At 43.5% G+C, this 144,179-nt stretch overlaps 3 protein-coding genes and 2 long non-coding RNA genes across 8 annotated transcripts; 1 reads left to right on the top strand and 4 right to left on the bottom strand.

The window, feature by feature from the left end:
* Positions 1-62,653: 62,653 nt before the first annotated feature.
* Positions 62,654-69,049, bottom strand: LOC125940485 (uncharacterized). The gene is made up of 2 exons (XR_007463681.1): positions 63,812-69,049; positions 62,654-63,747 (listed from the first exon to the last, which is right to left on the bottom strand). It is a non-coding gene; the product is annotated as an uncharacterized LOC125940485 (long non-coding RNA).
* A 1-nt stretch (position 69,050) lies between these two features.
* On the bottom strand, positions 69,051-69,482 carry LOC119431586 (zinc finger protein interacting with ribonucleoprotein K-like). Its single transcript, XM_037699065.1, has one exon. The coding sequence runs from the start codon at positions 69,480-69,482 to the stop codon at positions 69,051-69,053; it is 432 nt and encodes a 143-aa protein (XP_037554993.1).
* A 7,936-nt stretch (positions 69,483-77,418) lies between these two features.
* Positions 77,419-141,244, top strand: LOC119431585 (zinc finger protein 782). 4 transcript variants are annotated; one of them, XM_049658068.1, is made up of 3 exons: positions 77,419-78,048; positions 85,768-86,030; positions 140,873-141,244. In XM_049658068.1, the coding sequence occupies exons 1-3, from the start codon at positions 77,955-77,957 to the stop codon at positions 141,113-141,115; spliced, it is 600 nt and encodes a 199-aa protein (XP_049514025.1). In that variant the 5' UTR covers positions 77,419-77,954; the 3' UTR covers positions 141,116-141,244. The 4 variants fall into 4 exon arrangements, with proteins under 4 accessions (XP_049514025.1, XP_049514027.1, XP_037554992.2 ...); XM_049658070.1 differs by lacking the exon at positions 140,873-141,244 and adding an exon at positions 134,553-134,742; XM_037699064.2 differs by lacking the exon at positions 140,873-141,244 and adding an exon at positions 90,593-90,968.
* Positions 90,577-134,825, bottom strand: LOC125941122 (uncharacterized). Its single transcript, XR_007464156.1, has 3 exons — positions 134,732-134,825; positions 130,395-130,558; positions 90,577-90,607 (listed from the first exon to the last, which is right to left on the bottom strand). It is a non-coding gene; the product is annotated as an uncharacterized LOC125941122 (long non-coding RNA).
* On the bottom strand, positions 91,575-106,672 carry LOC119465779 (uncharacterized). Its single transcript, XM_037726236.2, has 4 exons — positions 106,299-106,672; positions 99,451-99,818; positions 96,244-96,313; positions 91,575-93,235 (listed from the first exon to the last, which is right to left on the bottom strand). The coding sequence occupies exons 1-4, from the start codon at positions 106,342-106,344 to the stop codon at positions 93,057-93,059; spliced, it is 663 nt and encodes a 220-aa protein (XP_037582164.1). The 5' UTR covers positions 106,345-106,672; the 3' UTR covers positions 91,575-93,056.
* Positions 141,245-144,179: the final 2,935 nt, after the last annotated feature.

Raw genomic sequence — 144,179 nt, 5'->3', positions numbered from 1 at the left:
AGCCTCTATTGTACACCTTTGAAGCAGAACCAGAAAGGGGCCTTTATGGTTGGTTTTATGCCATATACCGTGACCGTACTGTCCTGTAGTGCATTTTTGTGATCCTGTTGCTGTAAGTTACAAGTAACTGTACCATTGGATGCAAATTACATGCATCCATGTGGATTAATGGCGCCACATGTAATACGTACCATCCAGATAGCAGCACATGAAGGACCTAGGTGGGAGATATGCGTATTCTCTGCCAGGTTGCCAAAGGACAAGTCCCTGTGCATCCTGAATAAAGGTTATATTATGGTGCTCCATAATCTGTGGTCATCTTTAAGAAAGTCTTGTTGACATTTCATTGAGCCCCGCATACCCGTTGCACAATTTCTTGATAATTTACTGCATATGAACTATTCCTTGACTGCTTCATATCACTTTTGACAATAAATTTTTCAAAAAGCACAAAGTACTTATTTTGAGCGCATTCATTTCTGGATTTTTTTTTTACATGTGCATTGCTTACTTGACAACTATTCTGATGATCATATTTTAGACTCTAGGTAAAAAAAAAGCTTTTGCCTTCAAGCAAGCAAAATTTTGGCAGAGAGCAAAAGCACTCATTTAGGCAGAGAGAAAAAGAAGCCATAACAGCTAAAGTAGGAGCACGAATGGCACAAGCGGTGTAACAATACGATTTTGGTTTATCAGACAAATAGAAAGCAACAACAAATAAATGGCATAGCTTCTTCAAATGTACCAATGTACGGAGGATAGTTTATCTAAAGAAAGCGTTAATAATTTGGTTTCGACTGAGTAAAAAATTCTGCATTATACGTTAACTTTCATACACCTCTACTGAGGGGTGAAATATTAAGAGAAATGAGCCAGAGTACAGTTGTTAGCGTTGACTCCTTTTTGATAATCTATCTTGACAGCGACATTTGAGTTGCGCTTCTGGTTTCTGAAAAATGTTAGGGATCCTAATGCTGCAGTCCAAGCCATATTAATTATTGAATGAATTGAATTCAGAGATTTTTACGTGCCAAAAGCACGACTTGACTATGAGGGATGCGACATTAATTGCCTAATGATAAAGCCTTCAATTACACAATTATGGCTCCAATTTGTGGATTCAGCCATCTTGAAGGTTAACAAGCAAAAGAACTAAAGCGAACTTGGCAAGCTACTGATAAGTGACACGCCTGAATAAACTTATATCAAACAGTAGCCTATGCTGTAACAATTCGGTTTCTGAAGAATTCAGTTTGACTGTGGCATCACATTTGGACGGTCCACTGATACTGATGTAATGAGGAAGAGAGGAAGGCAGAGGCCAGTCGGCCCGCATTTTTTTTTTTTTTTCTGGAAGTGAACGTCACAAACCAAGGGAGAATATAGCAAGTTGGGAGTGCTTCTTTTCACAAATAAAAAATAATTGCCTCCTGAATTCTTTGTCTGCCATCTCAAACTTGCACATGCGCAACAGGAAGTACAGTTGCATTCGAAATGAGCTGCAACATGGTGCCCGTGGTTGAAACTGCTTCAGGACTGCACAATGGTGGCGAAACACAAACAGTTGTTTTAATAAATACCAGTATCTGGGTGTTTAGTTTTCTCATTATTCATTATTCCTCTTTCGGTGTCACAGTGCACTCTTTGAGCCCCTGCAAACACAAGCACTGTGTTCCAGCTCATATTGAATGGAACTGTACTGCTGGGCTGTTAGGCCAGCTTTGCAATTATAGTTAATGCATGCTTGAAATATGGTGAAGAATTCATGATGTCGGGTGCATTGAGAGAGAGACATGAGAGGAGCGTCAGAACAGATTCGTTTAGCCATGCCCTTCCACTGCCGCATATTTGCAGCTTGTATACACCTGTGAGAAAAGCAGTGTCTAATACATGCAGGTGTGTTCATTTTTAAGCTTCTTTGTGAAACCACACAAACAGTTTTTGAAACTAATGTGTCCAAATGAAGAGGTGGAGTTGTATTGAAAGTGTTGTGATCCACGATCAATCTAGGCTGCAAGGCATAGCCTATTCTCTCTAGAAGGAAATATTCAGTTAGAGAAGTGCAGTCAGCGAGAAGATATGTGGTTACCTTCAAGCAAACTTGCTAAAGCTGTCATCCTAAGAGTGGTATTTGCGATAGCAGAGCCACGCATAATTTTTTTTGGCATGCCAGTGCAGATTGAGAATGCTAAGATTTCTTCGCCTACGTGAACTCTTGGCTTCCCTCAATCTAAACTCGGGATCTTCTCTTCTACGACGCTTGGTTTCAGCTTCCCTAGCTCTCACTTCAGGATTGGATCTCTGTCGTCGTTTCCGTTCATGATCGGCTTGTTGACGGCGCTCTTCCTCGGGAGTCTTGACGGTAGTGTTCGCCATTGCTAAGCCAGCGCCACGTCACTTCTTTTTCCACTGCGAGAAAGAGGACCGCCGAAGCGAGCGCGGGGGTTTTATCGGAGAGTAATGACGTCACACCACCTGTGCCCGCCGCGTCGCTCCCTCTCTCCCGCTAAGCCTCGTCCCACTACCACCTAAAGCCCCTCAAACTTGGTGAAGTAGCGACACGCTTTGAAGAATGCCGCCTCCTCCTCGGGAGTTCTGTCCGAGGCCGACGCTGTCACTATTGGCCCATTGGCATCACGTGGGCCCTCATGCCGCCAGGCGCCATCTTCGTTTGTTTACAGTAGTGCTCCATCGCCATTTTCGCTTGAGAAGCGTATACCGACTGGCGAGGAGCGCATGTTGGCACCGTTGCTCTTCGTGTTTTGGTTTGCGAATGCCTTGAACTAAGATTTGCGGCAAGTGCGACATCGCTTCGCGGCATTTTCCATCACCATGACCTGCTGCGCCTTCGGATGCTAAAATAGTTTCAGCGAAGGCAACAAGCTTAATCAAACTGTACGCCAACAGGCTTGAATTCACGGGCACGCGAGGCTGCGTGTGAAAACGTGATTACGAAACTTTAAGATTCAGCACAATTCTTTTGACAACGTTTGAGGCTAGAGCGTGAAAACTCATCTTAGGAAAACAATGCTGCCTTTTGTGGTTATACTTACTAGCCTTCTTTAGAGCGAATAGCTTTGGTTGCCTCTTTTGTTCGAGTTCGTCATTGGCGGTTAGTTAGTTCGCACGGCCACTATGTCTCTGAGAAGCACTTGCTGTAGGCTGCAGTGCATCCGTGCCCTCTGCCAGCCTTCGAGCGTCATAGCTGATACACGCTGCGAATTCAAGTGGCAAAGACGGCGCAGATTATTTAGGTTACTGAGGTTTTGCTGGAGGCCAGGGTGTTGGCATTCGATCGTAAACCTGTTATTTACGACTGTTCGCAACCAGGGCTTAAAGTCTCCCTTCAAAGATGGGGGGGCTCATAGGGCCATCTGTCGACAAAGACAGACCTGGAGAGGCCCCAAGATTCAAGAAACGTAGATCTGTAGGAGAAAAATAGACGTAAGCACCAGTGGCAAGGTTATTCGGACATAGGGTATATTAACATGCAATGTGGCAGGAATAGGCTGAAGTGGGAGGAGATAGACGAGCAACTAAGGCAGGAAAAGCTGATGGTATACGGGTTTGTGGAGACACATCTTAGGGACATGGAGCAACCACCCTGTAATCCTGACTATGCATGGGAATATTGCAATAGAACAGAGGGCAGCAGAAAAGGGGGAGGAATTGGGGCATTCATTCATAAAAGTATGAATTGGCAAAGGGTCAAAGAGGAATGCAAGGAGCATTTATGGCTAAAAGGGAAAGTGGCAGGAGAGCAGACACTCCTTGGCTTTGTATACCTGTGGACAGGAGCAAATGCCAAAGAGGAAAACAAAAAAAATGCTGGAATGCATATCAAGTGACATTAATGAGCTAGGAGGAGGGTGCGAGATTATTATACTAGGAGACATGAATGCACACATAGAAGACATGGACAGGTACACAGACTCAACAGGCAACATGATGCTGGATATGTGTGCAAGGCATGACTTAGTTGTATGCAACAGTACTGAGAAGTGTGAAGGGCACATAACATGGGAGGTAGGGAGCCTGCAGTCGACGATAGATTATGCACTAATGTCACATAGGATACACAATAGGCTAAATGTAATGAGCATAGATGAATATGGCTCCAGAAGTCTAGGTAGTGATCACAAACGTATTAAAGTGCGTTTTGTGTATGGCGCTCTTTGGCCATATCTGGCCCTTGCGCCAAAAAACACCATACATCATCATCATCATTAAAGTGCGTTTTGGAAGAGAAATGAAAGGTAACTTTTAGAAGAGAAATGAATGTAGGTAGGAGACAAGATGAACAACCAGGTGGAATATTTTACTTGGAAAAGCAGCTGGAAATAGCAACCCAACAAATTGAGGAAGTAATCTCAGAGGATACTAAAACAGAATGGACATATGCAAATTTAACAGGGCTATTTGAGCTAGAGCTTGCTAAGGTATGAGTCACGCCCAAAGGGAACAGAAGATGTAAGCCCAAGAGCTGGTGGGATGGGGAGGTTAAGAAGGCCATAGAGAAACGTCAGGAAGCCTCCAGGGAACACAGATACTCAAAGCAGAAGGGTGAACCAGAGGCTGATGTAGACAGAAAATGGAATAACTTCTTAGTAGTAGAAGGGAAGCATCCCATTTGATCAATGAGAAGATTAGAAGAAAGGGGAGCCAATGGTTGTCAGAAGTAAACAAAAAGGATAGAAAAGCAGCGAAGAAATTTTGGAAACATCTCAACTCCTTCAGTAATAAGACTAGCCTAGAGCAGAGGTTTATAGTTACAACTCAAGGTGTTCGGCTAGAAGGAGATGAGGCAATGAAACATATAAGAACAATGATGACAGAAAATTTTAAAGAAAGAAACGTAGCATGTGCTCAATCTGGTGAGGATAGACTGGTTAGTGCGGTAGTACCACTTGAACAAAGCGAGTGGGAAAGGGCAGAGAAGAGGGTTCCTAGTAGCACGTCGACAGGTCCTGATGGCATCCCAATTATGTTCCCAAGAAAGCATTAAGAGAGGCAGTGTGCAAAATGATAATGGAAGGTAAAGTCCCCGACGGGTGGAGACTGAGCAGGATGAGCATGATATACAAGGGAAAGGGAGACAAAGCTGACATAAACAACTACCGTCCCATAACAGTGACGTCAGTGGTTTACAGGGTGGTGATGCAGATTATAAAGTACAGACTGCAGGCATGGGTAGAGGGCGAGGAGGTGCTGGGGGAACTACAAAATGGGTTCCGGAAACAAAGAAGGTTAGAAGATAATCTGTTCTCATTGACGCAGTGTATTGAAATATCAGAAAAGGAACACAGGCCCCTATGGCTCACATTTCTAGATATCAAGCGAGCCTATGACAGTGTAATCCAAAAGGATTTGTGGGACATACTGGGCACTCTAGATGTGGCAGATGGAGTAAGTAATCTTTTAAAAGATATCTATAAAAGTAACAAGATGCTTATAAAATGGGAAAACAAGGTATCTGAGCCTATAGAGATACAGCAGGGGCTTAGGCAGGGGTGCCCTCTGTCACCTTTGTTGTTCATGCTGTACTTACAAGGATTAGAGAAAAAATGAGAGAGGAGCGGACTTGGCTTCAACATTTCCTATTTCAACCAAGGAGAATGGATGAAGCAGTCATTACCAGGACTGATGTACGTGGATGACATTGTACTTATGGCTGACAGCAAGGAATTATGGCTGACAGCAAGGAAGACTTGCAGGGATTAATGGACATCTGTGGTAAAGAGGGAGATAGCTTAGGTTTGAAGTTTAGTAAAGAAAAATCGGCAGTCATGATTTTTAATGATAATCAGGGCAGTGAGCATAGGATACAGGAGATAACACTGGAGGTAGTGGATAAGTACAAATATATCGGAGTGTGGATAAACAGTGGAACTGAGTACCTAACAGAGCATGAAAAATATGTAACGACTAAAGGCAGCAGGAATGCAGCTGTGATGAAAAATAGGGCACTGTGGAATTACAATACGTACGAAGTGGTGAGAGGGATTTGGAAAGGTGTGATGGTCTCTAGTTTGACTTTCGGTAATGCGGTCCTGTGCATGAGATCAGAGCAAGGTTGGAAGTTAAGCAGCTAGGGGTAGGCAGGCTTGCTTTGGGAGCACCGGAAATACACCAAATCAGGGGGTACATGGTGACATGGGATGGACGTCTTTCGAAGGCAGGGAAGCTAACAGCAAGATAGAATTTGAGGAGCGATTGAGAGAAATGGCAGAAAAGCGGTGGGCAAGGAGAGTTTTCAGTTATTTGTACATGCGGAATGTTGACACAAAATGGAGGAAGCGGACCAGAAAATTGTCAATCAAATATTTGGACTGCAGGAGGGGTGCAAACCAGGAAACAGCGGTTAAGAAAAAGGTTAAAGAAACAGAGAGGGGTCTATGGAAAACAGGGATGCAGACGAAATCAGCACTGGAAACATAGAGAACTTTCAAGCACGAAATTGCCAAAGAAAATATCTATGATAATTCTAGGGGAAGCTCTTTGTTGTTTGAAGTCAGGACGGGAGTATTGTGGACTAAGATGTACCGAGTCAAGTACCAAGGTATAGACACGTTGTGCGGTGCATGTGGAGAGGAAGAGGAAACTGCTGAACACCTCATACTTTTCTGTAAAGGGCTTAAACCTACAGTGCAAAACAACGGGGATGATTTTTTCAAAGCATTGGAGTTTAGGGACACTGGAGGCAAAATAGACTTTAAGCGGGTAGAAATACCAAACGGAGGTTATCTGTTTGGTGGCTAAAATCATTTGAGGCAGGGGTGAAATTTCACCCACCACAAAGTACAAAATATGTTATAGTCACGGCTAGGTGGCGTATGCCACCGCCTGATTTAAAGGGTTCAACCTCATCCATCCATCCATCGTCTGGGAGGTCTGTTGGCGGCAGCTGCTGTGAATCGCGCCCACGCTTCACCCATTCGCTGGTTCACGCGATCTCCAGATTAGCGAGGCAGTCGCGCCCCACTTCACTCCGTTTGCAACATGCCGCACGAGACAGATGGCACATCGAGGCACTCTAGGCGTCGTCTGTTCACAAAAGCGTTGCATGAGCGGACGTCCGTCTACGGCGGCTGCGCGAATCGCGCCCACGCGCTGCATGTCGTGATCTCCAGATTAGCGAGGCAGTCGCGTCCCACTTCACTCCGTTTGCAACATACCGCACGAGGCAGATTGCACATCGAGGCACTCTAGGCGTCGTCTGTTCACAAAAGCGTTGCATGAGCGGACGTCCGTCTACGGCGGCTGCGCGAATCGCGCCCACGCGCTGCATGTCGTGATCTCCAGATTAGCGAGGCAGTCGCGCCCCACTTCACTCCGTTTGCAAATTGCTGCACGAGACAGATTGCACATCGAGGCACTCTAGGCGTCGTCTGTTCACAAAAGCGTTGCATGAGCGGACGTCCGTCTACGGTGGCTGCGCGAATCGCGCCCACGCGCTGCATGTCGTCATCTCCAGATTAGCGAGGCAGTCGCGCCCCACTTCACTCCGTTTGCAACATGCCGCACGAGACAGATTGCACATCGAGGCACTCTAGGCGTCGTCTGTTCACAAAAGCGTTGCATGAGCGGACGTCCGTCTACGGTGGCTGCGCGAGTCGCGCCCACGCGCTGCATGTGATCTCCAGATTAGCGAGGCAGTCGCGCCCCACTTCACTCCGTTTGCAACATGCCGCACGAGACAGATGGCACATCGAGGCACTCTAGGCGTCGTCTGTTCACAAAAGCGTTGCATGAGCGGACGTCCGTCTACGGCGGCTGCGCGAATCGCGCCCACGCGCTGCATGTCGTGATCTCCAGATTAGCGAGGCAGTCGCGCCCCACTTCACTCCGTTTGCAACATGCCCCACGAGACAGATTGCACATCGAGGCACTCTAGGCGTCGTCTGTTCACAAAAGCGTTGCATGAGCGGACGTCCGTCTACGGCGGCTGCGCGAATCGCGCCCACGCGCTGCATGTCGTAATCTCCAGATTAGCGAGGCAGTCGCGCCCCACTTCACTCCGTTTGCAACATGCCGCACGAGACAGATTGCACATCGAGGCACTCTAGGCGTCGTCTGTTCAGAAAAGCGTTGCATGAGCGGACGTCCGTCTACGGCGGCTGCGCGAATCGCGCCGACGCGCTGCATGTCGTGATCTCCAGATTAGCGAGGCAGTCGCGCCCCACTTCACTCCGTTTGCAACATGCCGCACGAGACAGATTGCACATCGAGGCACTCTAGGCGTCGTCTGTTCACAAAAGCGTTGCATGAGCGGACGTCCGTCTACGGCGGCTGCGCGAATCGCGCCCACGCGCTGCATGTCGTGATCTCCCGATTAGCGAGGCAGTCGCGCCACACTTCGCTTTGTTTGGAACGTGCCGCACGATACAGATTGTCCGCGCCAGCCAATATATCGCGAAATGAAAACACGTATAGAGGTGCGCTCAAAATGTTCATTAGGGAGTATCGTAACCGTCGCTGAATTTTTGTTTCCGCGCGTTCTTTGTACGCGCAAGCTCTCACCGGCCTTCTAACTGCGTCTCGGTAAGGTCAAATCAAAACGCGCCAAGCTTCTCAACACGCTCGTTTTCCCGCGAGGAGGACATTCATGCTTTTTATTTTATACTAATTTTATATACTCATCACGCGGCTACAGCCACTGTAACGCGGCGCCACAGCTCCTCCCCATTGGCAGCGCCATCGCGTGCCCAACGACGCACACACTAGGCTACACGTACGTTTAGTCAGCCAAATGGCTACAACGTGAAGTGTGCAATGACGCGCGCACTAGGCACACGTTTAGTCAACCAGAACCGTGGAGCCGTCGTGATGTCGGGAAAGCTAAAGTCCCTATATACTAAGTGGTTCGTTTGGAAAAAGGAAAGGTTGGCGCTATCTTCTGCAGCCCTTGAGGGAGCACGGCTCAGGAAAAGTACCGCCATCTACTCTTTCCTCCGCCGCCTCATCTCCTAAAGCGCTTGCTTTTTTTCTTTACTTTTTGCTTGCGAAACCCAAGTCAACGGTGGTGCACCTAGAAATTCCACGTTGAAGCTTTCAGACCGGGCGCGCGCCGCCGCCGCTGCCGACGACTGTGCAGAGGACTTTCAACATGGCTCTGAGGCGGAAGAAAAGAAAATATAAAGAAGTGAAAAGCGCGCGCTATTATCGTCCAATCGGAGATACGGGAGTGAGAGAAGCGGCGTTTATCAAAGGATGGCGGTACTTTTCTTATATAGGGACTTTAGGGAAAGCGTGCTCGCCTCGCACCCTGGAGGCACGAGTTCGATTCCCAGCAAAAGTTACCAAGTTTCCTTTTCAAAGACATTACTTTGTTTACAGAAGCCTCCCTGAGAAATTTGACGTCAATCCCAGCATTTTCTAACATGTTTTTATTATTTGCGCCGTCGGCCACTATTGGTACCATCATTGTGTCACGCCGCCGACTACGACGGATTTTCTTGTAATGGGGTATTTAATGCTTTCGCATAAAACGCTGGCGCGATGAAGAGCGCAAACTGAGGACAGCGAACTCCTCTGCTGTATCTCCCTTCAACGCGTCTCTGAAACTTAAGATTACGTGACCTCCAGCACTAGGCGCGCGCGGAGACATCATCTCGGCTTGCCAAATCTTTGACCCCGCCGGAACTTACATTACCTCCAAGTTAGGGTGACGCCCGCCCGTGCTAGAATTACGCCGAGCTTGGCTTTAGCATCGACAACTGGCTGACCCCCCCACCCTTTTTTTTTTTTTTTGATCAAGAGTCCCGGCGGGCCTATCTCCTATTCTCGGAGATTGTGCACCCTGTGGTGCAATGATATTGACGATAATTACGCTCATACCGTTAATTTTACCTAGTTTGCGATTAATTATCGCTTCTTGTGGGCACAGCCGATGCCACCTTCCAGGCACCATTGCCTCGCGCGAGCTCTGTTTAGTCCAAGCGAACTCGCTGCATTTCCCAAAAGGGCGCCGTGCGGCGGCTTCGCCTCAACATGTCTATATCTACGGCGGTGCACGCTTTACAGGGGGTATTGTGGAAGGTGATAAATTTTCGACTGCCATATAACCTCGAGTGAGGACTGCTCACGTGTATAGGCAGTACCCCCAACTTGGCAGCCAAAAATTTGGGTAACAAACAAACAAATTCCAACCGGGAAACATTGCGTTCTGTGCGCCGATGCCGCGCTCACGCATCAGCGAATTTTCGCGCGCCCCTACTAGATGGCGAGAGCGGCGCTTTGTAACTAAAGCCCCTTAAACCTGACGTCCGGGCTGAATGTTGCCGCGGACCACGAGTAGCGAGCAGCCGGCCACAGCGTCGGCGTCGACGAAAAGTGCGTACGTCGGTGGCATAAATACAAGGAAGAGCTCGCCGCAACGAACAAATCGGGGAAGGCGTTCCGTGGGGAAGCCTGCAATTTCCCAGAACTCGTAGCCGCGCCTCGTCAAAATCTAAAATAAGAAAGTACGGTCCTTACACTAGTCTACACGGTACACTGGCGCTAATTATGCCCGTACCGTGGATTTTACCTTCCCTGCGACTAATTCTCGCTTCTTGTCTCGAGCGTTCTACATTTTGATAACTGTTAATATTAGCTGTTTGCGACTAGAGCCAGCTAATATTTTCCTGGACTTGGTTACTAGATACCCAGATACGCCAAAGCCTGTGTGAAGTCAGCTAAGAAGCGCAAAGAAAAAAAAAGAGAACTCGCCATTTCAGCCCTGCGAAAGTGGATGTCCAGCCGAACCTGTTGAAATCCACTACTATACAACTGCTGAGGGTGGTCTGCAGTGCTTTTGGCTTTAGAGTAATGGTAGGAATTGGAGTAATCGTAATTTTGACAGCACGCCGCCGCCCATAGCGGTGCTGCAACAACAATGAAATCAGTTTCTAGGCTGTTTATTTTTATATACGAAAGGCTAGGGACTTCACCCGCCACATCGCATGCTGGCGTCGCCGTGGCAACTTGCGCAACAGTTACCTCTAGGCAAACTTATGCGTGGAGCACTGCGTGCATCGCATTGCTATCCCGAGCGCCTTATCATCAATTATGTAGTTCGGATTATTTTTTTGAGCCTGTTATTTATGTAAACGTATGCTGTTCTGTTCATTGAGGACCTGTTGATTGATTGAAGATGAATATGCAGAATGCAAAGATAATGTTCAACAGCCTGGCAAGAGAAAAAGAATTCAGGATCACCAGTCAGCCTCTAGAGTCTGTACAGGGGTACGTTTATCTAGGTCAATTACTCACAGGGGACTCTAATCATGAGAAGGAAATTTACAGCAACGTCCGGAAGCTACCACGCCGACTACGCACTGCAGCTGCCATGGCGGTTAACGCGCGCTTTCTGTCTATGGCAAGATGGGGCGTGCAGCTTCAACCATCGCCTCCTCTAGATGCTTCAGCTCAGGAGCGGCTACTCTGCTCTAGCAAGTTTTATTTAAACCTCCTTGATTCCAACTTGCACCTGCAAATTTCCAAACTTCATCACCCCACCTAATGCCATAACAGCTTACAAACCCCGCGTGTCGCTGGCGGGGCTTGGGAGAACTAACTAGCCAAATTACTTTGTTGTTACAGCTTACGCAGTAAAACGCCTGTGTACCGTGCATTGGGTGCATGGTAAAAGAACCTCAGGTGGTCAAAATTAACCCTCAGTTCCCCCCACTACGGCATATCTCGTAATCATATCGAGATTTTGGCTCTTAAAACCCCCCAAGAACTCCAGAGAACAGGTGGTGACGTTGCCTTGAAGTTCCCGCAACATCTGGCCGTGACGTCATGGATTTTGACGGCACCTACTGCAGCCCAGTTCATTTTTTTATCGCTAAAGGTGAACTGTTTCTAAAGGAGCGAAATACTAAATAAACATACCAAGTTCCAGGACTCTTGCTGTGCCCTCTGATAGGTCATAATGGCTCAGGCTCCGCCCACATGGGCTGGGCTTGAGCCAGTTTGACCTATCACAGAGGGCTAATGGCGGATTTAGAATAAAACCAGATTGGAACAGTTTTACGTTTTTCCGGCCAAGTATTCAAAATTTAATCCAATGCATATTCTCAGTTATTTTTTAACAAGCCGTACAAATAATTAGTCTTTTGTTTTCAAACACTATCTTCTTGTTTGAGCAAATTCATTGTGCCACACTGCTTTCACCAGTCATGCTTTATAAGTTCCGGCCCTCTTTTTTTTTGTCTTTTGTGTAAGGTGAGTGACAGTGGCAGGGGAATGTTATGTTTCCCTGAATGGTAAAAACAACTTTTACTCGTGTTTAGTGCACAACCACTGTAAATGTTTTAATTATGCACTAAAAATCACCACTTCACATGTGTCTTTCTAAATTAAAAGCCAAATAGTGATATTCGCTCACATGTAAACAAATGTTTCTATGACATTATCCAGTACACAGAGAGGCAAAATGAAATGTTATTGAAAATAACCCAGACTTTCAAGCAATGTAACATGAACTTTATTCAGAATGCACAGGCACTTGCCATCTTTTGGCTGCATACTAAAGAATGCATAGATATTCCGCACCTAGATCCATCATCAGCTGCTATCAGGATGCTACTAAACAAATACAGTGCATTAGTACACATTCACTCTTGTAGTAGTTTGATCACAAGAGCACACCAACTAGTGGCCTACAGCTACAGACTCGCCAAAATGCATGAAGAGACCGTACAATGCACGGTATCAAAAAATCACTAAAAAAGATGATTTCTAGTGCCACGACAAAGCCGTACAATAGAGGTTGGAATGAAGAATATGATGCTTGCTGCAAACACAGTAAAAGAAGCACAGCATACATTCATGATATCATACATCACACCGGAGAACAAAACAGTCTGTAAAATAATGCACACAAAAGCGTCTTCTCAAACAGTAAAATAAAGAAAGCGAATCTAGGTACACCATGTCCAAGACTATACCATACTCCCGGACAACTTTCTGTGGCTATGAAGGGAAAGATACGGGCGCGTAGCTGCTGCACGTGTATTACCATGCCAAATAGCTCAGCAGCGTTTGACAATGCTTTTGGTTGGTTGGAACAGACCCTGAATCGACACACAGCTTCCACGTAGAATGATATCGCGTTTGCCCACATGCGGAAGGAAAAAGCCGCAAAATAAGTAAAACTTTACACTCAGTAGTGTGTTCTGTCTTATTGAACTGTTGCTAATAAGATGTTTATGAGTTCACTTCCCCAGCCTAAACTAACATGGATTAAAATATGGGATTCTTTTCAGAAGCACTCTCACTTGTGCGTGCTTCGCCTCCATAGCTTTCCCTTCATAACAGAAAGTTGTGCATGAGTATAATGACCAATGAGTACCAGTGATGTGCAAAATGGAAACAAATTCAGTTCAAGGAATTAAGTCCTTGATTGTGGCTTGATATGAAATAGGAAAAGGTACTACACATGTTCAGATAAGATGTAATCTTTCATTGCATCCAAAATGCCCAATCTCTGTGTAGATCGTGCCACTTTCTCTAATGTCACGAAATTCAACAAAACAAATGCAAAAGCATGCACTGTTAACATGCCAGTGCAATTATGTTACCATAATAAAACCATAATATTAAAGGACACTGAGGAGTAGTATACAAGGCTAGACTATCACATTACTCTTTGACAACTCTCTTTGTTTGTTCTAAAAAAAAAGTGGCTTGTTAGTGCAAAAGCAACCACAAATTTGTTCAGTTCTAGGTGATGGCAGCGATAACAGGAACTGGCCATTGTGATCCCACCCCTAGATAATGCAAAACAGTACTGTGCATAGCAGTTGATGTTCACATACTAAGCCCATGGCCACCGGAGGAAAACAAGCAGCGGATGTGCGAAGATACTGTTCTTGGTAAAAGCCGTAGATTTAATATTAAATAACTGTAGTCCAACAATATGGCTTAAATTGGTAATTTCTTTTAGTGTCCCTGTAAGCATAGCAAGATTTACTCTTGGTGCCAAAAGTATGAAAGGGCCCCACAACACTTTTTGAATCCGAGAAGCAAACTTGCTTAGTTGCTAAACAATGTTGTCGTCGATATCCAAGCTGCTTGATGCAGGTTGGCTTCCAACATTCACTTAGAAGGATGCTTCTTTTTCCTTTACCTTTTCAATGACTACGGCACTTCATTTTACAGTGAAGTTGTTAAGAGGAGTTCTGAAATGATTTTCGTACGACAGTTGTGGCAGAGTAGTCAGTATCAAATGTCAGTCATAGAACCGCCAGCAACGCAACCTGCCTCAGAGCCCTGAATTTGCCTGCACAAAGTACAGGAGCATGTGTCAGATATAACGGAGAATATAGAAGTACTAAGCTCAGATAGAGTGTACTAGAATGGGGGAGTGGGTCCAGTGGATGCCTTTGCAAGCGCCCAGGGAGAAGCAAAAATAGTTGAAATTGTGGCGGCGCTGCTGTCGCTTTATTCTGAATCTCTGGCCAATAAACATTGGCTCCTGCTGTTTCGGCAGCGCTCATTGGCTGAGGCGAGCTCAGAGACTGAGTAGCTGTCGTCTGCTCAACATACTGTCGTTGCGTCGTTTGCATTCTTTCTGCCGCTCTTCTTCCGTTTCATTTACAATAGATCGGTGGAAAATAATATCAGTGTTGCCGCCACCGAGTATCTGCCTGTCAAAGCTCTATGCAGCTGCGGTAGGGTCTCCGACACGACAAGCGTCCGGCCGGCGCGTGGGGGGGCACTCATTCGGAAGAAAGCGACGGTGGCGCCACCAACTTTTCAATAAAAAAAGCCTCGGCGAGGAGCCTGCCTTGGACCCACTCCCCCAATCTAATACACTCTAGCTCAGATATAATTAAGCATCTGCAACGTCTTGGATAGATTTCGGGCAGTGGCAAAAGCGATCCCTAGAGCTTTCAAAGGGTGCGAGAACTTGCTTATACAGCTTCACTGTCTTTGATGTACTAGTTGCTTGGATTGGCACATGTCTGTGAAGGGTCCTTTTATACTTACTCTTACGTAAGAGTAAGCATGATGAGTGACTTATTTATACGGAATGACTCATCAGTGCCTTCAGTAAAAGTGGAGAAAAAAAAGTGAAAAAAAAAACCATAATAATGATGACTTATTGGCATCCTCTTTGAAACGGGGTGGTGACAAATAGTCACCTAGCCTGCTTGAGTTAATCGGGTATACTATACATGCTTTTCATTCTAGCATTTTTCTATACATCTCCTTAACCTCTCTTTCTCAAAGCTTCTCTATCCTGTACCATTACCTATGCCTGTATCGGATACAGTTGTATCAATCTCTTCCCTGCTTTCTTATCCACCAAGAAACGGGGAGACGGCGCTGTCTGGTGGCAGAGAATGATACCAATGCCCGAATAGTATTGCCTCCGAAATGGGCACAAGCCACGAAGGGCCACACCACACAATCTGGAGGTCGTGCTGACACAAAAGCCCTGTGTAGTGATGAGCAGAGCATGGCAGGTGTTGCTTCGTGCGGCCGCAGCTTTAAAAGTACTGTGAATTTTGAAACGAAGACAGTTGCACCACGTCACTGCAGAATAACTTCACTAATGCAAGGTGCATTCAAAAAGGTTTTGTTGGATAAGATGCCTGAAAAAATTCGCTTTAACACCAGGCACATTCCAGAGCTTTCATAAAATGTGTTGCTGGGCAGCCACAAGTGGCTTGTGGACTGCAAGAAATTCGGTGTTTCTGCAGCCTAGGCACAAAACCTGGAAGTCAGATTTGCAACCTCCTGTAGTGTGTGCAAACCATATATAGGGCACCCTTTTTTTTATATTTACCAGAACTTTTACAATAATAATGGTATCATGTAGTACAATTTTGCTGGACTACTCAACGGGCTGCACAGTATTTGCATGAGAAACCGATATGCATAATGAATTAACAAAATATTGCTAATTAACTTTTAAACTAATTGCCTTAAGGCACATAGTGCAATTTGCCAATTGTAGCAACGGCAGGCTTCTGAGAAAAAAATTGTAGCCGATGAGTTCACAAGGCATATCCACTTAGAAGAGTTGTCAGAATAACACTAGTTCCAAATATGCATTCTCAAAATGTGCAATGCACTGCATTGGCATTCCATTTATTTTTGTGCTTTTAAGCACAAGCGGGTGTATTGTAAAAAAGCTCAAACAACAGTGCATTTTTACCATCAGTTTGACGGCGCTTATCTCCGCACTGGTGCTTGTTTAAGAATTTGTTCTAAGTGGACGTGCCTTGAGAATTCACAGGCTTCAATTCGTGAATTTTATGTTCCCTAGAGTAATTGGGTTAAAAGTTAATGAGCGAAACTTCGTTATTTAGTCAAATATGTACTTTGATTTCTTCTGCTAGTAGTGTCTGCCTCTTGGAGTAATTCAGCTGAAGGAGTACATTGGTCCATGCCATACATGCCACAGGTGATTTGTAAAAGTTGTTTTCAAAAACTCTAAAATAAAACATCTGATATAGCACTGTACTGTTTGACTGGCTTCAGGCATAAGCTGCATGGCAATCCTGTAATTTTTGGAACCCTGTAACTATTTTATTCTGGCCCTAAATACTGATACCATGTTCGCCATCAATCGCCATGATGTCTGCTGTCCTTATCAATCTTGAATATCCGCTGCCTTAAATAATGCCATGCACACACTGGTGTTAATTAAAGAAAACAATGTTTAAGATCATAACTATTAAACACACACATGTAACACACACATTTCTGCATTTTTCATGCACATGTGGCTTTGGGTAGCTTGGTACTGTTGAGCAGTGACATGATTGGCTAAAGCCTCCCACATGTTCTGCTACAAACGTATAAGATCAGCGAGATGGTCAAAGTGTATGTCAGCAAAGCATGTGTAAATCACTATTTTTAGCTGGACAGTCGCACACTACAAAAAGAAAACTATTATGTTCCAAGACACAGCTATGAAATGTTCTCCTGCGGACAACTATGGCAAAAGTATTTCCGCCACCAGAAAAAAAAGATCATTCATCAGAAGCTCACAGTGTCAGTCAGCCACGGCGCCATAACTATACAAGTGTGTTTTGCGTGCCTACGTGAGGCCTGAAGGCACGGCGGTATACAAGGCGCAACTTGTGTCGATGTTCACTGCTGCAAGCATGACTAAACCCATTATGCGTGGGCAAAACATTTGCACTACACCCGTAGTTGATGCTATAGCCCAATAGGGCAGTAATAAGTGTTAAAACTTTCATTCTACTTCACAGGAAAAAGGGGTTTATATAACACACATCATATAGCCTTTGTGACTTGATATTAAATTTAAGCTGCGATTACACCCGTACCAGTCCTGTGACACCTCTAAATTGGCCCTTGTACGAGTGAGACAGAGTGCCTATGGCAAGACAAAGCACCGTGCACAAGACAAGAACAGAAGAAGAGAAAAGGAAATGAGGAAACAGCATCATGTCCCCGTCCTGTGCACTATACTTACTGCCGCTGCGAATGGAACACTTGTTCAAGTTCCCACACTCACTGCATTTACTCGAATCTGGGCCAATTAAGTTCTTAGGAAATGTCCCAACACAAAGCTGGTGGGATGACCTAGATTTGAGAATGCGATTCAGAGAGTGAGCTGGAAGGGTTTGATATGGCTAATCGGAGAGTTAGTCGCAAACACTGTATGTCACAAACTAACCATCCACTTAAGAAAGGCCAACAGAAGCACTGCGCAAAGTGGACACCCAAGGAAGATAATTATCTAACAAGTGGTTGCATTAGATGCATGCGTCTAAGACAGGCGGAAAACTAGATATCCACATGGAAACAACATCCTCAAAACATTGTGTGACCGTCTGGAAGCTTAGAGTAAAAATGCAGACACACAGAAACAACAATACAAAAACATTGGCAGTGCAGCCATCCTTTAGAGATGATTGGCGACTTTAATGCTATTCGCAATCTATCTTATGATTGGCGTGTAACTGTTGATGCTATGTTTTGTATGATGATGGTTATTATCTACAGCAAGTTTAATATCATTGAATCTCTCTCCCCCCCCCCCCACAACCCTTACTTGTCGTGACCTTCCCATTTTTTGGTAGCAATTTAGAACTAAGCAGCCCAACCTAGATTCAAGTAAATATGGTGGAAAGAGTTGTGACCAGTTTTTCGGGCTTCTCCCGTGTCCTACCAAGCCACAAAAAAAGGCCTGCTAACTTGTTTACACAATGGCAACATGGCAAACAAAGCAATCTTAGTTTGTTCATGGCAATTTCAGGTACACGTGGCCGGACACGTTTGGTGCCACCACTCAACATTACCTCACTTTGCTGGCACCCAGTGTTCCAGCTGGCACAGTTAAGTGTGGTCAATATGCTCAGACATGAGCATAGGCTTGTTCGGATGATAAACACTTTGACAATAGCAATTTTCACACACTGAAAGACAGAGGTGTACATTTGACATGGCTATAAAAGAACGCACAATCAAAATGACGAAATTTAAGAACAGAACACAAAATTTCTGCATACTGACGCAAGTGTACTCAAGGCATTTATGACATCAACACGACCCACAATTTGAATTTAATTATAATGAACTTTATGTATGAATCCCAAGCGACTGCACCAATTCGGAGAAAGTAAACTACGCCCACTCAAATCACTCAGCCTTTCGTTCACCTCGTCACCAGCAAAGTCATCACCCAGCCAAAGCGATGCTACGAATTGTTTTCCAGCCAGTACCTGAATGACAAGCCTCTCGCTGGGCCTTCTTGCAGGCCTCCTGTAGTGCAGCTGGTATTCCAAAGCATTGTTTCATTCAACAGAGAGTTGTGTGATAAGTTGGGAAGGTACACATCTAGTAATGAAATGGTTGTGACCTTGCCAGAGTGCATAAGGTGCCCGCTTGAAGCATAAGCTTGCCTTACTTCTCCCATACAGATACAGCTCTCACTAATAGTAAGGCCAAGCGAATGTCAGAATGTGCTGCAGTGCAGTTACAAATACTGTGCATCAAGTGACCTGTGGATGCTAGCTTCAATAATCGTAAGCAGCAGCAGTTCTCTCCTTTTCCCCAAAGCACACATATGTGGAAGACTTGTACAAAAGAAGTCACCTTTCTCTACATCATATACCATCTCGACATGTTAACACACTAATGCAATGAAGACCATCGCACAACTATGAAAACTAGAGGTAGATTTCAACATGTGATGACTTGAACATCTAAACAGTATGATGAGGGTACTGAATCCCAAGCAATTTCCATGGCAAATACATGACACAACAGCATGCACGATACACTAAGGCAGAGCCATAAACACCCAAAAGTTAAGAAATGCCTTTTGTCGCCGATTTGGCATAAAACGATATATAAGCACAATTCGGATAACTTTTTTTTCTGTATTTCAGCTCTGTTCCATTCGGGCACTCTGAGCTTAATGCTTTGCAGATGCCAACTCACCTAAAAGGTAGTGTGAAAAAGCAAAAAAAGAATTAAAAAAGCAAGAGAAATGCTATTTTTCTATGTATACTACATCACCGAAAACAACGCAGGAATAATGCACCGTGCCTAGACCGGCTGACATTAGCGCTCCACAATGTGCAATGCAGCTGCTTACAATGTTGGCAGCAGTGAAAGGGGAGACTGTGGCGGCGACTCTGGCTCCAACTGTGGAGAATCCTGGTCCGCAGATTGCGGTGAGCACGCCTGCGGCAGCAGGTTGTGAGGAAGGAAGTGCCCTGCTAGCTCTTGCAGCTGTGGCCGTGGCTTCGGCGGCAGCCCTGGCTGTCGTTTTCGCTGAAGCTGTGCATGCTGTTGTGGAGCCCTGGTGGACACACCCTTGCACTCCTTGAAGTGGCTGGCACGCTGGGACTGTGTTCGGAACAGGCGAAAGCACCGGCTACACCTGTGTGAAGAGTGAAGTCGACAGCATTGTCATCATCATCATCATCAGCCTATATTTATGTCCACTGCAGGACGAAGGCCTCTCCCTGTGATCTCCAATTACCTCTGTCTTGCGCGAGCTGATTCCAACTTGCGCCTGCAAATTTCCTAACTTCATCACCCCACCTAGTTTTCTGCCGTCCTCGACTGTGCTTCCCTTCTCTTGGTATCCATTCTGTAACTCTAATGGTCCACCAGTTATCTATCCTACGCATTACATGGCCTGCCCAGCTCCATTTCTTTATCTTAATATCAACAAAAATTGATCCTACAGCATTGTAACAATATCAACAGCATTGTACTAATGCCAAAACATTGACGTCACGCACTGGTGTCTCCACAAAGCACTAACAACTTTTTCTCTCAAAGTTGATGTGACTTTTTCTTTTTCCTTTTGTGAAAACTAAATTTCTTTAACACACTTGAACCTTGATATAATGAATACTGATATAGCAAGTTATATTTAATATGTTTCTCGCTGATATGAGCATGTAAAGAATATATATATGCTTATAGTGAATATTGTATATAATGAAGGTATTCTTAATGAAGGTCAGATGCGACTTTGTAATATAACTCATTCATTCACTTCTAAAAACACACATAAACATTAATTATGCGTGTTCAAATGTTAGGTTATCAATACTGATTTATGCAATCAATGTATGGTACCTGGATCTCAGCTCACATTCGCAAAGCTTAAATGCTTTCTATGACTGGCCATCACCAATGTGATCATCGAGTTACCATGCCAATCGCTATCATAATACACCTCTTGTTTCATGTATCACGTGATGTATATTACATGAACAAGGGTAGTGTTATAATACTGCCCTTGTTTCTTGTACATGTTGCTTACATGAGTGTTACCTGCATCTGTCCTGAATCAGCCATGCACTTTTAGCCCTTCTCAATTAGCAAACTCTCCCAATGCAGAAGGTAATTGAATGCAATTAAGTCAAAGTGAGGTAAAAATACATCTAGGCTATGAAGGCAACAACACAGCAGCTGCTTCTGCAAACATGCACTACAGTAAACCCTCATTAAAGCAAACTAGCTTCATTCAAATTATTGCATACCTAAACGCATGCATTTTAAGCTGGAATACTTAAAGCTGGTGAGCAGCGGGCTCTACTTACTATGAAGAGAGAACTGGCAAAAGTTAAAATCACGAGGCACCCGAACAACAGCCTGGACCTGCGTGTCCATTCTGCTTAACCAAAGACACAGGGACATAAGTGCTGCGTGCCATCCAGTTGGAGCCTTTCCTGCTCCTTTTCCTAAAATGTGACACGGAGAAAAGAAGAACTGGCATTCCAACGGCGCTAAAGCTTTGGCTAAAGGCGTGCGGTGCCTGCATACACTTATATGCCTAGATAAACAAGTTTCTTGTTCATCTAGGAAACTTAACATACGCCGCACAACTAGATCATATGTAGGTTCCCTATCTGCCTATGTAAGTCGCAGCCTTTGAGATTGCCAGATTGTCCAGACGCCAAACATCCTAGGTCATGGAGAAGCGACACGGGAGCACCGCACTAGGCTCACGCCCCACTGTCACCGTAGCGCTGCACGCAACATTGAGACTTTACCTTTAGGCCTGTTCAGCTTTGGCAGCTTTGACGAGTGTATCACTTTCATTGTTGCACTGCGAGCACATGCCATGGTAGTCATTGCACCAATGGGAGTAATTCTATGATGCGGGTTCATGGCGAGCGATATCGAGACTTTAGACTTCAGGCCTGTTCAGCTTCAGCAGCTTTGGTGAGTGTCTGCCATGCTGTATGCACAAGCTGTTGGGGAGGGCCCTGAAGATGGTTTTGGCTCATTTGCGCTCGCTGACGCAGTTGCTCCCGTGGACGCCGAGACCCTAGATGCAGCGTTGGGTCGTGCCGGTGATTAAGTGGCAACAGATGATGAACCTCCTATTGTCGATGATGACCTATTGTCGATGATGATCGACAATAGTACAGACGCGTAAGTGCCTATGTCTGCTTCGCAATAGAATTGAATGCAGCGGCAGTGACTATGGACCTACACAATTCTCGAATAAGTTGGAAGCAGTACGTTGCTCGTGCTAGGCAGAAACTTTCATCAGACTAAGCCTGACCTGCTTTTTCTCGGCGAAATAAAGAACCAAGGATGGCCATCACTGAGGTGGGACTGCTTGGGCATCTTTTTCTTTACTTGGCAGCAGTGTTGCCAAACAGCTGCAACACTACTGTCACAGCTTTTATGGCACATTCCCTTTATAGAATTATTCCTCATAATGAAGCTTGTTCCCGTCCCGCTCACTTCCCCCATTATAACTAGGTTTTACTTTACTTCAGATTGCCCAGGACCTGGTGGAGCCTTTCTTTTTAATTTTCTTTCTTCTTTTTTTCTTTTTGTTTTTCTGATCACGAAAGAGAAGTGTGAGTGATATTAGGATAACTGTGGTATATATTACACAGCTGCCTAATAGCTAGCCAATGCCTAATTTCAGCTGAATATTGCTTGTGCCTGTGCCTTCCGTTTACATGCTTTTATTGAATTTCTTGATGAAGTAAATCATGTGGGAAAAAATATATATATATGATTTGCAAAGCTATGATACAGGCCGCCACGGTGCTGTGTGACTCTCGCACTACTGTGGGGATACACAGTGCAGCCTCCATAGCTATGGCATGTTGCCTTATCGAAACCTCACTGATTCTTGTGTACTTTGCAGTAAACCTATTATCAGAAACTTAAATCTTCATCAATCCATATGCACCTCATGACACCAACACACCTACACAACACCTCGGGTCGCGTTCACCACTCAGCGTTTCCAAGCACCTTGGCAGCTGACTTCGACCAGAAACAACACCCACTACACCATCTCGAGTCAGAGAGAGAAAGAAAACTCTTTGATGAAATGCAAAGAATTGTGCATCGCAAGTCAGAAGATAGCTCTTAACAGCTTAAAACGTGACTCGCACAGGACACCACCGATTCTCATGCCCACTTGCACAAGCAAGTGGGCCTTGGTGTGCAAGTGCCGATCAGTGTTCTGGTTTCACTAGTGCCCTGTCAAAACGGCGGTACTGAAATGTTTTGCCACATAACGAAATCTGCTTAATTCTTTAACCCTTTCATATGCCAATGAATCCTGTTGACTGAAAACTTATTTTATGCTTATTATCATAAAAAGCACACAGCTTCAGAATAGATTAAGAATATTTTATTCTTTGGGAGTTTTGTCAAGCTTACAGAACATGGACTCGATGCGAAAACTCACCACAAGAAAATTACATATGAGAACATCAACCATTTCCTGTCTAGCAGGCTTGAAAAGCACCCATTCAGGCACCTGAAAATTATGCCTGATGCAACACACTGTGAAAAACACTGAAAGGAGTGCAACCACTACATACAACTACATACTCGCACCGAGCAAGCACACACAACCGTCTACCTTCCCACTCGTTTTACTAAAACATTTGGAACATTATTCAAACTTGCAACACGATTTCAATCAGAACAGTTTCAAGACGTATGCGACACATTTGGAGTACCATTACTTTCTACCGCTACTGCTGTTGACGCACTTTCTTGACATACACAATTTTGTACACAGCGTCATAAAGGGTTAAGAGTTAAACATGAAAATACTTGAAAGAAGTATTCATTTTTAATTGAAATGTGCAAAACACACTGATAATAAGGGTACCCAATGAAAAGAAAAAATATTTTGAGGAAGTTTTTCAGAAATAGTTTGTTGCCTGTGGGTAACACCAGAGGGAGCATTCTGTAAATGTCCACTAAGTGTCCATTTCAGTGCAGGGTGAATCCGGCAGTGATGATTGGCACCTGCCCTACAGGCTTCGAGCTCTACCTAATCAGTGTGCGCTGAAATGAACACTTAGTGGACATTTACAGAATAACCCCCCTCCCCCCCCCCCCCCCCCCCAGATAGAACAACGGCAGTGTGTTTTGCCCCAAGCCACCCACTGCTTCGAGTGGAACTGGCACAGACAGTTCTTGACGGATGTGAAACAGAGTTGTACATTGCATTTCTTCTACACTACCTGTGTGATACCACTGCAGATATAGATTTTGCATTGGTGTTTCTCCTGACCATGCCTTCAAAGGAAAGCGAGATATGCACTAATGTTCTTCCTCGTCCTCTGTGTCTGCTCTAATCCAACAAATGATGCCTGATGCTTATCATTCAGTGTTGGCGAGACTCTCTGTACTCAAAAACGAAACTAGGCAAGAAAAAAAAAAATCTTTCTGGCAACACTCATCCAAAAGGGTTAAGTGATGCACCAGCTGGTGGAGAGAACACTGTACTTAACTGGCAGCAGGTGATTGCGACTGCAGTACGCCAGAGCCGTGGCCTCTGAAATTTCACCCCACGTAATACAAAAAACACTATGGTTGAGGGAGTTGCAATGCGCTATCTACCACCGCCAAAACATTTATTAATTGGCCGACCTACAAAAAAAAAAAAAAAATCCGCACTCCTGACCTGTATGGCTTCTCTCCTGTGTGCAGGCGCATGTGGCTGAAGAGGTCCGACTTCTGCGAAAAGGATGCATCGCAGTGCACGCAGGGGAAGGGGCGCTCCCCCGTGTGGGTGCGCACATGCCGCTTGAGGTTGGCGCTCTGGGCGAACGCACTCGGGCACATGTGGCACCGAAAGGGGCGCTCGCCCGTGTGGGTGCGCAGGTGCGTAGTCATGCTCGAGCTGGCCGTGGTCACATAGGTACACAGCCGGCAGGATCGCACACGGCCACGCACAGACACAAGCGACCGGGACAACTGCTGCGACCATGATGGAAAGGAACCTGCGAAGTTGCAGAAAGCACAAAAAGACGATGCAAACAAGATATTGCACAACAGATGGAACAAGAATGCTGCACCTGGCAATCATGATGGATTGTTATATGTCTAGGTTTTGATCGATGGAGCAAACTTTTTGAACAACCAAACTTTCTAAACAGAATGCATTTACTATTTTTTCTAGTCATCAGTGAAGGAGCAATTGAAAAATTACCTAACTGCAACATACACCAGGTAGACGAAGTGAATTAGAAGCCAAACTGAACTTAGTGCACCAATTTCTGAGCTTTCAATGTTTCACAAATGAGACACTGACCATTCCTTCTGTAGTGTCCAATTTTGGTGCATGTTGCATATAGCCTTTTACATAATGTTACTTTATTAGTTCTCTTTCTTAAGTAACATAATCATCAGTTTGGAACAAACGAAACATGGGCATGTAACTGTTTGGCCAGCACTGTGCTAATGTGAAATGCACACATTATGGGTAATGGTACAAGAATGTTCCTACAGGTAACAGCAACTGCAAAGCATTAATATACATTTAAAGTACATATACAATTGTTTTATATTATACACAATCGCCTCTATGTTCACTTCTCATACCAAAGCAGCAGCTTGCACATTCCGTTGTAGAAATTTATATATACAATGCTCTTTCTGACGCAGCAATAACTAAACTTTCTTGCTCTACTCTGTGTTCAATGAATTTAAAACACACCAATCCACTACTGTTTTTGTAATGTAGGAACTGCTACACCTATAGGTCGTCCTGTGAACTTCACAAGGTTTTGTACCTTTCTGACAACAAATATCTGGTGACTGCCTGGTGCCCTTTATGAAAAAAAAAGGAAAAAAAAAAGACGCCGACCAACACACTGTTCATAAGAAAAGCTAAAAGATGCACTGACTCTCACATGCATGCCTTATTCATACACACAATTTTTAACATCTACATCCATTCATTGATGTCTTTGAGCAGTGTATGCATCTCACATTCGACACATTGTAAGTCTGAAAATTTCACAAGGTCATTCTCATCAGCCTATTATGTCCAAATCAGGATGAGAGCCTCTCCCAGCAATCTCCAGTTTCACCCATGCAGGTTCAGCCTACCCCATCTTATGCTTGCAGTTTCAAATTTAATCACTCCATCGAACCCTTTATTGCTCCTGAAATAGCTTGGGTACATCGAAGGAAGTGAAACTGCACTGCATATAGTCAAGCATTTCCTAAATCTGTGGCAGATTTTGACTGGTTTATTAGGGTGCACAAATTTCAAGTTTAACGTGAAAGCACAGGCTAGTTGGTTATTCATATTCGGGCGGAACCAGCACTAAGGACACGAACAAAGTGAAATGCACATTTATTATATTTTTTTTCTTTGTGCCTTCTACTTGTTCGTGTCCTTAGCACTGTTCCTGTTTGAATCAAATTGAACAGAGTAATTTGGATATAGTGAAATGCCTCAATACACATTGGGTGCAATGAATGATTTTCTCCAGACATAGTGGAGCAGAGAACAGAGCAGAGCCTGTGCAACTTGCAAGAGCACGTGTTGGATATGTAAGGGAAAGTATAGAAGCATTAAGCTCAGATATAGTAATGCCTACGAAAATGCCTCCGCTGTAGCAATGTGCTTGTATAAGATATAACGCAGCATCTGCACAAACTGAAGTAGATTTTGGGTAGTCCGATCCAAGGACAAAGGGTGTGAGAACTATTCTGTACAGTTTCACTGTCTTTGATGTACAAGTTGCTCGGATTTACATACATCTCTGAAGGCTTCTTTTTTCACTGCCATAAATTTCCATACAGCAACAGGGCAGCAGGACAATTTGCAATTTCACTCGTTGCAAACAAGCCAAGCAGAGGTGGCAACAAGTAAATACAGTTGTGTCACCATTAGAATGGTAAAACAATAAAAAAAAATAAACTGGTGTGTCATGTAACAGAACAAACAAGTGGATGCTTTCTAAGAAGCTGGTGAGCTGGATTCCTGGCAAAGCGCCGAAGCACACAACTTCTTGTATGTTTTCTAGAAGAGATGGACACATCTGTAACAGCACAGAGATCACTGTCAAAAGCTGGCATGAACACTAACTGCACATTCACACAAACCCTTCCCCTTTGCGTCAACGAAGATACAAAGGCTATGAAAATTGTGCTAAACTTAACAATGTACAGTGGAATCTCGTTGATACAATCTTCATGGGAACCGGAAAATAAAACGTATCATCCAAAAATGATATTATCCAAAAAGCATTGCTCCTATAAGACATTGGCCAGAAAAGGAACGCAAAAGCCTATTATCCCGAAAAACGTATTATGCAGAATCGTATCAACGAGATTCCACTGTATTAGGATCTTAAATATCCATTACAAACAATTATTCACTGATTCTTGTAAAACCTACTTCATAAGACTGGAATACCCGAGAATAGACTGTAAGGCCTAAATTGTTTGTGATCGGTGTCATAAGACGTCACCAGTGCTACTGCTCATGATTGCATACAAGGATTAGGCAAAAACAAACTAAGCCTCTATATTACTTTCTTCTGATGTTCCAGCACTTAGTGCTCTTTTTGTTATCACTCGCTAAGTGTCCAATTTTTATTTTTTATTCATTTATTTTGCTAAAAAAAAACTTTCGAAGCAAAACGCCCCAATTACTGCCATATCACTGGTGAGAGGTGTGTGGCAACTTGTTGCGCAGTGAATGCCATAGTAACATGTCACTTCAGTGCAGAGGTCGTACGCGGGTGCTCACCATAATTAAATATCAGCACTGTCCTCAACCACAACAGACACAATTGCACACAACAAATTAGCGAAGGAACATAATTCTCAGAGATACTCTATTTGCACTTCCACCCTTGTCGTCATCTGGTAAAGCAGTTTTGTACCTCCCAAAAGTGCCTTGACAATGTACATATGACGAGATTATCCAGTTCTGTTTTGATTTATGTGTTTCGTTAGACATCAGTTGCAATTCAATACACTGTTGTATGTACCTCTTCCATGGTGCGCCCCATAGCACAGGGGTGGTTGAATTATTGTTACCAATGCTTGCAATCACCCAAATGCGTCGGAGATAATTGGCAGAAGTGTGTGTAGAAACATGAACCCAATACCAACCTCAGAACAGATCACCATCACAGTGACAAATATCCGTGACACCATGAGGGCAAACGTGTCATCCTCGGTGATGGGTTCATGTTCAATTTACATTCATGGCTACCAGGAAAAAAATTATTAAAAAAAGAAAACTGCAGAACTTTCAAAGTGTGCTGGTCAACTTGAACACTAACGCATTTTCTTAGTGCTGACACAAAAGAGGATGAAACACACAATGAGCATAAAGTGAATTGCATGTCCTTGTAACTTTCACTCAAATTATCACAAGATTAACTTAGTGCTCAAATACGAAACACACACACACAATGGTGCAAAATTCAAACAAGCAATTCTTAGCAATTATGGTTAGCAATGATAACATATGATGCAAAAAGTAGAAAAACATAAACAACTTGAACAAAATTTGCAGTGTTTACAAAATGGTTTCACTTCAAGAGTGAAATGTGCTGAAAGCCCGTGCAACTTCTGATGTCACAAAACATTAAATGATTCCAAAAGACTCATTTGTTATTGCAAAGAGCATTTATATTTCATGCCATAAACACACAAGGACATTCACACCAACTTCTAGTGCCCCCTCCCCCCCCCCTTTTAATTGCATTGAAAGGTGCCTAATAATTGAGTAATAATTACATTGATTAATGTGTATAGTGTAAAAACATAAAACATTGCTCATTTTGATAGCATTCTTTTACTACTTTCCTGTACCTTTTTTGTACATTTTTGTGCCTTTTTGTACAACTTTCTGAAAGAATTGGGTTGAATATGAGGCAACACTGGTGGCCCTATAAAGTTGCCTCACACATAGCAATCATATGACCTCATACAAACCTGAAAGCATTTTCACACATGTGATGGCAGGTGTAAACCTACAGATTGATACCAAACAACAAGGACATATTGGCATTAAAATTTTATACTAAATTTTATTTCACTTGGCTTTGCATTTGAATTGAATTCTGGGGTTTTACGTGCCAAAACCACAATTCAATTATGAGGCATGCTGTAGTGGAGTACTCTGGATTAATTTTGATCACCTTTAATGTGCCCCAATTTACGAGACACGGGCATTCTTGCATTTCGCTCCCATCGAAATGTGGCCTCCGCAGCCGGGATTTGATCCCATGACCTCATGCTTAGCAGCACAACACATCATAGCAGCTAAGCCACCGCTGCGGGTCTATTTAACTTGGCTTCACTAGTGATAACATGACAAAATTTCATGTCAACAGCTTGCAGCTTTCAAAACTAAAGCATTGATCAAGCAAACATAAATTATTTCCAGCACTACGAAAGAGTTTTATACCAAAAGTCGAGGTCCACCCAACCAACGCAGAAAAGGATAAAAAGTCAGAAAACAAGGCACCATCCATAAAAACTAACACAGCAAGTGCTCATCACACAATTCTGAGCCAATATATCTATAACTGCTGGAAGAAGGCAGCGTTGATTACTCTCGGAGGTGTTGTGCCCGTGATCAAAGCTTTTTAAGTCAGTTATTCAAGAAATATGAAAACAAAATGCTCGCCACAAATACATATTTTAACAGACACAGCCTTTATTCAGCAGGAATGTCAATGTAATGTACATGTGATGCACACCGGTGAGTGCATGACAGATGCACCAGAATGCAAAGCTTGCTAAGACATCACAATCAACTACAGTCATCATGACAGACACTGGTACTGCATTAAGAGGTGTCTTAGGATGACATACCTGGCCTTTATGTCTATATCTACATAATAAGCCAGTGAAAGATGCCGCATTGGATGGGTCGAAGTTAATCACAATGCTTGAGATTTTTTACCAAGCAGTAGAATTTCAGCATGTGGCCATTCCTGAATCTCTGCCCTTATGAAATTGAACTATTGTCACCAGGAACCTGTAGTGTGATCTAGCACTGAGCCAAAGAATACGATAGCTTGTAAGCCAAGCCAGTTGCTTACAAGACATCAGTAGCAACTTGAGTTCTACAAAACATAACAATGAAAAATTGTGCAGGAAATTTCGAACTGCAGTCAACTTCAATGGCAGCTGTTTTGATTATACCTGCATGCAACTACAGCACGCAGAACACCAAAAGCTAGATGTCGGCATATTTTTTTTTACTAATAATGCTTGACAGATACACCTGCCATCAGCAAAACGTTAAAGAATAGAAGAATGGATCTACTAGAAACTGGAATATCTAGCCTTTGTCATATTGTGTGTTCTAAAACAATTCTTCCATTTACAAACAGACATCTGCACAATTACACCTGCAGAGATCAAATATCTCAAGGAAAAATGACAAAAACTGACATGCAACAACTACCAAGAGAACAACACAGTACACTGAATGTTAATTTATTTACACCTTATGCTGTGATCTGTGCTTAAAATAACCACGTAAAACATTACCAAGAGCAGAAAAAAGGAGAAAAGGACACTTTTTTTTATTTATTTATCACAATACCCACAGCGCCCGTAGGCATTACAGCGGGGGGGGGAGAAGGAAACAAAAACCAATCAATAAAGCAGGCAAAACAAAACATGTACCCAGAACACTTTCATACTCGCACATACACACAAAAACACTATCTTACTTCAGTGGGCGTATACAGTTTGAAAATACATCATTTGAAAAAATCGTTGCGACATCGGATGGTAACTTGTTCCATTGGCTTATGGTTCTGGGAAAAAATGACATTTTAAACGCTTCAGTTTTGCACGCTATTTCTTTAACCTTATTTTCATGGTCCAGCCGTTCAGAAACATAATCAGGCTTGAAAAAATATTTCCCGGGGTCTATACCTGTTCGAGAGTGGAATATGTTGTGAAAAAATTTCAATCTTAGATATTTCCTGCGTTGCTGCAGCGATTCCCAACCGAGGCTTTCTTTTGCTCTTGAAACACTGAAATTCCTGGCATAATTTGAACAAACAAAACGAACGGCTATGCTTTGAATTCTTTCTAAACTGTTCACGTCACGTGCCGACCACGGATCCCACACAGCACATGCATAATCCAGAACAGATCGGACATTTGATTTGTACAATGATACCTTTGTCTCCAGTGGCAACTTTTTTGCATTTCTGCGCAGGAAACCTAGAACGCTACATGCTTTAGTTGTGATGTGATCAATGTGATGGCTCCAAGAAAGAACAGGTGTGAAATAAACGCCAAGATGTTTGTGCTCCTGAACTGGTAATATCCTGGTTGAATTTAAAGAGCAACAGAAGTCATGAGTTGTTCTTTTCCTCGAAAAACGCATATGAACGGTTTTTTTCAAGTTAATGAGCATGTGCCACTTGTTGCACCACTCATTTATCTTATACAGGTCATTTTGTAAGACATTGCAGTCATGGGTAGTATTAATAGTCCTGTACAAAACACAGTCATCGGCAAATCGCCTCATTTGCGATGAAATTCCGGAGCAAATATCATTTATATAGATGAGAAACAAAAGCGGTCCTATGACTGATCCTTGGGGCACGCCAGAGGACACATCAACTTCACGGGATGTTTTTCCATTAAGCACAACTTTCTGTTTTCTTAAATTTAGGTATTCTTTTATCCAGTTAACAACCGTGCTGTTTATATTATACATTTCTAATTTTCTATAAGTAAAGAGTGAGGGACAACATCGAACGCCTTCTTGAAATCTAGAAACAAACAGTCAACAGAAAAACCCTTATCCAAAGCTCCTGCTAAATCATGCGTTAACTCAAGCAACTGTGTTGTACAGGAAAATCCACTACGAAATCCATGCTGCTGAAAGGGCACAGGACTGGACATAACATTCTGTCCAGTCCTGTGCCCTTTTGCATCAGTTAGAGTGTCTGAAAGCCGGAGCAAGAAACCACTAGGCCAAGACTCTTCTCTAGCATTAGTCGAGTTCAGTAGTGCCCAGTAATGCAAAGGCCCTGTGGATGTTTGGGTAAAACAGTAAGACAAGGCCTGTGGGCAGTGCAAGGTCATCGTCATTCAAAAGACACCTTTGTTCAACATCCACTTCAGGCTAAAGTGTCTGATGTCAGAAGCACCCTGCATTATCAAATAACCTATTTTCACCAAACATACCCGAGGCCAAGTTAAAAAGATGTAAAGCCATCAAGAATAAGGCATTGACTGACCAATAATACATTTTATATCATGCATATATATATATATACTGCCAGCATTCACTTCTACACAATTTACTGTGCACAAGTGCGAAGTGTAATTTGCAATATAGCACCTTTATGAGGGCTACTTGGTTAATCTTCAATATAATCTAAAATAGCAGAACCGAAACAAGGATGGGAGAAGCATTAAAACAAATACCACAGGATATCGCTTATCCTTTTTCTTTGCGTCCTGGTTTCAGTGGCACCGTTCCAGCTTGTACTGCAGTTTGCACGCTATACAATTTTCACACGAAGCACAAAGTAGAAGACATGTGACAAGTTGGTTGTCTATGACTAGAAAATCACACCGAAGGGGTAAATTTTACCCGCAGGTCTTTTGAATGTCTCACGAATATGTCCGAAGTAAAAAGTAGCACAAGTATTGCATATTATCATGTTAATCTATTCGAGGCACTGACATGAGGGCCATCATGATGATAATAAATTATGCACAACTGAAGGCTATGGTTTGCGCCAATTAAGGTTCAATTGGCGAGCTAGCACCACCATATTTACTGTGTCCTATGCAAATGTGGGTAGATGACCTCACAGGGCTAGAACACACAGAGCTAAACCTCACATCAGCCTCAAATTAGATTTGATGACTTCACTCATCCTCAATCTCATCCTACGAGGGCGAGATGCTTTCAGAAGACTTCACGTTTCCTTTTAGTGGCAATCAGCAACTTCACCTTCATATCATCTCAATCTCATTAATGAAGGCGAGGTCAGGTGCTTCGACATTATTCTCATTTCGCGAGGTTGAGTTTTCAGTTAAATGAATTTGTGTTTGCCATGCACAAACCTATCCAGACCTTTATTGATGACTCCCATACACGTGGCTCAGAGCCAAGACAGAGCAAATTAAATATAACAATTCATGAAGACCCTTGCTAAATAGAAGTTTCAGTTGCAAAGCATGCTATGCCAAGGTATCTTATGACTTAGGTAACGTATACATAAACTTGGGCATATTTTGAGAAATGTCAGAATTCACATTAAAAAACACATTGACCAAGTACTGACAACTCATTAATTTTGGAGGCGCAGATAGCCCCAATGGCTGCAGAAAACACTGATCGCACAATTCAGCCACACTGGACATTCACACATCCTAAAATGTAGCCTTGATGTTGAGGTCGAAATTGTGGACCTCCCACACAGAAACTTAAGAAGATGCCAGCCTCACCTCAACCTCACAGTATGCTGCAGCCTCATCGAACTTTGTGAAGTTGAGATTAAAATTTGGTGGAGGTCGAGCGCCTGCAAAAGTCTTTCTCTTTGAAGCTTGTCGTGCAGTGCTCATCTTTACAGCAGATAATATTCACCACACTGTGCCGGCCACATACATGTAGCATACTGACTCTGTCGATAACCAACCCTGGTGCTGTCAGCAGTGCGAATAACATGCTTCCATTTCAATGAGCATAGTTCACACTGCACATAAAAGCTACTAAGTTAGAAGGGCACACACCACAGCTGCATGTGTTAAGCCAGGGTGCTTAGTACACCGACTTGGGTGTCGGAAAAGGTTGTGAAGAGATCAAGGCAGCCAATGCTGCAAAAGAAAGCAAAGTCCTTGCACACACAAAAACACCTGACAATTCTTGTCACCGTCTGGTTGGACCTTTCTGTAATCAGCCCTCCCAGAGTGCTTTCTCTTTAAAATAATCTTTCAATTTTTGGGGGGGCTCTCAGATCTGAAAGACTGTCTAGTTGTGTATGCACGTATGTTGCAGCAGTTCATTCTGCGTTTTAAATATACAGCTACAAGTGCGGCATCTGAACAACTCTTGGGAGCGATGAGTGAACGCGTGGCTGCGAAGGTTGCTTGGGTGGGCAAAGGCACGGGGACAGTGCGGACATTGGTACGGTTTCTCGCCTGTGTGTGTCCGCAGGTGAGCCACCATGTTGTAGGAGCTCTTGGTAGCATAGCTGCACATCTTGCACAAGCGGACCTTGTCCACGATGGTAAACAACGGTGAGGCACCAGTTTCGCTCGTCCCTGGGAGAACAGTGCACAGGGTGTAAGCAGTGCAGAATGTTGTCCACAACTTGGTGCACTGTGACATGTGGTACGCAGTGGAAGATACAAGCGTGCATCCAACTTTGGGTACAAATACTGTAATTACTCGACCCTAATGAATCCTCATTTGTAGCGTGCACTCCGATTGCAATAGTTCAATAAATGAAAAATGCATTACCCTTAGTTGTTGCCTATCGTACTTTCATAGTAAGTGAGAAAGGTAACAATGCTTTATCACTTGAAAAAGAAAACATAAAACTGTGAGGTTCACTGTAGGCACTGTTTGGACACCATTTAGGTGGTGTCCAATGACGAGGAACTTCTGGCACTCGAGGGAGCATCTGGTACCTACAGTACGGCAACGCAACACAACCTTCGTGATTTGAAGTTCGGATTTATGATTGGAGAGGAAGAGGTGAACTTGAACATCACTTATTGCAGTTTTAGTTCTGTATGCCATTTTAATGCACGTCATATTTAAGTAAATTTTAAGGGGAAAATATCACATTAGAACTGTGTAAATACAGCACATGTGTGACCTCTGCGTTCTTTTTGTGCACAAAGGTGACACGAGTGATGTACAGTCAACGTCAAGTGTTTACAGGGGCATGAGTTCGTGAAAATGATCAACTTGTGCACTGTTAAAGCTTGTCGCTTCTAGCTGAATACACCACTGTGTAGTTCACACACATTACTGCGAAATGCAACTCTGAATACGAGGCTATGTGCTCAGGCTTTGCAAGAATCCAGCAAATGCTCTGTCTAATAAGCTTTTGATGCTGACTGTACAAGGCAGTGGAGGCACATCTTCATGCATGCACAGGTAGCTTTATAGCTCCTGTTTCTCCATTTAGCCATCTACTGACTAACTCGCCATCCCTTGGCACAATTGAGAACAGAAAATGAATTGAACAATGCTTCATCCACAACGGTAGCATATCTGGCAAGTAACAACACACCAGCAGAGGTGCATAAATGCTATCTGAGAAAGTGAGTGAGAAAGCATTTGGATAGTGCAGTCACAGTTGGATGCAAGAATGGTGAATAAGAAGTGGCTTCACAATGCAGAAAAGCAATGGAAGAAAAGCAGCAATGACAAAAATAGAACAAAAAGCAATACAATTTGCTGCACGAAGCACAAACTGAGCGACAGCCAAGGTGACAGATTAATATGAATATAATGCCCAACAATGCAAGGAGAACAGGAAATGTATCACCAAGTGTAGAGTCTGTTTCACAGATGTTCAAAAGACGTATATAGTATACGATGCTGCACATAACACATGAAACTGGTTATGGCTCACTTAAATTATGTGGCAAGCCCGCACACACCAATACACTATGTCACCATTACCCCCTGAAGCATCTGCCAAGAGTTTCATCGTTTGACTGCACAAAAGCAAAGCTTTAGCACAATGCCCCAAATCATGTATGAAAAAAGAGTAACATACCTAGAAGAGGATGCTAAACAACTATTTTGTGCACGTATTCTAAGAGCACTAATTATGATCTGAATTGGACACCAGTACCTCATATTCTGGCAATATGAGGTGCTGGCAATTGGCAACCAGCAAGTAGTGCTGGCAATATTACGTTAAAAATGTTAACAGAGCACAAGCCACCATTTTTTCCATCAATCCAGTGCTGCACTCAAAAGGTAAATTAATGTCACAAGAGCCTTGTGGTAACGCATTAGCATAAAAAAAATTTAATGGAAGAAGCCATAAAATGTTTCAAGTCAATATTGACAAGATACCTTAGTGCTTTGTGGTTCTTGAAATGCCATCGTAAGGGCATCTCAAACATCTATACCAGGCTCTCCTTTAGTAAGTTTCATAATTAGTAATTATTACACAAAATCTGCTCAACAGTCTATTAGTGCAAGAGTAGGTTTGTGAGAAAGAAACAATACCTGCTACAGAAGTTGTTTCTCGAAGCACACAAAACAAGAATTCTACAATGCTCGATGGAGGCATGTACACCAGCACCAGTATTTATCTAGCTAATGAGAGTGTCAAGAACATACACTAGAGATTAAATGATTCTGCAGAATTTCTTATGCTAGTTTTCAGAAAAGTGTCAGGATAAAGTATTTGTTGAAAATCGTACATTCTTTGGATAAAGCTCACACTACTTCCAATTCATTCAATACTGCAACTGCTTCACATGATGTCTCTTGTTCAAGCTCTTCAGCACATGCCAAATGCTTTAACATAGCACCCTTAGTACAGCTTTCTTTAGTGCCTGTAATTAGTGAGTGGCAGGTGGCAAGCCACTTACTCCAGCTTCACATGTCAAAGCGTTTGAACGTCTGTAACGATAACCATTCCTTTCACCTTATCTACCACTTTTTTATTACCAGGCACTCCGGAACAACAGATTTTCATAACAATGTAGGTCGGGTGCCACCCAAGCCAATGAGGACGCATGAAAAAGAATGTAAATGGAACAGAACTGTAACATTATTTCAGCTCACACGCTTTCACGATGGCCCCCCATCTCATAAAATGATGAGCAACGTTACTGCACACTATTTTAGAAATGCTGGCTACTTGGTCTGTGCTTCTCAATGCAGCACACATTTTCACAGTCAGTACACGGACATGACCGTCAGTACTTCAGGAAGAGTCTCAAAACTTGACACGACATAAGTCACAAGTGCGAAACAAGACGCAAAAGAGCAACAATGCCCAGTCCAAGGGACTGTTGCCGTAAATTTTTAACGAACATCGGCACCAAATTCAGGGGCTCGTCTTTTCTTTTTTCTACTCCGACGTTTAATTTTTGCAGCCTAAGAGCACAAAAGTTTGCCTATTCTGACAGCATTTGTAGAGAGCGGCCTTTCCACTCCACTGACGGAAAAAACAGATTCAAATGTGATGTAACAGTGGTGCCTCACTACTTGCAATCAATTTGGCTTAATACACATGTGGCGTGTTCATGCTTAATGCAGCAAATAATGTTTACCTGATGCCTGTAGATGTGGCAGAACAGTTCTACATGTTGTAACGCATCTGAGTGTTGATGCTTAGTCTTTAAGCATTGCCGGTAAACAATTAAAATGAATTTTTTTCTTTAAAAAAAACAGGTAATTAATTATACATCATCACAGGCATAGACTTGTAGATGGAAAGTGAACATTGAGAAGATATTGGCATCAAAGTTTTGTACTAAGATATCCTTAACTCAGCATCACTACACGAGACCATAATAGGATTTCATAGGAAATCTCAGCACTTTCAAAAAAGAATGCAGGTATTAATCATACTAAAATATTTTCTAGCACTACTTAAACAGAATTCTACAATGCAATTCCATGCCCGCTCAACCAAAACACAACAAAGTAAAACGGCAAGGTACCATGCATGAGAACCAAAACAGCAAAGGCTCATCACACGTGTTTGCATCAATATGTTTAGAGCCACTGGGAGGAGGCATCTGTCAATTACTAATGAAGATTTCTTAAGATAATAATGCAAAAAATATGAAAAGAATAAAAAAGACAATTTTTATTCGACTGGAACGCTGATGAACAGAATGGAAGAACACAAGCATAGACAATGCTGTGCCTATGTCAGTGTATGACCGATGCACTGGAACGTGGATTGTCAAGAAATCACAATCACATTCAACATGACAGACAGTTGTATTGCATTACGAGGTGGTGTTGAATGACCTGTTTGGCCTTTGAGTGCTAGAGTTTCTTCACCAAGCACCAAAATTTCTGCATGTAGTTGTTTTTGCATCTCTACCCCAATAAAATGAGCCCATCACCTCTGGGGATTTGTACTGTGATCTGGCACAAATAATGCTGTAGGCTCTGAGCCAAGACAAGTGGTTACAAGCCATTAGCAACACAACAGTTCAAGAACAATGCAAAAACATTTCAAACTGCAGCCAACTCCAGTGACAGATGTTTTCCTTCCACCTATGTTAGCCTGCGACTGCAGCACAGAATGCCAAACGCCCCACGTTGGCGTGTTTCTCCTAATAATTCTGAATGTTTACTATTAATTTACTATTATTATTCGTATTAATTTTTCTAATTTGAGAGGCTAATTTACAAATCATTTCATGTAGTGTGCTTAACATAATGATGCAGAAGCATTAGCAAGACCAGAACGCAACAGGAAAGACACTCAGCTTGATCCTGTGTCTTCATAGCATCAGTTACAAAGTCTCAAAACTAGAGTAAGAGTCAATTATACCCTCTTTCATACATAGCAGGCAATGCTCTGAAAGATAGAGACTCCTCTCAGTGCTCGCATTCGCAACAACAACAAAAAAATAGTGCATCACATATCAAGGAAAGATATGGGTATGCATGATAGCATTTCAATGTAACGTCAGGTCTCGTACTTTTACGATGCGAAATATGATGGGAAAATTACATGGAATATGTTGCAAATCTGAACCTTTTTATCGCTGATCTAGTGGAGCGATGTTTGCACAACCAGCGGCCACAGCGCACTGCTGGTGCTCACAACCATAACGTAGTGTATTGTACACTGGAAGCACGAAGGTGCACAAATAATACAAGATTGGACGTAACTTTAAGTGTACAACTTGTAATATCGAAGCAGTTAATCTGTAGAAGGTGTTGCAGATCATCGACCACCTGTACTGCAAAGCGCATTGAGTCAGACTTCTACGACTGCACCACTTGCATAGCTTCTGCAACAATGTCCACTAAGAATGAGTGTGCAAATATTTGAAATTTCGAATATGAATCAATTAGTTTCTGTTATTTGATTTGTATTCAATTTGACAATTCACTATTCGAAGTTGTTGAATATTCATGAAATTTATTTCGGATAGATACATAAGACAAAACACTTATTGCAGTGTCAAAGGACACAGAATGAGGAGTGTGAGGACTCTTCCAACTGATTCTGCTGCAGCAGAGCTGCTGATATTGCACAGAGCACAAGTTCATGAGCACACACTGAGCAGATAACTTCTAGCAAATAATTTCCAGCCATTCAATAAGAATGGCTTGCTTTTAGGCAGCCTATATACAAACTTGTACCGAGTTTTATTTGGCCACTCTCACAAATGTTTTACATCCCTTTAAAACAATGTGCAGTGGTTTAGTATCACACAATTCTCTTGCTTCAATGAACGAACAATGCACGTGTAGTAAAATGTTGTTCCCTTTTTTTCATTACTGTTGTTGCTATGGTGCCCCAGATAACTGAAGCAGTTGTTGAACATTTACAAGCTCCTCAGTTCTTTGGATGTCTAATTATGAATGGATTATATGTCTGTGTCAATGTATAGAGGCCTGACCTTTTTTTCCAAACAAACTATATACAAGCTTCGTATCTCATTTATATATACAAGCTTCATATCTCATGCTACCTTAGATATGAGAAAATATTATATATGTTCGATTGAATATTCGGTGGCTGTTTTTCTTGAATATTTGTATTCAATTCGATTTGGAAAATTTCCTATTTGAACACCCCTATTGCTAAGTATAAAATGGTGCATGGTCCGATTTTATTCTCTAGCATTAGTCGTGTTCAGTGGTTTCCAGTCACAGTTCCTCAGGCTAATCGGGTAAAACAATAAGATAAGCAAAGTGCAAACTGGCCAGTGAGCAGTGCCAGGTCATTGTCAGTCAACCAAAAGCTTTGTTCAAAGTTCACTTATAGCATATGTGGCTAGAGTCATAAGGCACACTACATGACCGAGTAACGTGCAGGGGCCAGGTTGCAATCATATAAACACTCAAAGCCTAGGGCATTGATTGACCTATTTCGTATTATGTAAATTTCAAAACAGATGTGAAATCTACTGTCAGACTTCACATTGCACTTATAAAAGTTAAAACCTACTGGCTATTTACGTTTAGTACAGTTTGCAAGTTATATTGTTTGCACGTAGACCACGACGTTCAAGATTATTAACTGACAAGTAGACTGTTTATAACTAGAAAATCCCACCGGAGGGATCAATTTTATTCAGAGGTCCTTTGAATATGTTACAAACATAACCAACAGCTGAATCCTCATGGCAATGACATGAATAGCACAATATTTCTTGAGCATCGTAATAGTAAGTTGAGTAGCTTTATGAATATGCAATAGATTTTTTCTTTACAGCTAGTCAAGCAATGCTTAGTTTTACAGCAGGTCACATTCAGCAAGGTGCGTCTGCCATGCACACAACATTCATGCAGCACACTGAATTTTCATTAATGATGAACTTCGCGCTACCAATAGTGCAGGTCAAATGCTCACATCTCGCTGAAAGTGGTTAACACTGCAAATAAAAGGCTGCTCAGTTTGAAAGGCGCACATCACAGCTTCATGTACTCAAGGCAAAGTGCCGAATGTCACGTCCTGTAAGTCAGAAGAAGGTTCTAAAGAGAACATCCAGCAGCTGCTGCAAAAGGAATGGCGATCCTTCCCTTGCAAACACCACAACACCTTACACACTCTGTGTTAGCTAGAAATGTTTTTCAAGTAGCTGAGTGCACTTTCGCTTTCAATCACTTCTTTGTTCTCAGCTCATGAAGACTGTCTACTTGTATTTGCACATGTGATGCAGCAGTTCGTCCTGCGTTTTATATCTACAGTGGCAAGTGAGGCAGTTGAACGTCCCTCGTTTCAAATAGGTGAATGAGGGGCTACACAAGTCCCTCGAGTGTTCGAAGGCTTGTGGACAGTGGGGACACTGGTACGGCTTCTTGCTTGGGTGAGTCTGCAGGTGTAACACCATGCTGGGGTAGCTGAGCGTAGCATAACTGCACAGCTTGCACAGGTGCATCTTCCCCAGGACGGTGAACAGTGGTGTGGCCTTGACACCAGTCTTCCTTGGCCCTGAAATAACAGCACACAGAGGGCCTTAACAATGCAGAAGGCTGTGCACAGCTTGGTGCACCATGAAAGACAGCACAAGATGAAACGGTGTGCAGTGTAAGGTGCAGTTGTGCACCTAACTTGGGCTACACGTACCGTTATGAACTTTGCTTACACACAAAGGTGAGATGATTTAGCCAGCATTAAAGCTTATGGTGGTGCAGGTTAATAAAAATTATAAACTTTTGCTCTGGTAAAGCACATTGCTCAAAACTGAATGGATAACTACGTAGGTTATCCATTCTATGTGGATGAGGCTATGTTGCCAGGCTTTTCAGTAATTCAGCCTCTCCGCAAATCCTGTGTCCCCACAAACTTTTGATGCTGACTGTACAAGAAAGTGGAGGCACATCTTCACACATGCACAGGTAGCTTTATGGTCCCTGCTCTCCATTTAGCCATATACTGACTAACTCACCATCCCTTGGCACAATAAAGAACAGAAAATGTACTAAGCAAAGCTACATCTACAAGGGTAGCATATCTGGAAAAAAGCAACACAGCAGCAGATGTGCATAGATGCTATCAGAGAAAATGAGCAAAGGGAAGTGTTAAGATTGTGCACTCACTAGTGGATGCATGGATGTTGCGTAAGAAATGGCTTGAGAATGCAAATAAGTAATGGAAGAAAAGCAGCTAGGGGACACATTCACTCAGCAACAACATCAGCAAAAGGCAAGACAATTGCAGCATGAAGCACAAACTAAGCGATGGTAAAGGTGACCGATTAATATGAATATAATGCCCTACAATGCAAAGAGGACAGGAAATGTATCCTCAAGTGAACTTTTTGTTTCACACATGCTCAAAAAGGCCTACAATAGAATTAATTTGTGAAGCTGATTATGGTTCACATACATTATGCAGCAAGCTTGTACATACTAATGCCCCAAAGCACCATGACACCCTGTAACCACTGCCAATGCACAAGTCAGGCACAGGTGAGCACCTGGAGTCTCAAAACATGACACAATGTGCAAGACCCACACCAAGTTTTAAAGCATTTTGTTCTGCACTCACATGCATGCAATGCGTCTGAAGCCACATATACAAAACGAAACAGCGACAATGCAACAATGTACAATCCAGCAGAAGTATGACAAAACAATGTTTGAATATGAATGCAACCTATACCCATTTATTTTTGAAAATTTTGTCAAGGGGCGGCCCTTACACTGCAGCAGCTTATCTTAGTCCAAGTTTTATGCCATGCGTCATCAAACGCTAAGAGCAAATGCTATTGTTTTCATAGTTTATTTGTTTCTATGAGCTTCACTTTCTGTATGGACCACCAACACACATATACTGTATCTTTTTTCCTCAACAATGAAGTTATGGCCAGGTCCATGCTTGCTGTGCTGTGTTGTGTACACCATAAGCTTTAGCTTGATTGGAGCACCATACGCAGTCAGACACTTTTTGCTAGCAGCTCCGTGTGATAATACGAATGGTCAGATAAACTCCAATCAGAGCGCCGCTTATTTTTTTGAAATTTCTTTGGCTCTTTTTTTTTTCGAAATTTTGGCTGAGAAATTGGGGGTGTAGCCCTTACACAAGTGTGGCCCTTACTCGAGTATATATGGTAACTAATAACTGACTTTTACACAACAGGAAAGTTCATTATAAAATTTTCATAAAAGTGCGTTATTCAAAAATAGACCTTATCTCTAAGGTATAATTTGCCTGCATATTATTTTCTACGAAACATTTCACTTAGCTCAGCTCTATTAGAGTGACTGGTGCTCTGAATATGTGTAAAAAACAGAATTTGGGCATTAGCGTTGGATAACTGCTTTACCCTCGATAGCTGATACAGCACTGCACCAGACTGCAATATATATTTTCTTGCACTTCACTTTTTTTTTTTCAGAAGTGACTTGATCCAGAATGATTGTCTATGCTTGAGGGTTGATAGTGGACCGAATTCACCCCAGGTTCGTTGTAGCAAGTCCTGGCAGTTCAAGCTGAAAAAAAAAAAAAATAATAATCTTAAGAGATTTAACTAGCTCTTGACCCTAACAAAAACTGAGTTATAGATTCAAAGACAGCGAGTAGCTCGATTTGGCACATATCTACAAATAGCTTTTGTTTCAATGCGATGGAAAGTGGAGGTTAATCCATCAGAATTTGCGAGCCAGTCAAGAGACCTCTGCCAGACCAAGACCCCCCGCTGTTCCCAATGTGACAGCCAGGCCTCTTCCTGGCTTGATGGAATCCTCGTGTTCGTCTAGGGACGACTAGGATTACAGTTCCAAGCTTTACTGGGGACAATCACTTCTAGCACCTCCATAATCCCACATCAAACCAAAGTAGTGCCTGCTAGTGCTTCAATCTGCTGTTGGTTTGTTAATAGAATGCATTGTTTGTTTGCTGCAAAAGAATTTATCATTTCATGCACTCAGGCGTTACCAATCATCAGTAGAATCACTCTCTTCAAGAAACCTCGTTACAACATCCAATTTGCCATTAAGGCAGTATGCACGCCTGTATAGATGAGCTGCATCCGTCAGAACATTCAAAGCAAACAAATTAGACGCGAATTTTACAATGTTTACGTGAATTTTTTACAATGTTTACATGGGTTTTGCAAAAGTCCTACTCACATATAAGTGCGGTATTTAACACCCATGTAGTATATATTACATCAGTTTTGTCCGATTTGGATGCGCTATTAGATGCAATTGACATATTTGTGATATTGTTTCTTGCCAAGCGAGCGATAACGGGGATGAAATATTTCTCAGTGTCACTGGCGAGCTGACTTGAATGTGACCATTACATCATGAGAGAGTTTATCTGGTCAGCACAGAAGTGCCAGCAACAAAAATTTGTTAGTTACTATCATTCAAATTTATGATGTAAATTTTGTCACTGGGCGTAACCCTCCGACGAGAATGCGGGGATGGACTTCCGACGCTTCTGAATACTGAATAGAAGGGCCGAGTTTGACAATATCGCAGACTGTGCGTGGATAACGAGTTTTAAAAAATTCGGCTAGTATTTAAAAATTATTGGCTTTATTTCTGCCATGTAAACAATTACCATAAATGTTGTAGTTTAGAAGTTATTTAGTGATTTATTGTTAATTATACATTTTGTGTGGGTTTCTTTCTGGCATATAATGCAGCCCTTGTAAAAAAATGTCTATGCTGAAAGCACCCCCTGCGCTGCTATCACAGTGTAATTTTTCAAAATCTGTTAACTATAAAAGAAAAACACCCAGTATAGTGGAATATACAGAGAACAGACACCGAAAGGCAAAAAAAAAAAAAAAAAAAACTGGAAGAACAAGAAAAGATCACCACAAAACCAAGATACATACCAAGAAACATGCACAGAAATAGTACAGGTCACCTAACACAGAATCATTGCCATAAACACAAGGTTGTCTGTTTTGTGTGTTCCGGTATATCAACATGCAGAAATGTGAATACATTTGAAAGTAAGAAACTAAACGCCCCATGTCACTGTCACTGTTTACAGCGATCTTGTTCCAAGCTGTTTATTTCAGTACAAGCTGTATGCACCTGCTACAGTTCATTCTTAAACGAGCTAAAAGCCACCAAACTTTATACGTTCAATGTGCTTTCCAACTCAACATTGGCGCAACTCAACATAGGTAGCAATTGGCAAAGCATGACCTTGAGTATCATGGGCACAGCCAATCGTTACTCTGCAAAGAACCCCTTTCACTACAGGCAGTTTGGTTAACAGTAGCAGGGATGAGAAGAGAGAGATCGACTTTATTTACTAATGACTTTTCGTCCAAGCTGTCGGTGCTGGCACCCAGTTGTCATAACCGTACAGATGCTAAAGTCATCATTTTCTCTGCAATAGTATATAGTCATAATTTGGCATAAAACAAATGATTAGAGGTCTCTAGCAGGTAAATCTACCATTTTAGATTGATTCGATGTCTCTTTTAGTAATTCTTTAAGGATGCCTAATATCTCATCCCTTTCATGTAATAAATGTAAAAGTTGGTCTGTGGTCAAGAGTGCTTGGCTGGAAAGCAACTTTTCACGGTTGCTAACTAAATTAGATAAATATTCTGTTTTAAGGATCTCTCATCGGTATACATGATATGACTGGATATTACATACAACTGCCAACCTTCGCTGAGAGGAACACAGACAAGATTTTTGCTTATCAGTACCTAACAAACCATGTCAGTCTTTCAACTTCAAACTCTCATTTTGCATAGCTTTTTGCTTTCTAAATGTTATATATGGGTAGAAGTGCATTCTAATAAAGATTTCTGCTGTACAAATCGCAACACAGAACTAAATTTCTTGCAACTACCAATGTAGTTAACAGGCATTTCACAACGAAAGGAGTCTCCCAAACTCGGAACACAGTCATGAAAAACAAGGCCCGCTTTCAGCACATTCACTCATAAAATACAGGTCAGGACCCCCATTTCAGGCAATCAACGGCTTTATCTTGCCAAAACAGTCGTGTAGAGGTTGTGTCACTGAAGTGCTATAGCATCTAAATGTGCCAAAGCTGGCCAATGATGAGGCTAAAATATCTTTCTGCTTATTAAAAGATGATTTTCAACATCCATGCCTCGCAGTACACAACTTCACAAGGCAGAAGCTTCCAAAGAAACCAGGATGACCACAGGCATCTTATGGATGTTATACAACTTTCCAAAAATAAAGTGGCCCAGAGTTGCCTAGTTCAGGCATCTGCAAACGCCCCTCACAATACCAGAGTTGAGGCATGCAACAGTTAACACTGTACTTCTTGCCTTTCCCAGACACTTAGCGATTGAAAAAGCCAAATCTACTGGCATTATCTATACAGAAGTTGGTTAAAGTAAAATTTCGTGGCCCCATTTATTCGTGTGCGAAAAGTGGTGCAAGAATGGCCCGCATCTCCGATTCCGACATGGCGGACTGGGACAAGTCCATATGGTCTTTGAGTGATGCTGAAGTTCAAAAACTTCTTATGCAACTTTGGTTCGAAGAAGTTCAATCATAAAATAACCCACACCGCTTTTTTTAGTGAGATACCAATTAGCACAATTAACACAGTTGGCATAACAATTTGAATACGGGTTCCAAAAAAGTTATTTCAACATTAGGCAATGTATTGCCATTAAATACAATTTGAATTTAAAATCTGCTAACATGTTGCTACAGCAGAAGTTGAATTTAGCTCTTTGGAAAAACCTTCAGCATGCAGTGGGCAGAAACGCCCCAAGCACAAAGCTCTCAAAGCATTAAAAAATAGAACTCAGCAGCACCAGTTTACTAAAGCATGGCCATCAAAATTTCCTGATATGAGAGAGATGATCCAAATTCTATAGTCGGGTACTTTCCATTGTGGATGCTTGTTTTTGCATTTTCAATTTCTGTTGTTCTGAATGTTAAATTCTTGCATGCTGTTATGCAAGTACTCAAGTTGTTGCATGCCACCGTGAAACATGCTTGTTTTTTCCTTCATGCTTCGTTATGTTACATCCAAACATGCGAGTGATGCAGCTATCCGCCTTGGAGCATCCGAAAGGTAAACAGTACAAGAAAATGTTTTTAAAGCCGTTGTCTGAGGGTCGGCCTAAATTGAAGTACCACACATCAAAGCTTTGCAATAATATTGCCATGTAAAGTTGCGAGCTAGTCTGACCACAGATGCCGCGTAAAAAATTACCTATATACGTAGTTTAGACATGCAGGCTGAAATGAAGAGCTACAGCCTACCTGTGCCTGTTGAACTAATGCAATCCACTGAGACAATTCCAAGTTGCACAGTACTACTAAATGAAATTTAAATTTTTCGCTGGTGCCATGGTCCTGGACTTTTGCTTGCAACTATAGATTGACAAATACATGCACTGACCAATGACTATAACACTTGCTATTGGGTCCCAGACCCAATAGCAATCTGTTCTCTTGTACATTTTCATCCAAGGTACATTTCTCCTCCCAGAGATGAAAAAGTCCAAGCGTATCACGACTGGCTATAATTCAGAGAGTCAAGCTAGGGAATATTAGCCAATTTTATATGTATGAACTTGAGCCTTCGATTTAGGCTTTCCATACTGAGCATTTAACAAGCCTACGGCCGCACCCATCAAAGCTTAATTTAGGAGGACAGAACTGTACACTGCCACTGAATTTCTGAGCATGCAGACCGTCACAAAAACAACTGTTCCAAAGTAAACATGCTGACGATAGCTGCTTTTATTTGTTTCGTACGCTTTTATTCATGCATGTCTATTTGTTACACGATCACTACAAAACTTGAAAATGGCTTCAAAGAGCATACAAAATGTCACTAGTACATGCAGGCAGATGATTTAGACAATGATGCAGCTCAGCAGTAAATACAGTCAATGTTGTCATAAACCCTATATAATGGCTTTTCTGATCGACACAGAAAATCTGGAGGTACCAGAAATGCAAGCACTTCGTGAGCAAGGTAACTTCAAAACATCACAGTGCCGACTGTTCAGTAACTGCTTCTCTACACTACACACACACGCCAGTCCAGCTTTTCTTTAGCTAGCACCAAAATATAAATAAATAAATAAATAAATAAATAAATAAATAAATAAATAAATAAATAAATAAATAAATAAATAAATAAATAAATAAATAAATAAATAAATAAATAAATAAATAAATAAATAAATAAATAAACGAACCTGAGCATATCTTGTTTGGTACCTGAACTTGCCCAGTACAATGACCCGTGTTACGTACATCAACTAGAACACATTTTCCAACTATACCAACTTGTTTATTTGTGTATCACTATTGCAGCAGCACCAAGACATATATAACAGTGTGTCCGATAATAAATAAAATGTATCACAGCAGCACTATGTAGATAGTGTGTTCAATGACTTATGTACCTACAACAACCAGAAAGCGTTTGCCAAAAATACCATGTTTATGTGTGTATCAATAATATCACAGCAAGCAAAATAGGCATAACAGTAAGTTCTAAAGTATCACAGCAGCAGCAGATATAAGAACAAATGTTCAACTGCTTATGTGCCCGCAACAATCATAATGCATACCCCCACAATACCAACATGTTTATGTGCATATCAGTACCACATATACAAACAGTATCACAACAACACAACTAGATATTATCTCTGTACTGAAAATAATTAGCAGCTTTTTCACAGAGACCCAAGCGCAAAAACAGCTGCAGTCATCAAACATCAAACAAAAAGGCAGAGACATTGACAGCACAAGATCAGTAGCATAGAAACAAACCCCATCCATTTGCAACAGAATGTCTGAATATTGCACGCAAAAGAAAAAACAGAAATATCATAAATTTCAGACATTTGCAGCACAAATAATATTGGAACAGCACAATTTCAAAGGAAAGCCCCAAACTACAAAGAAAGCTTAAACTCAAAGGTCGTGGCACGATCTTCTGTTTTTTGAAAAACACAAAAAGCTGATCCACCTGCATAAATTTCCAAGCTACGCAAGCAACTCAAATGACCTCAGCAAAAGACAAGTGGATAAGCAACTATTGGGCAAAGCAGACTCGTCATAGGAAGACCGGTTTTGACAGCCAACTGAGGATGTTGCAGATAGTTGGCCCACAAGTGAGCTATGGATTACTTAGTGAGCACATACATGACATAGAATATCACCTTATCTGCCAATTCATCACCCAACTTCCCTTACTTGAAGCAGTTGAGAGAGCTTATTTTCTAGATTTCTTTAAGAAAGAACTAGTCAACAAAGAAGCTTAAAAATTTCTCAATACAGTCGACTACCGTTAATTCAAGCCTTGCAGGACAGCATGATTTGGTCGAATCATCCGAAAGGGGCAAACTAGCAAACAGCCGCAACGTGAATGAAGTCAGATATTTTTATTGCTTGACGTAGTCTGCAATGTCCTTTCTTTTTTTCCTACTCTTGAAGCACGACTTAGCAAGCATGCTGCAAAGAGCACCTGCTGCATTGAGCCCAACATCAGCCGTAGTCATGACAGAACCCTAAACAAACAGGAACAAATGGCTTCATGGGTGGAAAAAGTGTTGGCCACTGAAAGATAACAGCTTCAGGCATAGGAAAGCAATAGAGTCGTCTGCTGAATCTCTCGTATTATCAAGCTTTCAGTAACCAATGCACACATGAGGGGCACAGCTGGGGTCAAATTAGCCAAAACCACACGTTTTCACGTTCGATCTAAATTTGTTTTCCTTATATGGCAATGCATCTTTTTTTTTTTTTTTTTTGCCGGCACACTCCAGTTCACTTGGATTAAGCAAAAAATGAAACAGGAGATGACTGCACACACGTAGACTGAACCTGTCTTATGTTGTATTACCAATTTTTCGCAATGCACAATGTTACTGTGGCCTTAATTTTAAACCGGTCTTCATTTTGACTGGACTTCCTTCGGAACTTTGCAGCAGCACCAAAACATACCATCTGCATTTGTAGAAGAATGCTCTAGAGCGTGTGACAAAAGTGTGGGAAGAAACCAGTGGCTTGCCTATCATCCCAACATCCCCGCAACCTGAAGGAGCCAAATCATAGCCAAGGGAAGCCTCGTGCAAACCAGCAGCATCATACAAAATGATGATGTGCATGCCACCGAAGCAGCAATTGCTGGGACTGCTGAACACAAGGCAAACAAAGGCTCATAAATTCACCTCCTCCATAAATAGAAAATGAACTCTGCAAACAAGACAACAAGACGAAGAACTACACGCCAAGTCTACAGGAACAGCAAGATTTGATGTCAACAAGGCCAGAGACGCTCAATACACGCTAGCTTGTACGAACGCAGGATTGCGTACCAAAAATTTCATGTAAATAGCCTGGCAACTACAATTCGAAGGTCAACTCTGTTCCAGCTCACCTTGCACAATAGAAGCAAGTGCAAGAGATGTGGCCCTCGGTGGAGGCACACTGCATTTATGAAACATTTAGTGATCCTCCGAGTTCCCCCTGCCTTAAGCAGGTGAAGTGAAGTGAAATTATCACTAGGTGGCCAAGATATTCCACAGAATTTGGTAAAAGCAGCGAAGCTCTAAAGCTTGGTACCATCTATACTTGAGTGCAGCTGGTACTAGGCTACTGGTACCCAGGTATGGCACCAGCAACACGAGGACGTCGCATGATTTTCAGAGAACCCACAGAGTGCTCTAGCGGCTTGTCGCTCTCCGGGGCCGGCTGGAGGGCCTGCTAATGTTGAAAGCCGAAGGGTGGCGAGATCGGATGTGAGTTGTAAGGTTTCCACTCTGGGCGCAGGCATAAGGACACAGGTGACACTTGTATGGCTTCTCGCCCGTGTGCGTGCGCACGTGAGCAAGCATGTTGACGACCAACTTCGAGATGTAGCCGCAGACCAGGCACTGCCAATGTTGTCCGAAGTGGACATAGAGGCTGGACGACCTGGCCCTATGTGCGTGCATGTGAGCATCGATGTTTTCAGTGACCTTTGTGGAGAAGTCACACAGAAGACACATGTATCTGGGGCCAAGCTTGGTGTAGAGGCATGGTGACAGGTCCATGATTGGAGGTTCCTGCACTGCGGTGTTAAAAAAAATTAACCTTCAAAAGGCATCACCCTATCTTATTTGAGACTTGCAAAAAAGCTATCTCCAAAAGTTCCTACACATTCAGTCATGTTTGCGTAAGAGATTGAAGAAGCGGTAGACTAGAAAGATGAGTAAGCATAAAGATATGCTCCCAGCAATGAGCATCCGCTGCTGCCACACCAAAAGCGAAGTCTTGAGTCATTAGAGATAATCAACAAAAAATGCTTCAAAACAGAGCAGACTCCCATAGCTTATTAAATGCAAAATGCAGTCAGCACGCAAGCACCAAGCAACAGAAAGCAGCTTATTATAGAACAGGCACACGTGCAAAGAGGACTCCAAAAGGTTTGCCAGCAAATCCAACAGGCCGTTGCCAGAGTGCTGCACATAAATAAGACCACAGCTTTCCCAAGATCTTATAGTCCTATAAGGGACAAAGCCATCAAGTAGGTGCTGCTTATGACATTAGGGCTATATTACAAGCAATCTTTCGTGATCCATTCTTTTCACATTTTCTCATTGGCTCTTACGCTGCACAATGAATGGCTGATCTCAGCAGTGACTGTGTCCAAGCTAATGAGGAAAACATTGCATTGCAAAAGGAATCCGTACATAATACAGCCCAATGCCACGAGATGCTTTTGAAAACATCCATCTTGTAAACATGACACTGGATTAGATGGAGAATTGCTCAATCAAGCTTTTCTTCCAAGTTCCAAATCTAGCAGCCACAAGAAAACTTTGGTGCCTGAAAGTGGATGATAACTGCAAGCAAATGCACATCCATTGTGTTGGCACTTAGCTCAAGGGTGTTCAGATTTTGCTATGACTATCCTCATGTATTTTCTTGAAGAGCTAGCCTTGCAAAAATTTAGCGCTTCTAGGTCGTAATAAAAAGCTCTAACAACCTTGCACATAGGGTTTAAAATGCTATTCATAGCTTCTTAACACAAAGACAAAACCGCAGAACAAAAGAATAAAAAAGGACACAGCAAGCAAAAGCAAAGCATCAGAATAGCCTCAGTTCATTGCCACAAAACACCTAGCATCTTGAAAACCCCAATGCGAGACAGACATTGCGATGATTGTCCCTGTTTCAAGAGAGGAAGTAGGGCAGTTCCAGGCCTAAGAGGTCACTTTCACCACCACCACTGAAACTGCAGCATCAGACTCCTGAACTTAAACTTACAGCGCAAACACCTAAGACGGACCACAAAAGGAAGATACGACACACACTTTTGTGGTCCCTCTTAGGTGTTTGCACTGTAAGTTTAAGCATCAGAAGATGCAGCCACACAGTGCAGTTCGCTCTACAGACTGCAGCAGACAAGAAGCAATGGCGTTAGGCATAAAGAAAAAAATTAATAAAGCAAGCACATCTCAGAACACATAGTAGGCTCACAATATTGTGAGCTAAAAATGAGTGGCTGAAAATGCCATGAACGCAGGTAGCCTTCTTCCTCTGCTGAAACCCAGTTGCTAGGTACATAGGCTGAAAAAGAAGAAAACATAAGAAAGGAATTATTTCATTTGCTCAAATGTTAGCAAACATTGCCTTGGACAGCTACAAGCAAATTATAACACTAATATACTACTTACAATGGCACCCTAGCTGCAGGTACGTTGCTAGTACAACTGCACAGCAAAATCCTATGGACACGTTACTTCAATCACACTTTATCTCGGGTAAAACACTGTGGAAGCCTTTGTCCTAATCCATTATACCCTCATCTATTCCAATCCCCTTTGGCACATTAGCATTTTAACTTTTAGTATGCTAGTTAAGCCTCTGTTATTGTCTAAGCTGGACAGTAGAATCCCATGAATACATAACCCTCAATCTTAGTTTATCTCGGGTAAATCATTGCTGAACCCTTTGTCCCAAACCATATATTCCCATGTATTACAATCCCATTTGATACATTTGCCAGCTGCTGCAGCAATTTTCTGCAGTACCACATGAAGCGTGTTAAAAGGGCTCCACCATTTTCAGTTTTAGAGGACAACCCATCCGCACTTATGTATAAAGCTGCACAGTTCTTCGACCTGCCTTGAAGTTTTATCACCACACACATGCGACGAGTGTTGCTTATTTTGCTCTGAATACGTGAATCAAACAGAGAAGCATGAGAAACTGCACAGAAAACTACAACGGACAGCTGCAGCCTTTCCTGAGTGCACTTAGTGAGGCAGCCACCGGTGGCGCATCCGTCAGCGCACTACACGTACAGGCATTTCTTGCCTGTTTTCTGGGCCACTCAGCTGTTTTCGTATGTGCCACCAGGGTTCGAGTCACCGTTTCGTAGTCCTAACGGCTTTCCAGATGGGCTGCTCCTTCATGACATGAGAACAGGGTTGTCACACTCTCGAAACACCAGTCCACGAAGACAAGTCCCGTTGTCGGAAATTTGGCTGCAGCAACACTCCTTGTTCAACGACTGAACATCGCAGGTAGGAACAGGTCCAGCAAACCACTCATTTTACTATCTTTTTTCGTGTTCATACCGTACAGAGGAACACTGATGCACCTTCAACAGAAGCATTCGCAGTCCTGCAAATACAACACGTAGCATGTGCTGCGGTATCCTACACAACAAACAAGCTACAGCGATCCTCTTGCACGAGACCCCATGGACACACTGCTAGACAACCCATTAACAGTTCCTGGGGCGCAACACATGTTCTTTTCGGGAGAATGACTGAGCCTAACGATGCGGAGCTTTGGTGTATTATATATTCCTTTTTGCCCGGTATACTTACAACCTATGGCACGTTAGAAATCTGCACTGCCACTAGAAACATACAACTGCAGACATATAAACACGCTCCAAAACATACCAGCAGGGCCAGAATTTCATCACGACGGAGCGATAACCTGCACATGCTCCATTACTTGCGTGACGCTCCTACAACGGCCTTTGCCAGCGCTTTAGCATAGTGCTACTGCCGACCCATGCCTACCACAAGCTTTGTGCATGGTGAGCAAAGTCAGAAGGATTGGCTACCACACGCGAAGCTGGCAGGCAAGTGGCCTGGCTGGTTGCGGGAATTCAGTTCCGATGTGCTAAAATACCCTGGCTGCCTGCCCGCTATGCAAAGCAGAACCGGATAGGCACAATTGGATCAATATTGAAAGTTTACACACACACACACACACACATATATATATATATATATATATAAAGCTAAGTTATGTATATCGTGCCTTCCGCACCTCGCGCCACGTTTAAACAAGAATTGTATCGCACAAGAGCGGCCAAACAACAAGCTTGAAAGTACTCGTCCAAGTACTCTCACAGCACCTGTGATGACGCGTTCATCCAAGATTAGTATAGGCTAGGACAAGGAACGACAAATAGCGCAGGCAGGGTAATGTGCACGTGACATTCGACAGCTTGCCATTGAGCGCTGAACGTGTTGGGACGGCAGACGCCGGCAGAGAAAAGGGCGATGCAAACGCACACTGCAAGTCGCGATCACTTGATTACGCTCTCCTCCTCACGCCTTTAGACGATGTAGCAACGTACGGCTTTATCGCTCAGACACGTTCGCGAATGGCAAGCAGCTATCACACGCTTACAACAAGAGATAGCCAAAACAACGGAGCTACCGCGGTGCCTCAGGCTCATGACAACGCACTAAAAGGCCTAGCAGCGTGAGCGCGTAGAAGCGCGCCCTGAAATTTTGCGGTGCAGTGGCATGCTTCGCTGAACGAGAGAGAGAGGAAAAAAGAAGAAACTACCTAAGCATCTGCCCTAGCTCCCGCACACAGGCGCGCGCACACATGCCACGTGATCACAGCGCTGAACAAAGTTCACCACGTGCCTCGATGTCCTCCTCCCCTGCCGGCGGGGGAGGAGGACATCGAGGCTCCCTAAACTGGTAAAACTCGCCATGACGTAGACTACAAGGACATATGATGAGCAACGGGCCGAAAGCCCTTTAATTTCCGAGAAATTTATACACCAAAATGACCACGTTGGTCGGACCGTCGCCCCATGCACTTCTAATTTTTCTGCCACGCAGCTTCCTTCGCACCGACCTGATTTGTATCAAAAAATTAATTACGGGATTGCACGAAGAAAAGCAGCCGTAAGGTGGGTAAACCACAACGGCCAGGCCGCTGTTTCCGTCTTGAGGTTTGCGTTATGTCGCCTCGGACAGTCCCAACGCACCGTCGCATAGCGGTTAGCATGCACGGCACGTCATAGCAGAAAGCCTTGTAAATTAATGGGCATTTCCAAACGAAAACACAGACGAAAGTAGAATAAAATATGGGAAACAAATTCAAATCACAAGCGGGTAATGAAAGAGCATTACTTGCATTCGCAAGAAACAGAGAGACATGATGGTACAATGCAGTAAAATGGAAAAGCGCGGCGAGTTGCAACAACAGTTGTCCAGAAAAGAAGCGTTCATTCAACTACTCTAAGAGTGCAAAATAGTTGGAAGTATTCACCCAGTCCCGAGTCGCTGACTGCAGTTGCCGACGAGATATGCGAGTGTGTCATGCAGTAACATAGTCGACGGAGTAGTACGACTCGAGGTGCTGGGTCCTATGACCAACAGGCCCAAGGTATCCAGGAACAACCTGACCACTGCGCGGACTGCGCTACCATCGACAAAGATAGTGTAGAGGCCCGAGCGAAGGCCTTGCGCGCCAGGGTCTCGGCACCCAGATTCTGGCACGCTCCTCCGAGCCTTAGCTGTATACGTTGTCCCCGAACTGTCTTCTACGGGGAAGTCGTCGTCGGGAGACGCCATGCCATCGGGGAAACTTCGAAGCGGCTGGGTGAAGTCCTTGCACGCCGTGGTCGTGATGTGCCCAACAAATGCATCGCTGATGATGATTTCCTTCAAAAAGTGGTACAAGCCCACAAGAACCGGGTGGTGGTACGATTAAGGAAAGACCCATATCATAGCAAGCCATTTTTCACCTGTTCCCACTGCCAAAGCAGTCTTCTAAGCCAGGGCGTGGAATCCTCTAATTGGGTTTCCCTCGTCGTTGTTTTGACATGAGCACCATTCTAGCCACCCTAACCTAGTGCACGTTCCCGGCATCGTCGTCGTCGTCTTCGCGTCCATCGGCAGACGGAGGTTGTATGCTTCGCGCTTTTTTTAGTTAACACTAAAAAGCAAAACCCCTTTGTGAAACCTCCCTTATTTTGCTAACTGCAGCTGTCTTGCAGAATAAATAACTGAAAATAAATAGCTGGGAAAAAAATTAAAGTGCGCGTTCGATGGTGCGATCAAACGTCGTTCTTTAGGCACAACATAGAGACTTCAGGCACAACAGGCCGACGCTCTATAGAGTCTAAACACTAGTAACGTTTATGTATGCTCCTTTGAAACTGAAAGTTAATTTTTTTTTTTTTTTTTCGCGCGGTAACCCCGACGTCAGCACTTCAGTGTGACGTCACGACTTCTAAAGTAATTTTTCGTATTTGTGCCACGTTGGCTCAGTAAAAGTTCGTGAAACTTGCCATATTCAGTCTTGGGCTCCTTTAGAACACAATGTAGTCAATATTTACCGCTAAAGAATTAACTGGGACCGAGAAGACGCTGTCAAAATTTATGACGTCATGGTGAGCTGGTGCGGGAACTTCAAAGTGGCGTCGCCACTCGCCTCTGTGTTAACGGTATCTGTGTTTTTCGTTTCTTTCTGGCTTAGCAAGCGGCTTCTCGCGCTAAGAGTGGTGTTTTCGGTATTGTGGAAGGGTAATCTACTGATACAGAAGAAATCATTTTTCCCTTTAGTGTCCTTTTAAATGGGCTTTAAGGGCGCCTCGATGCAAGCGCCCTGCTGCAAGCTCCCATTAGTCGCTAGAAAAAAAAAAAAAAAACAGTTATCTAGCAGGAGAACTTAAGCTCCTGTTAAAAGTGCACACTTCGGCTCCTGCCGGACAAGAGCGTCAGCGGGCACGTGAGATATAGTCTGCGGGATACGCGGGCCTCTCTGAACAGAGCAGCGCCCTTTGTTTGCAATGCTCGGCCTCTCATTGCTCTTAATCGCCATGTCCGAGGCCCACCACCCGACCCTTCCGCAACAAGACGCTCACGTAACCGTTCTGTGTCAATAAATGCTGTCTATCTCACTCCCAAATCATTAGGTCCCGCTCGCACGCAAACTTCTCTCGCAACAACACCAACTATTTTTGAGAGCGTGTTCATGTCGGGTAGAACGTGCGAAAGCTTCGCTTTCCTCCTCGTGACAGCACTGCGTCGACGTCCCACAGTAAGCATTCGCATGAACTGCTCCTTGAATTTCGCCACAGCTTGTGAACAGCGTAGTGCACACGCATTGCATGACATTAAAGTTGCACAATGTGACGATGAGCATGCCATTTAGTTTTACAGCATTTATTCGACCGCTTAACGAAAGCTTCACTTTAGTCTAACGTGCGCGCTGGATGAGTGTATCCTGGAGTGTTTGAACGCCTTTCTCTATACCGGTGAAAATGCTTCAAGATTGAATTCTTTGTATTTTAATTTTGGTCTGAGATTCTGAGCCGCATCAACGTGGCGGGCCCTTGGCTAAATGGCTACATTCACTTTCAATGACATGTCCCAATAATAAACATCTAACTGCAGTGGCGTCGCCAGGGGTCCCGCAGGGGAGTATCGGGCACGTGCCAAATCACCTTGAATATTAGAGAGGTTTAGCTTGTCCGGTAATTGGGTAAACGCGGGCGGACTGGGTGTTGGGGCGTGGTGGCGGAACCGTAAATGCGAGCGGCCTGTATGGTGCTGCCACCTGGTGGCGCAGAGCTCAAACAGACAAAAACAGCTCATATTGCAGTAACCAAGTGTATTCTACTTCGCTGCTGGTGTAAATTTTTGGCAGCAATACGATTACGCCACTGCCGAAAATTTACACCAGCAGGGAAGTAGAATACACTTGGTTACTGCAATATTATCTGTTTTTGTCTGTTTAATCCCTGTACCACCAGGTGGCAGCACCATACAGGCCGCTCACGTTTACGGTTCTGCCCCAACGCCCGGTCCGTCCGCGTACAAGCTAAACCTATTTTAGAGTGCAGCTCTTAGGCGCCCATTCCTGCATTGAGCGTCGGCATACCTCGGCGTAACCGAGCAAACGAGCACAGCGAAGGACGAAAGAGCGAACGCGGAGCGCAGAGGGGGATGAAAGACGGCGATAGCGAAGAGAGCGCGAGGAGGAAAGTGAAGGAGAGTATCGCAAAAAGGTTAGTAGGAAAGGGGAGTGCCGCACGAGACACACTCCATGGCGGCGACCCACTGCACATGCACTATATCGCCTTCGCCGCGTCCGCTAGAGAATGCGCTCCGCGGAAACCATGCACACCCGTGTTCTCTTACTGGAAGAGCTTCGTCTGCCACTGCTGCTAAAGAAGCTGCACGAGCAGAGGCTCAGCGCCGCCGCCGAGAGCACCCTGCCATTCAGATTCAAATTCTTCGCCTCAATATAACGCAATTCAAAACACCTAAAACAGCTACGCTCAAATTTCGCATTAGGGAATATCATAATCGTCGATTTTTTTTATTACGCAGCCTTCCCTTCCCACTCTCCTCCCCCCCCCCCCCCCTCAGCATTCTCGGTCAAGTCCGGATTCATTTGGACCACCTGGAGGAGTGCGTCCAATGGACGGTTACAGGCATTCTTGTATTTCACCCCACCAAAATGCAGCCGCCGCGGCCAGTATTCGATTTCGCGCCCTCGGGCTTAGTGGCACAACGCCACGTATCGTGATGTCAAGACAGTATCCTCCTGGGAAACGAAACCGAAACTGAGTTACCTTCATTTACCACAAAAAGAAAAATGAATTTTTGGAAATTTCATGTGAGTACCTCTTTAATAAAAGTTTTTCTGCATGCAAAGCACATATTTCGAATGTATGTGTTCAGACACATAAAACACCCTTATGAGTGTAATTTGATTTACAGTGCACATTGATGCTGCATGTACCAGTGCCACGCATTTCCGGTAACATCTAGACCTGCGAAACTCTACATATTGCCTTTTTTTTGCTTTTCAGGCATAGAAACATGTATTTCTGTCTTGTCAAGGGCGCAGACACGCGAGAGCTGTGCTGCCATGCCTGACACTTGTGCGTATGTGTGAGTTACGAGAGAAAGAATCTGCACCTAGGTACCACGGAGAACACGATTTGCTCATTTCGTCCCGAGCCGAAGGAAATGCGCACTACGCGAGAACCTGGCGCTTCTGTCAAAATGGGATCACCCGGCCGATAGAGTCCATAATGGTGAAGCACACAACAAATTCGCTATACAACGTGTCATTATTCATTGGTCTATGACCTAGCTAAGCCCACCACCCCCATGCTTCGCGGCAACAAAAGAGAGAGAGAGGGTAAGAAGGAGCAAGGGAGGAGGGCTTAGGTAGATGCCACTTTAGCCTAAGGCAGCAGACCAATGATTTATGACAGGTTGTTACTGGTGTATTTCCATTTCGTTGTAGTTGGTCTTTACCTATGCTTCACCACCAGGCCTGACATAGAGGTTTCCTGCCACAGGAACGTACTGTAAAGGACGGTGATGAACGGTTTCACAGGTGATGATGATATCTATTTGCATAACCTTTGAAACAGGGCGGCGACGAATAGTCACCTAGCCTGCTTGAGCTAATCAGGTATTATATACATACATAGCTGTCTAGCATTTTTGGCAATATCTCCTCGATTCTATTCTCTTTTCCCCTGAAATCTCTCTCTGTATTGTACAGTTTACCTATGCCTGTGGGGGAAGAGCTAAAGAAAGCTCCGGTTTAAGTAAGTAGAGTAGTAAGCCACGACAGAATTGTGTTGCTATCTATGGGGCCCTAGTGTCGCACAAAAGCAATACTAGGAGGTACTGGCCTACTGGGAAGTAGCACTTTGTAGTGGGCTTGTGTCAACTCGGCAAGACAGCTAACGCCAAAAAAAGTAAAGAAAATAGGCAAAGAAAGCACCACTTTAAAATATTATTTGTGTAAACGTCACTTCAAACATGGCAGGTTGCAAGTGGCTCTTCAAAGCTGTGCAAGCTGATCTTCAAAATTATTTGCAGAATGATTACACAACTCACACAATTTAGTGCAAATAACCAAGTGCATTAGAGAATGGGCAATGCATTTTGTTCAGAGCATACACCTATATACAGTAGTGACTAAGAATATAAGGTGTTCTATACTGTGATTCATACATAACAGGCAATGCTTTTAAAAAGGCTAGACTTCCCTCCCTGCTGACAGTCTGCAACCAAAAAAAATAGTGCCACGTATGAAAGACAATTACGCAGGAAAGCACCGCGTAATCTGATGTAAAATTAAGTGTCATACTTTTATGTCACAGGAAAATATGACGTATTTATTACATCAACGGGGTCGGAGATCTGAGCCCATTTACCAGCAAACAAGCGGAGCGACATTTGTCTGTGGCCAGTGACCACAGCACATCAGCGCTCGCAACGAAAATACAGTACACCACCTGCATACTGAAAACACAAATGCAAACAAGTAACATGTGATTTGAAGTAAGATTGGATCCACACGTTGTAGTTCTAGTATATAAAGTAGATCTTCCATAGAAACCGTCGCAGATTAAGAACTGCCTTGCAAAAGGCATGGAATGAGACTTCTAGGACCACACTACTTGCACAGCACCTGTTGCATTGCCTGCTACGCAGAAAACTGAGTATAGTAGCGCGAGCTGACAAATATACACACACACCAATGCTAACTTCCAACAACGTATACACAGTGCAAACTTCAAAGAACGTTGGATTGCTGGAAGTCAGCACTGAGTATATGTGCCTTGTGTCAGTGTTTCTGCTGATGCTACAAGAACACATTACAGTACAGCAGCAACTAGCCAACATTGCAACTCTTATTAAAAAAAAAAAGGGCAGCTTTTGTGTAAAAATCCATTACCTGCATCTTAAGAGCAATCGGCTGCTTTCTCCATTACTGTCTTACGGAATGTGCACAAAATCCCAGGAGGACTGTGACGGACAAAATTTCGTTTTATTGCCATTTCCATAGTAACACTATGGTTACTATGGGACACTACTACTAACACTTGGTTCTAACACTTGCTCTAACACAAGTTCTAACACTTGTTCTTACTAACACTTGGTTCATTTTATGGTGCTAAATGTTATCAGCATTCTCCAAGTTTTGTGTTCTGCATATGTTTGCATGTTTCTTGTTTCCTCTCTCTCTCTCTTTCGTCCCTCACTGTCCACTCCACGGGAAGTATCATGCCCAACCTATCCACTTATCATTCAAATTTTTCTTCGACGCGATTTGTGAGATACTGATCTAGGGGCACAGTTTCCTTCCGATACATTCTTTTCAGACATCGGGTATGCAATGTGGTGCAAATGATGTGAAAATGAGTGCTCAAGAGGTTATTATCTATATTGTCTAAGGCTACTGCCCCATAATTTAATTTTTTTTAGTGATCTAGTACCCCAGTCACTAGAGACACTTTTGATTGCAACTGGGCCCGATTGTGGTTGTCTCCTTCATGCAGCATGCACAAAACTGCCAATCACAATTAAGAAATTCAATCCTGATTGAGCTCAATTGCTATCGGAAGTGTCAGTGTGACACTGGTATAAGACAGCTACAGCGCCAGCTTTAGGAGCTGTTTTGCTCGAAGACCAAAAATGCAGAATATTCTTTTTTACATCACTGTATATTAGATGTGCCCTTTAATAGCATAAAGCCTGGTGCCAGCTTTGAAATGGCATGTCAACTCAATGCCACACTGCCATTTAATTAAAGTTGCTATATTTTAACTGTATATTGAAAACCTGGTGGCCCAGAATACTCCCAAAGTCCAGTGGCCATGGAATACAAGCAAGCACTGCTCTATTTTAAAGCACATGAAACCACATGGTTTCTTGATCGCGGACATTTTATACTTATTTTCCATCAAACAGTGCAATATCTGCAAGGACTAAAAACAGTGAGAAAGCACAAGTACAGCAATAAGACTGCACACAGTGCGGTAGGGCAGGCGACAAGAAATTCACATTCAGCTTCTGAACTGGGAGTAAGAAATAATTTTTATTATAAAATAATAAACAATGGCTGCCCTAAAACAACATGCACACAGTGTGCTTCTCGAACAACAAAACAACTTGCAAGAAGTTACACTAAAGCGCTACTATTTTGAGTTACATGAAATTCCCTTCAAAGATTTTTGTTTGCGACAGCAGCTAGGCAGCCAACACACAGGGCATGCGTTGTGAAGCTTACCTAAAACAAGTTTTTAAACTAAAACTACAGAGGAAGTGTTTTTTAAAGGTTTCACATAGATAGATAAACTTTAATCCAAAGACAGTTTTGTTTCACATACTCAAATGCAATGAAGTACAACATGGTATGCTTTTAAAGGAAACACATGGTTAGCTCGGTGCCACTGATTACAATTCATATAGTTGTACAACATGAAGGCTTGCAGATTATTTTTTACGCATACAAGTATGCCTAATAAGCCACACCAGCCCCTTTTCTTTTAATTTTCATAAATACAAAAATACCTGCGTTTATATGGGCATTAATCCAACCAATTATGTGCTTCCAACCAACCAAGTGCTTCCTTTAACACTGGACTATGCTGTACCACTCTCCAGACAAAACTTAACAGCCGTAAGCACAAAGTAGAAACACCATAGCTAGTTTTCACCAGGATAAAGTAATTACGATTAAATTATCTAAATAAAAAGAAATTGCACAGGACAAAGCAATAACAATTAAATTATCTCAATAAAAAAATTGCACAGGTCAAAGTCATAACAATCAAATTATCTCAATAAAAAGAAATTACACAGGACAAAGTAATAATAATCAAATTATCTCAATAAAAATAAAAACAGCCAAACTTCTGACAACAGTTTATCTGCTGTAATATTCCTTGCTCTGAAAGATGAAAGACAGATGGAAAGTATGAGATCTGTCACACATCTAAAAAGGCTATAATATATATTCTAACTTAATCTATAAATAGTGCCACTATATCTGCCTTTGAAAGGATGAACAATTACAAAACAGAAAGGTTTTGGCAGCACAAAAATAAAGAAACACAAGATAACAGGCCAGCTTCTTCAGGTTATGGCACACAAATGACTTGTAGGTACATGCAAGCATGCATAATTTGGCAAATGACTGCAACTGAGCTAGCATGAAGCATCCTTATACACACAAAGTTGAAGCCCTAATGGCATACTTTTGAAATACCCTGTGGGTTTGTGGTTTTAAACACGGAGAAGGTATCTTCAAGCAGATTACTTATACAGGTAGACATCACTGGCTTCGCATATTGTGGTGCTTAATTAAACTACTCATAATTACCTGTTCAAATATTTACGCAATAGCACATGCTGCCATTGAATAATTAGGGATTGGTAGCAGTGAAGTCATGTCCATTTAGCAGAAATCTTGAGGCAACCAACAGATTCAAGACATTCAACCCCAATGCGTTCCAAAATGATTTCTCTAAAAGCCTCTGTCACACACTTTGAGACACAAGTAATCAGAACATCACTATACTTCACAGCACACAGTGGCAACGGTTCTAGTGGCTAGTGCTAGGATTTCTGCTATACAGGCATGACACTTCATTAGTGTCCACCATTGCTTTCCACAGTGGCCACATGAAAATAATGCATGAACTATACATTTCTGACTACCACAACATATAACTACATAAACTTTTATTGCAATTAGTTCAGAACACACCTCAGGCGCAGTGTGGCATTGCACACAATGCAACAAGCAAGTGACACTGCAGTTAGAGTGTACTAGAACCTTTTTAATGTGATTAGCAATCTTTGGGAACCTCACGCACCTTTAGGGATTTATCTATGTTTGTCTCTAACCGTTTTCCCACAAACTTGGGTCCCTGTGTGTGTGGTGTGTGCGTGTGTAAAAGTCCTATCATAAGAAGCCAACAAACAATGACACCAAGCACAACATAGGGGAAATTACTTGTACTTACTCATTGAATTAAAGAAATGACAAATTAATGGAAATGAAAACGGATGAAAAAACAACTGTCCGCAGGTGGGGAACGAAGCCACCGTCTTCGCATTACGCGTGCGATGCTCTCACCATTGAGCTACCGCGGAGCAGTTTTCCCATCCGCTTTCTGGGGTATTTATGTTTTACCACTAAACTAACCCAGGGAGTGTTTATATATAGTGGTTACAGCGTTAGGAACAGGGGTTGAAACCAACTGTTAGACTAACTTATGTCTCCGAGTATATTCTGCTCTTCAATGAACACCTCTGATGCCAAGTTGGCTCCCTGGGTACATGCCTTCTGGGTATGTGCAGTCCTCAATGAACCTCTTTGATGCCAACTTTGCTCCATGGGTATGCACAACAGGGTATATGTTAATCATCAGTGAACCTTTTTGATGCCAACTTGGGCCCACCACCTGCATGTTGTCTTCTTGCCCACTTTCACTTCCTTCTTCCCTATTATTTCCATATTTAAATCAATTTTTAAGAATAACGTTCATTTTGCCTGTGTTTTCAATGGCTTCATGTGAATGTAACTAACAAAAATTGAGCCCCTCCAGTAACCGTTATCCTTCTCAAGTTAAAAAATTTGATTACGAGGTTTTATGTGCCAAAACCACAATCTGATCATGAGGCACGCGGTAGTGGGGGACACCGGAATAATTGGGACCACCTGGGGTTCTTGGACGTGCACCTAAATATAAGTACACGGGCGTTTTCGCATTTCGCCCCCATTGAAATGTGGCCGCCACGGCCGGGATTCAATCTCGTGACCTCGTGCTTAGCAGCCCAACGGCGGGTTATCCTTCTCAACTTATCCCATAGGTCGGCATACTCGCTCACGAGCACGAGTACACTGGCTCACACTCGATTCACACTTATTTCGCAGCTGGAGCGTTAGTGGGCGATGGAGCGTTAGTGGGCGACGAAGGCTGCGAGTATGAACGGGAGTGAGTGCCCATCAATGCGAGTGACAGTGATTTTGAATGGATGTGAGTATGAACGCACGTGACTGTCAGCAAGTGTGAGTGGACATGATTATGTATGTGAGAGTGGGCGCTGGTATGTGTGAATAGAAATGACTATGAAAGCAAATTAGTGTTGGTGAGTATGAGTGGGCATGAGTAGGAATGTGAGCGAGTGCCAGCAAGTGTGATTGCACGTGAGTGCGAGCATGTACATAGCCTGCGAAAATACTAGCGAGTGAGTATCTGCTTATTCTGTCGAACTATGCACTCAGCTAATATCTAGGCTTATCATCTGAACGCAAAGAAGTGCCCAATGAAGCAGGAGGAACAAGCCAATTTGGCAGCGTAGGAAGTAGGCCACCGCAGGCTCGTTTTTTGGCAATTCTTTCACGGTGTGGCCTATGTTTACTGCAAAGGGCTGACTGGCACATGCATCAAAAGTTCGCAACGCCACCTAACCACCATCACACTGCCAGTTGTCGTGACGGTCGAAGTTGAACTGCGCCTGACATGCATATTGAACTGGCTGCATTAAAAGATTATGTCATTTTTGTATTCCTTGCTTTTTTGAGAAAGTGAGGCTTTGTACATAACTATGAACCACTAGAGCTGCCAAATAAAGGAGGGAAAGAAATTGTAATAGTAATAGTAAGGGCCAAGTTTCAGCAGCACATCACATGCCTGCAATGCCTGAAGCTTTACTGACAAGCAATCCGTTTACTGACAGCACAATGAAAATGTAAATAAAGAATTGCACTTTTGGACATTAACAGGAGACTCTGCGAAAGTCAGAGAACCACTTGGTCACTCAGTAAATATTGTGATGAATGGCACAAGTTTCGTAAGGGTTGCAATCATCAAAAGTATTCAGCCCCCTTCAGAGCAGCTGAACAAGAGCCACACACTCCAGCACACACTGGTCCAGCACAAGTGATAACTGATGCAGCACAACGTCATGAAACTGGACAGTGAGCTTCGAGGGACGCTATCTTGGGTTGATATGAATTATAACCAGCATAAGAACTTTAATGTGCACCTGAATCTGAGTACAGAAGCATTTCTGCATTTCACCCTCATCATAATACAGTGCCAGTGGACTAAATATTTGCTACAGAAGTAAACGTGAGCACTTTACTGACACCACTCTTTGTAAAAATAGACTAGTGCACATGTTTTCCAAAACAATTGGCTCTGCCAGTGCCAGCATCACAACTTCAACTCCAGTCAGTGTGCCTACCCAAGGTACCGACAGTCTGCAGAGGTCAGGTACCAACCGGCTACAGAGAGAAAACCTAAGAGTTGTGTGAAACCCACAAAATGGCAGTTAATCCAGACTACAACAAGCAGTACACGCAATGAGACTGCAGTCAACCTCAGCTACAAGTGCAACAGCATTTTGTAAAGGTGTTCATCGCATCATCGAATACAGTGTCAAGATGGTTCTCACTTACTGCCATCACTGTTCAAATATGGTACCTCCTAAAAACTCCCTCTTACAGTGGCTTCAAGCAGCAAACGAAGCAGAACCACAAACTCTCATAGTAAAGTGACTACTTTAATTACAGCACGAAATATTGACTAGTTTCTGTCAATGTGGGCATCAAAGAGAAAGTCAAACATTAGGCTAAGCTGAAAGAACAGATTTATATTGCAAGGTGTTTAAACATCATACCAAAACGACTTTCGTATGTTTGAAAAAGACGAACGTTGGATGGAACAGGTACAGCTGCCATGAAAGTACAGTGCCAGCTTCACTGATAAAAACATTACATTTATAACTGGCAAATAGTAGCCAACCTCTGGAGACAGAAAAGTTATTTACATTGCACTTTAACATGCAACAGAATGCAGTTTGGCAGCACTTACTGAACTTTCCTAGAGGACTGACTCGCAAGTACTACCTCTTTACACCAGTCTGTCAATGCTTTACGCAGGAGTGTGGTGGCAAAGCATGACCTCCGAGATTGCTGGAACAGCTACATGATAAGCTCTTTTGGTGCAGGTAACTTGAATTGTGGAAAACTGTCCACCCTGCTTCAGTCAAGATTTTCTCTGCAACCGTCGTCTCTTCATGTAGAACTGCATTTTGCAGATTCCAGAAGGGTAACCCGACAATATGGATGGATTTAATCTTTGCCTTAAGTGTCACTTTAAATAGGAGAACCCATATCTTAGTTGACAATGTAAACACTGCTGCATTACATGCTTTATCCCAGTCCTGTCAAGGCTACTTCCTATGTTGCACAGTTTGCTACTGAACATTCAACACAGAAATGTTGATAGTAATAGCTGCGCGTCTTTCTCAATCCTCACACTCGCTGTCCACTACACTAAGTGACACAGCCAAATGTGTTTTGCCACAACTAGTTCAGCCAACTAGACCTCTTTTCACTGTATCAATAAAAAATGTCCAGGCCAACATGACCCTTCATTCTGCTTTCACAAATTTTTCTAACTTAAAGTGGTGAGCTGGACTAGCTGTCGATTATAAATATGTGTCATAGTCAAAGGAGTACTGACCCATATTTTAAAGTTGTAGAAACTCTACAACATGCATCTCGCATGCAGAATGGTGATACTTAGCAGTTACGAAAGTTCGGAAACACTTTATATTATACTTTTTGCACTCTGGTTGCTTTCAAAATGTTGGACATGGGGCCATCAACATTATTGTGACATCATGACACGAAGCAAAATTTGCAGACATAGCTGTTATAAAAGAAAATGAATGTGAATGCTACAAGCACTACTCCTGACTGTCGTAAAAAGTGGCAGCTGTAGCAATTGTAGGAATGGAGCAAATCAATGTACCAAGACATCCCAAAGCACCCTCCCTCAGGGTACCAAAACAAATACCAACACAAATACTGGTTGGCAGGAACATAGCAATTGATTTAACGCGCTCTGACACATCCCAGTATATTTTGTAGGGTTTAGATGGTTTGGACTTTCACTTACCGCAAAAAAGTTACAAGTCAGAAATGTCATGTAAGTACTCCTTGAACCAGCACAAACAGAGGGCCACAAGGAACAACAGCACAGAACAAATGTTAAAGAACAATGCATCATGGTATTTCATCATCAGCCTATTTCGGTTCACTGCAAAACAAAGGCTTCGCCTGGTGATATTCAGCCTCTTCTGCCCTGCATCAGCCAACTAGATCCTATACCTCCAAATATGCACATCTAATCAGTTGATCTTATGCTCTGCTGCCCTCAAGTGCATTTCCCTTTTTTTTTTGACCATCATTCTGTGACTTTAATAGACTACCGTATTTACCGGTCTATAAGTCGCACCTTTGTATAAGACGCACCCCCCTCAAACCGGCAGCTTTTCCGGAAAAAAAATGTATATAAGTCGCACTGCTGTATAAGACCCTTCGTTCAGTAAGCAATTTTTTAAAAAATCGTGACGGTTCTTTCCGTGAACGTGGGTCACGCGCAAGCGTATGGGTGCCATATATTTCCGCTCCAGGCTGCATTTCTGCTGTCGTGGTTGCCGCGATATTCCGTATAAAGTACCAAGGGCGATAAAGAGCGATAACATCGTCCCCGCGCGCCATATGCTGTATGTGCGAGTGAAAGCGTTTGACGGTGAGCCGAATCGCACACAAGGGAGGAAAGCGGGAAGGCAGTGCGGGAGGGGGGGGGTGTTTGTACTCTGGTAGCAACTGCGTAGATAGTGCAGCGGCGCGCGCCATATCTTGACAGCGATCTGCAGATGCTACGAATTCAGGGTCGGCCGAGTCGTGGTCGGCCTGCCGCTACTTGCGTTGCTGCTCCATCCTTCTCACACGGCGCTAGGGAACTCGATCATGAGAAGAATTCGGCACCTCGATAGCGCGCACAGAACACGTAGAAATTACGTACGTCAACCTGCACCCTTCACGTGGTCATAACATCGAATCCAATTTCGATGGCAGTTTTCCCGGGAAAAAAAAAACGTACATAAGTCGCACTGTTCTATAAGACGCACCGACGAAAAATTCAGAAAAAAAAAAAGACTCGTCTTATACACCGGAAAGTACGGTACTTATTTGTTCTACACTTTAAGTGACCTGCCCAGTTACGCTGCTGTGAATCTCGGCTGAAATATCAGCCACAGTCATTTTACTTTCTAATACGGAAAGTTTTCTTCTCGTCTTAACACCAAACCTATCTGTTTGAACAAGTAATAGATGTATGTAAGTATTATACAATAGAATACGGCATGCATAAATGGAGAGCTGGGATGGGGCAGGAAAATGCAGGACCTTTCTTTTTTTTTTTTATCTGGCCTTGGTTCCTTCCTACCATCTCAATATGGCAAACAATGCAGACAACGGCACAGATGCACTGTCACTCACTGTAGTTCACTTGTCCCGTCGTACACTTTATCAGCCATGTTGAACGCAAACTGACTAGCCCAGCCCCTTGTGCAGTTCATACCGACTGTTTTTCACTGGTTAATCATTAATGCATGGTTCTAATTGCCAACTAGATAGTGTTTGAATTGTGCTCTTGTTCTTCCATCTCATCATTTCAGCACTGGTTCATCAGGAAGGTTCATATTTTTCATACGCCACCTTTCCTGTTGCTAGACAGAAGGCCTTGCCACAGGCACAATGCACTAGCCTGCACGAACACTCAATTCATTCCTACGTGCCCCTCCTAAATCACCTATCCTGTTGCTAGTCTAAAAAAGGCCCTGTTGGCAACGCTTCCGCACTCGCGAGTGTGTTCCTTTAGCAGAGCAGCATTGGCAAACATTCGCAAACACTTATGGCACTGGCCCTTGAAGCCCGTGCTGCCAGTGAGGTGACAGCGATGCGAAAGCAGCGTCACCCTCTGCGCAAACGACTTGCCACAGCTGCCACAGTTAAAGGGCTTGTGCAGCTGGTGGGTGCGAAAGTGGCGGCTGCGGTCACTGCTCTTGGCGAACGCGGCAGGGCACAGGTGGCAGCGATAGGGCCGCTCTCCAGTGTGCTTGCGCATGTGGATGATCAGCGACGACCTTGCTGTAGCCACGTAGTCGCACATGGGGCAGTCACGGGCATCGGGACACGACGCGACGGCAACAGCAGCTGCACGAGCCATCTGCACTTGGCTCATGACTTCTGCGGAAGAAAGAGAACCGCCAGACAGTTGGCAACTTAATGCACCACCACTTGCTCCTTGCTAAGGGCTGCTCAGTTAGAAGCGTTTAAACAAACTCGACGGGGATGGGTTGAGCTGCTTCGTCGGGCGGGAAACCAGTTGTAAGGTTCATTCATAAACACAAGCAAGTTGGATTGCGTGAACGGTTGAGGCAGGTCAAGTCAATCTGCAGTCAACTGAACTGCAGCCGAGAGAGAGGAACTAATTTTTCTGTTCGCAATATGGCATTCAAGTTTGGAGAAGCATATTACAAATTTAGAGTCTGTCACCTACATGGTCCATTGCCATGCAATACTGTACTGCTGTCTAAGTAACACCAGCTTCACGTAAACTTGGATGGGGGTGAAGCAGGGTGACCTTGGAGGGCTTGACGGCTGTCTCAACCCACACCTGTCAGTTTCACGTATAGAAGAGGGCAAATAACAATAAATTAACATGGCTACAGACTTTTTTTAGAAAAACCGGTGTTTGCTGTTACTACATGACGAAGAGTATCACCAGAATAAACATATGAGTCTGGAGGAAGAGAACTTTACAGAACACAACATTTTGGCACTGCCACATCATAATTCAAACATCATTCCCAATGTTACACAAGATGCTGAAAAGCAATGTCTGTTTGTACATGTCAATGCACACTGGCAAGTTGCCAACATGGCACACGACAGCAACAACGCAGCTGGGTTAGTGAATTGCAAGAAGAAAATCCATAGATACCACTACACCCTGAGCATTGCAATGTGGAAGCACTAAAATGAAAGTTTCAGCGGCCAAGTAATACTGAAATTGCACCTACCACCTTGAAGCAACACAAAAGATTTCAGATACAAAAATTGTTCACATAACACAAGGCAGTGCACATAGCAAATGAAACGAGCAATATGTGACTCTAATTCAGGAAAGGCTCCAACTGTGTGTACAACTCACACTATAGACATTACGCACATTTTTGACAATATTTTCACCCATAGCTTCACATCAAATTTTCCTGTGGCACCAAGTCATCTTGTGAAAGCTGATCTCATTGGAAAGGCTGGACACCAAATAAAGCGAGCAGAAATCTAATGTTTAGCATGCAAGCTGGTTAATACAACTACCACCTTATGTTTTCATAAATTAAGACAAACTAGATGCAAAATAATACAAGCTCTCCGCTAACTCTGCCTGTGGGACACTATTAAAAGACTAAAGAGAAAAATAATCAGAAGTGCATTATAGTAAAGTGCCCTCCCACAATAGCTAGAACCTACTCGTATCATGAGAAGTGGCATGCCATAAAAGACGCGCAAAGGAAGAACAGGTGGCGCGGCGCCACCTGTAAGTTCCTAGAGGCCTAGAAGTTACCGCACTAGCTGCCTATTATGAAGTCACGGACTTTGATGAGGCCTGCTCGGGCCTAGTTAATCTTTTTTATCTCTAAAGATGAACTACATTGTCTTCTAGAAAAGCCAAGGGCCGAACTAGGCAAATTTCGAAAACTTTTACTGACCCACAATTGCACAAATATAGAAAATAAACTTTGAATCTGTGACATCCCACTGACGTAACAGCACTAAGGTTTCGGCACAAAATTTATGAAATGGGGTTTTAACCTAAGCTTCAATTTATGGATATGGTCTGAACCTAAGGCCATATCCCCATTCCTCAAGAATGATCATGCAATTTTGATATTGGTAAAAAGCATGTTTTCATATTTTTCATTCTTATCTGCATGCTTGATCAATGTATTACGGTGTTAGCTTCACTGATGGTATTGCTAGATGCCTGAAGACTGGGAAATAAATCCTGCAACTTTCACATGTTGTATGTTGCAGCCAGAAGCCACATCCAAATTCTACACACTGCCCATTTTATCAAGATTGCTCGACAATAACTGTCACCGTAAAAATAGGTTGTGCACTAGCTCTGCAGTAACTATCGCGAGCGCACACATCTGGGAGCAAAAGTCACTGGTCACAGAACACGAATACACAAAACTAGGATCATAGGTGTAGTGCAAATGTAAAAACAAAATGCTTAACTGTTGCACAAACAGCATTTTCTTTTCCTGTCAGAATTGGTCTGCCATACATACACAAGCCTTCATAACAAATCAGCAACTACAGCAATCACAAGGAATAATGGTGACCAGTCTTTCTACTGAGTGTTCAATGGTTCTTCGGATGTAGGCAACACTTGATACCACCGCTGTAACAAGAGAGAAAAAAAAACTTTACTGACAGGAGTCAAAAGTTCATTAACTATCAAACGAAACGTAGTGTAGCAAAATGACCTGCTTTATAGGAGCTTGTTCAAAAGGAGCTTCATTTCTATCTTCAAGACATGTAATTGTAGACAACAGAAAAATATGCAGGATGCAAATCACAATTGTTTGACGCTGTCAAGGTACAGGATGTGCCTTGATTAATGACACCTTTTTCTTGCACATTAGGCTCTCTTGCTTTCACAACTTCTACATCAGTGTTTTACAAGAGTTTGTTGAGGAATTTCCAATGTGGTGGGTTGAGCATCCTGCATACCTGCAATTCTTTTAGAATTCCACGCATCTATTCCAAAATGATTCACAATTTCAATTGCTTGCTAAGGCTAGACACACTCTCTCTAAGGTCACTAACATGACTAAAATCCCTAAAAATCTCGCTGAATATTAATCAACATTTCTCAAGCATAGAACAGAGCACAGCAGCTGGCCCTCTCTCATGATCATCATCATCCTGTCACATAGGAAACCTCCGAGTTTGTCTCACTGTTGTTGGCTATTTGCGCGCTACAGAAAATGTGTCCCGATGTTGATGCACCACAACACACAATGACCGAAGTGGCTCCTCCAAGGAGTAGAGCACAACGACTTGAATTTTCAGCTGTTTCTGCCGCATACCTCGCTTTCATACTGTGCACGATTGTCACTGCATGTTTTATGCACCACGCTAGTCGGTTTGCAATGCCCAAACCTAGTGAGGGGGCCACATTAAGAGAATGCGACACGAACACGGAAGCAGCACAAGAAAGGAGGTCTTGGAACTCGCTGTGAGACGACAATGACAAAGAGTCGTATGACTGGCCCTCAAGCTGCTTCCCTACAAGTTCCAAGGAGCGCACAGACTGAAAAGACTCAGAAAATGGGCAGAAACAACGACTTGCTCATCTTACAGTGCATTTAGTACGTCTAGATGATGAGTCACACCTCTCTTTCCATCATGTTCTCTCCCTTTGCACACCTCTCTTCCTCTTTGCCTTTGTCACATGCTCGCACACCATTTCCATCTTCTCTAGCTGCTGGCGCTAAATTTGCGCACCATCGCACAGACAAGGTAAGAGCATGCAAGAAAGGAACAGTGCTCATCAAGAAGTCGGATCACACCAACATCGCAAGACGTGGCTGCCTTGATGTGGTCTTATCTAGATGTGCTCTTTGCTTGCTATATGCCACTGGAAAAGGATGCACTTGGTCATTGCTGCATTTAAAGGAAAAGGTTGACCTGTATTAGTAAATTACCATTTGAGAATACCAAGAAAGAATACCCCTTACCATGAGTAAAGGTTTGGTAAGCCAGAGAAGATAAGCAATTATAAAAGATGGGTCGCAACATCGCCTTAAAGTTACCGCACTAGGCAGCCATGATGTCATGAATTTTGATGGCATCTGCTTGAGTCTAGTTCAATTTTTTAATTGTAAAGTTGAACTACACTGCAGTAGTCATAAATTGAACTAAGCAAGTTACTGGACATTTCACTGAGGCTACTAAGTACCAGATACAGGAAGATACTTTGAAATCCACAATGTCACACTGGCATATTAGCGCTGAGGCTTCGGCGAGAAATGTAGAAAGTTCATATTCTCTTTCAGTAATCATCCTCTTACCAGGAAAATAAAGAAAACAAAAGTCTTGAAAGAATATCTTATTCGTCTAAACTGATTTAAACTATCTTTAGTGTCCCTTTAAGAGTATGAAGTTCTGCTGGCTTGCAGTGCCTGTATGTTAGTAAACATCAAAGATTTCAAACTATGTTTGCATGTTTGGACCTTTTGTGTTCGAAAAATGTTCTCAAAAGCTGCAAAGTTGAGAGTTTGGTTCCTCTAAAACGATATGGAGTCCTTGTTTGTTGATAAATTATCAACTAGTACTAGGCAGATGTTGCAAATGCAGGGACTCGAACCCGTGACCTCATTCTCAGCATCAGAACACCGTAGCCACTAAGCCATTGTGGCAGGTCATGATAAGACTGACATTCTCAAATTCCATTACTATACTTTACCCATCCAGCTGAACCTGGTACTGTCATTTAAGAGCTCCTTCAGGCATGAAGACTCCGGATGCAAAACACTACGTATTGAGCCAAGAATAATAAAGAAATTAATGAATTTGCTCCTGAAAGAGCTGGGAATTCGCTCCCACAGACAGAGGGAAAAAAAATCATTAGTAAGCAGAACCATTCATATCACCACACACAATGCATATTCATTTTTCCTACCATCGCCACAGATGCTAATGATAGAATATGACGCAAACAGGGCTGTTCAATATAGCGGTTCTACTCCAATTCTAATCGTTACCGCGCTTCGCCAGTGGTGCGAGCTGTGCTCCACTTGCATGGTCACTACAAATGGTGAAGATCATAGATATCGGGCAAGAGGAATCGCTACAATATACTAGTCCAGAGGAGTATACTTATTTCCATCAGCTGTGACCTCACTAGTGTGAAACGAGATTCAAATAGAGCACACGTAGTCTTCTATGAATGAAGACTGTCGCTGCTACTGATACTGAAATTTCGTCATTCAGTACCTTGCACTGGGCTAGAGAAAACATTTGGATGGAGGTAGCATCCCATGTTACGAATATTTGCAACGGCACAAGTTTTAAATTATCAGACTTCCATTAATGAACACTGCTTGCTTATGGTAATAATTATTGTCCATTGTTTTGGGTTCTTGCAACAAAGCAGTTGAAAGAGGCTAGGAGCATGCTACAGCTTCCGAAGGCAGATGACGATGGCATCCAGATGTGAGCACACGGCTTCGTTGCACTGAAAACAAATGACAGAACGTGGCAGCTCTTGACGTGCGTTCCAACTTTGAAAACCTGTTCCAAAGGAAGTCCCGAGTCTCAAATTATGGGACCTCCTACAGTTTTTCTTACTTACATGTTGAAACGGTACAGAAGCTGATTCTGTTCACATGGCAACCCACGTTTTCGTCTGGTGCTGACAAGCAGAGCAGAAAGCGCAAGCCAGTTTAACAAAACTGACCGGTGCATTCGCTGTGGGTCTCTCGTTGGGTCGAAACAGACAGCCACGTGCAAGTACAGTGCTACGTTTATTCGGATAAAAGCGCCTGTCAAACTCGGTGCACCTGGCTGAAGCGATCTACGTCCTCAAGCGCGGAACGTCCCTGACATTGGCGCCTACAACACGAATGCCGCTCAAGTGAACTTGCTCCGGCGACTGCGGGAGGCCACGGCGGCTCTTCTTATCGGGCCCTAGCCGCAAACGCAAGCACATATCGCGATAAGCAGGATAACAGCGACGCGAACCTGCGACGATCGTGGTTCCACGCCACTCGATTTTAAACTGATTACTTCTACTTTCTTTTCACCAGCGTCCTTCGTTTTTTACTGCCGCGTTCTGAAAATACATAACGGTGGGGAGCTCGCCTTGGAGGGTGACGGCCAAAGTGATCGTCGAAAGCAAAAAAGGCGTTCGGTTCAGGGTCCATCGCCAGGCGCTCTTGAGAAGTCTGGCAGCGGCTATTTGCAACGTGATGGGAAAAGAACATGCATACTTACCGAAGGCGGTCCCCAAAGCAATTGCAGCGAACATCTAGCGCACCAAACAAGCCAAACACTCAAGCACAAACACCACCACCACACACGCAACGGCGGCAAAACAAGTAGAGGTGAACGGTTCTCCCTTGACGACGCTCTTCTGGGTTTGCACGTTAAGCAACGCATACCACTGGGAATAATACGGACACCAGCGTGAGCAGAATCACTGAGTCAAGAAGCACACCGCTTTAGAAGCCAACGCACAGGGTGGAAAAATTGCTCACGCACAATTTCGAAAAGACGATAAGCGCACACCGCCGGACCGCTCGTGTCCATGCTGGCGTGCGTCACGTGACAAATTAAAGCAACTAAAGTCATGGACCAATGCAATACCATCGGCTTCTGCGCAGTTAACTCTTCGTTTAGTGGCGTTGGTTGACCTACCAGAACACCTTGTCCAAAGCTCCATGCTGAAAGTTGTACTAGGCGCGGCAATTTCGAATTTAATTTTGAAAAGCAGAAAAATGAACAGAGCTTAAATGTTGTTACGTGAGCACCTATAATAATTAACCCAGCCAAACGGGCACCTTTGATCGCGACCGAGCCCAGTAGGGATTAAATTTCTTTATCGCGATCGGATTTCTTGCGCAGGCTCTGGAAGGGATTGAGACACTAACAATCGCGAAATTCGATCCCAATCGGGCTTATCACGATTGAAAGTGTCCCATTTAACCAGAGTATAAGTTGCATCTGATTGAGCCTGTAGGTCTCGGCAAAAATAAAAACACAAACTGAACATTATTATTTTTTTATTTTATTTTATTTTATTTTTATTTTTATTTTTTTTTCTGGTGCGCACAGCAGTACGATAACTTTGTTAAAACTAGAAACTACCCCCCGTGCGGACCTCTTACATTTAAATACATTTAAACGTCATACATTCAAGCGTCCTTGGCATGGAAGTAGCGGCCACATTTGAGCTCCGATCCTGTGGTCGCACAACACATACGTACGCTCTCACCTGGTCACAGGCATCTCTCGAAGGCTCTGCGTGTCTCTCCGGGAACGTACCCATTGGCCCAAATAGGGCCAACATATATGTATGACACGAAATTCGTCAAGTTTATATACTCATTACATGCGCATGTACCAATGACAATTCACTTCCATGACGCATGCATGCCCATCAATCCGGCGAAAAATGTTTCCACACCTACACAGAAAAGTTAAGACAGTCATAGAGCGCTTTTGTTAATCAGCCAGATTCGACCTCAAGCCAATGTGAACAGAGCGCTGAAGGTACACGTTGGACTGGTAGGGCTGGACGTGGGAGGGGGGAGAAACGCTGCGCCACTGCTTCCAGGTCACAGAACAGTATGCACGTTATCAGCGTGACAAAGCCTTCTTGACGGGAAAGTGGCAAGCGCAGAGTTTGCAATAAATTAATAAGGAAACGCAAGCAAGGCAGATATGATGACTTTTGTTGTGGGACAACTAAGCACGTGCCCCAGAGTTACGGTGACAAAAAACTTTATTTGGTCCTGAGAAACCGTGGCCCTGGGGAGCCGAAAGCTCCCTCAGGTCAAGTCGGTGGCTCCGCCCAGGACTTGACCCAAAGAGTGGAAAGTTTTTTAAGATAGCGTTTTTGGTTATTGCATGGTGGTTATAAAAAGAAAGGCACGCTGGATAGATTATATATATATATATATATATATATATATATATATATATATATATATGTGTGTGTGTGTGTGTGTGTGTGTGTGTGTGTGTGTGTGTGTGTGTTACGTCCTTTTCGGCGTATCTTGTCCCCAAACAATCTTCGTCACCTGTCGTGCTTGCGTTTCCTTTCCCGCAAATTAGTCTACGCCTGAGTGCGCGCCGCTTGGTAAGTTTCCATGGAGGAATAAACATTTATTCAATAAAAATGAAAAAAAAAAAAGAAAAGATACAGGCTTGTTTGTTTCTTCCGTTAACAACCGTCACGTACCAAATTCCTCATTAAAATGTTCTTTTTTTTTTTTTTGCATGTAGAATGTCACTACAAGATGCGTTTATCAAGCTTCCTTTCGAAGCTTCCTCGACAACAGTCCGGGCGTTACCTGGAAAGCTCCATCGCTGTTAGCATCATCAAGCACGAAATTTATGCGAAATTTATCGGCTGATTGTTGACATTTCGCGCATGTTTCCCTTTTGAGTTGTGTGACCGAGTCCTAAATTCCTGGGAGCGAAAATTTGTGTTTGTGTTGTCGGTTCGCACTGAAGACGACTGATCGCATATATACTGATCATCGCCAAACGTTTGACGACTGGCAAAATAATCGCAAAGCATTGCTCACGATTGGCAGCAACGCTTTGCAACATGTGGACACAACGCAGTACGGCTAAACTCCGCATGATCAAGCTGGTTGACCCTGCAACCAAAGCTTTCCGTCTTCGTGCTAGACTGGTGTGAGAGCTAGTGCGTGGCCTGATGAAGCATATAGTACTTGCTGGAATACGCTGCCATGGCGAAACCGAAACAAGGCCGAGAAGCATGAACGCTTCGACGAACGTTTTTATGGCGTCATACACGTAAGCAGTGCGCAGTGTTCGCGTAAATTAACAGCTGCTATGAGTGAGTGATAAAGAACCGCACGGTTACGCTCGAAACGAGTGTAATATGATGCGGGAAACCGTGCACTCCATGCAGTGCCACAGCGCGGGCAAATGGTCATACGCCGTCGTTCAAAAAAGTGGATTCGCCTCTACGAATGGTACGATACGACACTTTATTTGGGTACAACGACGCACAGGAGGCAAATAACCTCTTACTTGCCATTGAAGACGAAGAGAGACCCTGGTATTGCACAACAGTGCCAAAGGCCCGCACTGGCTGTGAGGACAAAGGCGGCCGCTGCGTCTTGGCAAAACCGTTATTCTGTTTTCGCTGTTAACGTACGCCGTGATAGGACAGGCGTGTATCTTGGCCAGTCTGCTGACCTCTGCCCCATACGTTGTACCTTCGGTTTTGACACTTGCCGCTGCGGCCCGGCGCTGTCGCCAGTCGCTTGGTTTCTCGCTTGTCGGACGCGGTCGCAAGTTGTCGCTTTCGTAGAGAAGAACCTATCTGTATAGTTTTATGCGATGGCATTGTACAGGACGGTCAAAGGCCTTCTTTCGACGTGTTTCTACGTTACACTCTCTGTTGGCCAACCATGAATTAATGAAATGCGTAGGTGCCCATACCGAAATCATATATATCGTATCTGTGCTGAGATATGGTACGATATGCGGCCTTGGAAGGGTCATAATGCGAAAGATATAGCAGGAATTATAAGTATGTTGGCGTCAAACTGCAGTAAAAAATTGTGTGGTTTAACGTCCTGGAGCTGCACAGTGGGCAGGGGGATGCGCTATAGTGAAGGTCTCCTGAATAATTTCCACGACTTGGGGGTTATTTAACGTGCATCCAAAGAGCATGGCAAACGAGCGGTTTTACATTCTGCCCCCAACGGAATGCCGCCAGTAGTGTAACCCGTGACCTCATGTTCAGCAAACAGCCACTGTGGCAGGTGCTGAACTGCAGTCATAATGTTGTGTTATTACTACTTACAGTAATGCATAATAATCACTGTGGTAGAGATATATACTGTGTTTCATACATCGCAGGTAGTGCTACGAACACTGGACAGACTTCTCTCATGTTCGCATTCATTACCAAGAAATAGTGCGTCGAATATGAAAGACATAGGTATGCACCATCTAATTGAATGTAAACTAAGTCTTCTACTTTTATGTTGCAAACAATCACATATTTGTTGCATAGAAGGGGTTGGATACCGTAACCTGTTTACCGCCAAACAAGAGGAGTGACATGTTTCTATGCCCAGCAGCCACATCGCACCACTTGCCCTTACGACCAAAACATAGTACTGCCATATGGTGGAAGCACAAAGGTGCACAAATAATGTTATTTGACGTAAACTTGTTTCCACAAGTTGTAGTTGTCACATATGAAGCAGTCATTCCATGTAAAGCGTCAAAGGTCAAAAACAACTGCGCTGCGAAATGCGCAGAGCAAGACTTCTATGACTGCAATCCTTGCGTAGCTTCTGCAGTGTTGCCTGCTATGCTTGCTATGTGGCTGTTGGTCACAGAAACGGGCCACTGCTTGTTTGGTCGTAAATAGGCTCAGATCTCCAATGCCTTCCATCTAATAAATATGTGAATGTTTGTGGCATAAAAGTAGGAGACTTAATTTTACATCTAATTACATGACGCGTACCTATGCCTTTATTTCATATGCGTTGCACTGTTCTTTTTTTTTTTTTTTTTGGTTGCAAATGCAAACAGTGAAAGGTGTCTCCCCAGCCATCGTAGCGCTGCCTGCTATGTATGATGTGGAGTAGATGTGCCTCTCTACCCCAGTGGTCATCGTACATCACCGTGAATGGTCCACCCGTAACACAACAGTACGACTACAGTTCAACACCTGCTGCGGTAGCTCAGTGGCTGGTATGCTCTTCTGATGGAAGTCGAGCATACAGATAATGTGTCATAAGTAGGCTGAATCTGTAGATCATCAGGTCAACGGGAGTAGGTAGGCAGCGTCGGCAGATCAAGGTCACAAGAGAGATACAATCTTTAATGATATGCTGGAGGTAAAAGTCGCAAGGGGTTGGTAGGCAACATCAGTAGATAAAATCATAAATTCATAATAAGTTCGCGAATGACCATGGGAAGGGAAGGATGTAAATGTTGACAGCTAACCATTGAACGGTGGGATGCCATAATGGTATTGCATTACAGTCGCTCAGGTGTAGCGTGAGAACTTATGAGTTTTCTGCTTTGCATCAAGGTCGCATTGTTACCTTGTTGGTGACGCGGTAGAGACGAGAGGCATCAATCCCAGTGCATGCACTTGCCTAACCTCACTGGCATCTTTTTTTTTTTTCGGGGCAAAGCAGCGATGAAAAAAAAATGTTCGTTATTACAACCAGTCTGGGTGCTTGTGACACCATTTGCCCAAATTGAGATGGACCTTCTCGGACCATTTCTGACTTCCAATACTGGAAATAAGCGAGTAATAGTCACCACTGATTATCTCACAGCTACGCAGAAAGTGGCGCCACAATTGAAACAGCGCGATTCTTTATTGAGAACGTGGTTTTGAGGCCTGGTGTGCCAACGTTCATCATAACAGACAGCGAGACCGCCTTCATGGCTACACTTCTAAAGACAGTGCTTCATCACAGCAGCACGGCTCTTCGAAAGACCACAGCCTATCACCTGATAACAAACAGCCTAAAAGAATGCTTGAAGAAGACTATTGCAGACATACTGAGTATGTATGTAGATATGAAACAAAAAAAATTGGGATGACATTTTACTGTACATCACATTTGCTTATAACACGACACAGCAGGAAACAACATGAAGGGACGCCATTTAGCCTTCTTCATGGCCGCGAAGTGATGATGATGCTCGATGCAATGTTATCACATGACTGCATTGATACAGACATATACGCTGAAGCTTTTACTCAACGTGCTGAGGAAGCGAGACAGGTCGCATGCGTCTGAATCACCTGGCAACAGGACTGCGATGCACAGTACAATCTATGGCATCGATATGTCGCCTCTCAGCTGTTACCTGTCAGCCAAGTGAAAAAGTTGGGCTTGGAGCCCCATGTGCCAGCGGGGGCTTTCTGAAAAGTTACTCAGGAGGTATATTTGTCAGTACAAGGTTGTACAACACCTCAGTGACGTCAACTGAGGTCATCCCTGATAGACCTTCCTTCAAGGCGTGCCAGCGTACACCAGAAGCTATGCACATTGTGTGCGTGAAGTCGTATTGCTGAGAATTAAGTGCCAATGCTTAGTCTACCGCAACATCTTTCTGCAGTTGAAGGAGCATCAGGACAATGCTGTCTTTAGAGGGAGGCAAATGCCACATCCGATCTGCGGCATGTTGAGAACCACAAAGATCACATGCAGTTAGAAGAATAGGCGAGCTCCTCGCCTAATCATTCTAGTGTACCTAATTAAAGCGACCTGCCCTGTTTTGACGGCTCCTGTTCGTGCATCCCGACTATATGATACTTCCTTTTAAACCGCTGGATGGTCTCATCTCATATTTCGCATAAAGGCACCAGTTTGCATGACATTTACTTCTATGCTATGTTTTCAAGCATTACGTAGCAGTTTTCTAAGTAATCCGAAGTGGGGCTGTCTGCTGCGGCAGCACTCAAAACATAGATTTCACTGCAATAGAATGGTGGCGCCATCTGTTACAGCTACAGTGAATTCTGTGTTATTGTTGTAGCTGAGACAGATGGCGCCACTGCTCCAATAAAGTGGAATAGGAAATATTTTACAGGCATTGCTACAGACAACGCCCACTGCCGATTTATCCTGGATGAAACTAAAGGGGGGGGGGGGGGTAATGGTCACGAACGTGGTATTAAACTAAACTTGTTGCAAAACAGTACGTCTGAGCAAAATTGCAGTACTATCAATAGTCGACATGTGTGCTTCATGCACTGGTTGACTCGGGCTTGTGTGAGTCCTTACATTACTCGTGACTGATGCGTAACCAATAGGGGGCTTTAGCATGGTGGAAGGAAGGAAAAAGTGAGAGGAAGGGAGGGAGGTTAACCAGTTTAGCACAACCGGTTTGCTACCCTACACATGAGAGCGGGATGGGGGAGAATGAAAGATGGGGAGGAGAGAGCACATAGCACTAGCACACACATCGTCAGTCACTGTCCATCACTCTTGCGTGGTTCAACATGGTAGAGACACCTTAGCGGTGTATAGTGGTGGAATGTGAAGACATATCAGAGGCCAGCAGTGGTGGCAATGATATCTTGTGATGATGGGATCAATAATAGCTTTACAAGGAATGTTTCTTGTTGCCTGGCAACTTCCTTTGAAAGGTAAAAGACATAATAATATATTCCTGGTGGTTGTGCTGCAGCCAACACCTTTACGCTATAGAAAAGAGGAACTCAGTCACTCATCTCAATAAATGTTTTGTGGTGAAAGTTCCACTTTTGAATGAGCTGCGGGACCTCTTGCCTAATTTGGACCTATTTTGTTCTCCCCAGAAGCATTCATTGCTCACTCTGGCCCATGATGTAGATTTTGCGTAAATGTGTTTCACGCATTCTGGACTTCTACAGCGCAAACGTGCAAATGCATATAATGAGTGAACTTCTTTCTGTGAGGCAGTCCAGGTGTGTGTTCGGCTGTATTGCAGAAAATGCACAACATGTGGGGCACCGACTTTTCGGATGCAGTGAATCGCACACTCACGACGTGTAAGTCCCATGTTTGCATGTTCAGTAACACTATACAGCGCTGTACATTTTTGCTGGTATTTTCAGGATGAACTTGGTCTACAGTTATCATTTGGAATGCATCTGCAGGGATTGGTTCTACACATCAAATGTGCCTGGCACTTGCCGCAGTGTGCACTGAATGCTGGAGAAGCAGATACACCCCTCATGAAAACTATGCAGGCCACAATGCATGCGAATGGGGATCGTTCAAGGCCATGTAATGCTGCTTCTGTTGAGCACCCAGTGCTTCAACAATTTTCTTGTGCAATGCATCAAGGCTGCTGACAGTTTTGAATAAATAAAAAAATGAAACAAACTAAACTTGTGTGGAATTGGCAAGGTAGTGGCACTCGACTGTTGCTTGAAGCTTTAGAAAAATATCCAGACAGGTTCCCTCAACTAGCACGAATATTTCTTCAAAAGGTTTCTTATCAAAACCATTGTACGAGTTTTTCTTGTAGCTCCATTAGTGCTGCTGTCCAGTGAGTTTGAACTTGCCCTTTCAGCTGAGAGAGAAATTAATTTGTCATACTTCAGAGCCATTAAGGGTCAAGGGTATACCAGCAGAGCCTCGTCCCTTGGCCCAGCAGGAGCTTCAACTTGAACAGCATGCTGCCTGTTGATGCACTGCACACCATGGGAGAAGAAAACTTTACAAACATGGTACCTTTTTCCTCTGATACCACAGTGTCGTAACAAAGACCGAACTCGCTTTAAAGTTCTAGCAGCCACAACAGCTCTTGGCAAGATCAAGTAGCTTTAGTGTTGCAAATGACAAATCCGAGACCATATTCACAATGTTTTTTTTTTGTTTTTTTTTTACATAAGATGGCTTCTTTATTGACCAACAGTCATTCACCCTTTGCTCATGACAGCAGTTGGAGTGATAACAAGATAGCTATCTCAGCACTGACCACTCGTGATTGATTGGCCCTTACATAAGAAGTTATGTGAATATACGCCCTGTTCTCTACACTTGAAGAGCGCAATACTTATGTGATCGTTCAATGTATGACATTGAGTGTAATAAATCACTTGCGGCAGTGATTTTCCATGCACAAAGTCCACTTCTCTGCGCTTCAATTTACAGGCGTCCGGGCTGATGAACAAGCCAAAGAATACAAGCTGGCAGAGCAAGGTTGTGTCAAAGGAACTCATGCTAACCTTTTGTCCACGAGTGTCTGCATGCAAGCAAGCCCACTGAGCTCACATGCAGCATCACCACTGGATGCATAGCATCCACTACAACCATTTGAGTTGGTGCTGCCTACTTGTGCATCTTTAGTTGACGTTTTGTAACATTCCCAGCGAATTTCTCTTGCTAGCAGGGACTGCAATGTGTTTGGTCTTTTCTAACGTGAACCCTGAAAACGGTGCTCATTGTCAGCGCAGCTTGGCAGTCCTTTCTGTTTTGTGTCTTTTGTGATATCTTGGGGCTAGGTCTGTCTGTTGTTTGTGGTAAGTATTAATCTGGGAAAATGTAGACGAAGGTGACCTCAAGTGTAGTTCTTGTCTGCATTGTATATGAGTTCGCAGTTGTGATTCTGATTCTTTAAGCTGCTTTGCATTGAACATTACTGGATACTCGTTAGCTGTCATTATACTTCATTTCCTACTTAGCAAAGAGCTCTGCAAAAGCTACGCGAGTAGCGCGGTAGTAGAAGTCTCACTTGTCTCACAGTGCACTTTTTCGTAATCTGAGGCGTTTACTATGGAATAACTACTTCCTTACCATTACAACTACAACTAGTGGACACAAGGTTTCGTCGAAGCGTGTAATAGTTGCGCACCTTTGTACTCCAAATATGTGACGTGCCATATTTCGGTCACAAGCCCAAGTGCTGCGACTGCTGGTCACAGAAACATGCAACTTTGCGCTCATTCAGTGGTAAATAAATTCATATCTGCAATGCATTCCATGTAGTAATTATGTCATTTTTTGTGACGTAAAAGTATGAGACATGTTGTTACATCAAATTACATGATGCATACCTATATCTTTCATATATGACACAATGTTCTTTGATCGTGAGTGTGAACAGTGAGAGGTCTTTCTAGCCTTCATAGCAATGCCTGCCATGTATGAAACAGAGTACAGGAGTGCAGTGAGCAGCATAAGGCCTTTGTAGTCACATTCTATGATGTGTTCATGATCTTGTACTTTCTCTTCATAACCAGTACTAACTCAACAACCAAAGCAAAAGTCAGTTACCATTACTGATATATTTCTTTGCTTCAGCCGTCTTGCTGTTTGTGTTATTTTTGTTGCCATTTTCATGATCATATTCTTTGGTTATTCTTTCCAATTGATGTTCTGTAGGTTTTGTTTATCAAAATTTATATCTTTTAATAATGGCAATTTTTCGGGAACTAAGACTACAGACAAATGTGTAAACAGTCATTTACTGTCAGTGAATGCCGTTGAAGTATGGAACATTATTTTCATTTGTGAACATTTTATTTCTACGCCTCTTTTCAAGCTTGAACTTCAAGAACTGCACGAGATTAAAATTAATGTCACGTGTAAAGTTTTTCTTTTATGAACTTATGGAATGTAGTATTCTACTATCTTTGCTTCTGCTTTGTTTTACATATTTGTAGAAACATGCAACATGAAGGCTTCGAAGCAAATTTCTCATGACGTCAAACTTCATAATGTGAAAGTCCTTTGTGCTTTAATATGTTGCACATGTAAAGTGACCAATGAGCCTAACTTTTTTGCATCAGCTAAATGTTCTTGCTCTTCATTTGTTCATTCACTCCGACACTGCTTATTTTTATATTATTTTTTCCTGATATGAAAGTGATAGCTCTACGAGGACTTCCAAGCTGTTTGCGTGCAGCAGAGAGGAACATCTACATTTATACATATGTCAACAGGGAGCTACATACAAATCATTATGCTAAGTCCTGGTTTGGGAAAGCATTGTGAAGAACAAACAGCAATAACACCATGGGAACTTCAAGGAAGTATGCTGAATCAATGCTTCTTGTCAGAATCGTAAAGAGACATACTCTCAACTACTTATGCATTACCTCTTGCCCGTGCTTGCGTATTCTGTTACCCTGTATATGCCAAATATACATGTCCTATGATGAGCCTTCCTACAGACTACAGTTTCTGCAACCATTCGCATCATCTGTCTTGCAGGCTCCACTAGATTACTACAGCACAGCTCTCATCATATCGGTGATGGCTTGTCTACCGGACAAGTAGGCCTGCCTTGCTCCCTCTTTCCAAATAGTGGGATTGACCTAGGCTACACTGAAAGTCTGAATGTCAATGAGTGTTACACTTGCGGCTACTGCAGCAAGGTCTTCACGAAGAAGGGAACCCTGACCATTCACCTCCGTATCCACACTGGTGAGAAGCCGTTCCAGTGCCACCTGTGCCCCAGGGCCTTCACGCAAAAGGTGACTCTCGTGCATCACGTGCGAACACACACTGGAGAGAGGCCGTACCAGTGTCGCTATTGCCCCATGGCTTTCTCACGAAAGCTGCTACGGAGGAACCATGAGCGCAGCAAGCATTTAAAGCATTTGACTACTCTCTGAAGGGTCTCGCCACATCCTGTCGACATTTTATGCGATGGTGGACTGCAAATCAGATGTGTCGACTCAATTTAGTTGCTGTGATGTTGCCTTTGCCAAATGCTTGTATACTTTTCAAGACAGACTGGAATGTACCCCCTATTCGTGAAGGTTTCCAGAGCACAGTATCTGAGAAAAAGGTTAATTTTGTCTCATCCAATGAGGCTGCATATATGTCAGAAGGTGCACTGGGTGCTTCCCCGTAAGAGGGCCCATGTTCGTCATTGAAGTTTTCATTTGAGTGGCGATGTTGCAGCAAAATGTTACCTTTTTGCAGCTTCAGTGCTTTGAAAACTTTTGCATGTGAGGCATGCGAGGCAGGATTCGTACGTCTCGTGCGCCACAGGCTTGGTATATGAAATACCCTTCACATGTGGCAGGAGCTACGTCGGACACACAGGGTGCTGTGTTAACCACCGTAGTAAGTAACATGTGCCTAATGTTATGAATAAAGACGGTGCGCAATTAATTTCACATGGCATGCATGTAGATGTCAGCCACAGCTGTGTGAGCTGCAAATTTTGGGAAGAAGCAGTAACACTGTCTCATGTTAGATAAGTATTTTCATAAGGCAAGAAGGGGACAAATGTGTAAGTGACAGATCAATATCTCTGTACGTGTCTGTATGCAGTATCTCGAGATTGTTTTCAACGTTATGTGACAGGTGACTTGAGCATTGGCATATGGAGTTTGCGCTGGCGTAAGAGGAGGTAAATGACTTGCACTGCCTTCAGAAAATAAAGTTGCTAGTAGAAACTATCCCACCTTCTACTACTAAGTGTCATCTGTATTAGTACCTTTTCTACGAAGATGAGCCTGTACCAAGTAGGCCAACAAGTCCTACTGTAGCCATAAGTATATGATTGAAGTTCCGAAGGCTGTTCTCGGGTTGGCCGAGGCACTCCAAAAGATCTTTTGTCTCACCAATATATGGATACCTGCAGTCCGAGCAGGAGATTTTGTAAGCAATCACCTGTGCCTTGTGAATGGGTGGGTAGTCTCTTGGGCACAGAAGAAATGCAGAGTGGTTGTACATCCCCGGTGTGTTCTTACTAGGTGCCATGTGGTCTTGTAACAAACATGAGGCCCGAGACTGTCTGAGTGGAGAGACTGGCGGACAACAATTAGTTGCACACGCACAGATAACAGTAGTGGCAAACAAGTGCACAAAGAATAGATGACAGTGTTGGGTGTAGTGCCGTTCTTTTGTGTAGGTTTTGGAATATTTCTCGCTCAGTGCCTTTCTTTTATTTGTGTGCTGAAAGGTGTGAGGACAACGGATGTCAGTTGCATGATGAACATGTACAGTGTTTGTAAAAAGTTTACAGGCTACTCGGCACCTTCACCGTAATGTTTCTTGAGCTCTGTCGTGTAGCTCCCATTGTGCTCCTGACACACCACTCATTTTAGATGGGGAGTACCAGATTTACTGTTATTTTTCCTGGTGCTACAAGTTATGGCATATCACAGAAACTACCTTAAACAGCCTGTAGTCAGCCTGGTGGTCTGGCAATGTATATAGCCAGTATAATTTTGACAAAGACTGTGTACAGTGTGGGCAAACGAAGCATTTCAGCCACAGTAGCTACTTGCAGATTTTTTCACTTATCTATTTCTTTGTGTACTGTCTTTACAGTGGCATACAATCCGAAAGACCTTAGAAGTGCCCTCCTTTTGTGCTGCACGAAGGTTCTCGGGTCAGAGGTTCAGAGGATGCACAAAAGCAGTGATCAACTGTGGTTGAACAAAGAATATGTCTCAAGCTGGACTACTGCTACTACCACTACTGCTTTTGCTGCTGCCGCTGCCACCACCAGTATTTTGACAAAGGGACTTGTCAGGGCACTGATATCTTGAAAGACGTCCTTTGTTTGACCATTTTTGATAACTCCTTTTGTGCTGCAACATATTGCAGTGCCAGGAGGGGGGCTCTCACTCTTTTTAGTTTGCCATGAGGGTGCTACAGGAGAGTAGCGATTGCACAAAAATAGAAATGCTGCTTCAAGGTGATGGTGCTTCCTTTTTTTTTGCTGCCTGGTCATGTAACTTCAATATTAACATGAAGGGAATCCGGAAATCTGTCCATCTTGCTAGCTTAACACAAGCATTCTGCGTATACAGGAAACTGAGCGAAAGTTATCAACTCGTGAACTTGTATCTCATCACGAAATATTGCTTTGAAAGGAGCCTGCAGTATGATTGTAACGATTTTCTGGAAGCACAGAGATGACCCGAGTAGCGATCTGTGCATTAGTTTTTGTGCATAAACCACAAAGAAAGGAATGAAGTTAGGAAATTGACAAATACAGGACTGGTGTGGCAGGCACAGAGGTCATCACCCGCAGTGGTTGCTTAGTGGCTGTGGTGTTGCGCTGCTAAGCACAAGGTCGCGGGATCAAATCTCGGCCACGGCGGCCGCATTTCGACGGCGAAATGCGAACACGCCCATGTACTTAGATTTAGGTGCACGTTAAATAACCCCAGGTGGTCCAAATTATTCCGGAGCCCCCGTTACGGCGTGCCTCATAATCAGATCATGGTTTTGGCACGTAAAATCTCATAATTGAATTTTTTTATTGGAGGTCGCTTGGAGATGTGTGTGTGTGTGTTTGAGAAGCTCACATTTGTCTGTCCTGCAGTGGACGTACTGCATGACAATGGTGACAGTGATTATGTGATTGGTGTGCACAGAGTGCCTGTGATGTGTTCTAGCATTGAGCATGTTTCATGATATATTGCAAGAGTGAAATCGATAAAACTTTATTTCGGTTGTCTGCTTAGAATAATATACTATATGTTGATCAGAAGTCATCTGCGTTGGCGGGTTTATACCTGGTTATAATTTCTGTCAGCTTCTTTCAGCTTTCTTAGTGCTTAATATGTAAATTGTTGTAAATATTATGCCACACTTCAGATATGAGATCTTCCAAGATATGACGTTCTTTCCCACTAATAAAGCCTTTGCTTTTTGAAGCTTGTTGCTTCTAATACTCTTGGTGACCCATCAAGCTTTAATGGATTAATAGTGTCTGAACTAGGGATATGTCGCCGGAGCCAGTGTTTCAACAGTATTTGGGGGTCTTTAGCTGCAACAGCAAGCTGGTAGCAGAGTTCGGGAGGTGCCCACTACGGTACCCCAATAGCTATGGCATTGCACTCCCGAGCTTGAGGTTGCGAATTTGATCCCCCATTTCGATGGGGGGCAAAATGCAAAAGCATTTGTGTGCTAAGATTTATAACTACATTAAAGAACCCCATGTGGTCAAAATTATTACAGAGTCCCTCCACTACGATGTGCTTGCAGATCATGCTTTTGACATGTGAAACCCCAGAGTTTTAAAATAAACTGTGCGAGGTGTTCTACTTCGCTACTTTCTGTTATCTCAGTCTGGCATGACAAGTTGTGGTGGCAGTTTTACTTGGACAGGCTCGCGACAAGTCTTCTATATAAAGCTTGGCTCGGTTAATGGTTTGGTATTATGTTAGGGGTGAAATGATAAAACAACAGAAAAGCGTAAATTTATGCCATGTCAATGCGAAAAAAAAAGTTGTTCACTGTATATCGTGAATATGTAATATGAACAGACTATGCTGTTGATTTGGCAGAAAATGTCATTCTGTACTTGCTGCACAGGTACATATGGGTGCAGGAGACATCTGTACAGGCAAACAGTTGGGAGAATCCGAGCAAATAGCTGGTGCAAATCTGTCAACATGGTAGTACAGTAAATCATGTTGAAATCAAGGGAGCTCCACAGCTTCAAAAATGGAGGGACCTTTCGCACCAGGCCACATCCATAACCTGTCTGTTATCCGCATGACCTATACTTGATTACCTTTTGCTCTAGCACACGGTAAACATGTTTTGAAAATACTATAGACATCTATGGTTTCCACCTGGAGACAAATGCCATAGCATTTCAGAAACTAAAATTAGTCAAAAAAACTTTTTTTTCGTAGCAGTGCATATCCTTTGAAAATTGTTTTATTCTATGTGCAAGTCATACAAATTACATCACCTACCTTACAGAAATGCATAATTCTTTAAAGATGTGTATATATACCTTATAGTGTCACCTATTGTTGAATAGAACATTGTAAATGTTGTTGGTATGTAAAACCTGCTCATGTTTTGCAGTGCCTGGGTGTTCTTCGGTCTACAATAGTCTCTACGCACAATCAAGCTGCCTGTGACAGCTTTTTGCCTAGAAGCCTTCCGACATTTCATTGTAAAATAAAGGTTCAGGTTTTGATGTAACTTGTCGCAATGTGACCTTCATTGGCGATGGGCAGCTTCATGAGGGAAAGCCACAGTGCTTGCTTGCGTGGGAAGCCCTCAGGTGTCATGTCTAGCTCAAAATGTGCCATCTTTTTTTTTGGTGCAGGCTTCATCGCTGTACCTCTCCAGCTGGAGCCGTCCCCTCAACAAGGCTTGCATGAGGGAAGGCATCTGCTGCAGCGTCCCGTGCGCAGAGATGCAACAACTTTCCTCACAAGCAAGGGAATGGGCAAGCGACCACACAAGTGCATCTACTGTGGCAAGGTGTTCAAATGGAAGAGCGACCTGCACAAACACCTACGTATCCACACTGGCGAGAGACCATTCTACTGCCACCTCTGTCCCATGAAATTCACACAGAAGGAGGGTCTCGTTCGCCACATGCGAACGCACACGGGCGAGAAGCCATTTCACTGTCGCTTCTGTCCAATGGCTTGTGCAGACGACTCCAACCTGAGGAGGCACGAGGCAACACACACGCGGCGGGCTCCTCACGATGTGTACCCGAGCGCACCGTAGGTAATGTGAGTGTGGTGAGCAATAGGTAAGGGTTTGTATGGGGTGTGTCGACAGCACTTATCTCCGAATGTTGAGAACATCTGCATTGAATCAAAAATAATAAAAGTTGCAGACATCAGGATTTGTATGGTAATTGCCAACAAGATCATCAACTCCTGTGCTTAGTTTCTTAAATATTTACTTTGGCACACATGGCTCCAGTTGCGGAAGTACATGACGGCAGTCGAGGCTCGATACATTACCAGTAAGTACAAATCGCATTAATTCAGCAGTGTTCCTGTATGCACTTGCATTGACCTTGTATAGCTGTTGGTCAGAAGCCAGTCGGAGCAAGGTGTGTTTAGATCCTTACAAGATGGTGTAGAATTAAGTAGGTTTTGCACAAGATTTCACATAACTCCACCAGATTATGCAGGATTTATGTGTGGAACATCACTCTGTATTACTCTGTAAACACTAACACTCGGAAATATGATTTTTAAAAAAATGTTTTTCAGGCAGCCACCACAAACATACACAAATTACTACCAAAGCACGTTCCTGAATAGACGCAGAACAAAAGTTTGAAAATGCAACCGCATCTCTGTGAGAAAAAAGCAAAGTGACACGCGACTCACTTGTCTTCCTTCTGAATGATTATGTGTTATGATCTTAGATAAAGCATATTAAAGGAAAGCAAGGTGTAGTTTTCCCACTGCCACGTAGGTGTAGCTGACCATTTGTCGACCTAGCACCACTTTTAAATGTTAAGTATCTTGAAGGTACAAGTATCAGTTTTAATTTTTAACTGTGATTGCACACAAAATGACTGCCAAGTATATATGTATAAGCAATGCTTGCTTTTAGTGTACTTCGCAGCAGGTTGACCTAAGTTAGCCTATAGAATGGGTTATTGATTAGCAAGGTTATTAATAAGTCATTTAAGTGATGACCAGATCATGAACCCCCCCCCCCCCCAAAAAAAAAAAAAATTATACTTCTGCAAGTACTTTTCATAATTCGATATCGGAGCTAAACACATTTGTCAAACGTTTCTTGAATAATTGTAAACAGTCGAACAATGCGTTAGACATTGAGTTTTTCTAGCACAAGTTCTGTTAGAGGAGGCATAACATGTGATAAACGAAAATAGTGCTCAACCTAAGCGATAATCAAACTACAACAATCGTGAAACAATGTGGGGTAGATCTGATTAACTTTGACCATCTGCGGTCGACTCACAAGCTCAGCACACAAGCATTTTTGCATTCTGTCGCCATCAGAATACGCAGTGCAGTTGCTGGGAGTTCATTTGGGCCTGCAACCTTGAGATTAGCAGTTGAATGCCACAACATCATCACATTGTGAAGGTATGTCTCCAAGTGATCACGAATGCGAAGAGGTTGTTGGTTATGTTTTTGGGATTTGTGGCTCACATACCTTTACTACACAGATCATACACAGAGGAAAAAAAAGTTAGGCAGATCTGATGCACACTTTGGAATCTTTGTTATGTGAAGCAGTTAATTAAAATCTATGAAATTGTTCATCTTTAGCAACACCTTTTGCAGCATAGTGATTACGTGCTTGCCCGGAAAATCAGCAACACGCTCCACCACGCAACCCATCCATGGATTGCGCTGTCTTCGGGATCACATCAGTTTACTACTGCACTAGCTATCTACTAGCTATCTCCAGCACCGGCCCACATTACTCGGCAAGAAGCTCACCGAGCAGTTGAACATGCCAAACCCCAGGAAAGATGGCATCGAAACCTTCGCATTAATAAAAGTGTCATGCACTTGAAGGCCCATTTTTTTTGGTTGCACTGATAATATTATAGGTACCGTTTATAATGTGCCTTTCATGCACAAAAATGAGCGTTTTTGTTTTTTGTCCTCAGGAGAATGCAGTCACCACAGCTGGAGAGTCAAACCTGCGAACTTGTCTTCACAGCAGCAGAAAGGCATGGTCACCGAGGCACTTGGGCGAGCAGGATAAGCACAGTACACATGTGGCTAGACTAGCATCGCCTGTTCTCCGTTTAATGTCTCGCTAGATTTGAACACCGTTCACCCACTGCACTGCACAAACTTGGATGCAGTTCTGACAACACAGCCGACCATCTTAGAGGCTATTTCCACGCTGCACTGGGTGGAGACGTCTTTGGGGAAGATGAGCTTGAATGCCGCATGACGTGCAAGCCTCCGCACTCTGTCCTGGTCACTTGCACGGTGGCCTCCATCTTGTCCTGGAAGCAGACACACCAAACAGTGAGACAAGCATTGTATCACCGAGACGACAGGAAATCTTCAAACAACCACTTGTTAATCGCTGATATCACTAATGCCTTTGTGGCATGGTGGTTAGAGAATCCAGCTATTGTGCCGGTGGACCCCTGTTCAAATCCTACCATCGAACACAATTATTGTATTGAAGCAAGGAGGCACAAAGCAGGTGAGACAAAAAAAACAACAACCTTTTTTGCCACCTCACTTTCCCCTCCTCTACATTCCTTGCAATGTGCGCAACACAGTTGATGTTACTGCACAAACGTGACAGTACTCATGTGAGATTCCCTGCTGCATCTACTTGGCAAGATGTGACTGTAAGCCAAACCCAGAGCAAGATGCAAAGAAGGCAACCAGAGTGCCACCATTATCACTTGCCAGAAATCACACAGAGCGCAGAGCATAAAGAACCGGTGCCCATCACAACAAGGAAACATTGAGTGAGTGATATGCTTAGGCACCCAGGAGTGACACTGGCGTCGGCATTATCCTGGGATCTCCGTCATATCCACTTCCGACTAGGTGTCCATGCTGTCTGTCAAGCTGCTATAATTAAAGGCTGCGAAATTGAACGGTAGGCTATCAGCAACCCCTAAAGTTCCATCACGATTACTTCAATATCATCATCACCCTATTTTATGTCCACTGCAAGACGAAAGCCTCTTCCAGCTATATTCAGACTACCCCTGTCTTGTGCCAGGTGAGCCACCTTATGCCAGGAAATTTCCCTATTTTGTCAGACCACCTAGTTTCTCTGACTGTGCTTCCCTTCTTTTGGCACCCATTCTGTAACTCGAATGGTCCACCAGTTATCAGCTTTGTGCATTGCATGGTCTGCGCAACTCCATTTTCCCCTCTTAATCTCAACTAAAACGTTGGCTACCCCTCGATGCTCTCCTGTGGCTTTCGATTGGTTGGTCTTCATGGAACAACAGCGCCAACACGACAAGAGCCAAACGTGTGTTCCTAGAATGGAGGGGGGCTCACCGATTGTGCGCCACTGAACCTTTTAAAATGCTTCTAATCAGTCGCCGTCGCACGTAGTGCGATTAGGGGCGGACAATGCGGGAGCCTTTCTTCTGGCATGCTGACGTTGCGCAACCTGTAGCGTTCGCTGCTCTGTGTAGAGTTGGTGAGCGTATGTGGCAAGGGGGAGAGAGTGCGAGTGGACAGGGTAGTGAGGGAGAGTGAGAAACAGCAATGGCCGCGCTTTCGTTCATCAAACGCCTGTAATGTTGCACCATTTCAAAATATTCTTGCTACTATATGTTCATAGTAGACTAGTGCACATCTGCCGCTAAGTAATTTTCAAGCTCAGGGTGGTTTAAAGGACCCCTCATAAAATTTGGCCATTTTGAGCTGACAAGCACAGTGCATACAATGTGCACTAACGATTGTGTCTGCTAATTATTACATCCATACGCGCCGTGGAAAGAGCTTAAATTTCAAACCAAACCCCACTTGCCCTTCTCACAGGCATTGTGCTCCCAGCCAAAGAGTCGATGCCAATCGCACAAGTGCACCTACATACATGGCAGTGTTGTGGCGTCACTCACAATGACGTGAGAATTATTCAAGGCAACATCAGTTATTTGTTTAATCCGTTGCATCAATAGACCAATTAATGTTTAGAGAAATAAAACATACAAACCGAATGTCTGTGTGTTGTTGTTTTACTTTGCACCATAGCAAGAGAGATGGTACTTCAGTTTCGTCTGCTTGTTCCCATGTCTACAGTTGCGCGCACAGAGGACGAAACGATGTCATTTTCTACCGTGTTTCAGCACCGCGATCGTGCTCTTTCATCCTCTCGCGTAAGTGCTCATGATTGTGGCACTGACTTATACTGCTAATCAGGTGCTCTCGTGCAGAGCGCACAAAATTGTCCACTGTGTGAAACGAGGCAAACACAACAGCTCATGCACGAGACCGTCACCGGAAGTGTACCACTCAGAAAAACGTGAGAGAGTGAATAAAAAAAGACGAAGGCAGGGCCCGTGATGTCACCGTTACGCAATCCTCTGGCTCCGATATGAGAGAATGCACGGAAGGAATTTCGCTTACGGAGGCTAGACGGGGAAAGTGGAGAGAGTGTCTATGTTGGCGGTGACGCTCGCCTCCTGAAATCATGGGTTCGCGGCACTTCAAATATATCTCTGCCATTAATGAACTAATTTGAAAAATTCTTGCGGTAGAACACTCCTTAGAGGGCACGTGACAACTTCCAATGTATAACCAAAATTTGCTACATGGTCTGGTGAGGGGCTTTATAAGTGGGAAGGGGTTATTCTCATGGAACACAGTACGTCTCCTTTTTACATGAGCGCACATGCCGTCTCCGATCACAGTACGAACACCGAGACGTCTAATAACTGTGCTGGCAGCCATTCAGAGCTACGTCTGCCGTTGCTGTGCCGACTTGGGGCCTTGCTCATCGTTACAGTTTTTTTGTGCGAAACACATTAACGGAGTTCTACTGTAATCATCTGTTTAGGCGCTGACCAACACCAATGGTTTTCCTTCAGTCTCATCCCGAACACCGTTGAAGTGCGACACCTGCAGTGCTGCTGGCATGCTCCTCACCATGCAAGCGTTTTGAGAGGCCTACAGTGCATCGCCACACCTTGCTATGGCTTTTAATGCTTCACCTTCGGATGAAGCAACATTTTTTCGTTAGTTACAAGCACATTAAGCCAACAGACAATGAAACCGAAAAAATACAATTGTACCTGCATCTTGCAATCGGATCTGCTACAGAGACGTGCACTTGCTTAGGTGCTTATTTCGATGTCAGTAGTTTGCTTCTTAATTAATTCAGTGATGTGGGCCAATAAAATCAAACTTGCTTTGAAACTTGATTAAAAACAAAGCACCACCAAGTGCAAGGTCTTCCATAGCTGCTAAAATAAGTATGCAGACTACTATACTGTGGCCTGTAAGAAAGAGTCAAATATCGCTGGTCACTAACCTGCAACTGACTGATGAGAAGCCAATGAATCACGTGTCCTCCTTTCAACATCTTCGGCATCAGAGTAACCCTGCAAAGCAGAAAGTGGTCACAAGCAACCTCAAAACACCATTGGAAGCACTCAATGACACACCCCAAATTATTTTGACAAGCTTGGATTGTGACTTTATAGAGCACTGAATGAGCACTGTCACAAAGCATACAGTTCTGCACACATCTTTATATGCGTGCTGAGTTTATGGCTGCTCCCTTAAAGAAACATAAAATTCAGTTGTTTATTTACAGAGAAATGCGCCGGACTCCTGATACCACCACACAGTTGTCAACGCCAGGCATGCCTTCTTGTCTTGCTCTGTCATGTTCACTACACGATAATTAACAAGAAAATAAGTAGAGTTGTATTTACTAAGATAACCTTCTAAGATACCAAAACAGCCAGTACGCCTGATAAAAAAAAAGGGTCAGTAGCGCCCGAAGGGTAAAGCGCTGACAGTGATAGCAAGGTTTAACACTGCTTGAACTCCGCGGACTGTGTTTTAAGCATACGTGGGCGCGAATGTAAGTGGATTTGACCTACGTTGCCATGCAAAACTTCTTTAAGTTTTGGTACGGCAACGACAAGTTTAACATGTCGTGTAAGTGCCAAAACTTCTGGCACGCTTAAAAGCTTTAACATGTCGTGTAAAGCCTGCAACGGCATTGCACAGGCGCCACTACACTGCCCGTAAAGAGCAACGCCATTGAAATTACATCACTTCCAGGTTGTGAGCACTAACATTGTTTTGCTCTTTTTAATACTCCCAAGAAGAGTTAAGATAAAAGACATGCACTGTAAATGAAATTTTTCTTAACTTTTGTTTGCGTGCTGCAAAATATTCTGAGGAATGAGTCAAAAAGATGAGACTTGGTTTGAGCAACTATGGCAGGTGAACGGTACACATAGCATCTACCTTGCATATACAGTCATAAGTAACGTACGACATACATGTACATAAATATGTACGGGACATCACGGCAATGCCGAAAATTCGCCTGGATTTCCTTATGTAATTGGTATCGCAATAAAACAAGAAATAGGTGGTGCCACTGCCTTGAAGTTCCTGCGTCACCTTGCATTGACATGGTAGATTTTGACCGCGCCTGCTCAGGCCCAGTTTTGCTGGTAAGGATGGTCTACATGATATTCTAAAGGAAATCAAGTTTCAAGAACTTGTAGTGAGCCACAACGGCACAAATACGACAAAGTACATTGACATCACACGGACGTAACGCCGCTAGGGCTGTGGCAGCATATTCAGAAAATGTAAGTTTGACGTTCACTTTCTCTAGTAATCAATGTCTTCCCGTAAAACAAACGAAAATGAACTTTCAAAAATGTGCTTAATCAGCCAAATCTAATTTAGTGTTTCTCTTTAGTGACTCTTCAAAAACCATCGAAATTTTATTGCCTTCCTTGTCGATTCATTTAAGGCATCTTTTGTTAGATGGATATGAGCACTTTCTTTTCAGTTCTCTGCTGTAGATATTTATCATGAGGCTAAAGTTTCTCAATTAAAAATGTGGTGGGAAAGGCAGAGAGGTTAACCGGAGGAGCTTCTGGATTGCTACTTTGCACTGGGGGAAGGGTAATGAGAAAAAAATTGACGGAAATGTGCGAAAATTTTTTTTTCTTTTATAATAAGAAATAGAGGAGGTGGGGAACGTCTGTGAGAACTATAGTCTCTCTCTCATAGGTAACCCAATCATAAAAACTCCAAGAGTGCCTCGGTTGACTTGTGGTGTGACGACTCTAGGGGCCAGTGTTCCAGGATTGTCTGCTCTGAAAGCGGTCAGGTCGTCAAGACGGACCGTCACGCTGCGGTCATACAGCTCACAAATGTGAAGCCAATTTATTTGCCAATTAGCTGCTTGACGAGTTGATTATTTTGATGGTTAATAGCAACATAGGAGCCACGAGAGATTACTTAGTGCGGGGCTCGTGGTTGATTTTGACCGCCTACAGTTCTCTAATAAGCAACAAAATCACCGCACACAATCGTTCTTCACATTCTGCCCTCATCAAAATGTGGCTTCCATGGCTGGAAATCACACTTTCAACCTTTTGCTCTAACTGAGAGAACACCGTAGCCACTGAGCAACTGTAGCAGGCAATGTGAAGTCAATCAATGTCTGATCAGGACAGCAGTGCCTACACTTTCTGGCTGAGGCAGTGATGATTACGAAGAACGTAGTTTGATCCACACACCAACTGGCCCAAGCACACGAACTGCAATTGTCAGCTGAAGAGGCAAACAGTTATTAACCTACCTGTCGTGACATCACCACCACCATGTTTATAATAAATCGCACTGTTGCCACGAGCTCTTCCAGAGTCTCTGTTCAGACAAGAATATTCACATGCCATAAGGAAGCGCAATACGAGTTCACTTTTGTTTTTCTGATTGAATGATGTAGCCCATGGCTTAGGCTGCCTTGCGTAGTAGGTATGTCTGAGACGCAATCGGACGCCCATCACAGGAGGAGTTCTAAACAAACTGGTGCCACTCAGTGTTCCCAGCGCCTGCTGCCTTGTATACTGATGTCACAGTAAGCTTAAAGCAAAGGGCGATTTGAAGCTAGCTCTCGATAACTCACACTTCTGATGTTCTAAAGTCAATACAATAGACCAAAATAAGCTTCCTTTCGGGGTGCTTTCAGCTCACATTCAGGGCAGCCCACATTGTCTAGGAACAGGTGGTGACATCACACTACCTAAAAAGCATGGGCTCCTAGATTGCGGCATGTTGAGCTATTGCAACAGAATGCCGCAATCTTGGAGGTCATGGAAAAGCTGATGCACATGCAGAACATTCTCACATTGTGATGCTGGATAGTGCTTAATAAAAATCGGGTCCACCTTGCACATCACTTTGTGAGCTGTTTCACTACCACGAGCAGGCTGCACCCCCGCACGCAGTTATTTTCCCCTCCTTTTGACGCTACGCCCCTTTTGATGAAATTACAGCCATGGTGCCATTGCTCAAGTGTGAAGGTGCAACATGGAGAGCAACCATTACTTTTGCGGAGGGAGGATCAGGTGTTTGTAGGAAGGCAGGCCATGTGCCCTTGGATATTCCTCTATACATGCGTACATCACGTAGATTCAGTGGTACTAGAAACGTGCAAGCTGATTCCTGCAGAATGTGCCCACCAAGTCTCACAACTCACCAAAAGTGCCGCACTCTTGGCAGTAGAATTCTTGTTGGCCACTAAACTGCACGGCTCTTCAATTGGATACAGCGTTGGCACTGCACCTACTATCAGACGCTTCCTATAGCCCACGCTGAAGTCACGTGGTGTCTGGAACCTGAAGCAGCGAGTCGTAAAGTGCAGCGAGCACACTAAGCTGATCTCGTTGATCGGCGGGCTCCAGTCGCGGGCACCACCACAGGGGCACCCTCGCACAAAGTCAATCCAAGCCTGGCGCTGGGACGGTTTGGCAGGCAAGGGGTACAGGATGGAACTAGGTGCCAGACCGCGAGCTGCAGACTGGTACGACACACCGTGGAGTTCTCGGCGCAGCAGCACCTGCACAGCTGTTTGAATGAACGTGTGCTATAGCAAAGCTCTGGCAATCGTGCCCAACTCATGGTCGTGCCAAGACAAGCGTCTTGCTTTTGTCGAATGTTGGGGCTTAAGAGGACAGACTTTGGCTAGCTGCTCTTATGTCAGCCCGATGACTGACAACTTATCAATACACTGGCACTGATTGCAAACATTATCAACACATACAAGCAGCGTGCAATAAATGCAGATTCTTGCTTTGTTAACCATTTTCAAGTGATTACTGTTGCATGTAAACATCACAACTACATTGTCTTGCCCACTGGAACAGTATCACATCTGTTTGTAAATAGCATGTGGTTATATGCAGTGTGAAAGATGAAGAATTATGCAGGCGCAACTAAATGTTGGCTTTTAAATTACTTGAATGATGCATCAATTACTGTTGTTACTTAGTCTTACATTCACATCAACAAAGCAGTCCTGGCTCCTTATTCTCTTCTAACAATGTATGTTTTTTATGGTACGCTTTGATTCATTTGGTGCTGCACGAAAGAAATAAGTGATGAAGATAAGATTTAGAAGGGTACTGCTGTGTATATGACAAAATCTTGACACAAATCCAATTAAATTTAGCCTTAACCTAATGAACTTAGCAACTCCAAGCAACCGTAACTCCCAGTGCATAGCATTTGTAAAATACCTCGTTTAGGGCTGCTTTATATGTTGTGTCATCACTATAGTTTGTGCAAGCAACTAATTCTTTCAGAACACTTGATTACATTCATGAAGTTGCTGTTCCACATTGCAGAACAACTCCATTATTAAATCCATATCCACCACAAACATATGAGTGGAATCACCTTCCCGCATCATTCACCACTTTTGAAAGTTGTAGCATTCATGAAGGTATTAACTAACATTGTATGAAACTACCTCTTGTAACCTGTAGGGCTGCTCTTTTCTTAGTCTAACATTGTATAGTTATTAAGTTTGCCTGTGGTTTTCTCGTCATGACTGTGATTCTTTCTGTGCACACGGACAGCTTTCTGTGGCAATGAAGGAAAAGCTACAGAGGCGGAACTTCTGCACAAGTGCCTGCACTACGCCAAGTAGTCCAGCAGAGTATGATAGCGTTTTAGTTTCTTGGAACAGATACTGAATCAGTGTGGCTTCCATGTGCAAATGTTTCACATTTGCACAAACACAGACGACAAAAGCAAAAAGATAAATCAAATTCACTTCTCAGAAATTTATTTTGTGTTATTTCGCTGTTGTAAATAAGATGTTAATGTATTCTGGTACCCAGTTTAGGCTAACGCGGATGAAACTGTGGAACGTTTTGCAGGAGCACTCTTATAGCTTTCACTTCATTGGCAGAGAAAGTTGTCCGCAAGCATAAAATGATTCTCACTGACATGCTCTGACATTTCGTTTTCCATCGATAACACGTTTTGTTATGTCTATTTTGTGTAACCACTTCCCTCTGTAATGACTTTGGACCTTGAGGGAGTTCTAAATTAAAAAATCTAACAATTTCACCCAAAGGGCAAAGCATTGAAAGTAATAGGATGGTTTAACTCCTTAGACAGAGTTATAAGCACACACAGAGGCGACATGTAACATGCAGCTAATTGATGCTGTGTAGCAGAAACAGTGCCCTGGCAGCTATCAGGCGCCTTGCAACGCGTGCGTGACGAAGAGCGTCGCCACAGGCACCGCTCCTCAGCGGTGCACAAGTTGAGATACGTCAGCATTTGTAGCTTGAAGTGTACTGTCTGTTCTGCTTAAACCACGGTATGAGCCATGTTGTGGTATGCGCACAGCTGCGCGTCAGATCAGGAAAGCCCCCTTCAACGACATTCCCGTGAGTAAAGAGTCCCCAGCATCGGTCATCCCAGCCGACCAGCAACGCCGCAGCCACCCCATCCTTTCGTCGTCTGTCAAGAACAAGTGCCCTGTCAAGTCTCCCCACCTTCCGCTCTCTCCCCCCTCCTCCTATCTTACGATGGACCTTTTAAAAGCTGCACACCGCCACCTCCGAAGAATAGCCCCTGAAGAAGGAGCCGAATTGGCTCCGAAACGTCGGGCTAATAAAATTCCCTTATTTGATTGGAGTCACTCTCTAAGTCTGCTATAAAAGAACTACGCAAAGATCACTCTGCGAGTAACTACGAAAATATTTCTCATGGACATGCTCTGACATTTCGTTTCACATCGATAGCACATATTGTTATGACTAATTTTGTGTAACCACTTCCCTCTGCAGTGGCGCACCGACGGGGGGTGATTCGGGGGTTGTAAACCCCCCCCCCCCCCCCTGAGGCCGACTTAACCCCCCCCTTTTGTTTAACCCCTTTTCTTTCCTTACGCATTTGAGTGCTGCAACTAAGATGTAAGACGCGCAATCGTCTGCACACTCGCAAAAAGCGCATTTTTTTCACAATTTCCCGTGAAGAAATCGAAATTAGTGCTGTTTAGATGGTATTGGCAAACCACCTAATCGGCGCACGCCTGAAAGCGAAAAAAGAAATTTCGCCTAGGCGAACGTTTCAGAATACGGCCCCAGCGGCCATTTCGTTTTTTTTTTTTTTTTTTTTTTTTTTCGCGCATGCGCACTGGTTTCTGCGGAGGGCCTGGGTAGAGTGACCTAGAATATGGGAGAGTGTCCAAAGCGCCGGCTCCGTCGAGGGCCTTTTTCTGTGAACTGCCGCGCCGCGCCGCTGCTGCTCCGGACCCGTGGGCTTTTCGCGCTCGCGAAGCGCGCGGGAAGCGAGGGCTGTCTGCTACGCGCTGTAGCTTTTTGCGTTCATTTTCCATGCAAAGCACTTAAACTTTATTTAACTTCAACAGTGTGGCGCTGCATGGAGCTTATCCATCTTTGAGCGTTTCTTTGTGCTTGGGCAGCAAGATAATGCAAAAACTAACGTATTAAACTCATCAGCGCGGCCTATAGCTCCGGTGCTAGAGTACGGGAACGGTATTGCGGTAACTGTGCGTGCGTAGAAGCGAGATAAATGAGTCCGCGCAAGGAAAGAACGTAAAGAAAGATGGGCACGTGGGCAATAGCACCATGCTTGCAAGAATAAGAGTAATGAAAAAAGTAAATTAGTCGCGAAGTCAAGTGAAATACTTACGTGCGTGCAGTGACCGCTTCGCTCACCACTACGCGCTTTTCACTCACGGTTGGTAGTAGTTTAGAGCTATATGCATATGTATTTATTCATTAATTTTTTAGCCTCGACAATACTTAATCATGAACAGAGCGCAGTGAGAAGGTGTAAGGAAAACAAGAGAAGGAGCAGAGACGGTATTAACGCCGCAATATTGTTGGCCAATTTCGCTTCAGAGATAGCCTACATGAAGAATTCTTGCTGTACGCTATCTCTTCAATACAAACTTCGCGCACGATGTACCTTAAGGTTCACCGTGAGCGAAGCTGGTTTCAAATTCAGACATTCGAAAGAAAAGCCATTCCAGCCAATAGCTAAACAAACATAAAAAAGGCGAACAAAGATATATTTTTCTACATTGAAATGTATAGATAGCTACTACTGGCCTAGCTATTTACTCATTTCTTCTGCAAAAGTTATGGAAGCAATGGCCTTGTTTTATTAATCCATGAATACTCTCTGAAATTACCAATATATAACTTCTCATGATATAATTAATAGTCATTGCTTAACGTGTGATTTTTTAGATAAACTAACAAGCATTCATGGCGCGTGATGATGTTTGTGCTTGCATTATATTGAGTGGAAAACAGTCTTGAAAACTGCAATCTTTGACGCACTACAAATAACGCTATTGGTTTTACATATCCCTAAAATAGTTACCTTCAATCAGTAAAACATGAGAAGTTTATGATCTAGTGATTAGTTGCCTCTTTCATTACGTAACTACAAGTACGTAATTATTTATCAGTTAGTATATTTGCTGTGTACGAACTATAGCGAGCATACGCAATAAATATTCCTAAAGTTACTTTCACGTTAAAATTCCCTTAGTGTTTGCAATCTTGAAATACAAGAAGGCGAAAGACGAGTTGCACATCCGTAAAGCAACACGTTTCCGTTTTCTGACGTTCGCTCGTAATTATGAAATGATACGTACGTACACAATGTTGCACTGTTAGCATTTCATTTATTTCGGTTTGTCTTGTTTTTGCCGCGTATATTTCTCGCGTACCTTTTACCTATACACGCCGTGCTATAGCTTAGTGGCTTTGGTAGGTTGTACTGCTAAGCTCGAGGACGCGGGTTCGATTTCCCGCCACGGCGGCTTACATTTCGATGGAGGCGAAATGCATAAAACACCCGTGCACATAGATATAGGTGCACTGTAAAGAACCCCAGGCGTTCTAGATTACCGGAGCCCTCTAAAACCGCGTCTCTCATAGCCATATTGTGATTTTTGGATGTAAAGCCCCAAAAATTATCATTACTATTATTACCCTTTACCTGTGCTCTCAGTTCTTCATGATATATGGGTATGTTCGACACGTTGACATCGAGATTGGCATTCAACACGTTCTTATCGTCACACCCACACCATCAGAGCGATTTCTGGGCGAAAAATGTGGGTTTGCACCACACGTGACATTGTTGTCGTTAATCGTGACGTGAATGCAAGTATGTCAAGTTACTAATGTCATGACCCATCTTATTAGATGACCAGTCATCTTAGTCACACATTTGTGCCTTTCCACGCTATACTTTGGAATATATACCAAGTGAACGAGACGCGTGAGTTACGCGGTTTGTATTTATTTTTGGTGCCGCGGCCCCACCGACGAACACATTACGCTTCCCAAGAGCCTGTTAAGGATTTCGCTTTAATAAAGAAACAGCAGAGCGCGGGAGGCAGTCTTATAAAACAAATCGCATGCATGAAATAAAAGAAAGGGAACGATAGGGTGTAAAAGCGTTAGCATGAGCTAGCTATATCTTCCATGTTCTCCTGGTTGTCATCGCGATTTCCAGCTTATTTTCTTCTGCAGCACGTTCACGTTGCTCATTCCACGCATAACTAAATGAAGTAAGCACGCGGAATGCGTTACTCACACAGCTCACTTGGTCGCTCGCTTGGTCCGCGTAAACGCGGACCAAGCGAGCTAGAAGGAAATAGACAAAATACCCATATTCACAGCCGGCAAACGCGTTCTCTGTGCGGTGAGTCACTGCGGTATTACCTTGCGGTGACGTCGTATTTAATACATCCCAAATAATTGCGATGTTGGCTAATAGCAACCAAAATATCAGGCTCGTAGCAGACGCCCGCCGCCTTAACGCGGCTTCCGCAGCGGAGAATGCCCACGGGTCCGGTACAGCAGCGCCGCGGCGCGGGAGTTCACACAAAAAGGTCCTCGCTCCTCCCATGCATTCGCGCGGCGCTTTGGACACTCTCCCATATTCTAGGTCACTCTAGCCTGGGTACGGAACGAGCTTCCAAAAGTGAAGCCAAACGACCGTAACGCCGCTTGGGGCGCTGCGATCGGTAGCACACAGCCGGCCGTGGCCGGCCGTGGCTCAGAGGTAGAATGTCTGCTTTCCATTTTTTTTACTACTTCATGCGTTGATTTTTTTATTCTTTATACTGCTGCTTAACACTTGCTTCCGTTGCTATACAATACAACAAAAAGTCAAGCAGAAGTTGAAGGAATAATAACAAAATAACAATGTTTTGCAGTGAATGATAATGTTTGCAGCGCCACCTCACAGGAATCAACAAAACTATTCCAATCAAAGCATGGCCTCCGAGAACGGCACGCATGCAAAACCCCGCCGACGCCTGCTTGACAGGCTCCGCTGTGCGCTCAAGGCTCATTCACACTAGGCCGACACGGCACCGATTTTGGTCAGCCGACTGTTGGCGACAGCATTTTCCGTGATGTAGACTGCTGTCGCCAACAGTCGGCGACAGCAGTGTGAATGAATGAGCCTTGAGCGCACAGCGGAGCCTGTCAAGCAGGCGTCGGTGGGGTTTTATATGCGTGTTGTTCTCTGAGGCCATGCTTTAGTTAGAATAGTTTTGTTGATTCCCGTGAGGTGGCGCTGCAAACATTATCATTCACTGCAAAACATTGTTATTTTGTTATTATTCCTTCAACTTCTGCTTGACTTTTTGTTGTATTGTATAGCAACGGAAGCAAGTGTTAAGCAGCAGTATAAAGAATAAAAAAATCAACGCATGAAGTAGTAAAAAGAAAGGAAAAACATTGTCTCCGGGCAGGATTCGAACCCCGGTTTTTTGCGTGAGAAGCAGACATTCTACCTCTGAGCCATGGCGGGCTGAGTGCTACCGATCGCAGCGCCCCAAGCGGCGTTACGGTCGTTTGGCTTCACTTTCAATGCATTGAAAATGCAGCCGTTCCGGGCACTCTCCATGTTCTAGTACACTCTAGCCTGGGCACGGACGGACGTTTCGCCTAGGCATACACAGCTTCGCTGTATTAAGAGTTTATTGACAACACAAAACTTGTTTTCTGTTTCTTATTTCATCGCAGCACTCACTTAATATCAGCCTTCCGAGCGTGGTACCTCCGTCGTTGCGCTGCATTAATCGCTTCGCGATCTGGGGGGCTTTCCGCTCGAGCCCGCCGCTTACGGGCAGCCTCCTCGGCACGCTGATCACTGGTTCGTGTCGCCCGCCGCTCTCGCTCACGCTCACGCCTGCGGTCCCGAAGTTCGGCCTCGTGAGCAGCTTGTTCTTCGGCAGTACGCACTATACGCGGCCTCCCCATACCAGCGCACGCAACATACTACTAACTGTCAGGTTAGAGATGGGTCGCTCAGGAGCGAGCCGGATCTTTTGAGCCGTAATACGAGTGAGCCGGGGGAGCGGTTCTTTTGGAGAAAGGAAGCCGTCTCGCTCTCGTTCAGTGAGCCGTGCCGGACCGTTCCGTCAGCGACTGAGAGCCGGGTACCCGGGTCTTATGCAAAACCCCTGCAAAAAAAAAAAAAAAAAGTAGCGTTATTCGTGTCAGTGTGCTGGCGCCTCCCCTCTCGTCCGTTTTGTAGATTGTAAATCAAGTTAGTTGAAGTGCGCAGCCCGCTCTTGGCTGGAAAGATGGGCTTGTGCAACTATCCCGCTAGGGCACACCAGGGCGTTGCGGTTCGGAGCGGTGTAGTAAAATGAGAAAAGGTAACGTTGATATCGAGTTTAACGACAAAATGGGATGTATGTAGAAGCAAGGGGCTGGATTTGTGTCGTGCCTGAAAGTGTAAAAAATATGCGGTGTTCAATCAGAAGTGCTCGTACTGTGTTTAGATGCATGACATAAATCCCCTGAGAAAGAAACCTGCATATTCGGGGTCTTTAAACTTTAGAGAAGTTTATGCCGATGGTGCGGTAGCGGTTACGACTTGCCGAGTTGGAAGTATGGAAGTGCTTTATAGAACATTTAAGTCAGCGAAACGCTTGTACTGGCAAAAAAATGGCTGCGGCTTAGCTCAGCTAACCCTGTCCATGTAACTCTGGATGAATAGTGTGGTTGACCGACCGTTCGTTCACTTCCTCGTCCACGGCCGTTGGGGCTGTCGTAGATTCGTCCAAAGCCTGCCTTTGTCTACGGTTGTGGTCCCGCTTCCGGCGTTTTGCGAGCCGAACGGCTCGCTCTTCCTCAGTCTCCGACGCTAGCTTCGCGCGCTTGGCATGCCGGACCCTCTCCAGTGAAGCAGTTCGCCGGGCGATATCCGCGGGGTGGTCAGACGCCGCTTGCCGACGACGGCTCAAAGCCTCCCGCTTCCGGGCAACGCTCAGAGAAGACGGCCCGGCCTCGCTCTGATCCATGGCCAACATGGAGAGCCAAGCTCGGCGAGCGCGGCGTGGTCAGGCGGCGACCTGCGGAGCGCATCGGCCAAGCCGGCGGCGGCGGAGCTCGGCGCGGCGAGTCACGTGATGCGTTGCCAAGGCTACGGCGCAGCTGCGGTCAAATGAAGGTCAAATTGCTGGCGACGGCAAAACTCGGCTCGATTGGGTTAGTAACGCTTTCGCTTTACAGCCATCCCCGCAAGCAAGCAGGGCCGAACGCGAGCACCAACAGTGACGGTACACTAAGAAAGAACAAAGACAGGACATTGTACTGTCTTTGTTCCTTCATAGTGTGCCGTCACTGTTGGCGCTTCATCTTTTGAAAAACCGTCTGTCTCAATGATTCATTTTCTGCTAAAACAGCACAAAAATAAAAAAGTAATAGTAATAAGTAATAATAAAAAGCTGTTTTATTATTACACAAAACATGTTTTGTTTAATTTTGAGGACTTATTACTAGATGTACAATAATATGAAAGGTAAAAAATATCAGCTGGACTCTAAAGTTGGAAGACAGACGCCTCCTAATAAGTAGGAGGCATTGAATAAAGTTTACTCACCTACAATGCAGAATCAAGCGAAGAAAAGCAAGAGTAGATGACAAGTTTCCAAAGCGAGCGAGAATCTTGTCTGTCTTCCAACTTTAGCGGCCAGCTGATATTTTTTACGTTTTATATTATTGTACATCTAGTAATAAGTCCTCAAAGTTAAACAAAGCATGTTTTGTGTAATAATAAAACAGCTTTTTATGTGCTGTTTTAGCAGAAAATGAATCATTGTGACAGACGGTTTTCCAAAAGATCCACCTGAGCGAGCCACCTGAGCACCTCCTATTTATATAGGAGGCGTTGCTTTATTGTGGTGGTGGCGTCGAGCAGAGGTAGAACACCCGGCTTCTAATCTGAAGGTCGTAAGTTCAAATCCTCCTCCAGTCCACATTTTCAGGCATGGAGTGGCGCCTGACACCGGCAAAAAATATATATATACATATTGCAACACCCAGTGGGGCTATAGACGTTTTCACAAGCGCGCCTCCGATGGCCAATTCTACCTCTCCAAATTTTCGATTGATGATTTAATCGCGATTAATCGGTTGATGTGGTACGAGCAAAAACAGGAAAGCAGGCACTGCACATGAGGGTAAGATTCTTGGCACAGCATACTGTTTCATGTGCCACCTGAGCGTGAAGCTGCCTGCTCATGAATGAGTGAATGTTTACCGTGGTTTCTTTAAGTTGGCAGTTAATTTTAGTTCGTTTAGTTATGCGTCATGAGTGCTGTGTTATAGTACCAAAGACGCATGGATTTTGTCCCCTTTTGTAGATAAGTAGGTGTGAAACTATAAAATATATATTGTTGTAGTGCCTGAGGTCAGCGAAGCAAGGCAACTAATGTTCTGTGTTGTAGCTAGACTTATTTGCTTTGAGTTCACATACCGTTAACACTTTACCTCCCGAGTTATCTGTGATAAATAATTTCCGAAAGTCAAGTTCTTTCTAAGTGCTTGCTTGAATTGGCAAATTAAATAAATGCCTGGAATACACTCAGAATATTGTATTTATTTGCAGAACACCTATAAAGATGTGTTTAATTCTAGAGAGAGTTGGCTTCCCTATACTGCTTGAAATTGGCTTTTTCAGCGCCAGTAACGTGAACAAAAAGTTAACGTCCCAAACACAACTTCTGTGGCCCATGAGAGTTGTGATGAAACCGACTGTCACGTAGAATCACATTTAGTCATCTAGCAGGGCCCTATTACGGCACACGTCAAACCCAATATCACAAGGAGTGCCATACCGCTTCAACACTTCGCTGATATATATATATGTGTGCGTGTGTGTGGCGGGGGGCCCTCTAAGGTGGTGACCAGCATAGCGCGTGCACTCACACGCATATATATATATATATATACCGGTTGCCATCATATGGGGGCCCCCCCTTCAACTGAAGGAAGACTTTAAGCCCTGCAGTAGGTATAGCTCTCACAAGTAAGACAGGACCTAATAAATAAACGACAAACCATGAAAGTGTCAAACTCAGACCAGATAGAATTCGTTGAACTGTCAAAAGTGATCAACAAGAAGAAAGTAAGGGATATTCGAAATTATAAAGTGTGAAAGGTTGAGGAAGCAGTAAAATATGGATGCAGCATGAAATCAGTGAGAAGAAAGCTTGGCATAGGACAAGGCAAGATGTATGCAATGAAAGATAAGCAGGGTAATATCATCAGCAATTTAGATGACATAGTAAAAGCAGTGGAATAATTCTATACTGGCCTGTACAGTACCCAGAGCAGCCAAGCTACTTTCATTCGAAGTATTGATGAACAGGATACAGAGTCTCCTTCTATAACTAGCGATGAACTTAGAAGGGCCTTGCAAGACATGACCCGGGGAAAAGCGGCTGGAGAAGACGGAATAACAGTTGATTTAATCAAAGATGGAGGAGATATCATGCTTGAAAAGCGTGCGGCCCTTTATACACAGTGCCTCACGACTTCAAGTGTACCAGAGAGTTGGAAGAACGCCAACATAACTAATTCATAAGAAGGGAGACGTTAAAGAATTGAAGAATTATAGAACCATTAGGTTGATTTCAGTAATGTATAAAATATTCACCAAGATAATTTTCAATAGAATCAAGGCAACACTTGACTTCAGCCAACCAAGAGAACAGGCTGGTTTCAGGAAGGGATATTCTACGATGGATCATATCCATGTCATCAATCATGTAATTGAGAAATCTGCGGAGTGCAATCAACCTCTCTATATAGCTTTCATAGATTATGAAACAGCATTTGATTCAGTAGAGATACCAGCACATAGAGTTTCTCACTATAGTATGAAACTCTATGTACCAGCAGTCATAGAGACATTGCGTAATCAAAGAGTACAGGAGGCATACGTGAATATCTTGGCAAATATCTACAAGGATTCCACAGCTACCTTGGTTCTCCACAAGAAAAGTATAATGTTACCTATCGAGAAAGGGATCGGGCAAGGAGACACAATCTCTCTAATGCTATTCACTGCATGCTTAGAAGAAGTATTCAAGCTCTTAGACTGGGAAGACTTAGGAGTGAGGATCAATGGTGAATATCTCAGCAACCTTCAGTTTGCAGATGACATTGTCCTATTCAGCAACAGTGGGGACGAATTACAACAAATGATTCAGGACCTTAACTGAGAAAGTGTAACAGTTGGGTTGAAGATCAGTCTGCAGAAGACAAAGATAATGTTCAATAGCCTGGCAAGGGAACAAGAAATCAGGATCGCCAGTCAGCCTCTAAAGGAGTACGTTTATCTGGGTCAGTTACTCACAGGGGACCCTGATTATGAGAAGGAAATCTACAGAAGAATAAAATTGGGTTGCAGTGCATACGGCAGGCACTACCAAATCCTGACTGGGAGCTTACCACTATAGTTGAAAAGAAAAGTGCAATCATTGCATTCTACTGGTGCTAACATATGGGGCAGAAACTTGGAGGTTAACAAAGAATTTCGAGAACAAGTAAAGGATCCGCACAAAGAACGATGGATCGAAAAATGCTAGGCCTAACGTTAAGAGACTGGAAGAGAGCGGTGTGGATCAGAGAGCAAACAGGGGTAGCCGATATTCTAGGGCGGTGAATGATGAGCGGTGAATGATGATCATAAGATAAGGAGATGTCCATCACAGTGAGGTCATACTAGAGTCGTGCGTCGAGTCCAGTGGCTTGAAGGAAGATGACCACAGCTTCGCTGTTGGGTTCTTTATTCTATGCTGTTGGCGTCAGGCCAAGGACCGAATGCAATCTCGTCAGATATTGGTCTTTTAGTCACTCGTTGAATAGTAGAAATGTGGCTCTGCCGTTCACGCGCGTACGCTGGGCAGGAGCAAAATATGTGCTTAAGTGTTTCTGGCACTTGGCAGCGATGGCAGTTGGGACCGTCCGCAAATATCTCACTAACAAACATTTTTGCAAGTGAAGCTCTGCTGCGTGATGCGTTTGTCGAGCTTCGCTAACAAGACTTTCCATTTGAAAGTGTTTTGACATCTTTTCTTTTGTCCGCCATGACGCCCAGAAAAGCGTCATCGCTGTTGACATCAACGCAAGACAAGCAGACAAGTTCGATTCGTCAAGTACGGCTAGCGAGTTTTACGGCAGTGTTTCGTGTTTTTATAGTTTTAACAACATTTGTGAGCGAAACCTTGTGTGCTTGGGTTGACGGCTAATTGCTTCCAGTCGTACAGCCAGTGAAAGAATGATCCACTCCTCTCAGCTACACGGCGGCGACCAGAGACAGCCTCTGACAGTGATCGCAAAACTTCATGGATATATTGTAGTTAGCAGCAAAGTTTTGCAACGTATGCGCAAACGTGACGGAGCAGTAGATGAAGGGTGTTTGATCATGCCAGCTTGTTTGGGGCACATCGCCGCACTCAAGGCCCGCGTAAGCTGGCGCGAGAGCAATTTCGTGCTTGGGTCTTAGAAAGCGCGATAAGTATCAATTTAAGAATGTTGTGATAGAAAGACAGAAGTAAGGCCGATAATTATAAGTGGAGGCTTTGGCGAACTCTTCTGTATTGCGTCATCCGCAGTGCGCAGTGTTGCTGTAAATGAACGGATGCTATGAGCGTCTGTAAAAAAGACTATGCACAGGAAACAAGAATCTTTCTGTTTATTTCAGACTCTCTTGTACATACTTTTTTCATTAATGTTTTTGCATTCGTAATCCACCTGCGTGTGCTCTGTATTAGTCTTTTAATAAGGTGCTTTAATATTTTATGTGATCTATTCACAAGAAAGCCCGAGAAAGGGAGAGCCAGGCGAAGTGATCCTGCCTGAATCTTATTCTAGTGAGTACTAGTAAGCCCAGCTGAGTATAACTATGGTGATTCTGAGTCCAAATGAGCCCTGCTGACTGAAAGTTTGGCGAGTCTGAGCCCGAGTGAGCCCTTAGCAAAAAAAAATATAATTTGTGAGTGAGTCTGAATGAGTTCTGTTCATTTCCGACCTGTGGTCTGCAGAAGGTTGTTTCGCGAAAATAGCCCAATCTGTAGTGCACGAGAATGTAGGTAGTGCGCGATGACATATCTTTTCACACAAGCAAGTGTCTCACTGGAAACAGTATGGTTTCTCTTCCGCGTGGACCCTGCACACCAAATTTGGTGCCCACTGACTTCCCTCTCCTGAAAATTAAAAGCCTAGCTCAAAGGTCACAGTTTTCACATGTTTGCTGCAAGTAAGCACGAATAGTGGAAGGTGTTCGACTTGTACCTGGAAGAAACATTCCAAGACATATTTGCCAAGTGTAAGGAATACTGGGAGCCCTGTATTGCTGTGCAAGGGGGCGATTTCAAAGGTGACAATGTTTGAATGTACATAAATAAATTTATTGAAAACAGAGCTAGTCTCGAAACTTTGATACCACCTCGTACAAGCCAATTATAGAAATTGCCAGATTGTTAATTCTGCACTAGATGCATCAGCGTTAGCGAGGCATTGAGGAAATAGTCTTGATACATTGTCCAACATGTTGTTGCTGGGCTATCAAAAACGCTGACACTTACAAATTAACCTTACAAATGCCTAGTGTTTACACATCCCAGGTGTGTTCTTGCCATGCGCTGTTTTAACGCGATAGCGTTAAGGGCGGCCCCGTGTGTCGTGTCGCAGATAATCCGGTCTCGGCGTTGGTGCCCGCGGCCGAGAAAATCGTCCCCAACCACGCAGGCCCTCCAAATATATTTAGGTATGCCACACCATTCTATCATTAATGTTGCTCATATTTTGTCTTGCATGCTTGGCAAAGCTATTCCTCGGAATTTTCAGAATGACAATCCACAAACAAATGTCATGAAACAAAACACCCACAGCGCATGCCTTTTATGTTAAATCTTCTCAGACTGAAATATTAAAAGTACGAAACAAAAACGGAAACCTGAAAATTATGCTTGGCGCGGCTGTGCAATATCTCCGGGATCGCCCCACGCAAGAGGCCGCGTTTCTACCAGAAAGCTCGCCCTCGTGCATAGCGTTCGCCGCCAGTGTTTCCCGGTAATCATTACGGTTGCTTAAGCTGCAGTTGTCGGGAAGCGTGAGAAGCAGTCGGGGATCTTTGAATACTATCGCGTTCCACTCTTAAAAGCGAAGCTTAAGCATCCTCCGAATTTTTTTTCGCAAACGCACAGATAACAGTACCTGAAAATAAGTGCATAATGGGTGGGTGACTGTTGGATTTTGTGCCATGTTTTGTTTTGGTTTAGGAATGTTTGACACACAGTGCTTTTCTTTTATTGGTGTGCTAAAAGGTGTGCCAGGATAACGGATGTCAGTTGCATGATGAAATGAGTAGCCTTTGTCAAAAGTATACAGGCCGCGCTGCGCCTTCACCCCCTATGTCTTTCTGCTCGGTGGTGTGGTTCCTGTGGTGCTCCAAATACACCAGACCTCTTGAGTAGTGAGCGTGAGAATTTTTTTTCCAATCTCGAGGGCGTTGTGACTTGTAGCATACCACAGAAACTCCCTTACAGCCTGTAGTAAGCCTGGTGGTCTGACAAATGAACCCGTATTACTTCTGACAAAGACTAACGTGTGTGTTGCTGGCACAAGTTGTTAACAAAGCAACGAGAACATTTATTAGCAAACGAAGCATTGCAGCTCTTTTCACTTATCCATGTTTATATGTACTATCTTTACTACCTTTGCACTGGCAAACAAGCTCTACATACTTCAGTGTGACCACAGAGGTTCAGAGGAAGCACAAGACGAGCGATCAACAGTGCTTGAACAAGGGGTGTCTCAATCTAGACTACTACTACTAATACTACTAACACTAATACTACTAACACTAATACTACCATTGCTACTAAACTACTACCAACCAATATTTTGACAAAGGGACTAATCTTCATCGAGGCACTGACAAAGGCAAGTTCTTTTCAAGAAATAATAGGCGTTTCTTATTTGATCATCTTTAATCACTTCTTGTATGCTTCAACATATTGCTGTGTTAGGAAAGGCCACGTTTCGATGTTTTTCTCTTTGGCATGAGTGAAGGCTGGGGGATGCTACAGAAGAGCATTGATTGCACGAAAATGGAAGTCCTGCTTCAAGGTGACACAGTTTTTTCTTCTTGCTTTCAGGTCATGAAACAGCGATATTAACATGAAGGGAGCCTGGAAATGTGTCCATCTTACAGCTTGACAAAAGCGCACCACATGTACAGGAAACTAAGTGAAGGTTTCCAACTGGTGATCTTGTATCTTGTCAAGAAATTTTTCTTTGAAGAGAGCCTGCTGTACGATTGTAACCTTCTGATGTCCTGAGGAGTAATCTGCATTAATTTTTGTGCATCAGTCATGAAAGAAGGGATGAAATCAAGAAATTGACAATTGCAGGGCTGGAGTGGCAGGCACAGAGAAAGTGCATGAATTGGAGGCCACCTGGAGATGTTTTTGTTTGCGTTTAAGAAGCTGACATTTGTGCTGCAGTGGACTTACTGGATGACGATGGTGACACTGTTTGTGTGATTGGGGTGCACAGTGTGCCTGTGATATGTTCTAGCATTGTGCATGTTTCATGATATATTGCAAAAGTGTGCTTATAAAACTTTCCTTTTTTAGTTTGCTTAAATAATGTTCATCAAGAGACCATCTTCTACGGGTGTTAAAGAAACCCAGGTGGTCAACATTAATCTGGAGTCCCCCCACTATGGTATGCTTCATAATCAGATCACAATTTTGACAGATGAAACCTCCAAATTTTAAAATAAAGTGTGGGAAGTGTTCTACTTTGCTACTTTCTGTTGTTATTTCAGTCAGGCGTGACAAGTCGTGGTGGCAGTTGTACTTGGACAGGCTCACGACAAGTCTTCTTTATAAAGCTTGGCTCGGTTAATGTAATGACCACTCGGTTTGGTATTATGTGAGGGGTGAATGATAAAATACCAAAAAAGCTTAAATTTATGCCATGGTAATGGAAAAAAAGTATTCACTGTATATCATAAAAATGTAATATGAACAGACTTTGTTGATTTGGCAGATAATGTCATTCCGTACTGCCTGCACAGGTACAAACGGGTGCAGAAGACATTTGCACAGGCGAACAGTTGCGATACTTGAAGCAAATGGCTGTGTTGTACTGTGTATCGTGTTCAAATCAAGGGAGTCTCACAGCTTCGAAAATGGAGGGACCTTTTCCACCAGGCTATCGCCATAACCTGTCCCAATCGCGTACCTTGTACTCGATTACCTTTTACACTAGGACACAATAAACATGCCTTGTTGCTGTCCGGAGACAAATGCCAGAACATTTCGTAAACGAATATTAATTTATATTGTTTCTTTGTTGCTGTTGTTGCATCTTTCTTTTCCCCTTTTTATCCCCAAGGCCTGACACTGACATCTGCATGCACTCATTGTCACCTTTTCTTTCGTGAAATGTGGCAGTAATACTTTAAATGTTGTTACATTAAAGACTTAACTGGCATTCTTTTTTTTTCGTGATAACAGTGCATTTCATTTGAAACTTGTTTTATGCTGTATGCAAGTCATACAAATTAGGTCATCTACCTTACAGAAATGCAGAATTATTAAATGTCAGAGATGTGTACATATACCTTAACTATAGTGTTACCTACTGCTGAATGCAATGTAGTATACGATGATAGTATGTAAAACCCGCTCAAATTTTGTAGTACCTGGATGTTCTCCTGTCTACAATGGTCTCTATGTGCACTCAAGGTGCCTGTGACAGCTTTTTGCCTAGAAGACCTCCACGGTTTTATTGGAAAATAAAGGTCCTAGTTTTGATGTAACTTGTCGCAATGTGACCTTCATTGACAACTGACAGCAAGTTGACAGGTACTGTGTCTTGCTCAAAACATGTAATTTTTGTTTATTTGTGCAGACTTCTTCACCATATCTCTTCAGCTGGAGCTGTCCCCTCAAGAAGACCTGAGCGAGAGAGGGGATCAACTGCAGGCTCCCGAGTGCAGCAACAGCACAACTTCCCACGCAAGCAAGAGAAAACGCAAGAAATCACGCAAGTACCCGTGCAAGTGCAGCTACTGCGACAAAGTGTTTGATCACAAAGGCAGTATGGACAAACACCTACGCACCCACACTGGCGAGAGACCATTCCCCTGTCAGCTTTGTCCCATGAAATTTACGCAGAAACAGAGCGTCGTGCGCCATATGCGAACACACACAGGCGAGAAGCCATTTCACTGTTGCTTCTGTCCAATGGCGTTCGCCAACAAGTGGGATCAGAAGAAACACGAGGAGATACACACACGGCGGGCTCCTCACATTGTGTCCCTGAGTGCACCGTAGCAATGGTCATGTGGTGAGTGATAGAAAAGAGGGTGTGTGAGTGGCATCCATTGCAAAATGTTAAAAACATCTGATTAGAGACAAAAATAATAAAAGTTGCAGACATCAGAATTTATATGGTAATTGCCAACAAGATCATCAACTTCTGTACTTAGTTTCTTAACTGTCATTAGCACACCTGTTCCAGTTGGGCAAGTATGTATACGATGACAGTCGGGCAGTGGCGCACCGACGGGGGGGGGGGGGGGATTCGGGGGTTGTAACACCCCCCCCCCCTGAGGCCGACTAAACCCCCCCTTTTGTTTAACCCCTTTTCTTTCCTTACGCATTTGAGTGCTGCAACTAAGATGTAAGACGCGCAATCGTCTGCACATTCGCAAAAAGCGCCTTTTTTTACAATTTCCCGTGAAGAAATCGAAATTAGTGCTGTTTAGATGGTATTGGCAAACTGTCAACCCCCCCCCCTGGCAGAGATCCTGGGTGCGCTACTGCAGTCGGGCCTCGAGACATATTCCGTAAGGGTAAGTACACATCTAATTAATTCATCAGTGTTGCTGCAAGCATTTGCATTGACCATGTAATGCTGTTGGTCGAAAGCTAGTTGAAACAAAGCGTGTTTAGATCCTTAAAGAGTGGCATAGAATTGAGTAGATTTTGCTCAAGACTCCACATAACTGCACATTCTTACACAAGTGAGGAGTAAAACAGCTGTTGACATTGGTATGACCCTGTAAGCACTTTTTTTTTCTTCTTGAAATGTCTTGCAAGCAGCCACCACGAACTAACACAAATTCCTACCAACGCACATCATTGAATGTATACCAAACACAAGTTCCACTTGTACTACAGCCTTCTGCACAACTGAATTTTATGGTCCCAAATGAAGCATTTTATTCTGACAAAAAGGGGCCTTGATTTGATTCTTTTTTTAAGGGATATCTTCAATCTTCCCTTTCTCCAGAACACTTCTAAAGCATTTCAAACCAATTTACTTCATAATTTAGGCGTGCAAACCTAAGCAATATAGATGTATTTTTCATTGCCACAAATGATAGTCAGAAACAAGGAAAATTCTTTCTATTACAGTCCTTTAAAATCAACTTTATGCAAAACAAAGTTCAGCACGAAAGAAATTTTTTCACCCATTCTTCCTTTGCCAGGGAAGGTTGCGAAGTGTGCAAAATTTCGTGAAGCATGGAACGGCGCACAGTGCTTTGCCACACTATTCACACCAGGCCCTGCACGAACCACAAGTAAACTGACAGTGGGAAACGCCACCTTTGAAAAGCTCCTGCCTAGTGGCATCCAAAAAGCACAATTTCATGAATGTCGTCTTTGAGCACTGACAAAGTGCTGCCATCTACATTGTAGGAAAAAAAACTTAGTGTACGCACTCTGTTCGTCCAAAGCAAAGTATACCAGTATATTGTGTTGCTGAGCTAGGCTTGTCCAGAAGTCTTAAAGGGGCCCTGAAACACTTTTCAAACATAGTAAGAAAACATTGTCAATCTGTTAACGAGGGTCCTGAGAACATGAGCCAAATATTATTGCACTGCATGCAGCAGGGAATTTACAATCTCCTGTCAAAAACGGTGAAATATCGCTTGCTCTTGCTTCCGCATTGTCATGCAGCAGCATTACAAACAGCTGGACCGATAACAACTATTGGCTGATTTTGTGATGGCAAGAACATTCTCAGTAATACAGTTGTTTCTCACTTGAGTTAAATAAATGAAAAATATAATTTTGTCCTGTTTAACTTCGACACTTGGTTGACCCTTTCTTTTTTCAGCATTTGACATTCTGGAATGTGCCTCTCTCCTCGATTTTATTGTTGCTCTTTCACACTGCAGCGAGGAATAGGAGCTATTAACCCCCAGTGTTTACAGCTGCTTCAAAACACATGCCCAAGTCTCGGGCGACAGACTCGCGTGCACAGCAGCCCTTCACACTACCTGCTTCGCAAACCCAGCTTTCTTCTGTCCTGAATTCTGGCACTTAGCGCAATCAGGTGGAGAGCGCAGTAGTGAAGTTAGATGGCACTTGGACGCAGCCAGCAGATGGTGACAGCGACACAGGTACTCGCATTCCTCCTCATGTATAAGGTGGTTATGGCTACTTTTATTTTTTTCCTTTATGACTACTGCTACGTGTTTCTTGCATGGACAAGAATGGCACGTAACCCCCCCCCCCCCCCCCCCCCCCCCAAAAAAAAAAAGAAGAAGCATGCACAAGAATCATTTGATACTATTTTCATGTTCATACAACATCTACAGGTTGCCTAACCGACCATTTTTGCAAGTTCCTGCAAGTGGCTACACTTGCAGAGTCTGGCTACCATGTGGTCAGATCCTGGAATGAATGTTCATTCGAAACTGTTTTGACACCCCGTCAGGTAAGAAGACCTCGTCTTCAAAAAAATTCGGCCAAAACTCGCCTAAAATGACTATCAAAGCACGCAAAAGCATTCTGTTGAAATGAACCAGGGCAGAGTGAGGCGGCACAACGAGGCTCCACTGCTTTATAGAACACGTGACGTCACGTGCCGAAGGCGGAGCCCGATTAGCCAGATTCCGAGAACCTGACGTCACTCGGATCCACAGCACCCGCCTAGGGCAGAGCGAGCAAATGTGCCTCATCACACACTGTCGGAAATAGATTGTCCTGTTTCGCCTAAATTGTCCTGTTTCGCCTAAAGTCCCTCCATCCACGCGCCAGCGCCGCTTTTGCTGGTCGGCGAAAACGCGTACGTAAGGCCTTTAGTTTCGCCTTGCTTGGTACAGAGTCTAATGTCCCATTTTATCGGGGCTCTTGGTAACATTATAATGTGCGCTAGAATTGCGGCTCTATTTCTGGGTGTTTCGCGAAAACGGCTAGATAGAAAGAAAAGTGTGGAGGTATTCTCGGGCGATCACTATCGGCGACAGCAGACCAATAATGGCAGGGCAAAGCCACTGCAGAGGCGAACACTAGTGATTTGGGCCAAAGACGATTCAAGGCACCAGCGAGTTCCCGCCTGCGACGCATACGCGCCCTATCGCTCAAATTCTATATGTGCACCAACTCATCATACGACCGCAACTTCATCACTAAATACTTTTTTGCAAGTGAAGAGTTGCTATGTGGTGTAGAAGGTTTTTAGCTGGGCTTGTTGGTGCACACATGGTGGAAAGAGGGCCCGATGTTGAAGAAATAAACTGAAGAATGGTGTTTAGCTGGGCTTGTTGGTGCATAACATGGTGGAAACAGGGCCCGATGTAGAATAAATAAACTGAGGAAGGATTTTTAGCTGGGCTTGTTGGTTGATTTGTTTGGTAAGGCTTCGCTAACACGACTGGGGGGGCCCATTCGAACTGTTTTGACAACTCGTCCGCGAGCACGCCCAGAAGAGCTCCATCGCTATCAGCATCAAACAGCGCAAGTTTCGCGGCATGGAGAAAGGAAAAAAACTCATGTTTCGCTACTGTTAACCCAACGCCTCCTATAAAGTTTATTTAGGAGGCGTTGGTTAACCATAGCACAAGTTGATGGGTGTTCTGTGAAATTGGTTCTTTATTCTGTGATAGCACGGGCCGCGTGACCATAGTTTCGCTACAGTATACTAGAATACCTTGTACACTGTGCTTCGCCTCGCGTGGTTTCGCCAGCGGAGGTGGTGCGCGTGTTTTCTCGCCAGTGAATTTGATTGTTTTGTGTTTTGCCTCTTTTAACCGTCCAGCAACATTTCGCATCTTTGTCGTCGTCCTCGTGAGTTCAAGATGGGAGCGAAACCTCGTGTGCTTGAGTCGTGCATTCAGTGAAAGCATCATCCACTCCACAATACAGTGCCACTTAAGCACACGGCGGCGACCAGTGACAGCGATCGCACAGCTTCGCAAAGTCGCGTTCCACGACAGGACGCGCATCTTGTCTCTGAATCTGCTTGATTGAGAGCCCGCTTTCTCGGCCTTCCGAGAGTGGTTGGCTACATTTTAAGTGCTCCTACTTTTTTTTTTTTTTTTTTTTTTTTCTTTCTATAGGTATGCTTCTTGACTTTTCAGGTGTGCGAATGCCAGTCTCCGGTCCCGTCAAGGGTCGGCTAGCCGCGGTTTTTACTAGCAGCTTCCCCGTGGTGTTTATGGACTCCCTAAATGAAGCCATATAGCCCGTGGCGCTCGTCCCTACATATGGTGGAGCCATTCGCCAGTTTATACAATAGTTTCCACACATTTCCTTGGTCTTCGAACAAAATCAAGTGTGTTGGCAGTACTCCCCTCGATCTTCGACGCCGTTATTTAACTTTCAATCCAAGCATTCCAAAGTAGTAAAAAACGCAATTGCCATGTCGTGCCTTAAGTCTTCTCTCACCACATCGTGCATGCACAAAATGAGCGCCAGTTTTAATGCACAGGTCCGGCGCCTATTAGAAGCAGGTTATCCTAGCGTAGCAATGGCCATTGTGGCTGCACGCCTAAACAAGTCGATTTCGCGGGGGACGGACGTGATTACAGAAAGCAGTAATAGCAAGAAAAGAGTCGTGGCTATTCCTTACATTCATTCAGTAGTCGCACAGGCTTAAGAAAGTTGCAAGTAGATATAATGTTAATGTTGTTTTTACTGCTCCCAATAAGCTAGGTAAGATATGCGCTGCCGTGCAGAGGAAAAAAGGATCAGGTCATAGGCAAGAAAAGAACAGATATTTGTCCAGTGAAGCACATCAGGAACAACAATTTTACTGACTGTCATATGGGTGTGCTATATAAAGTTCCCTTTAGCTGTGGCCATTTCTACGTAGGGCAAACAGGGCAGTGTATCAATCAGAGGCTAATGGAACATGAACGGTCGTTCACCGGTGGCTCGCCTTCTAATCTTTCCTTACATTGCCAAGATTGTAACTGCATGCCCGAGTTAGATGAATGCGCGATATTGCACAGACATAAGAATGAAGATATGCGTCTCATGGTCGAGGCTTGGCATATCAATAATGGTGGAAGTGCGTGTGTAAGTCAGCCTTCGATTACTTTGCATAAGGAAGAGATCAAATGGGTAATCTCACGTAGACTGGCACGTGTAACCGATTGGCACGTGGTGCTACCATTCCAGAGCATGTGCAGATGAGTTTTGTACGTGTCTTCTTTCTTTTTTCGCCTCAGTGCTTCCTTCAGTTGATAGCTGGCATTCATGTTGTCCACTTCTCTTGTGTCCGTGTCTGCACGCCTTACCTTTTTGCATTATGACTCCTTACCAACTAGCTCAGCTTTCTGTCGTGCTAAGCTTTTGTGTTCAACTGTAAAAATTTTAGACATATTGATAAAAGGGGGGGGCAGACATAAAAATTTGTGTTAATTTTTAACAAGATCATTAACTTTGGTACTTGGCTTTTTAATTAATTGCAGTTGAACCTGATTGAAACGAACATGGATGTAACAAATTATTAGATATGATGAAGACATTTATTTCAATGAGTATTCTACCACTGTAATGAAACACAATGCTATGACGCCGCATGCTTTCAGACCAAGACTTACTCCATTTCAAGTTGCCTTGTGAGAGGGCCACGAAATAATAAAACAGGAAAATCGCCCTGCCTTATGCCATTTGACATATTGTATAATTGGGATGTGAATGGACAACGGTTTCATTGTAGCACTCGTGGAGATGGCAGATGTAGCAAATAAGCGCATAACAAATGGTGACACTGTTGTTTTGGTTTGCAATATTTGTCTGGCAGGTGCTTTTGCTCATTGGTGTGATAAATTGTGTGTTGAGATAATGGATATCAGTTGCGTAGTGTAAAATGGGTGCAATGCTTTACCTTTACATCTTTATATGCTTTATCTTTACATTGGCATACAACATTACCAGACATTAAGCTGACCATTTTTTTGTGTGTGTTGCAGCATTTTTGCGAGGAGGGTTCAATAGAAAGTGTCTACTGCTCTGAAAAAAAGAAAAGTGCTGCTCAAAGATGACCCATCATTTTCATTTCAGATCATGGAATTATGGCAGTAACATGAAGCGATTCTGAAGATCTGTTCATCTTAGAGAAGTTCATCGTAAGAAACAAAAAGTGACAATGACATCAAGAACTTGAAGGGAAGGGCAAGTGGTCTCTTGAGGAAGTTTGTAGGCTCCCTGCCCCATGTACAGAATTAATGTTTGGCTCTGGTGTTTGTGAGATCATTCCCTGATTTGGCACTTTTATTCACCTTATTGAAAAAGTGCTTAGTGCTCGTTTGTGGGCACTTTTTCTGATATTATCACCTTTTATTTGTTATCTGTGTCATCGCCATCTCCATCCTGTTTCTGCCACTGCTGTTGATTTAGTTAAACATGTGTTGGTGCTTGTTTATCATTGAGCATATGCAACAAATGAGGATTCAGGTCATGGTTGAAGAACATGATTGTGACTTGATATGCCCTTGCATCACGCATTTTCAACATATATTGCGAAAGTGCATTTTGTGAACATACATTTTTATTTCGCTTTGTTTCATTATTACATTATTTGTTAGAGGTTGTTAGAACTTCTAGTGTTCTCCCAGGTTATAATTTCTTTCAGCTGCATTCAATTGTTTTAGCTCTGCAAAACTAAACATATTGATTGAAGTTTGTGCCCCATTTTGCAAACGAGATATTTTCTTAGAGAACAAGACAGTCTTTCCCATAAATAAACATTTGTTGACATTATTGAACAGACATTATTGAACATCGCTTTGTCTAAGTCCCCATCACCGTGATTATTGCTGCTGTTCAAGCTCTGCTAGGCAACAAACTTATGGGTACTGACGTCCTCTGTGCCATCTGTGACATTAGACCTCTCTGTACATTAATGCTTTTCACGACATTGTATCATGGCGCTGCACACCATGTGGTGCAAATGAAAGAGCAGACAAGCTGCAGCGACGCTCTCTTTTTTTCAACTTCTTTTTCTTTTTTTCATAATTATGGCTGCCGAGTTGCAGTTGCGGCTGTTACACCTGCACGGTACTTGAGAGTATATTGTGCATTGCACGGAAACAAAGTTGATATGGAAAGTATGGAAAGATGACAAAGTTGAAGTGCCTCATTGACAATTGACTGCTTTACGACGGCAAGCCACATTGCTTGCTTGCATGAGAAACCAACAGGTGCCTTGTGTTTCTAAGACCTAGTAATGTTTCTGTTTGGTGCAGACTTCATTGCCGTACCTCTCTGGCTGGAGCTATCCCTTCAACAAGGCTTGAATGAGGGAAGGCATCTGCTGCAGCATCCCGTGCACAGCGACACCGCAGCTTCCCACCCAATCGAGGGAAAACGCAAGCACCGACACAAGTGCAGCTACTGTGGCAAGGCGTTCCAGCAGAAGAGCAGCCTGCACAAACATCTACGTGTCCATACTGGCGAGAGACCATTCTCCTGCCACCTCTGTCCCAAGACATTCACGGAGAAACAGGGCGTTGTGCGCCATATACGAACACACACAGGCGAGAAGCCATTTCACTGTTGCTTCTGCCCAAAGTCATACGGAGACCCTTCGGCTCTGACAAGACACAAGGCAACGCATGCACGGCAGGTCACTTCTAATGTGTCATTGAGTGCGGGGTCTCCGTAACACAACCCGTGCAGTGAGCAATGGAGGAGTTGGTACAGTGACTTCCAATAATTTGACCTTGAGGGCACCAATGCAATCAATTAATTTGACTGGGCGATCAAAATGAAGAAGAGGCAGAAAAAACTATCAAACTCAGTGCTGTTTGATTTGGCAGTATTGCCAGCTTCTAGCACGCCCCCGAATATAACACTCAATTTGGGCATATAGCAGACACTATGTGTAAGTTAGTGTCCATCAATGTAACTCTCGGAGAGTGCCTTATCGCTATCTATGGGCCACAGCTTTTCCATGATCAATCGCGTGTTTATACTCCACATTTATCGAGCTAACATGGAACCGGATTCATACGTTTTAGAAAAAAAAAAAAACGGGACAGAAAACATACTTACCAGGAAAACGTATGATCCCAGGTCGATAAGAAATTTGGCAAACTCAAGTATAGTTGACATATACATAAGACATAGTGTTGCGCAAATCATTGGGGCACGAGACATTGAAACACATCGATGGGGACTGAGCGGCCTGAGATGAGCATTGTCATTTTCTATTGTGTGATGTTTTAAGACGGCGACTGAAAACCAAAGAGAACCTAGCTAGTGGACAATGCCAAAATACGATGCCACCAGAGCGTGCTCACTTGCGCTGCCTACAGCAGGGAATGGCTGCATGTTTGGGTTAGCGTGCAGTATGCTTCCAATGGCACTACTCCACACACACGCATACAGTGAAACAGATAGGTCAACATGCTTATCGCAATAGGGTTAGCAGCGATAGCTGTGAATGCTGACCTGCCAAATTCCGCGAAGTATGCTGGTACCAGAAGCGGAATGTATGCGTGTCGACATTCTCATGTGACAACGGCAAGCGAGCAGTGTGGGGAAGCTGCTGTGGCAAACACCTACTTGTTTTCGCCTTTTATTGTTTACGTGGGATCTAGCAGCCAGAAAATGTGTTCTTGTACATGGAGGTGTCGATTGATTTGGCCTCCCTCCTCAATTTTCTAGCCTCCGGGTTAGCTCAGATAGTAGAGTCACCACCTTGCAGATGTGTTTGTCCCGTGTTCAGTCTCTGGGCCGGGACGAATTCTTCATCACTTGTGAAGCTTTCTGATAAACCTGTATGGATGACAATTTTGAAGGGATACTTAGAAAGAAACCTTGAATCCATTCAAATTAATGATGTTTCCTTCTAAATTTTGTTTTCAGTCTCCTGACTGAAAAAAACCTCGTTATAACCAAGTTGCATCCGACCCGAAAATACTTTTGTGATGTCCAATATTTGTTAGAAATGTGTTATTCATTGCACACTGATGTCGGGGGGAAAAATTCCAAATTGCTTCATTATATCCGATAATTGGTTATCTCTGCATTAGTTGTTGTGAGGTTTGACTGTACTACAGGGTTAAGTATTCACAAACTTCCATTTGATGAACTTCTCTCTTAACTGCTTCACCAGTTCATTAGAGTGTTGTCACGGATTTTATAACATTTCTTCGTACTTGGGAGGCTTTAGCGCAGAAAGAATTCTCAAACGTTGCTAAGTTGAGCCTCTGACTCGTTTGGAATGCAATGTAATCCTCCATTTTCAATAAATAGTTAACCAGACTCGAGCCCTTGTCAATATTCATGATGTCAGGATGGAGGCTGTTGGTGGGCATGGGGTTTTCTACACAAGTCACTAGAGGGATACCTAGTGCTAATGTTCCACAGGAGCAGCAAGGATGGCAGTTCGACCGACATGGAAATACTAAGTGTATTTCCTAAACTTCATCCTTGCAGCTTCAACATTTACATGTGTTTACATGTAAATGTAAACATGTGTTTACGTTTACATGAGTTTTATGTCCACCCCTCATGTAATGCCTTCGGGCACTTAGGGTGAAATAAATGAAATAAAATTCGCAGTGATTATTAATGTGTGTTGAGACGTGTTGCCTTCGTGCATTTAGAAAAACGTGATTGCTTGGAAATTTAGTAAGGTGAAGTGGTAATAAATAATACAAGAACATCTGTGTACACCCATCATTCTCATGCTAGCTGAATAATAACAGCACCAGTGTTTCCTCCGGTAAATACTTTGGAATACTCTACGGTTCCAGAAACTTCAAAGTGGCATTGGCACCCGTCTTTTGTTTTACTGTCCCTCCTGGCTTATGCCGCCTTCTCTTTCGGTAAGTGCGGCCTTCTTGCTTTAACAGAAGCATTAATTTTATTACAGCTTACCTTAAGACGGCCTTGAAACATTTTGCTGTGTACTTGAGCACAATGAAATGAGGGCCATTTGAAATTTTCAAAAAGGAGAATATGAGCAGAGATCATATGAGTGGAATGTTTACTTTATTCAATTCCATCCTAAGCTCTTCTGTCCCCCTCAATGGGGCTAAGGAGGTCCAGTCCGGCCTAGCCTTCCTTCCTGAAGCACTGGTTATGTATGTGTGTCACGGTGTAGGTATGTTCACCGCAGCGAGTTCTTGAACTTGTGAAATAAGACCAAATTTTGGAAAAAAACACTGAAGAAGAAACGCTCTCTGTTGCACGCGCACAATCATACTTTATAAGTCTTCAAGAACAGAGCACATTTACGAAGTATTAACTAAAAACACACTAGATATAAAGTTGCAAATTATTCAAAACTACACAGATAAAACATCAAAGTTCACGCATCACCCTGTTTAGACGTGGAGTGTTCGAGCACATCAGAGGCTTAGGTAATGCAGGTGGCGAGTGTCCGCTGTGACTAGGGCCTTCCAAGGGAGATGGCGTCGGAATGTATTCCAGTAAGGTAAGCCAGGAGCATAGAGGCTGTGGTTGGTGCTCCGCTGGATGCCCCACAGACGTACACCAGCTCTACACTTTGAGCCATAGGCCCAGGAGCACCAGGCATAGGCAAGAGCTCAGACCAATAGTCTGACAGGCTGCTGCCTTCTTCTCTTCGCTTCTTCTTTCACAATGGTGCCACTTCTGCATTCCTCGCTCATGCCACAATGGTCTCCGAACATTCTTCTTTTTCGTTAATGTTTTTTTTTTTCTCTGCCATTGCAGGATCACGCATATCTTCGTCGTCATCATTGTCATCATCTTTTGTTTGTGATGGCAGCACGTGCACCTCGTGACAATGCGAGACAGTGTTATTTGGCCATCACAAATGTAAACATTTTGCCATATGAACTCTCTGGCGAGTTCTTGCCTGGTGGGATTTGATCTTGTAAGAAATGTGATGCATGAGACTTTGTGTGATATCTCTCATGGATGCCGATTTTATTGTTGCGCTCACACGGAAGACAGTAGAGACAGAGCAGTGCATAACAAGTGGGTGACAGCGCTGGAGGTAGTGCTGGTGTCTTCTTTTAGTTGGCAATAGTTGTCACACAGTGATTTTCATCATTTGTGTGCTAAAGTGAGTGTCGAGGTAATGGAAGTTGGCTGCGTGGTGTATGACATGCATCACCGGCAGAACTTGTTGACAAAGCAACAGAAACATTTCGTCATCATCACCAGCCTGTTTATGTATGAGGACGAAGGCCTCTCCCATCGATTGCCAGTTACCCCTGCATTGTGCTGTCTCACCCTGTCATATGCCTGCAAGATTCCGAATTTCATCAGACACCTAGTTCCCTGCTATCCCTGACTAGCCTCCCCTCGTCTTGTTGCCCATCCTGTAATTGTAATAGGCCAATTATCTGGCCTATGTACTCAATCTCCTGCCACACCTCCATTTCTTCCTCTTAATTTCAGCTGCAATATCTGCTAACCCTGTTTGCTCTCTAATTCACGCCACTGTCTTCTAATGTTGCACCTATCATTTTTCGTTTGCTGCTTGCTGCACAGTCCTTAATTTCTTCTAAAGCTTCTTTATTAACCTCCAAGTTTCTGCCCCATATGCTAGTGCCAGTAGAATGCAATGATTGTACACATCTCTTTCTTCAAGGATAGTGGTACGCTGCTGACAATGATTTAGTAATGCCTGTTGTGCGTGTGCTCCAACCCATTTTGACTTTCTGTAAATTTCTTTCTCATGATCAAGCTTGTTTGTGAGTAATTGGAGATTGTTGAGAGGCCTTTGGCTCTGGCATATTTTGAAGTAGGCCGATGATGACAGAGCAGCTACAGTGCTCCTATTAGTGCCAGGCTATGTGCCTGGGTTGTTCAAAACATGAAGTTATCTCAAGACTGGCGTGTTTAATACGTCTTCTGCAGTTTAGTATACACAACGCTCTAATGATGCCAGCTTGCAGACCAAGACTTACTCCATCTGCAGTTTCCTTGTGAGAGGCCAACCCACCCAAATAATGAAACAGAAAAATTGCCCTGCCCCATGCCATTTGGCGTCGTGTGTAATTGGGATGTGAATGGACAACGGTTTCATTGTAGCACTCGTGGAGATGACAGATGTAGCAAATAAGCGCATAACAGATGGTGACACTGTTGTTTTCGTTTGCAATATTTGTCAGGCAGTGCTTTTACTCATCGGTGTGATAAATTGTGTGTTGAGATAATGGATATCAGTTGCGTAGTGTGAAATGGGGGCACTGCTTTATCTTTATATCTTTATATGCTTTATCATTGGCATACAACGTTACCAGACATTAAGCTGACCTTTTTTTTGTGTGTGTTGCAGCATTTTTGCGAGGAGGGTTCAATAGAAAGTGTCTACTGCTCTGAAGAAAAAGAAAAGTGCTGCTCAAAGATGGACCCATCATTTTCATTTCAGATCCTGGAATTATGGCAGTAACATGAAGCGATTCTGAAGATCTGTTCATCTTAGAGAAGTTCATCGTAAGAAACAAAAAGTGACAATGACATCAAGAACTTGAAGGGAAGGGAAAGTGGTCTCTTGAGGAAGATTGTAGGCTCCCTGCCCCACGTACAGAATTGATGTTTGACTATGGTGTTTGTGAGATCATTCCCTAATTTGGCACTTTTATTCACCTTATTGAAAAAGTGCTTAGTGCTGGTTTATGGGCACTCTCTTTGATATTTTCACTTTTTATTTGTTATCTGTGTCATCACCATCTCCATCCTGTTTCTGCCACTGCTGTTGATTTAGTTAAACATGTGTTGGTGCTTGTTTATCATTGAGCATATGCAACGAATGAGGATTCAGGTCGTGGTTGAAGAACATGATTGTGACTTGATATGCCCATGCATCATGTATTTTGAAGGTATATTGCGAAAGTGCATTTTGTGAACCTACTTTTTTATTTCGCTTTGTCTGTTTGAATATTACATTATTTGTTAGAGTTTGTAAGAACTTCGAGTGGTTTCTCCCAGGTTATTATTTCTGTCAGCTGCATTCATTTGTTCTAGCTCTGGAAAACTAATCATATTGACTGAAGTTTGTGCCCCATTTTGTAAACAAGATATTTTGTTGGAGAACAAGACAGTCTTTCTCTTAAATAAACATTTGCTGACATTATTGAACATCGCTTTGTCTAAGTCCCCATCACCGTCATTATTGATGCTGCTCAAGCTCTGTTAGGCAGCAAACTTGTGGGTATTGACGTCCTCTGTGCCATCCGCGAAATTAGACCTCTCTGTACATTAATGCTTTTCGCGACATTGTATCAGTGACGCTGCACACCATGTGGTGCAAATGAAAGAGCAGACAAGCTGCAGCGACGCTCTCTTCTTTTCAACTTCTTTTTTTTTCATAATTATGGCTGCCGAGTTGCAGTTGCGGCTGTTACACAAGCGCGGTACTTGAGAGTATATTGTGCATTGTACGGAAAGATATAACAAAGTTGATATGGAAAGTATGGAAAGATGACAAAGTTGAAGTGCCTCGTTGACATTTGACTGCTTTACGACGGCGGGCCACAGTGCTTGCTTGCATGAGAAACCAACAGGTGCCTTGTGTTTCTAAGACCTAGTAATGTTTCTGTTTGGTGCAGACTTCATTGCCGTACCTCTCCGGCTGGAGCCATCCCGTCAACAAGGCTTGAATGAGGGAACGCATCTGCTGCAGCATCCCGTATGCGGAGACCTAACAACTTCACTCACAAGCAAGGGAAAGGGCAAGCGACCACACAAGTGCATCTACTGCGGCAAGGTGTTCAAACGGAAGAGCGACCTGCACAAACATCTACGTGTCCACACTGGCGAGAGACCATTCTCCTGCCATCTCTGTCCCATGACATTCACGCAAAAAGTGGCCCTTGTGCGCCATATACGAACACACACGGGCGAGAAGCCATTTCACTGTTGCTTCTGCCCAAAGTCATACAGAGACACATCAGCTCTGAGAAAGCACAAGGCAACGCATGCACGGCAGGTCACTTCTAATGTGTCGTTGAGTGCGGGGTCTCCGTAACACAACCCGTGCAGTGAGCAATGAAGAAGTTGGTACAGTGACTTCCATTAATTTGACCTTGACGGCACCGATGCACTCAATTAATTTGATTGGGCGATCGAAATGAAGAGGCAGAAAAAACTACCAATCACAGTGCTGCTTCATTTGGCAGTATTGCCAGCTTCTAGGACGCCCCCGAATATAACATTCAATTTGGGCATATAGCGGACACCATGTGTAAGTTAGTGTCTATCAATGTAACTCTCAGATAGTGCCTTTTCGCTATCTATGGGCCACAGCACTTAGTCTTTTGCATGATCCATTGCATGTTTATACTCCACATTTATCGAGCAACCGTGGAACCTCATTCATACGTTTTAGAAAAAAAAAACGGGACAGAAAACATACTTACCAGGAAAACGTACGATCCCAGGTCGGTAAAAAATTTGGCAGATTCAACTATAGTTGACATTTACATAAGACATACTGTTGCGCAAATCATTGCGGTACGAGACATTGAAGCACATCGATGGGGACTGAGTGGCCCGAGATGAGCATTGTCATTTTTATTTTGTGTGATGTTTTAAGACGGTGACTGAAAACCAAAAAGAATCGAGCTGGTGGGCAATGCCAGAATACAATGCCACCAGAGCATGCTCACTTCGCACTGCCTACAGCAGGGAATAGCTGCACGTTTGGGTTAGCGTACGAAACGGGATCGTATGAACGAGCTTCTACTGTACTCTGCAGTCGTCGCAAATGGGGTGTTAGCGTGCGCCCGCACTAAGCACATCGCTAGTTCATCCTGTGACGCAAGCGATTCTCCAGAACGACGAAAACACCTAATGGGATTTCAATACATCTAGCTTAGCATAAAATAACTTATCTTTTGAATGAGGTTTTGTAATTAAAAACTGATAGTGGCACATTGTCGTTGCCATTATATGCAAGAACTCAGTCTGTCGACATCTGGTAATAACAGTAGAGATGATCTTGGCTCTCACAGTAGGCTGTTGTTACGTCGGCGGATATGCTCTTGATGTGTTTTCATATTTTATTGCACCGTGAAGGTAATTTTCTGACAAATTTTCTAGGGAAAAAAATGTGTGTTGGAAACCGGTAAATATAGTAATCATTCATTGTAAGCTGCAGTTTTTGCCTGAGAATGTTCTTCGGGCAGGCTGAAAATGCGTTTTCAACGGGAGGTAACAGGTTTTCGATGCATTCATGTTCCTCTAGCACTGTAAAAGCAGATGTGGCAGCCGTCGCGGTCACCATTTTGGCCATGTGTGTCCATGCTGACCAGTGAAGTTTGAACTCTCTAGTGAAGGCCAATTTGAAGATATAAATAGACAAAATTTTGGGCCATAGAATTGCACCAGCTGGGACCATTGGCTGGAATAGAAGTAACCGTAAAATTGAATTAGCCAGAGTTGAATTAACGAAAGTCTGAGGCATATGGAGTATTCAAGCAGCTCTTGTGTTCAACTGTAAGAAATTGAGGCAGATCGATAAAAGTGCCAGACATCAGAATTTGCGTGTTTATTCCCAACAGGGTCATTAACTTGGATACCTAAATTTTTAAATTGCTGTTTAACCCAAATCATTACGCTTGTAAATAACAATGTTTGACTGTACCTTCGAACACATGTTCCAGTTGTGGAATCGACACTATTTAGGGCTCAAGGTGCATCCACTAAGTACGAATCTACTTCATCCATATTCACGCTTGCATTTGCATAGACCATTTACTTCTGTTTGATCAAAAGCTCATCTGGTAATTGGAGCATGCTGTTATTAAGGCCTACTTCTGTGAAATTTCGCTTTGGCTATGTTGGCAATAATTGAGTAATATATACCACTGAAGCAATGTTGGCAACGCCATGGGCTGGTAATTGCATGATTCTTTTATTAGCAGCCTATAAACAGCACTAAGCAGACAACGGGTGCACCTAGTGGTTAGTGGATATTGCCCCGCTAAGTCCCAGCTCGTCACCTCCAAGATTTTCCAGCACGCCGCAGCACCCGCGAGCACTGCCTAATATCTGAAGTCATTCGGAGATGCTATGCATTCTAGACTGTGCGTCACGTTCGTTGAGCAATGATGGCAGCGTTTTCTTTTCATCGGTTTCTGCATCAAAAGCATCTATTTTTGCAAGCTTTTCGTAATACTTGCACTCGTACTTCAATCAAAATATTTTGCACAAAAGCTCTTCTATATCTATGCTATCTTAAACTAGAATTTCTTCACAGTGTAAAGTTTTGTTGGAGTTTGCCTTTAAGGTTTCGCACAAGACCACATAACGGCACAAGATTATGCAAGATTCAAGAATAAGGCAGCTGTTGGCTGTGCGTGACTCTTTAAGCACTTTTTTTTGCTTTGTGGTCTAATTAAGCAATTTGTAGTAGCTGAAAAATCTTGTCATAAAGTGACAAAAATAAGGCCCGGTAATCATAAATGAAGGCTTCCATGAACACTTCAGTATCTGGTCATCTGTACGCAGTGTTCTTGTACTTGGAGGTGTCGATTGATTTGGCCTTGCTCCACAATTTTCTAGCGTCCGAGTTAGCTTAGATAGTAGAGTCACCATCTTGCAGATGTGTTTGTCCCGTGTTCAATCTTGAAGCGATTCTGAATATCTGTTCATCTTAGAGAAGTTCATCGTAAGAAACAAAAAGTGACAATGACTTCAAGAACTTGAAGGGAAGGGCAAGTGATCTCTTGAGGAAGATTGTAGGCTCCCTGCCCCACGTACAGAATTGATGTTTGGCTCTGGTGTTTGTGAGATAATTCTCTTATTTGGCACTTTTATTCACCATATTGAAAAAGTGCTTAGTGCTCGTTTGTGGGCACTTTTTCTGATATTATCACCTTTTATTTCTTATGTATGTCATTGCCATTTCCATCCTGTTTCTGCCACTGTTTTTGATCCAGCAAAACATGTGTTGGTGCTTGTTTATCATTGAGCATATGCAACGAATGAGGATTCAGGTCGTGGTTGAAGAACATGATTGTGACTTGATATGCCCATGCATCATGTATTTTCAAGGTATATTGCGAAAGTGCATTTTGTGAACCTACTTTTTTATTTCGCTTTGTCTGTTTGAATATTACATTATTTGTTAGAGTTTGTAAGAACTTCGAGTGGGTTCTCCCAGGTTATTATTTCTGTCAGCTGCATTCATTTGTTCTAGCTCTGGAAAACTAATCATATTGACTGAAGTTTGTGCCCCATTTTGTAAACAAGATATTTTGTTGGAGAACAAGACAGTCTTTCTCATAAATAAACATTTGTTGACATTATTGAACATCGCTTTGTCTAAGTCCCCATGAACCGTCATTATTGATGCTGCTCAAGCTCTGTTAGGCAGCAAACTTGTGGGTATTGACGTCCTCTGTGCCATCCGCGACATTAGACCTCTCTGTACATTAATGCTTTTCGCGACATTGTATCGTGACGCTGCACGCCATGTGGTGCAAATGAAAGAGCAGACAAGCTGCAGCGACGCTCTCTTTTTTTCAACTTCTTTTTTCTTTTTCATAATTATGGCTGCCGAGTTGCAGTTGCGGCTGTTACACCTGCACGGTACTTGAGAGTATATTGTGCATTGCACGGAAACAAAGTTGATATGGAAAGTATGGAAAGATGACAAAGTTGAAGTGCCTCGTTAACAATTGACTGCTCTACGACGGTGGGCCACAGTGCTTGCTTGCATGGGAAACCGACAGGTGCCTTGTGTTTCTAAGACCTAGTAATTTTTCTGTTTGGTGCAGACTTCATTGCCGTACCTCTCCGGCTGGAGCCATCCCTTCAACAAGGCTTGAATGAGGGAACGCATCTGCTGCAGCATCCCGTATGCGGAGACCTAACAACTTCACTCACAAGCAAGGGAAAGGGCAAGCGGCCACACAAGTGCATCTACTGCGGCAAGGTGTTCAAACGGAAGAGCGACCTGCACAAACACCTACGTGTCCATACTGGCGAGAGACCATTCTCCTGCCACCTCTGTCCCATGACATTCACGCTGAAAGAGGGCGTTGTGCGCCATATACGAACTCACACAGGCGAGAAGCCATTTCACTGTTGCTTCTGCCCAAAGTCATACGGAGACCCTTCGGCTCTGAGAAGGCACAAGGCAACACATGCACGGCAGGTAACTTCGAATGTGTCATTGAGTGCGGGGTCTCCGTAACACAACCCGTGCAGTGAGCAATGGAGAAGTTGGTACAGTGACTTCCAATAATTTGACCTTGACGGCACCGATGCAATCAATTAATTTGACTGGGCGATCGAAATGAAGAAGAGGCAGAAAAAACTACCAAACTCAGTGCTGCTTCATTTGGCAGTATTGCCAGCTTCTAGCACGCCCCCGAATATAACATTCAATTTGGGCATATAGCGGACACTATGTGTAAGTTAGTGTCCATCAATGTAACTCTCAGAGAGTGCCTTATCGCTATCTATGGGCCACAGCACTTAGTCTTTTGCATGATCAATTGCGTGTTTATACTCCACATTTATCGAGCTAACATGGAACTGGATTCATACGTTTTAGAAGAAAAAAGAAAACGGGACAGAAAACATACTTACCAGGAAAACGTATGATCCCAGGTCGATAAAAAATTTGGCAAACTCAAGTATAGTTGACATTTACATAAGACATAGTGTTGTGCAAATCATTGGGGCACGAGACATTGAAACACATTGATGGGGACTGAGCGGCCTGAGATGAGCATTGTCATTTTCCTATTGTGTGATGTTTTAAGACGGCGACTGAAAACCAAAGAGAATCGAGCTGGTGGGCAATGCCAGAATACGATGCCACCAGAGCATGCTCACTTGCGCTGCCTACAGCAGGGAATGGCGGCATGTTTGGGTTAGCGTGCAGTATGCTTCCAATGGCACTACTCCACACACACGCATAGAGTGAAACAGATAGGTCAACATGCTTATCGCAATAGGGTTAGCAGCGATAGCTGTGAATGCTGACCTGCCAAAACCCGCGAAGTATGCTGGTACCAGAAGCGGAATGTATGCGTGTCGACATTCTCATGTGACAACGGCAAGCGAGCAGTGTGGGGAAGCTGCTGTGGCAAACACCTACTTGTTTTCGCCTTTTATTGTTTACGTGGGATCTAGCAGCCAGAAAATGTGTTCTTGTACATGGAGGTGTCGATTGATTTGGCCTCCCTCCTCAATTTTCTAGCCTCCGGGTTAGCTCAGATAGTAGAGTCACCACCTTGCAGATGTGTTTGTTCGTGTTCAGTCTCTGGGCTGGGACGAATTCTTCATCACTTGTGAAGCTTTGTGATAAACCTGTATGGATGACAATTTTGAAGGGATACTTAGAAAGAAACCTTGAATCCATTCAAATTAATGATGTTTCCCTCTAAATTTTGTTTTCAGTCTCCTGACTGAAAAAAAACTCATTATAACCAAGTTGCATCCGACCCGAAAATACTTTTGTTATGTCCAATATTTGTTAGAAATGTGTGATTCATTGCACACTGATGTCGGGGGGAAAAATTCCAAATTGCTTCATTACATCCGATAATTGGTTATCTCTGCATTAGTTGTAGTGAGGTTTGACTGTACTACAGGGTTAAGTATTCACAAACTTCCATTTGATGAATTTCTCTCTTAACTGCTTCACCAGTTCATTAGAGTGTTGTCACGGATTTTGTAACATTTCTTCGTACTTGGGAGGCTTTAGCGCAGAAAGAATTCTCAAACGTTGCCAAGTTGAGCCTCTGACTCGTTTGGAATGCAATGTAATCCTCCATTTTCAATAAATAGTTAACCGGACTCGAGCCCTTGTCAATATTCATGATGTCAGGATGGGGGCTGTTGGTGGGCATGGGGTTTTCTACACCAGTCACTAGAGGGATACCTAGTGCTAATGTTCCACAGGAGCAGCAAGGATGGCAGTTCGGCCGACATGGAAATAAATGTATTTCCTAAACTTCATCCTTGCGGCTTCAACATTTACATGTGTTTACATGTAAATGTAAACACGTGTTTACGTTTATATGAGTTTTATGTCCCCCCCTTATGTAATGCCTTCGGGCCCTTAAGGTGAAATAAATGAAACAAAATTCGCAGTGATTATTAATGTGTGTTGAGACGTGTTGCCTTTGTGCATTTAGAAAAACGTGATTGCTTGGAAATTTAGAAAGGTGAAGTGTAATAAATAATACAAGAGCATCTGTGTACCACCCATCATTCTCATGCTAGCTGAATAATAACAGCGCCAGTGTTTCCTCCGGTAAATACTTTGGAATACTTTACGGTTCCAGAAACTTCAAAGTGGCATTGCCACCCGTCTTTTGTTTTACTGTCCCTCCTGGCTTATGCCGCCTTCTCGTTCGGTAAGTGCGACCTTCTTGCTTTAACAGAAGCATTAATTTTATTACAGCTTACCTTAAGACGGCCTTGAAACATTTTGCTGTGTACTTGAGCACAATGAAATGAGGGCCATTTGGAATTTTCAAAAAGGAGAATATGAGCAGAGATCATATGAGTGGAATGTTTACTTTATTCAATTCCATCCTAAGCTCTTCTGTCCCCCTCAATGGGGCTAAGGAGGTCCAGTCCGGCCTAGCCTTCCTTCCTGAAGCACTGGTTATGTATGTGTGTCACGGTGTAGGTATGTTCACCGCACCGAGTTCTTGAAGTTTTCAAATAAGAACAAATTATGGAAAAAACGCTGAAGAAACGCTCTCTGTTGCACGAGCGCTATCAGACTTTATAAGTCCTCAAGAACAGAGCACATTTACAAAGTATTACCTAAAAACACACTAGATGTAAAGTTGCAAATTATTCCAAACTACACAGATCAAACATCAAAGTTCACGCATCACCCTGTTTAGAGGTGAAGCGTTCGAGCACATCAGAGGCTTAGGTAATGCAGGTGGCGAGTGTCTGCTGGGACTAGGGCCTTCCAAGGGAGATGGCGTCGGAATGTAGTCCAGTAAGGTAAGCCAGGAGCATAGAGGCTGTGGTTGGTGCTCCGTTGGATGCCCCACAGACGTGCACCAGCTTTACACGTTGAGCCATAGGCCCAGGAGCACCAGGCATAGGCAAGAGCTCAGACCAATAGTCTGACAGGCTGCTGCCTTCTTCACTTCGCTTCTTCTTTCACAATGATGCCACTTCTGCATTCCTTGCTCATGCAACAATGGTCTCCGACCATTCTTCTTTATCGTTAATGTTTTTTTTTTTTTTCTCTCTGCCATTGCAGGATCACGCACGTCTTCGTCGTCATGATTGTCATCATCTTTTGTTTGTGATGGCAGCACGTGCACCTCGTGACAATGCGAGACAGTGTTATTTGGCCATCACAAATGTAAACATTTTCCCATATGAACTCTCTGGCGAGTTCTTGCCTGGTGGGATTTGACCTTGTAAGAAATGTGATGCATGAGACTTTGTGTGATATCTCTCATGGATGCCGATTTTATTGTTGCGCTCACACGGAAGACAGTAGAGACAGAGCAGTGCATAACAAGTGGGTGACAGCGCTGGAGGTAGTGCTGATGTCTTCTTTTAGTTGGCAATAGTTGTCACACAGTGATTTTCATCATTTGTGTGCTAAAGTGAGTGTCGAGGTAATGGAAGTTGGCTGCGTGGTGTATGACATGCATCACCAGCAGAACTTGTTGACAAAGCAACAGAAACATTTCGTCATCATCACCAGCCTGTTTATGTATGAGGACGAAGGCCTCTCCCATCGATTGCCAGTTACCCCTGCATTGTGCTGTCTCACCCTGTCATATGCCTGCAAGATTCCGAATTTCATCAGACACCTAGTTCCCTGCTATCCCTGACTAGCCTCTCCTCGTCTTGTTGCCCATCCTGTAACTGTAATAGGCCAATTATCTGGCCTATGTACTCAATCTCCTGCCACACCTCCATTTCTTCCTCTTAATTTCAGCTGCAATATCTGCTAACCCTGTTTGCTCTCTAATTCACGCCACTGTCTTCTAATGTTGCACCTATCATTTTTCGTTTCGCTGCTTGCTGCACAGTCCTTAATTTCTTCTAAAGCTTCTTTATTAACCTCCAAGTTTCTGCCCCATATGCTAGTGCCAGTAGAATGCAATGATTGTACACATCTCTTTCTTCAAGGATAGTGGTACGCTGCTGACAATGATTTAGTAATGCCTGTTGTGCGTGTGCTCCAACCCATTTTGACTTTCTGTAAGTTTCCTTCTCATGATCAAGCTTGTTTGTGAGTAATTGGAGATTGTTGAGAGGCCTTTGGCCCTGGCATATTTTGAAGTAGGCCGATAATGACAGAGCAGCTACAGTGATCCTATTAGTGCCAGGCTATGTGCCTGGGTTGTTCAAAACATGAAGTTATCTCAAGACTGGCGTGTTTAATACGTCTTCTGCGGCTTAGTATACGCAATGCTCTAATGATGCCAGCTTGCAGACCAAGACTTATTCCATTTGCAGTTTCCTTGTGAGAGGTCAACCCAACCAAATAATAAAACTGAGAAAAATTGCCCTGCCCCATGCCATTTGGCGTCTTGTGTAATTGGGATGTGAATGGACAACGGTTTCATTGTAGCACTCGTGGAGATGGCAGATGTAGCAAATAAGCGCATAACAGATGGTGACACTGTTGTTTTCGTTTGCAATATTTGTCAAGCTGTGCTTTTCCTCATTGGTGTGATAAATTGTGTGTTGAGATAATGGATATGAGTTGTGTAGTGTAAAATGGGGGCACTGCTTTATCTTTATATCTTTATATTCTTTATCTTTACATTGGCATACAACGTTACCAGACAGTAAGCTGACCTTTTTTGTGTGTGTGTTGCAGCATTTTTGCGAGGAGGGTTCAATAGAAAGTGTCTACTGCTCTGAAAAAAAGAAAAGTGCTGCTCAAAGATGACCCATCATTTTCATTTCAGATCATGGAATTATGGCAGTAACATGAAGCGATTCTGAAGATCTGTTTATCTTAGAGAAGTTCATCGTAAGAAACAAAAAGTGACAATGACATCAAGAACTTGAAGGGAAGGGCAAGTGGTCTCTTGAGGAAGATTGTAGGCTCCCTGCTCCACGTACAGAATTGATGTTTGGCTCTCGTGTTTGTGAGATCATTCCCTGATTTGGCACTTTTATTCACCTTATTGAAAAAGTGCTTAGTGCTGGTTTATGGGCACTCTCTTTGATATTTTCACTTTTTATTCGTTATCTGTGTCATCGCCATCTCCATCCTGTTTCTGCCGCGGCTGTTGATTTAGTTAAACATGTGTTGGTGCTTGTTTATCATTGAGCATATGCAACAAATGAGGATTCAGGTCGTGGTTAAAGAACATGATTGTGACTTGATATGCCCTTGCATCACGCATTTTCAACATATATTGCGAAAGTGCATTTTGTGAACATACATTTTTATTTCGCTTTGTTTGATTATTACATTATTTGTTAGAGGTGTTTAGAACTTCTAGTGTTCTCCCAGGTTATAATTTCTGTCAGCTGCATTCAGTTGTTTTAGCTCTGCAAAGCTAAACATATTGATTGAAGTTTGTGCCCCATTTTGCAAACGAGATATTTTCTTAGAGAACAAGACAGTCTTTCCCATAAATAAACATTTGTTGACATTATTGAACAGACATTATTGAACATCGCTTTGTCTAAGTCCCCATCACCGTGATTATTGCTGCTGTTCAAGCTCTGCTAGGCAACAAACTTATGGGTACTGACGTCCTCTGTGCCATCTGTGACATTAGACCTCTCTGTACATTAATGCTTTTCACGACATTGTATCATGACGCTGCACACCATGTGGTGCAAATGAAAGAGCAGACAAGCTGCAGCGACGCTCTCTTTTTTTCAACTTTTTTTTGTCATAATTATGGCTGCCGAGTTGCAGTTGCGGCTGTTACACCTGCACGGTACTTGAGAGTATATTGTGCATTGCACGGAAACAACGTTGATATGGAAAGTATGGAAAGATGACAAAGTTGAAGTGCCTCATTGACAATTGACTGCTTTACGACGGTGGGCCACAGTGCTTGCTTGCATTAGAAACCAACAGGTGCCTTGTGTTTCTAAGACCTAGTAATGTTTCTGTTTGGTGCAGACTTCATTGCCGTACCTCTCCGGCTGGAGCCATCCCTTCAACAAGGCTTGCATGAGGGAAGGCATCTGCTGCAGCATCCCGTTCACAGCGACACCGCAGCTTCCCACCCAATCGAGGGAAAAGGCAAGCACCGACACAAGTGCAGCTACTGTGGCAAGGCGTTCCAGCAGAAGAGCAGCCTGCACAAACATCTACGTGTCCATACTGGCGAGAGACCATTCTCCTGCCACCTCTGTCCCATGACATTCACGCAGAAAGAGGGCGTTGTGCGCCATATACGAACACACACGGGCGAGAAGCCATTTCACTGTTGCTTCTGCCCAAAGTCATACGGAGACCCTTCGGCTCTGAGAAGGCACAAGGCAACACATGCACGGCAGGTACTTCGAATGTGTTATTGAGTGCGGGGTCTCCGTAACACAACCCGTGCAGTGAGCAATGAAGAAGGTGGTACAGTGACTTCCATTAATTTGACCTTGACGGTACCGATGCAATCAATTAATTTGACTGGGTGATCGAAATGAAGAAGAGGCAGAAAAAACTACCAAACTCAGTGCTGCTTCATTTGGCAGTATTGCCAGCTTCTAGCACGCCCCCGAATATAACATTCAATTTGGGCATATAGCAGACACTATGTGTAAGTTAGTGTCCACCAATGTAACTCTCAGATAGTGCCTTTTCGCTATCTATGGGCCACAGCACTTAGTCTTTTGCATGATCCATTGCGTGCTTATACTCCGCATTTATCGAGCTACCGTGGAACATCATTCATACGTTTTAGAAGAAAAAAAAAAACGGGACAGAAAACATACTTACAGATAGGTCAACATGCTTATCGCAATAGGGTTAGCAGCGATAGCTGTGAATGCTGACCTGCCAAGACCCGCGAAGTATGCTGGTACCAGAAGCGGAATGTATGCGTGTCGACATTCTCATGTGACAACGGCAAGCGAGCAGTGTGGGGAAGCTGCTGTGGCAAACACCTACTTGTTTTCGCTTTTTATTGTTTACGTGGGATCTAGCAGCCAGAAAATGTGTTCTTGTACTTGGAGGTGTCGCTTGATTTGGCCTCCCTCCATAATTTTCTAGCCTCCGGATTAGCTCAGATAGTAGAGTCAGCACCTTGCAGATGTGTTTGTCCCGTGTTCAGTCTCTGTTCCGTGACGAATTCTTCATCACTTGTGAAGCTTTCTGATAAACCTGTATGGATGACAATTTTGAACAGATACTTAGAAAGAAACCTTGAATCCATTCAAATTAATAATGTTTCCTTCTAAATCTTGTTTTCAGTCTCCTGGCTGAAAAAAAAACCTCGTTATAACCAAGTTGCATCCGACCCGAAAATACTTTTGTTATGTCCAATATTTGTTAGAAATGTGTGATTCATTGCACACTGATGTCGGGGGGAAAAATTCCGAATTGCTTCATTATATCCGATAATTGGTTATCTCTGCATTAGTTGTAGTGAGGTTTGACTGTACTACAGGGTTAAGTATTCACAGACTTCCATTTGATGAACTTCTCTCTTAACTGCTTCACCAGTTCAATAGAGTGTTGTCACTTATTTTGTAACATTTCTTCGTACTTGGGAGGCTTTAGCGTAGAAAGAATTCTCAAACGTTGCTAAGTTGAGCCTCTGACTCGTTTGCAATGCAATGTAATCCTCCATTTTCAATAAATAGTTAACCGGACTCGAGCCCTTGTCAATATTCATGATGTCAGGATGGAGGCTGTTGGTGGGCATGGGGTTTTCTACACAAGTCAATAGAGGGATACCTAGTGCTAATGTTCCACAGGAGCAGCAAGGATGGCAGTTCGACCGACATGGAAATAAATGTATTTCCTAAACTTCATCCTTGCAGCTTCAACATTTACATGTGTTTGCATGTAAATGTAAACATGTGTTTACGTTTACATGAGTTTTATGTCCACCCCTTATGTAATGCCTTCGGGCCCTTAAGGTGAAATAAATGAAATAAAATTCGCAGTGATTATTAATGTGTGTTGAGACGTGTTGCCTTTGTGCATTTAGAAAAACGTGATTGCTTGGAAATTTAGAAAGGTGAAGTGTAATAAATAATACAAGAACATCTGTGTACCACCCATCATTCTCATGCTAGCTGAATAATGACAGCACCAGTGTTTCCTCCGGTAAATACTTTGGAATACTCTACGGTTCCAGAAACTTCAAAGTGGCATTGCCACCCGTCTTTTGTTTTACTGTCCCTCCTGGCTTATGCCGCCTTCTCTTTCGGTAAGTGCGACCTTCTTGCTTTAACAGAAGCATTAATTTTATTACAGATTACCTTAATACGGCCCTGAAACATCTGGCTGTGAAATGAGGGTCGTTTGGTATTTTCAAAAAGGAGAATATGGAGCAGAGATCATATGAGTGGAATGTTTACTTTATTCAATTCCATCCTAAGCTCTTCTGTCCCCCTCAATGGGGTTCAGGAGGTCCAGTCCGGCCTAGCCTTCCTTCCTGAAGCACTGGTTATGTATGTGTGTCACGGTGTAGGTATGTTCACCGCAGCGAGTTCGTGAACTTTTGAAATAAGAACAAATTTTGGAAAAAACACTGAAGAAGAAACGCTCTCTGTTGCACGCGCACTATCAGACTTTATAAGTCTTCAAGAACAGAGCCCATTTATGAACTAGTACCTAAAAACACACTAGATACAGTATAGACCACTTATAACGTAACCACTTATAGTGCAGGACCGGATATAGTACGGTCTTTTCAGACTCCCGTTAATTTTCCCTTAGCACTCCATGTATACGCATACCGCTTACAGTGCAGCCGCGCGAGACGAAATACCGGTTATAATGCAGCTTCCGCTGGAAAATCTCGCCGACAAGGGCGGTAGCGAGCACGCTTCTCAACGAAGTGCTGCCACCGATGGGAGAGGAAATCAACGAGGGTGATGCAGAGGAGGAGCAAGGAGCAAAAGACGTGGAGCATGAGTCCAAGGCCGATAAAATTGTCGCCACGCGCCGTATGTACGCGTGAAAGCGCGCGGGGGAGGCATCGCTTTCACGGAGAGCAAACGCACGGCGGAGAGAAAACGCGACTTCCATCGCGCGAAAGGCCGTGGGGGTATGAGAGGGAGGGAGGGAGGGGGGGGGGGGTGGCGACGCTGTGCTGTGGTACCAAATGTATATCTTGCAACTGTGCGCAAGGGGAACTGGCGACGCAATCTCCCACGCGAAAGGAGCAAAGCGGGAAGGCAGCACGGGAGAGAGGGAAGAGGGGGGGGCGGCTTCTCCAAATGCATTCGCGCCTGTGCCGGCTTTAGGCACACTGTAT

This window comes from Dermacentor silvarum, chromosome 10 (genome assembly GCF_013339745.2).
Source record: "Dermacentor silvarum isolate Dsil-2018 chromosome 10, BIME_Dsil_1.4, whole genome shotgun sequence".
NCBI classification, from domain to species: Eukaryota; Metazoa; Arthropoda; class Arachnida; order Ixodida; family Ixodidae; genus Dermacentor; species Dermacentor silvarum.
This window is presented reverse-complemented; position numbering and strand designations above follow the sequence as displayed.

Bases quoted from the DNA above. Each gene is read 5' to 3' on its own strand.
- LOC119431586 (XM_037699065.1), bottom strand. From the start codon at position 69,482: ATGAGCCAAGTGCAGATGGCTCGTGCAGCTGCTGTTGCCGTCGCGTCG.
- LOC119431585 (XM_049658068.1), top strand. From the start codon at position 77,955: ATGATGCGGGAAACCGTGCACTCCATGCAGTGCCACAGCGCGGGCAAA. The intron at 78,049-85,767 runs GTACGATACGAC...TCTGTCTTGCAG, and splicing joins TGGATTCGCCTCTACGAATG to GCTCCACTAGATTACTACAG. The intron at 86,031-140,872 runs GTGACTCTCGTG...TGTTTGGTGCAG, and splicing joins CCAGGGCCTTCACGCAAAAG to ACTTCATTGCCGTACCTCTC.
- LOC119465779 (XM_037726236.2), bottom strand. From the start codon at position 106,344: ATGCAGCGCAACGACGGAGGTACCACGCTCGGAAGGCTGATATTAA. The intron at 96,314-99,450 runs GTGAGTTGTGAG...TCTGCTTTGCAG, and splicing joins CCAAGAGTGCGGCACTTTTG to GGTTACTCTGATGCCGAAGA. The intron at 93,236-96,243 runs GTTAGTGACCAG...GTCTGCTTCCAG, and splicing joins TTCTCATCAGTCAGTTGCAG to GACAAGATGGAGGCCACCGT.